At 40.5% G+C, this 108,749-nt stretch overlaps 2 protein-coding genes across 2 annotated transcripts; one reads left to right on the forward strand and one right to left on the reverse strand.

Annotated features, from left to right (window-relative positions):
* Nucleotides 1-790: 790 nt before the first annotated feature.
* Nucleotides 791-1,408, forward strand: LOC128709259 (uncharacterized). Its single transcript, XM_053804247.1, has 2 exons — nt 791-1,189; nt 1,262-1,408. Exons 1-2 carry the CDS (start codon nt 791-793, stop codon nt 1,406-1,408), a joined length of 546 nt encoding a protein of 181 aa, XP_053660222.1.
* A 291-nt stretch (nt 1,409-1,699) lies between these two features.
* On the reverse strand, nt 1,700-60,968 carry LOC128708921 (furin-like protease 1, isoforms 1/1-X/2). Its single transcript, XM_053803902.1, has 12 exons — nt 60,216-60,968; nt 19,924-20,145; nt 19,721-19,849; nt 18,069-18,550; nt 17,768-17,973; nt 17,419-17,605; nt 17,084-17,257; nt 16,806-16,924; nt 14,642-16,159; nt 11,733-11,908; nt 11,563-11,653; nt 1,700-2,538 (listed from the first exon to the last, which is right to left on the reverse strand). The coding sequence occupies exons 1-12, from the start codon at nt 60,966-60,968 to the stop codon at nt 1,700-1,702; spliced, it is 4,896 nt and encodes a 1,631-aa protein (XP_053659877.1).
* Nucleotides 60,969-108,749: the final 47,781 nt, after the last annotated feature.

Genomic DNA, 108,749 nt, shown 5'->3' on the forward strand with positions numbered 1-108,749 from the left:
TGGAGGGGAATGATTGATACCTCTTGATGTGGATGCGCTCCTGGTATCAGAAATCGGGAAACGGCTTGTTTGTATGGAAATTTCGCATTTGCCGACGGGGAGTTTGAGGGAGATGAAGGATACGTTCCATTTCATCTATCTCACTTGCACTAGCGATCGTTCTCACGAGAGTTTGATATTACGCGATCCTGGTAACATAATTACGGAAACGGGTTTACAGCAAACATTCCTAAAGTTGTCAGCCATACCCTGTATGCAATGGTTCCCTGATGCGGTTTGATTTAAACGAGGTTACGCTGCATACGATCGCAATAAAAGTGAGGTTATGCAGCATAGATCCGGTGCCTTTTCGCGGCAATATTCTCACAGGCCTGGCATAAGTTAAATGCAGCCATGCAATCTCCCATGATGACATCCTGGGGCTGCTAGATGGACTATAACGAAGCGCAACTGATCGTGCAAATGGAACACTGTGAACGATCGTTTCAAATCGACAAGAGTATTGTGGAAAGGGATAATTGCAAAATGTTATGTTTGTTATAAACGAGCTGTAATAATAACGTTATCAGGACTCGTGTTATCATTTCAATCATGCGTATTGGCTGTCGGAAGTCGAATAAATGAAGCGGCATGATTGGTGAACAAGCTAACCGCTCTCCGGAAGCCTTCGGCCCTGTAATCTTAGTGACAAATACCGATTGAGCGGTTGCTAACAATACGGAGATTAGCTTAATTTCATGCAACTAGTTACTCGTGGTACGCGACCCAATGCGGTACAGTGTTATAAAGCATGAGCTTTCACAGTCACGAAGATTCCAGCCGGTTGAACTGTACATCGTACAGTACTGGATCATCCGTTGGTACACTGCAGTCGCAACTAAGCTTGCGGACTAATTTTACCCTCGGATCGTATCATCCTTCGCACGTGGGCCCACAGCATGACAGTGGATGCATGCAAAGCGAGGGTTGGTCTGCTATGGATATCCAGCTGCTGAATGACGATCACGAGAAGGCGATACTGAGTGATCTGTGCAGAACTGCCGGCACGGAAAGTACTCCTTTGACCACATTCAGCTACATCAGTGAGTATATCTGCTCGAACAATATCGACATATGGCCGGGAGAGTTATCAAGTTCGTCAAACATTGATGCTAAACGGAGTTGTACGCAACGGAGCACTGGAGATATGGTAAGAAAAATGTGAGTAGTGCGAACCACAAGAACAAACCCATCTAAAAGGTGTACTGTTACTTACCATCAGCGGTTTTACAGCGCCAGCAACACGCATCGGCAGATTTATGACAAATGTAAACGTGTGCTAGAGTCAATAATTGCACGAAACGAGCAAATACTGCTAGTATTACGGCAAAACCAATGCACCAATAAAACATTAAAGCGTCTACATTGAATATTCTCGACTTAGAAGGATTTCTTTCTTTTTTTCTACTACTTCCATATAGTACTAGGTCACGTAAAAAAGAACGTTTGCCAATACCAAACATAAGAAATTGCAATATAATATACATGAGACTTGTGTTCACGGTTGGTTGAAGTTTATTGTTTAACTCAAGTACACATTAAAAACGGAAAACCGAGCTCTTATATTCCTGTGCTTCTTACTGTACATCACTGATCCGATTTAAGTTTTCCCTCTGTTCCCTTTAGTCTGGGTGCATTTTACTTGTACCTTTCGACGCGTTTACCGATCAAGTGAAGCAATGGTTTGTACGGCCGAAACGGACAGCAAATCTCCCTCATCGTCGCCACTGCTCCCACTGTCGTCATCGTCTTCGAACGGTTCGTCCTCTTCCTGTTGTTCGTTGGTGTGCACCCGATCGTACCGTATGCTGGCCAATCCAGAACCACCACCTCCACCATCCCCACTGTCACCGACCAGCGCTGCACCGGTGAGATCTCCGATACCGGGCGTACCCTGGAAGCAATGCAGCCAAAGCACGTATATGGCAGCGAATGCAACCCCAAGCACACCGCCAAGAAACAGCACGGACGGGAGGTAGTTGTGTTGGGCCGGATCCGAACCTGTTACGGTGGGTTGCGTTGGCGATGTACCGGCCTCGGAAGGTTTCGGTTGACCAGATGAACCATTACTCGAGGCACCCAACTGCTGGGCCCGCTTGTCGTTGATTGACACGCAAATGTGACTTTCGCCACCGGATGCAATCGGTTGGAAGCGGAAGGCGGCCTGACATTCGGTACAGTCGGTCGCCTTCGGACCGGTACATTTGAGGCAGGTCGTATGGCACTGGAGGCATTGGGGGAGGTTGGCGCTGGTGGCGTTCGGTCGATTGGACGTGTTAGGTGAAAGGCTATTCATCAACGCATCGACCACACGTTGCTCTCGGCGTCGGCGAAGAGATGACGGTGGCAGTGGTCGCTGACCGTTGGTTGCTATTTCATCGTTGTCAGCTTGACGGGACGCACCATTTACTTCCGAGGCAAGCGGTGCCGAGGGATACGTTCCCGGAGGACATTGAATATAGCAGTGGCCTTTATAATGGTACGCGGTTGCTTTGCATTCTGTTTGGGAAGAGAACGAACAAAGGTGTATTTAAAAAAAATGCGATCGTGACATTTAATAGAGGTGAGACGTGAATTTAATCCAGTTGAGTATTTGCAACCAACCTTGAGTGTGTTCATATAAACATGCCACCGGTGAAACTAAAACTATTGATAAGTACTTTAGAGATATGCTACGTTAAAGATGCATGCAAGTAATCTTAAGTAAGACTAAAGTTGAAAAACTCACACCTTTAGTTGGAAGTCGATGTAAATTAAAAGAAGGACTGAGCATTAGAAAGAAAAAAAATTAATTCATAGGTTAAAATAATAAATACGAAGCAAAATTCTGTGTTGCATTTGCCGTGCAGGAAGAGTGAGACACTTAAACTACCCAAGCTTAAAAATAAAGTATACTTAACCTAAACGTTGATTTAACTCAGAAGACAAGTAAGATTCAATCAAGACAAGTAAATAAGAAAAAAAAGAATGTAATATATAAAAAGAATCCAAATCAAATCAGTTCAAAACTTTACAAACAAAACAAAAGGAAATTACCAAACCAGACGGAAATAGCACGGGGTGGAGTGTCCTTATTTACTTTCCTCCAATGTCCAGTACTGTGTCGAGTGTGTACTTCGTGTGTTTGTGTTGTTGTTGTTTTAGTTGTTTTTCCTTGTTGCTTTGTGTTGCTTCTAGACATTCTCTTAAATTACTAGCTTATGTATCCTCCCTAGTTTAACGTGTTAAAGCTGTAACGCAGCTACATTCCGGTAATACATACACAAAGTAAGGTACAAACATACATGATACAATTGAATGAGTTTAAGGGTAAACAAACTATATCATAATAACAAAACAAGCTCTACTCCCATACATAGTAACATAAAGAGGTGTAAACGAAACGAATATATAACCTTGCAATAACGTTGGCGGTTGACGTCGAGCAGCGTTGTGTTTGATCCTTTCGTCGCGCGCAGCGTATGATTTTCGACACCTAGTTCCGTCAAACCTTAATGGATGTTCCTGTGAAAAATGGAAAACCAGACGAACGCCATTCTGTTTCGCTACACGAAGTGGCCCCATTCGGAATTACACCTCTCGTGTGCCGGGTTATGCTTTCTTCACTGAGCATTGATTCTTTGCCTTGTCTTTCATTTTTGATTTCTTTATTTTTTGCGATTTTTTTTTTGTTTCGCTATATTTTATGTTTTCTCTTAATAGTTTTATGTGTGCGTGAGTTTTTTGTTTGTTTGTTTTATTTTGTTGCTATCCATCGAACCATCTACACATGCTTGCATTCCGAACCTGCTTCAGTACCTCCTTTGGGAAGTAACGTTAATTCAATTTGCCACGTGCTTTCACGTGGTTTCCAGTGTTTCGGGGTGTAGGGTGGTCTGCATTCGGTCTCATTTGTTTCTATGCGTTACATTAGTTATTTTACAACACCTGTCCATTACCGTGGAGATCGATTGGCCGAAAAAAATGGCTGCTTTATGTGAAATTGACGACTCGGTCTTCGGTTTTACACACACTCGGACACGACCCAAATTGCATGTACCGCGCCGTTACAAAAGAGAAAACAAAACACTATCCTTGCTTCGACAATGCTCGAGAATTGGTGCAGGATCAAGTCTGAGAAGTAGAAATGTTTGTGCCATTCCACGTTAATGCTTCGCTTTTACACCTATCTAGATTGAATTTAGAGTTATGTTGAGTTATTTCAGCTCGCTTCTTTCGCTTGACACGTCCGCAGGGCAGAGGAGTTCTCGTTATGGTTTCGATTTTGTTCGCTTCATCTATCGCCAGCCGCTGTACGTATAACAGTGGCCCAGGAGTTCTGCTGCTACTTAAGTTTCGCCCTTTTTTGTTCTAATTTCGTTTTAAAAAGTTCACAATTTGTTAGTTTGTTCCTAGCTTTGTTTGGTTGGTTCCTAATTAATTTCTAAACCTTTTTCGCGGACATTTGTTTCGGCTGTTTTAGCATCAAAGTTTATCTGTACGAGTACTATTTTCAGTTATCTACTTCATTCTAATACACATAATGTCGGATTCGACGTTGTTTTGTGCAGACCTTGCACTTAGACGGTTAGTATTCTAATGGTTAGTTATCTCCATCCAACGCGGAAGATAAACATAAAAAGAACACGTATCATACCGATCACATGTGTGTGTGTGTGTGATGTATGTTGTGGGACGCTAGCTCGAACACGCTCAACACTTATCATTACATCTCGATGATACGAAAAGGTAATGCTGTGAATGTGATTTATATATACTGCATACCGTGTGGTGTTGCACATTCGCTGGCCTGACACCGTGTGTGAGGATTTTATTGTTAGTTATTCCTTTCCTTTGTTTGTTATTTCATGTGATTCAAACCTAACGTGTTTGTTTGATCGACTTATCCTTGTGTCCGCCCTTAACTCATTACTTTCATTACTAGTGAACATCTCTATTTGCTACACCGTTTGTTTCTGCTTCTCGACTTAAGAACTGTTTTCCTACTTCAACCATTTGGCTTTGACGCAGATGTTGAACAGCTTACAAATAGGCGAAATTTCGTGTAATCCATTATTTTGCTTACTATCGGTTTATTGCTGGCCGTAGATAGGTATGTACAGCATCAAGAGCTTTCAATTTCATTGAGCATTTTACTAATGACGAACTAAGTACGAGCCTGCAGTAAATAAAGCATTTTGCCACGGCTACATCAATAAAAATGAACACAATTTTGAAGCACGATATGTAAGTTTGCTTGCTTGAATATAACTACAACATGGTTGCTGCATTTGAAAAAAAAATAAAAGGATCAAGGGCAGTATGAAGGATCGTAAGATTTGCTAACACAAACACTAATTATCACTGATGTTATTGAAACGATGACCGATATGTATGTCAAACAAGGAGTTTTGATACAGGAATCTCTGTTTAACAGTACTCAAAAGCGATATGATAGTTGTACTCGTAAGAACTCTTCGTGAAGGTTGAATTTTAACGCGCCATTTGGACAATAAGTGACAAAAACAAAAGAAATGAATGATTCTCGGGTTTTCTTTCCAACAATGGTAAATGTAATTGAGTAAATGTGTCGAAAGTTGTTTTTCCAATTACAATGAGATATCCTATATACGGACCCGCCGTTACAAATCACGTGGTCACTCCGGAATTGCCTCCATAGTTATCTGAAATTAAATCCGAGTTCTAATTCGAAGCAAACCGGAGTCAACTCCGGAATCCTATCTGGAGTCGCTACCGGAGTAATCCAAAAACGACTATGAACCAATCCGGATTTTTTCGGGGTCGGGGACATTGCTTAATGAATCCATTCTGATATTCCCATCACTATTGTTAACAGTACACCTGCAGTACCAATATCCAGTCCTATCTGAACTATTCTCCCCCAGGTAGAACAAACAATTTTTGGCATGGGAAAAATAGAAACCAAGAAGAAATCAGAAATGGCAAATCGAGCTATAGCACCACAACAAATAAGAAATTATTTATTGGATCCAACTTCTTCTCTGGTTTCTTCTTCCGTTTCTACTCAGGTCGGGTTAGTGAAAAACGATGACGAATTATGAATACAAATTGTTTACTGTGGGTTACTATTGAATTTACAAAACTCGCTGTAAGTTCTGAACAATCGTCACATTAAAAGCGACTCGAAACGGAACGTCGTCGTCGGGCAATGACATCGAATTAAGTTTTTCGTTAGAAATAATCTTTAATTCAGATGGCCTTCTTGTTGAGTGCTTTTGATTGTGAGACTTCATGAGCTTCCACTTAATCTTCGCCATCCACCTCCTTTTCGCGCGCAATATTTGCTCATTGGCATTTGTTTTTCGCTGAGTTTTATCCAATGCCAAATGACTAGTAACGACTCGTCGCTGGTCAGAGCTTTGCCAGATGTAATGAAGTTGAAAAAAAAAAATGACCCGACAGCACACTCGTTTGACTCTCAGAGTTCGGAGACTTGAGGCAGCGTTTGACATTTGCATAATGGAGGAGAGCCTGATTGTTTGAGATTAAAAGCTTGAAACAGGAATAAATTTAGACTCCCTTTCAGGCGACGACTCGTGACCTAAAGGGTACACGGGTTTTTCATGGTAATGATGTGGATTTAATGGACAGTTCTTCCCTTTGGCGTTTGGGAAACATTGCTTCATTGCGCCTGAAAGCCTTAGTCCTTTTTCTGGTTCATCTTGTGCATTAGCTAGAGAGTGATAAAACGTATAGGTTTATATTGCTGAAGATAAGTCCCCAATCGAAGACAGTTGAAAGCCATTTTATTTTTATAAGCTATCGAAATTGCAATGTTTAATGTTTCCCATCGTTTGATTGTTTCTTCATAATGGTTCAAAGTGTGCTTAAGGTACAATTTTTTGGTTTTTAATTCCCATCTCCACGGGTTCCCGGTACTATGCATCTCTTCCACGTCGTCCCTGATCGATCTGCCTCGGATTATTTATGTAAATTCCTTCGTGAGGAGAATACATTTCCAAATCTGGCGACAAATGGCGACAAGATGAATCCATCGCCCAATAAATCGTAGGTCATTAATTTGTCAACGATGCTTCTGTGGGGATGGCGTGGAAGCTGAACTCTAGACAAACGACTCAGCGATGCATGCAAGTGTGTCAAACGTTTACAGCTTATTTGCTTTTCATGAACGTTGTATTGAAATTATGCGCTGTTAAGGTAAGCTCGGAAGAAAAATTATATTGCATAGTTATGAAGATTTAGATACTATAATAACAGCAATATATGAACAGAACAGAAGCGGGTTGCAAATGTCTATACATGAAAAATGGATACCAAATATGCCCTCCTGATGTCCAATTTAAAGGATGGACTTTTGCATTTGATTTTGAAAATATGATCTATTAAAAGAAATTCTGCCTTCCTCGTACCCTCGTCCAACGTTAGTGTATTGAAACCCCTTAATCTCTCCCGTGTCAATATCATCGTACCATAATAGGTTTTGGAAGAAGAGGCAAATGTCTCTGTAGGCAAATGTCGCTCATCCTATCAATTTCAAAAGGGTCCCACGGCACGTTTAATAACAAATTATGATGGACAATCCATTCCGGTGGGTATTTCATCATCCCGGGAAAATCAGTCGTGGCAATTTAGCACGCTCAACTGGCAAAAGTCAGAGGCGGAAGTAGTTAAAGCGCTGCTTCCGCTACACCCCGGCCTTGCTGCAGCGACAATGAGCGATGTCCTTCACGGTCGGTACTTAAACAGGATTCGCTACTGGGATGAGGCGGAAAAATCCTTGCGAATCGATAATGAGGCACGTTCGACAACAAGCGTGACCTTGCTCCAGATGATGGGATCGAATGTTTTGCCAGCTTTTGCATAATCAAATTGGCGCCCAAGAAAATGCGCGTGGTTTTGCGTAGACACTTTCAGTAAGCCATATCTGCTTCGTTTTCCAATCGAATCATGAGTACTGTTGTTTTTGATTATTTTGTATTCTCGTACCTGTGTAAAGCTTACAATGGGAAACGATGTAATTGGGGGAATACTGTGGAATGAAACATTATCTAATATTATTCGTTGTAAAAGATGGGCTTGTTTTTGATGGTTCGAGCAGCATCATCGTTGGAATTATTTTCACGATTGAAATGGAACTAAATAATGGGATACTCGCAAAAGCTGATTACTTTGCTAAATTCCAATCATTTTTTGAGTGCCACAGAATCCATAGACTCATTCCGCTTTTTATTAAAAGCTACCAATTGCAGGAATAAAAAAAAAACCGTTTGAATTCTCGTGTGAACAAACCTCCGATGTAGCAAAAGCAATAGTTTTAGCATAGCAATCTAACAAACACCATCAGCAGCGCTTTTACTTGTTTGTAATAGAACTATACGAGTTGAAATGAGAAAAAAAAACAATATCCGTACGGATCAACCGAAGCTAAACCTCCGGCGGATGGGATGCACAAAGAACTCCGATACTCTGTAGTAACATTCTGACAAAAATCAATTTTACATCCCACTCGTTTGAGCACCAGAGGATGGGAAACTTTTTGTGACAGTGGGAAAGAACAAGTCGATTCAACAGTAACGATTCATAGCGCCAAGCACTTTGCAATCGTCTGCGATCCGGATTGCTTTTTTCCTTCGTGCAGGCCCCCTTCACGGTTATCGACTGTGTCTATCTCTACGTTTGCGTGAATATCTGGTAGGGGATCAATTTACCAATGGTATGTGCGATACCAAGAAAGGATTTAGATACAACCATACGAGCAAATGCTCTACATCCAATCGATCGAAACGGCAAAAATCAGCCCCAAATGAGATCCTTATGGAGGAGCTTCAAATTTCGTTCGCTTTTCACAAGCAATATTCGCCATCAACAGATTCGAAAACGAAAAACAAAAGTAGCTAGCACGAAGTGAAGCATCACCATCAGCAGAGCCAATGTTGCTGAATTAATGATACAGTCCTCCATCGTTCGACTTGCGAATTCCACACCAATCGTAGTTAAAACAAAAATACCAGCGAAATAAGTCCAAACAAATGAGGCAAAACATGTTGGTGTGATTGCATTCTCCTATCTACGGATATAAAATATCTTTAAATAAGAATATCGGCTACACACAATTGGTTACGAATTGCTTATTTGTAAAATTGTGTATCTTGTTTGTTATGTGTTTTTATTATTTCAATGTTATTATTTTTTCAAAAATATCGTTCCCACAAGTACACGGCCCCCTTGTCTTTCATTTGAAAGCAATTTACTTTTATGCATCATCCGTCAAGTAAAGTGCTTTCATATCTCTCTATCGACCTATTCGATCTATCGAAAAAGGTATTTTCACTAGGAAACGCATCCCTGTTGGCACCGCTTTCTTCATAGGCCTTTCAAGTAATTCCACATTAAAACAGTCATTCCAAACGGTTAGCATCCAAAACTTTCCGCCATAAGCGAATCAATCAAACCGAGCGACTGTGGTACTATTGACTACGTTTTGATTTGGCACATTTCTTGTGGTACAGTTTATTAAAACAAAACCGGTTGTTATGGTTCATGCCATACCAACGCCTTGTGAATGCACTGGGTACATATCCGATCAAACGAGTTTCTATTGCAAAAGCCAACACTTAGAATATCGTGCTTTGTATCGCCATTTTTCCGATGCAGGAGAATCACAAATCCTAAAAGCATGCAAGAATTTGGTCGGGTAGAGAGAAAGCATACCCGAACCACAATTCTTTGAAGCAAGTGGAAGCAACATAAAAAAGAGCCCTGTATGAGATTCCGCACCAGCCGTATGAGGGTTCGACTAGAAGGAAGTATGCAAATTGAGTTCAGCAAACTGGATCAGTGCCGTGTTGCTAACCGAGCGTGGTGGCAAAAGCTTAGCTGAGTGCCACTCACGGAGTCTACGGCCGGGATCGTAGCTTGGTTGACCCTGTTTGCATATTGAGTAGGGTAAAGCATAATAATGCTGCCGTTCCGATGTGCCAATTTTGCATCCATCGTGCTGAAGGCGAAGACGATACTGCACCGCAAAACCCATCGGGGCTGTTTTGCAATTGGGCTTAAACGGAACAAGTAAGAACATGCTGCCGCTCGGATGGAAACGAATAGGTGTGCAGGAGAGATGATGCAAAACAGAGAAAGTGCGATGGAATTGAAATTAGGAAATGGAAGCTGTCGGAGTTTCACTCAACCGTTTACCAATAATGCTGTCTCCGGGTTTTGTCCCATTAATTTAGCAACTTTCATTCATGCTGAGACGGTTGCAAAAACGAAAATAGTATGATCCGCAGTGGGCGAATGCGGGGCAGCATCGATATTTTCACCATAGTAAACGTAGCCAGTGGAATGAATTGGCTTGATTATTTTGCACAAATTGAAACAGCTCCTATTCAATTTCTTTGCATCAGCGTTATACTGGCAATATGATATGAATCTCAAATAGTGTGATGAATTTTACTCCAACTATCACGTTTTAGATGATTCTTTAACAACAAGCGTGTATGTAATAATGAAGCTGGCAATGGAGGCGCACGGTAGTTTATGGATAGACGGGTGTAACACAGCATGAGATTATCTATTGCTTTTTTTAATTTCAAATATGTTATAAAAATAAGAACAAAAACACTATTTGGATATAGTAACGTTACAAATGAGGCATTAATTCAAACGATGTGATATGCAACAATTAAAGAAAAACTAGTTGTACACGAAGAATTTGATCGATGGCTCGACGAAAGCTGCGTACATATGAACGAATAAATCTGCTTAACGATTATTATCCCGCCCCAAGATGTAAAATATATCCGTTTGGAAAAAATGTTCTATGTAAAACTAAGATACAACTAATTACTATCTTGATATTGGAAGCTTCACTCGTTTGATTTTACCATTATTGTACAAATTACATATTCACTAACAATTGTTAAAGAGTATGGAAAGGATGCTTTTCTCGCAATGGGATAAAACAGGGAGAAAATGGTTTTTACGTAAAATTCAATATCTATACACCACACCTGAACTATAACTTAAGGATAAGCAACAAAGCAAAACTTTGGCTTTGATTAAACGGACCACTGACACGTGTCAGTGGCCTTCCATAACGGGTTCTGTTGCTTGACTTTTTTTTCTTACAGCAGTTCAGTATGTGACCGTGAAAACAAAATTAACGCACCTGTTTACTTGTGGGTTGAGCTCAAATGGATTGGCTAATTTCTACCCACTCGTTGCCAAATTGGTTAACCAGATGTGAATAATCGCACCATGGCTGACACGTCCCAACACATGCTTCGGCACAGTTTTGCTCTGCAATTAGATTTTCTTGTGCTCTTGTGTATCATCGCGATGTACTGGTTTGCTGGTTTTGTTGGATTACGGTTCGATTTTATCTATTTGGCGTTTTTTCTCCGCATCCTGGTGTTTATGCTCTATTTGCCGTTTGCCGTTGTGGTGGATGGCCGAACAACTTTAACGATTACCTAGTACCGATTGAGCTTACTTGTCTGTCGGAGTAAAACTGTGATATGAACATTGCAAGCAGTGACAAACCTATGCAGCTGGCGGCATCGAATCGTGCGCAGGATACCGCCGTCACGTCGTTGGATGAGGTCCGCTGTACCTCGCTGTGTCCCTCACCGATCTGGAAGATAAATCGAAACGCGTATAAATAATCGGAACATGTTTACAATAGTCTTTATAAATCTGGTGCGATCACTTACTTGCTGCATATCTCGCCATTGGTCGCTCGTAACGCCACTATCAAACTCGAGGGCGTTATGTTCCACTTCACCGCCGAAATTACTATCATAGCCAGGTTTACCGAATCGAACAGGATCATTCTGCTGGGCAGGCGTTTCCGTACCGTAGAATATAAGATCCCATTGCGTGATTTGAGCTGTATTGATTGAGGTAGAAAAAGACACCAACGATGATGGTGATGATTAGTGATGATGATTAATTGATTGATTGATGAAACTCGTGCCAAATGCATATAATTTTAAACAAGTGCAATACATTGTATATGCCATAATAAATAATAAAACAAAATTTGTAAAAATGAAAGTTTGCAAACATAAAAATATTACAGTAAACATAAAAATAACAAACTTCAATGATATTACTGACAAGTAGTATGCGTCATATTATATAGTATTTCTTAATCTCTACAATAATCACTACTACGTACTACAGCAATTATAAAAAAAACTACAAAACTCAGAAAATGCTGAATTATTGCTATCGTTAAACTATGAAACATTGTACAACTAATTGAAAATTTAAGCGAATGAATATAATCTAATGAACTCGACAATTTTCCACAACTTCGAAAGCACTGAGGAAGGAAATACCATAATATAATATAAAAAATATTATGGCGTTTGGTAATGTAAAAAAAAAAACCACAACATAAAACACCTGCGAGCTCAAAGACTTATTCGCATTTGTTCGGTAATCGTTTTTAATAGTAAACGAATTTAAAAAAATGTCCGTTTAAAAAAACTCGTTCAAACACACAAAATAGCATAGTGGTGGGAAAGTATCTGTTAAGCATACCATAATTAGTTAATTTAGTTAATGTCTTGTGAAAATATGCACAATCTTTGCCCTGGCAAGAAATCACACCAATGACAACGACTTATGTCGTTCGACTGGTACGGTACATGAAAGTACCGGCACCGGAACGTACCGTCGTAGGTGAAACCGGATTGCGTGCATAGTACACAAGATCTTTTCCCAGGGTGACAAACTCTGGCATGGGCTTATGGAAGTTTCTATACCGTGAGTGTGTGTGTGTATGTATGTGGGTATGTAAGAATGAGTTTGAGGGAAAACTTTATCGTACAGTTTTGGGCACAACGTGCAATGAAAGTGTCTCTGCTTGAGAGTGGTACGAGTTATCACTTCCTAGCACACGTGGCCCATGTATTCGTCTTTCAGTTGGGAATTTATTGAACAAGTGTTAGCTGCCCGTCTGGAACATTAACGATAACAGAGGTAGGTTGGGTAACGATTTGTATGCTATAGTATTTATAGATACAATGATGCCCGATTTATAAACATTGCAGATTCCTTCCTTCTAAAGGGTTTTGGTAGCAGCCCTGTCGTGTGAGAATTCGAAGCCGCTGCTACTAATGCACTACCGGACCCACCTTCTTCTTGAAGAATTCTTGAATATCGACCAGACCGTGTTGCGTGGCGTTACTGTTTGTGTTTTGTACTTTTTTCTAACAACCCGGAAGAAAAGTGTGACCATTTCCCTGTACTTCCGAGTGCAGTTTTGTGTTGCTGTGAGCAGCAACGGATGTTTAACTATGCTCGACGCGCTACCGTTTCAGTGTCAACTGTGAAGTTGCTTAAACACCAAGCGCCAGAAGGAAAAAAAACTTATCCTACAGCACGATGAGTTGTTTCGAGGTGACTGTTGTCTCGAAGCTCTTGTGAAAAGTTTCAGCTTGCAGCCAACCAACCATGTGCTTCATTTGTTAGGAATCCAGGAAAGAAAGTTTCTCACTTTATCCCACGAGATGTAGTCATCTTGCGCGCACACACAAACCCACACCCTGTGCACAGCAGTGGGTTAAACCAAAGTGGGAAGTATTGAAGGAAAAGAGATTCGTTCCAAAAAGTTAATCGGCATATTGTAACGGGAAATGAAGGATAAGCTATGCGAACCGTACGGAAGTATTGTACTATCCCGTGCGTTTCTCTTGCACCAAACAAAGGGCCGAATTTTGCCTGTGTAACGATCGTATTTACCTGTTGGTGGCACATGATACAACCCACGGAAGCTCAGAGACTAATAGCCAGCACGGATAATATTCTCAGCCGATAGCTCGATGACGTGCCTGAATAAATTTCCCTATGGTTTTAGAACAGTGGGATGAGATACCATCAAGAAGTTTATCGTTTCCCCTTGGGTGGCTTAATGTTATCACCAACGAGAGAGGACATTCATTTTCGTTGCGACGGCCCTGCGCTCATGGAGAACAATAACTGCTGAACCGGCTCTTATGTGTTTTTGTGTGAGTGTGGTTAGCAACAAATACCGCCTTTGATAAATCAATGCTGGCTATCAACAACATTTACTTGGTTGTAAATAAGTACACGGAGCAGATTCTGTGTCAGACAGGAGTTGTTATTCTTTGCACTTCATTGAGAAAGCTGTTACGAATTTGCATAAATACTCTTGACAGTTACGCAAATTGAAATTCATTATTTATCAGTCGGAAGGAAGGAATGGTATAATATAGACGACAAGGAATATTATCATAATTTTTTTTCTGTACATTACAGTCTGAACGGTAGCTGGTGCCAGATATGTTTCGTTATAAAGATCATTTTGAAGGTTTGAAAAGCATGTGAATGTCATGCATCAACCTATTCACTACGTATATGTGTACTGGAACGTTTATTGCCAAATTCACGTGTCTCATCATTGCAAATCATCAATAAAAATAAAACAGATAGAAACCAATAGCTTTGAACGTATGAGTACCGAAGCTAAAAAGGTATTAACAAAAAATCACACTCAATAAAATGAATGGTCAAACGAATAGAGGGATAATCAAAAGGCTATGCAAACACAAGGAAATCTAATTATGCGCAGTAGTTATCGGCAAATAAATACCCTTTCCATGCTTCTGGTCATTGGAAGACGAGATAAAGGAGCTCTGTGTGCGACTGTAGTACGGTGACGACACGTAAGAGGGTGGAATCGGCTGTAAACTGGACGAAATTTTGCGCGGTATCGCATCAATGATGTCGGAATCGGGGAAAAAGATCTTGGCACGTGACGGTTTGCCGAGGGAAGAAGCACTACCGGAGTGAAGCGAAGTACCGCTTGAACCGGGCGTATTCCCGGCTGGTGCCGATAATTTCGAACCGGAAATCATCGCTCCTTTGCCAGACGTTTGGAATTGGAAATTGTTGTTACTTGCGCTAGAGCTTGAACTTGTCGCGGAATTAAGCTTCACCACCGGCGGTGGAAGTGGTGGCATTTGTCCTGCTGATCCCTCGGACAGTGGTGGCACGTGCGAATCGTGTTCTTCCCGGATAGATGAATAGGGTTGCAGTTCGGGATAAAACTGCTGTATTTTGTCGTACTGCTGGAAGACCTCCGGTATTCGCGCATTGATGGAGGATGCGGCCGGATAGCGGTCATTGTATATTGGGCTTGCGGTTACGGTAGTACCACTGAACGAAACCGTTGATGCGCCTATGCTACCTGATGGTAGTACACTCCCCCCAACCATGGTGGCGCTTTGTTGTGCGATCGATGAAGACGATGACAGCGTTGTTGATGTGCCCCTGGCAGCGGCAGCCGTTGTTGCGGTGGTGGTTGTGGTCTTGCGTACCGACCCTGCTGAAGCAGAGGATTGGACGGAAGTGGGTAACTTTGAGGGGGATTGAAAGCCATTTTGTTTGACTTGTTTCGGAGCCTTGATAGCAATTTGCTTATCCTGTATATTCGAGGTCACCGCGTGGTATTTGTCCCCTTTGCCGTAATTAATAGTTTGCAATGGTGGCGGTGGCTTTTGTTTTGAGGAGGGGTTTTTTCGCCCACCAGTGTTCGTATTTCCGCCGCCGTAGTTGTTGAGGTACATGTTTACCGCGGTCTGTTGGTTAACTACCGCTAACGAAGGCCGTACGGTTGTGGTTTTCGAAGAGTTTTTATTTGACTTATTTTTGTTGTTTTTTCCTTTGTTGCCACGATTACTATTTCCATTGTTGCTGTTGTTGTTCATGTTGTTGCTACTACTGCTGGTGCCAGCGCCATTACTATAGGCAGCAGTTATTCCGTATTGCACAGATACCGATGAACCCGATTGATGATACTGAGTCTGATATTGAAGCTGTTGCTGTTTGCGGTTTGGTTTTAAAGCGACCGATGACGAGGACACGGCCGACATTCCTACTATTCCAGTCGATGATGCGGAGGAAGATGTGGACGACGATGATGCCGAAGAGTAGTAATTCTTTGATCCTCCACTAACCGTATAACCTTTGAAGCCAGCAGCGGGTAGAATCGGTGGCAGTGCGGGCGATGGTGTTGAATACGGTCTCGAGACATTCGATGGATCATTCGGATCCGGGGGAATGTTCGTACCGTAAAGCACCAACGACCAGCTTCGTATAACAGAGTATCCTAATTCGAAGTGTTCGCGAAACAACAAGCATCCGGATGAATGTAGCAGCGTGTGGAGAAATTAAATCAATATAGATAAAAGACAGAATGTCTGAAACGTCCCGTAAATGGCAGATATGTTATATGGGACATAAATCGACGTTACTTTTAATTAAAATCGACTCAACGTTCATTAACAACCTTCATCGTTGAAATAGTTCAAGTATTAGTCATTAAAATTAATTTGCTCTGCTTATTCAAAGTGCATTTGTAGCCATGTTAAAACCAACGTCAAGTGACGCACCCGCCTGTGGAAAATCAATTTACTAGGAATCGTTCATCTACGATCAACCGCTCATTGGGATCAACAAGCCTGCGGAAATTGCAATGATTTACCGGATATGTGCATGACACCTTTTATAGCTAAAATTTCGTTCGATTTAGAAAATACTTATACCAAGTCAAACTAACCTTAGTAAAATGTTATTTTACGTAATGCGAATGATTTAACAGCTTTTCCAATTTTAGTGAAAAATGAGTTTCTACTTAATATTAAATTTTCTGAATTTGTTTTTTTTTCTCTTAATTTACGGATTAATTCCAGGAACAAAATTAATAGTTAGTTTCTGAGTTCTGAAATCTAATTTCATTTCATCATTAAACTTACCTAACAAACGACCTTCGTTGTGGATCTCCAGCTGCCAAGTACCGTGGGGTGCTTCACCCCACGTATGCACCGACATGAACGGCCATTGATTAAACCCGGACCGCGACGAATCGTGGGATCTAACGATTCCAGTAGGCAGACAAGGGAACAGACATAATCCGGAGAATTAAAAAAAAAAAGAAAAGAATATTAAACAAATAGAACCGGGTGAAAGCGAATTCGCAGTACAGAGAAGATGCTTTTTGTTTTGCAGCTGTTTCAAAGGATTCTTTCTTTACCTTGGCGTTAGTAACGTGACCCGTGTTCCAGATGGCGAGGTCAGGAAAATTTTGATATCACCTCGACGTTGCGAAGTGAGGGTGATTTTTGCCTGTACGTGCTCCAGATAGTTCACGCCCATGCAGTGCTCCACGGTCAGCTGCATGTTTACTTTGGTTCGGGGAGGTATTTGTCTGCAAAAACATTGAATGAATATGTAAGCAAAAAACGTAGCACACGAAGCAAACGAATGTGCTTCAAAAGATTGCAGGACCAGCATATGACGTTGGGCTAGAATTATCAACGTCAACTAACGTAAAAAACCTGGCGATGTTACGCCATGCGAGAAACTTACTTGTCCAGATGTCGAGCGTTGATTTCGCAGACCTGCTGCTCCGGAACGGTTTTCCAGGTGCGTGCCAAACGGACCATGGCCGCTGCATCCATTAGGCCGTAACCGAATGAATGGGACACCCTTCGACCGACACCGTTCACTGACCAGTTCGGATCGATTAGGTTAGCTGGTTTTGCCGTTCGGACGACTATGAAAAGGACATTAGGAGCAAAAACGGGAATGTATGAACGAATGCTTTAGAATACGCTATGCGAACGAACCTGTTAGTGCTAAATTTCATTTCCAAAGGAATGCGCTCAGATATGCGACTATACCCCCATCTTAGCGATATGGTCATTGTTTGACTTACCGATATGCTGGAGGTCACGCCAGGTTAGATTACGGTTGGCTTCTAGAACTAGCGCCGCAATACCGGCTGCTAGAGGAGCCGATGCCGAAGTACCCGTGTGGGAAGAAGTGCAGGTATGATGAAGATCCGTTGTGATCACTTGCTTTTCATTAGAGTTCCCGCTACTGTACGTCGTCGCTAGCGTTGAGCTACACATTTCCGAGAACCTGCGGCGAGAATAATGTCACCATTACAAGAACGTAAAACACCTTCATTATTTAAACAACAAGATTTATGTGTTAACGATAGCGAGGTTACTTACCAAGGCACCTGACCCTCCTCTGAAGTGGATGATATCGAAAGCGTCCAGATGGAGTTGGTGTAGCCATCACAGTTACAATTGTCATGCTCGCGACCACCGTTGCCGGAGGCCCAGATAAATATTGAACCCTTGCCACCACGTCCATTACGAACACCCTCTATGAAGGCGCGCGTTGCCAACTCTCCCGGTCCGTCCACTGTTTTCCCGTCATCGTCCGGGCCCCAGGATGCGCTGTAGATGTCTATGTGTTGTGAGTTGTGACCCAGTGAGCGAGCCTCCACAATATCGGTTACGTCTCCGTCTAGCATTCGCACTCCACCGACCTTCGCCCCATATGCAATTCCAACCGCACACTTCGAATTGTTCGCCGTCGCCGCTACTTCACCAGCACACCGCGTTCCATGACGATTTGAGTCGGTTAGATCGTAGTGGGGCATCGGATCGTTGTCTGAACTATTTACATCGTACGAGGCGTATGGATCCTGAATGGGAAACGAGCATTAAAAGCGGAATTAAAGACCAATTGAAAGATAAAAGTAACTTTGGCACAATATTATTAAAATAATTATGACAAACCAGGAGTCATTTTGATTTGTTCAGCATTCTAAAACTTATATAACAAATTCGAACAGTGCTTATAGTTGACAGTTTTCAAAATCAAAATCAAAATCAAAAGGTGACGCTGTATATAGTCACCACATAGAATAATAAACTAATATAAAGTTATCGTAATTGAAATTCCGAATAAAAACCGATAATTTGGGCCAATAGTTCTTTAGCTTCAATGACGTATGGCTCAGTAAGAAAACAATAATTAACTGGGTGATAAAGAGGCCTTTTTAAAGTCAAGATCAGTATAAATATTCATGCGCACGGAAACGCACCAAGCACTGCATCGCCGGTATTGCACAAGGCGATCTACATCGAAATTCAGTGCAAACAGTTTCAAGCGTTTGCACTGAAAAAAGGCGTGAAAGCATACCTTTAACCAAGGGATGCTTGCTCCCAGCACCAGGGAATGGGTGAGTGCAATTAAAAATTCTGCTCACGACAGCTTACATCGTTTCGGCAACCAGTGCCGGCACCATCGAAAAGGTGGTGGATATTGTAGAACCATGCTTTTGACCCGCCAGAGCATGCATGTACAAGCAGGCCACCACGGACGGACGCCAGAGTGTACCAGTGTGTACGTGTGCATGGGAAGAATTTGTTTGCACTCCCTGGAGGTGAAAACGGAACAAGTGAAACACACGTGAGCATGAAAACTCATCACACCGATGGTAACTCAAAGGGAGTTCGAGAGTTTCAACAGAGCAGAAAAAAGAAAAATTCATAAGGGTAGTTGAAATTAACCCTGCAGTGCTGCTAGTCAAACTTTTTCAGCCGCCAGGTGACAGGTGGGAATTTTTACACCGTGTTTAATCTTTTTTGCGCCCGGTATAGGATTAGGGCTTCCTCGTATGGTACAATGGTTTTGCCGTCATTTGCAAGCTTTCCCAGCTGAAATCTGTTTTGGCACTTGATTCCGCATATTTGCTGAACATTTTTTTATGGTTTACTTTTCCCCATTGATAACAGAGCACTGATGAAAGTGATACGTCTACAGTATTGAACCAAAATGTAAATACTTATTGCATATTTAATGTGCTCACATAGTTATGCTCCAGATCAGGATGATCCGATTCCAGCCCATCGTCCAGAATCGTTACCACGACTCCTTTCCCCGTTACACCTTCCTTCCATGCAGGGATCACATTCATGTCTAGCCCATTGCCACGGTTCTGTAAGAAAGCAATAAAACCCATATATTATTGCATGCACGCATGAACATTAATGCAGCGGAGTAACTACTTACCAAATACCACATTTCGGGCCATTTCGGATCATTTAGTTGGATGGGCAGCTGGTACGATTTCGTCAACGGTCGGAAGTCGCGCTTCTGACGCGATTTCGCCCGCTGTTGTTTCGCCCAACGAACTCTTCGGTCCGATTCCAACCGCTGCTGGTGAGGTTTGGAGGGATTGAGCGAGCGTTTATGCAGTCGACTGTGCTCGAAGTGGTAGTGTTCGTGGAAAATCTGTTGAAGAAAAGATGCAGCAATTGAAAATATCAATAGTGTTCAATACATTCTGGTTGTACTAAATACGATAATTAATAAAGCATCCATTGCACATATATGTGCGAAAGCTAAGTGGGTTGGACAATCCTGGAAAGCTGCGAGAGTCCAGAAGATATGAAGATGGCAGTGTTGTGCAAGATACGGGTAAAACTTTTCATCATTAACCAACAATCTTAATTTCCTACTGTCTTTACCATTCGTTTTGATGAGATAGGTTTTAATGCGAAAATACCTCACCAGGCGTAAAGCAAAGTCAGCAACCCAAATTACGTAGAAGGGATCAACAGCTGTGTTAACTTTATTTTTCCTCATTTTGGTCCGCGTGTGGCTTCTAGGAATTATTCCTTTTTTATACTTTTTATTATATCATTATACTTTTTCCCCTCTCCAGTAGCATTTTGTTATGGTGCTACATTTTTTCACAAGTAAATCCATATTTTCCTTCTTCGGCATCTTAAAAATGGTTAGAATAGAAAAGGATAATTCCTTTCATTTCTTTGCAAAGGGGGAAGTTTTACAGGTAAAAAGCGACATGGAACTAAGCTTTTCAAACTCTTATTTTGCGGCTTATTCGTTGGTAGCTTGCTAGTGTTATTTCAGTTGCGCAAGAGTTTCAATTTAAATTTTATAATTGAAAATGTATGTATGACATTAGGCGACTGAATTAGCAATCCCAAACGAAGCCAAGATTACAGCTATGCATAAGAGACAACTTTAAAAAAATGTATATTTTTCTTTTGTATGTTAAATCATTTTAATTAGACAAAATACACCTGGCACGGACGTTTTGCATGACTCAAATTACATTTTGAACCACCATGAACTTTTTGAATGAACGAGGTTAAATCCAGAAAATAACACGTTTTTCAACGTGTGTTCTTTTGCTTTCGAAAGCTTCCTGTCTTTTTTCCGGCATGGTTGCTTCACTCGCCGCCCGCTGTTTTCTGGATCGTTCAAATAGTTCTTCACTCACAAAGGGGTGCTGGTTATGAATTTAATTTAAAAACAATGCATTGAGTTCTCACTAATACATGCTAGCCTGCCGAATACGAATTCCCACCCATTGTCTATTAGTACCACAAGTGTTGGAAGCTGTGAGAGCATGATTTGCCATATATATGAATCGATGTTTTGGACATTCAGGACAAGATGTGGCTAGCATACGATGTAAAGTCATGCTCCGTATATTTGTAATTTAAGGAATGATAAAAAAGTTGTAAAAATAAAGCTTACAGAGTTTCCATGATCCACTTCACAACAATTTCCACCCAATTGCAGGTACGAAATGGTATAAAAAGTATGTACATGATAGTACATGATTGCCAACAGGGATGAAGCTACTATTGATTTGTAGAATTTTATGTCATTTTATTTTTTGGTACAAAAATCCCAAATTCCATACAATGTTGCGACTTGAGTGAATGTATTCGACGGATATGACTTAAAAACTAAAAATGTACTAACGAGAGGGACAAATAATTACTAGGAGACACAGGCAATGCAGAATAATCATACAACTGACAAACTTTTGCTCCCCACACTGCCATCAATGCCTGCAATTACGATGACACCTAATGCCGACAATAGTTCGAGATGAGACATCAAATGACTTGTAGAGTACAGAAGCGCGCCAAGCAAGGAGCTTTCAAATGGCTATACACGTGTTCAAATCATCCGACACAATGGAGTTACAGAGCAGCTTTGGTTTTGTGGTCTCTCGTCAGCCATTTAGCAACATAGTATTCTCTACCCGTTTGTTCTCCGTTCACAAGTGGTGTCTTGCACACGTTAAGAGAACTCATTAGATAACATGCTAAATCTGAAGAGACTGCGTTGCTCCCTTTTGTTCCGGTTGAGAAGGAAATCTAAGGAAGTAATTAAACTTGCAGTTTCTGAGCAATGCAATTCTTGTAGCTAAAGGCAAACGCTCTAAAGCCACACCTAGTTCTCCAGGAAAGTGTACACGACACCGCGATGGTTGGAAAGTTAGCCCGTAAACTAAAAGACTTTACTCGGGAAAATTGGGTGCAAAGGTGGTGACACTTTTCGAAAATGTACTGACAGCACAACCGACGTGATGCAACAGAAGCCGACACAGCAACGAACAGCAACGGAATATCATGAAAGGCAAAGTGCAGAAAATTTAATGTAATACCTCAACATAAGTGCTCTAAGTCTGTGTTTAACCAGTAAACGATGATTGATGGTCTGTGTTTTACTTTTCTATAAGTACACAGCGTAGCTGAGTTGAATTTTGTAGCGATTATGCCCATTTTGAGAGGGATATTTTTTTTCATTTCAAAATGTTACTTATTTATCATTAAAACATTATTCCGTGTACTATCATGAGATGCGCATTAGCAAATAATTTGCACCCGCCAGCCCATATCATTCCATAAAATCATTCAAAAGTATAATAAAATCACAACTGACATCATGTGCCACTCCATAATTCTGCAGTTCTTTTTTACATCTTCCTTTTATGACACTGGTAAATGACTCTGTGGGACAAAACAGACGAAAAAAAAAATCCCATCCTAATCACTGTCAATCTTTTCAAAAAGGTCAAACTTTCCCAATTAATTAACCACTGTGGATTACCGAATAATATCAGTTCCCTTTTTTACACCATGGCATGGTCGAGCATTAAGATTTTTTGTGCCATACTAGCATGTTGCAGTTGACAGAGGGTTACTATAAATAAATCTAATCACATAAAAGTAAGAGACCCTTGAAATATCTTAAAAAATCCCTCCTAATTAATTCACATAAAAATCTTAATCCCGCCATGCTAACCACAATAGACACAAAGGAACACAGCTTGTTACAAAACTTTTATCCATATCTCTAAGTTTTCTTCACAGATCCTGTCCAGTAGTACATAAATTTAAGCAGTTGAATAGTAGGTATTTAAGATTTTATGATAAAGACCTTAAAATGGGGATTTTAGATGTGTTTTTAATGGTGAACTACCCATTTTTAGCACTGTTACCTGTTGGAAACGGAGTTGAAAATAACGAATTTCTCACAAAAAAGAGATTAATCTCAAAAGATCTATTTTAGTTAGTGACATATACGCGAAGAAAATGATCTTTTATTACGCGTCCGTTCATTCTGTCCGAGGATTACGCATTCGTCGATTCTGCGGAAAGAACCGAATTGCAGTTCGCTGACCGCTTGATCGGTTTGGATTTACCACAAAACGCCACACCACATACCCAAAACTATCTACTTCTTATGTCTTAGCTTATGAAAATGCCACAACAGAAGGCGCCTGTAAGAAGATGCACCATCAAAAAAAGGGGTTCATTTAAAAAAAAAATAATAACATGATAAGAAACATTGGCAAACAGCTACGATATAACTGACATCGCCAGCATGCGCCAGTATATGTATAAGCGAGACAAAGTCTTGGCAAAGTGTTTACAGGGTTTGCCGAATTTTTTTTTTCTTTTTTGTCTCGGCGATACCCGGAATCTTAGTTATGGCCTGAGTTTGCGTTTGCCAGCGTCCGTGGAAAATTCAGGTCAATATTCTGGAAACGCCTGGTAGAGAAATGCCAGCCGGAATATTGCACACTACATCATCTTGCATGATCGGTAAGGCGAGAAGCAAACAGTCTGTTGCAGGCAAATGCATGTTACGCTCGATTCATGCGCATTTTCTTTTCCTATTGTTTTTAATTCGCCGAAAGCGACGATAGCTGCAGTTTCGGTCAATGACTTCCTTTAGCCAAAGGAAGGGAAAGGACCCTAAAAACAGGGAAAAGGCGTACTGCATTTGCAACAGCAGACCGTTGTATGCTTACCACTCAACCATTTGTCTCGCCCAGCACATGAAAATGAAAGCGTTCTCGGCCGCCAACCACAGCGAAAAGACATTAAGGTTAAAACCCTATTCCCTGCAGAAAAAAGTCGTAAAACATCTCTCCGATACAATCGCTGCTTTTACCCCTCCTAGTTTTTTTTTCTGGCCCACGGGTGGGGTTTGGGGGAGCTTATCCGTTGCGGTGTGCAGTAGGGAAGAACATTTTGCAGTCAGGGCTTTTACTGCTTAACCTAGGCATCGAAAATGCACGAATCTCTTTATAGCGTTCTTTTCAAATTTTATGTCCAACGAAGTTTTCGTCCTCTCCGTCGCTGGCCGCCTGGAAATGAAAGCAATTGTATGCTTTAAGACGATTCGTCGCATCGGAAGTCCTGCCAACACGGGCCGACACACGCTAAGCGTAGAGGAAATCCGGGAGAAGTTAGCAGTATGGTGCGCACCAGGACCACTCCAGGGTTTCCAGAGGGGTTTTTTTTTTAAATCTCTGCTTCACATGCTCACCGGATACAAACATTGTTCAGTTCAACTGCAGTGATTCCGCAATAACTCACAGTTAGAGCGATAAAACTGTCCGTCTGGATGGCATGTTTGTTGGCGCAATTCAAATACAAGCACAGAGGCTAGCTACGGCAAAGAAATAAAAACAAAAAAAAAAGGATTCTAGCACTCTTACGACAATTAACATTGACATTCATTTGTACTGTTATAGAACCATCGGATTCATAATTTCTTGCTTGATGAGGGTATGAATTATTGCTCTTCTATGATTCATCACTTCATACATCGATGTGTTTGAGTGAAGCACCTGCACAGGCCAGGCGCCAGGCGGTGGTGGTTTAAACACCTTATCGATATATTCATCATGACAACCAATTTATTTGGGGTTTCATTGAGGGAAACTTAAACACGCGCATCATGTAAACCAAATTTCATAGGAAATTAACTATACCAAGAATTGTAATTTACGAAATTTTATTTCGTAGCCTATGTTCAATGGCTCCAACGCAGACAATACTGCGATAAAGCTAGCAGCTTACCGTAATAGCGTTAAATAATGTTTTAATTTAGCGCACGTTCGCCACAAGCACACATTGATGAAGATCAGATCAATAATCTTTTCCACGAAACCGGCAGCTTCCGGTCAGACCGTTCAGACCCGCTGTTTGCATTGAACGGAACACCGATTTCAATCGGATACACTAAACCTATTCCCATGAATAATTTATGTTCCTGTCTTTTGCCATCCGGTGCTGTTGGGGATGTATTGCTCATTTTTTACCATTTTTCATAATCCCGCCACACATAAATGGCACAAACTCGCTCAGCATCAGGCCTAAGCTGTAGCGGAACGGGTAGCAATGGTTCCGCCTTGGGGGATGATACATGTTGCGTCAACGTCAATTGAAATCCGATTGATCGGTATCAATCAACTGTCAACTGCAGAAGGCACCTTGGAGAGAATAAGAACCACAATATATCCACGTTTTATATCAATTATGGAATGCGGCGTACGCTTTGCAGCGTTTTTCAACTTGATGCCGAAAAGACACATTATGTTATGGTTGTGTAAAGATGGACAGAGTGCTTCGAAAGTTTAACGTCACCATTTTTATCCATTTTAAAGGTACATATTCAAACGGAACACACTTGGAAGGAATCTTAAAGCGGAACTAATCCCAAGTCATCGCAGGAATGCTAATGACAGGTGGGTACAATCAAGATACGAGCGTTTTGCCACTGAAAGCAGCACAGGCTTTATCAATTCTGGTTATCACAAGGCCATAAGCCGTTCGCTACCTCTGTGCGGTCCACTTCGAGTTTAGCTACTACCTTCATCTGAATGTGATGTGAGCAAGGAGTCTCATAATTCTATCGGGATTTCCAGATGAGCATCATCGATAACAGCTAACCGTACCCAGCAACTTTTCTGCCCTAGCTTCCGCTAGCAGATAAATAAGAAGTTGGGCAAAGTAAAGATAGAAAGCTAGTCTCACTGGGAACGGATTAGATGCCGGAAAAGTTTCAACTTTTCCCGTTACTAAATTCGGATTGATCACTATGCATTGGCCCTTGCTCAAGGGTTTTCTCTACCGGACATGGATGGATGAAAGCATTGTCTTGGAGTAGCTTTTGGAATAGTATAGCGGCTTCGCTTCGATTACTGCCGGATGTTAACCTGGCATAATGTTTAGAAAGAGTTGAGCCATTTAGCTAAGGTGTTGAGATGATTTAGTGATTTGGACCGATAGCAACACCATCCATGTTTGTCGACAAACTTCCACACTTCAAATATGATACGCTAGGAGGTATATAGACAATCTACTCGAGACATGGTGTTGGGAAGTGATAAACTTATTACGAACTCATATATTTCGCTTCACAAATTGAACAAATTGAAAAGGCACTATCACGTTTATCACGGTTTTAGAAAATAGTTGAATGAAAATTACATTTTCAACATTAGATGAACAAATGTACTCTTTCGGGCGGCGTGAAAGGTCATAAAACACTTTTAGATTAAATTCAGTTAACTCCTTTTGTTATGCACTTTATTTCTGATCTACTGTTTCACTTTCACAAACGCCTCGCAAATGTGTACATAAAAGTCTACAATGAAAATGCAGTGCTGTGTTGCATGGGTCTCGAATATAACCAATCTTGTTGGAATAATCGCAAAAAAAAAAAAAACAGAACCAAGGAAAAACATATTCAAATCCAGCTTCCCAAGCGTTTAGTGTGCGATTCATTTACGCTGCTTCCAGTTTTTTTTATCATGCACCCATCAAGCACTATGTAAGCCACAGTCAGGCCCAGCGCTCAAAAATACGGTGATGGTAAAAAAGCATCCTTTTTCAACCATGGATACATAACGACGAAGGCAGAATAGAGGAACGGGTGGGTTGGTCCCCAAAGCGCCAAATGCACGTTTGCACGTTTTTACCTTAATTTAATGCCCCTGGCAATCATGGATGGAAACGGGCATGAAAAAAGCTTCGACTAAATGCTATATACGATGCTCATCCCGCTGAAAATTAAACTCACGTTATTCACGTTTTTCATTACGGATACATCGCTAGAATACATCATCTGCGGCACAAAGGTTTACTACCAGAGATGCACTTGTCACTACATTGCAACCAGTGTTTTGGAAAAAAACAGTTTGTTAATCAAATTTTAAATTCAAAGCTTCCTGTTTTCTTTTTTTTACATATACATATAAATTTACCATTGAAAACTTAAAGGAAAATAATAACAAAAAATTCGCTCCAAATAGCACGTCGAAGACTTTTTCGAACATGCTATATTTTTTTTGTTTTTAGTTACAAATATCATTCATTAGTTGTTCGATTCAATTAACATAAAAGAGAGCAAAAAAAAATCCACCTGTATCACGCATTAAAGTTATGAACAAAGCGAATAAATTTTCGTTAGCTTGCAAGAGCATTTCACTGCAATGTGCTCCACATACAGAGCAAATCTCGCAAATGCACCCGTACAGAACAGAAGTATAGCGTTGCAAAAGCTTTTCCAACCAGGGGAGCCAAGCAATTTTTCCAGCCAGCAGCAACCCACCAATGCCTTTGCCCCACCGCTACCGTGCCGTCGCTGGATCAGGCCGCGTAAGGGTAGGAGAAATTTATGGTGGAAATATATTCTGCTGGTTGGCTATTTTTTATCCGATCCCATTCCCACCGCCGGCAGTGCAGGATGGGGCAGGCTTTTAACGGCGAAAAATGTGCCAAGAAGCAAATGATGCCATCATCCAGGACGACCGTACATAACACCGGCCGCTAGTAAGGTGGCCGTTGCGAAAGAAATGAGCGGCGCTGATTATGCTTCCACAGTGCTTGGAATTATGAGATGGATCCATCATTTATGATACCGGCAACGTGGCGTCCCGAAATGACATCGATGAGACGTGCCAGATTGGTGATGGTGGCCACGCATGAGCGATGAGGTGAAGCATAACGAAAAATTATTTCCTATAAATTGGGTCGTAATTCGACTTCGCCTTCGTTTGGCAGTCTCTCGCACGTTCCGGGGTTTGCCAAGGTATGTTGCAATCGTGTGCTATTTTGTTCGCTTACTATTTTTGCTATCAAATGCAATCCAATTCGTTACTGCAAGATATTTAATTTGAATATTTATGCTCTTTAACTTAAATAGATAAATAATGCTAGCGAATATGCTAACGCTTATCTTACGACGCATCGTAACTAATACAGTAATGAATATCAGGTTCCGTAAACAAATACTAATCGTAATCCGCACCGACATAATATAATAAATCAGATCAATAGGACGATTGGAAGCTAATGAAGAAAATCCAATCTATAGGATTTTCATGTCTTGACACTAGAGTAGTAAGACAGTGATTTTACGCTCGCCCTATCAATTTGCCGCCCAGAAACTGCAAGAGAAGGAATAGAAAATTGATTCATGTTGCTGACGAACGTGCCGCATGGTAGGGTTGCTACGCAAAGTTCAAAAGCATCAGGCGCCTCCATCGTAAGTGGAAAACCACCTTCGATGCTCACAGCGAAGATACTTGCACGCCTTCGCCTCGAGACATGGCACCGATAATGTCTTTCACTCTGCCCTGCCTGGAGAAACAGCCAGGACAGGACGGAACGGGGGTGGTGCACAAAACGGCACGGAGCAAGTAATGAAATTAACATTTAATCTGTTCCTGGCGGGAGATGAGAGCGACAGCAGATCGCTCGACACCATACGTTAGATAAGCAGCAGCTGCATATCAGTTCCTGACGATCCCTACACTTCGAAGCAATCGAAACGGTTCGGTACAAGCACAACAGAGAGTACAGATTTGCCAGACGATGCACTGTTGTGCATGTCGTCGCCTTGCGTGGGACTTTTCTTCGATTTACAGCAAAGGGAAAATGGGTACACTCGACTCGATACAGATCTATAAACATGCCGGTACATTGGCAAACGAACGGAAGCTTGAAACCGCAATCTCGGAAGCCGGTGAGTTTTCTTTGGCTAATGCAATGTGTCTAAGAACATATCTTCGTGCTGGTATGGATACGATACCGCCCATACGATGGAACGAATGCGTGGCCAACAACATTATCGCGTTGGAACCACTCGAGGTCGAGAAGGGTGGGTCACAGCTTGGAGGAACATAATTTCCTTCTGCCGGCTGCATGACCTAACCCCCCGGGATGTTAAGATTAGATTCAACTAAATTCGGATAATTTGTATAATGCAATTTCCAACAGTCAGGTTGCAACGTATCGTCCACGGTTATGGTAGCACGTATGTATAATAAAAAAGTTCTGATACTCTATTAACTTTGCTACGATCTACTTGGTCATGTCTGCTACGTTTAAAAGACTTATATTTACCACGCAGCTGGGCAGTCTTTGCAATGAGAGATCGGTCCAGATGGGATTCAGTACCGGTACTGTAGTGTAAAATAATTAAAGCTCAGTTCGCATTGTTAGCTTAACGAACAAGTGCTACTTTAAGAACAACGCTTAAATCCATTATGTATAACAATGATTGTTTAATTATTGTTATCAAGGTGTATTGTAGCTGTCACAAAGATTTAAACGCTGTCCCAAAAGCATGTTCATCTTAAAACATTTGATTTTCTTTCTACAACGTAACAGACTACGAACTTGTCTTCATTAACCCTCTCACCACGCATTCCAGACCCCATAATAAATGTTGGTCTTTAAAAATAATTGACATTTCCCAGACTTGTTCTTATACGCGGTTATGTCATTCTGATAAAAAGAAAACCAAAAAAAAAACCACAAAAAATCAGTGCACAACGATTTCACCAATTACCGAGACATGGAAGAAACGGAAATGACTTGCAAATTCCGAACATACTTCTCCATACTTTGTTTCTCTTCGGTGCGAACTTAATAAAAACAAAATACCGAGGCATGTATGGCAGTGTCTAGCACGGTTACGTTGCCATCATGTACCATGCTATGGACATAATGGACGGTAGTGTGGTTTAATGAAGTGGTAACACCATCCGCAACGATAAGGTGCTACATTGCAAATGGATGATAGATAGAAAAGAGTGCACTTCATTTTTCATTGCACCAGGATTGCTCCTGTTCATTGTTTCGAAGGACAGCAATAAATAAAAGTGCAAAACTTCAACGCTCTCAGAGTATTAAATGTCCTGTGTTTGATTAAAGGTTTTATCGAGCAAAATGCAAAAAGTAATCTCATCGCTCTAGTTCCGCTAGTTTATCAGAATGTATTCTGTGGTAGTTAACGATGTCCAGATAACCACAACTAACATTTCTTGGAGCAAATTGCATAAAATGGGCAAAAAGTTAACAAACGCATAATAAAATTCATCTAAATTAATGGAAACTTGCTGACTGATGACGATGATGGCAATGTCGTAATATCCTTCAAGAAAGCATAACCCAACTTAACGATACCAACCTTCGGCGGATGTACCGTAATTGAACGTGTAATTAATTTTCTAAACGCTATTTACTAATCCATCACGCCACGATGCACTAAGCCGCTGGTTAAATTGAACCAAACCATAACAAAACCAGACCAGAAGAAAGTGGTCTTATTTCGTTAAGTTAAGCAAGCAGCGAATACGCTGACTTTATTCCGCTATGATACAGTAACAGGGACCACCCAAGCACCAACTGGGTCAAAACAGTCAAGGAGAACAAATCTCACCGAACTGCCGGAGCCACAGGATGGAACAAGCTTTGCGCGAGTGAGGTAGAACTTAACGTGGTATTATACGTTGAAGGGATTTACATTAACGAAGCACTGTTCCATCACGGTACGCTGATCTCCGGGGCGCAGAAAGAATTAGGTAATCATCGGTTTTACTACAACACGCTCGGCATTTTCGTTGTGCGAATCAGGCGAAACTAATATTTCTTATAATGGAACGCACTTTGGGGCGGTTCGGTGGTATAGGCAGTAGCGGTGCAGGTCTTCCAGCCGACTAGACACAAACCAAATCGCAACCGGGCCGTTCCTCCAAAGCGTTATGTGGTAAAGTCTAGTAAGCCTGTTATGGTAAGTAAGCAAGGAACGGAACGCCCATGAACGGCAAATGCATTTAATAGAGCTTTTTGTTGTATGCACACGGTTTTATTATAGCTACCATCATTTACATTTTTGTCATGTACTGGGTTATTTGTCCCATAAATTTTTATTATGTACTTTCTTCAAAGAGCCTTTATTACTTGAAACTTACTTTACATATTACTTGTAGATTAACAAACAAAAGCCCAAACCATGGTAGGTTCGTTCGATAGTGTACAAGCACTCCTGGCCTAACATGTCTTCCTAACCTAACATGCAGTCATTTTTTCATTCATTACTTTCAACCTGTTTCAAGGCCTGTGTTGAGGTCACACTCCAAACGGAACGCAACAAGCGGAAGGAGCAAAAGTGTCCCGAGCTCCATTGACTTTACGTTTCATTTTAATCTTCCGAGTCAAGTGATTCCATTTTCAATTTTCAAGTGTTCTCCTGACTGTTTATGACATTCGTCTTCCATTCCTTCGGTGCTGGCGCACAGGAAATGTATGCATAACGCGTACTGTTTTCGGTAGAACCAACACGCAAGTAACAGACAGACCAAAGAAATGCCGCCGCACGAAACGAAAGGTTGGCAAAGTGAAGCATAAGTTAATTTTTTTCTCCACTGCCTGCGAATTTGCTCAAGCAATATGGGGAGCCAGGCATATGGCCTTATACTGCACGAGTGCTGGTTTATAATCTGACAGAATCTCCTCGACATTTACCGGTCGCTCTTAAGGCACGCCAGCGTCCAAAGGGAGGAGAAAGCATCCGTGTTTCTTTTTTTCTTTCGTTTACAGCCAACACACACCCTCCAATGTAGCTGTACAACACAACTTTACCACGATAACTTGAAAGCATATTCTCACATTTTCGACAATTTCACTCGACATACACACCACCACTCCATCGCACCTCCGCTTGTAATTGTTTGTTCATATAACTTTTTCCACATCTAATTTAAAGCGTGCGTATGTGCGCGCTTGGCGGAAAATAATTGCAGAATTTCAGCGAACAGCATTTTTGATGAGATTATTTAGCTTCGGTACAAAAGTTTTTGTTGCTGTGGAACTGAAGGAGGACTGGTGACGTTAAGACACAATTTTGAAACGGTGCTAACTTCAAGACATTTCAATTTCCGATTTCAGTTGATCAATGGTATTAAAACAAAAAAACCCACACGCCGGAAAAGATCGTTTTCGGTGAGCAAATGGGAAATCATTAAATTGATGATTCGTTGCATAAAATAAGCATAGACAAATACATCTTCGCAGCAGTGTGCGAAGAGTGCTAACTGTATTAACGAAAATAGTTCGATAATGTAAATCATTTAGCACATCAACCAACGCTTCCAGAATTGCAAGTCAACCGCCGAGAGATTTAAGAGGGAAAAGACAATTTGGTGCCCGCTAACCACAAATCCAAAGTTCTCGGGGCCCACTTTTCCGCAGCAATGCGACATACTTCCTGTCGTGAATCCCAAGTGATGCCATGAATCAATTTTAACGACATCCATTACGGAAAATTTATTGCCCAGCTTGATCTCGCTCCGATCGGCTGTGCCGTGTTTGTAGAGAAAATGGCACGATAGGACCACTGGGCCCGGGAAAAGCGGACTCCAATCGGCATCGAAAGCTTCCAATGTGAAGGAGCCGAAATGTAGCAGAGCGAGTTGTATGCGTGCGGGCATGTTGGCATGCCTGTGAGCTTTGTTTTCCGGTTCTTTATCACCTTTTGGCATCCGGTTGCCAATCGGAAATGGAAACACTCCCAGCGCGAGTGCACACACGGACGAAGTTTGGACATGTGTCCCACCACCTACCCTAGGAAGATGGTTTTGTTTCATGCACCATGTTGTGTACAATGTGTGAAAGCGTTAAGTTGGTACTGCGGTTACCGGCTGGCTGATGTGTTCATTTAATTTGTCTTCTCCTTGTACAGATTGTCATCCTCCCTTGATTGTAATATGGACTATGAACATAAGGTATTAACATAAACAAATTATAACAATTATTATATTTCCTTTTTTTTTGGAGTCTTCATACATAAATACATAAAATATCAGCCTTAATGATATTACTTTATTTCACATTAATTTGCTTATGGAGGCCCAAATGAGGTTCGGCATCGGTCCTGTTCGATATGGATATTTTATGAAAATTTTAAAACCAGAAATTTTGTTGCCCAAGTGTTCTGTATTCGGTCAACATCACATGCATACGCAATTAGTATCGATTAAGCCATGAATTATTATTTAATTCCAAAGTACTGATAATCACCACAACCCCCATCATTGCACAAAATACTTCCTAAGTAAAGGGTATTCGACCAAAATAAACGGATTTGAAAACGCATAACCGATTGCACCGGCGTACGATTGACACACATTTGATAAGCGAAAAGTGGCACGTGGTCGCTTCACGTGGCAATTTCCCCCGCGGCCGGTTAGTTTCACACCAAAGCGTATGCTAAGCCACCGCAAACACCGGTGAGCAACTGGGACCACCAATTCAACCCCTAATTTGTGATTTATATGTAAATGTGTTCCCGCAGATGATGCGTTCTCAAGTGTTTAAATCAATTGTCCAACCCTTCTCGGCTAGTTTTACCTTTGGCGGTGTTCTTCTTCACTACCAGGTCCCGGTGTGAGCCCAATCTAGCGACGGCGATCGGGTGTTTTATACGTGCTAAATGTGAGGGTGTTTTTGATAGCATATGCTTATGGGTAGAACCACAGCACGACATTCACCCGAACAACACCCTTCAACGCAGCATCATCGTATGCACTTATTGCAACCGTATTTCAGCATGCAACAGTCTCCTGCGATATGGAAGTTTAAATAAAAGGGGTATATAACAAAGTTGCTATCTCGTTCGACCGATAGTTCACCTTCCATAGCACTTGACCCAATGCCGATTGACACTTGTTGATTTATTGCTAAAGGAAATTGCAATATGTTAATTGAGCTGAGCGTAATCATAATAAATAAACATATGCGCAACAAAAGGATGCGAGGGAACAGCTCCATTAGTAACGATGGAGAGACCAGTTAGTCTTTGCTTGCCGCAGGACTAGTTTCCGTGCGCCATGTGACGGCCGATAGTAATGGTTGGTTTAAGATATTGGCGTGCAATTTGTGGACGGGTAGCACAGTAACGCCTCTGTTTGTTTATCGTTGACTAGAAAATAAGGGGATAAATAATTATTTTCAAACCAATTACCGTCGGACACGGTATGGTGTGCGTAATTTCGTTAAGCTAATTTTCATCCCATTTCCTTGCGAGAGCGTGCCGAAATGGGTGCTAACGCAAGTACTAGACAGGAATAAATTTCCACCCGAAACAGCGTCAGGTACAGATGGGACATGGACCATACCACTACCATATGGTGTGCGCGTGGTAGTGATGCGGTGAATCCCACGTTTACAATTCAATTAAAGCTTGAATGAGTCGAATATCCGCTGAAATGGACATAAACCTGCTGCATTTCATTTTTAGGTGGCTGACCCAATGTTGTGTTTGGGGGATGGTAATGCAATAAACTTCCAATTAAGTTAAATAACTAGCTGTAACGGATACATTTGACATACTTTACGTTACACTCCTGCTGGAGTGTGTAACACGATGAGAAGAGTAAGATGTATACCACATCCTCAAAACCCTCACAATGTTTTCTAACATTTTGCCTTCTTGTTTTACTCGTGCTGATATCGAGTTTGTTAATGTCACCTTTTATTTCATTCACAGTATTCCGTAGATGGGTCATCACACCGAATACTAGGAATTTAAATCATATTATTCGCTAGGTACATTAGAAGCGTCTAGCCGCAGCCATAAATATCGTATATTGTAACATGGAGCAGCAACATAAAGCTCGGTTTGAGAAAATCCACGCCGAAGCACCGAAGCAGCATGTGCAATCCGTTTCATTTGCCTCATCCCACAGCTGGGGAAGCGATGATACGTTATTAACGAACCGATAATGGATGTGATTTATCAAGTGAGATGATTCATTTTCGTTACTATCCGAGTTTGGATTTTGGCGCCAGTCGAATGAAAGCGTACTCGTCGTCTGGCACATGGTTCACAATTCCCATACCCTTTCTTCACTTTGTTCACTCCACCTCACCCTCCCCTGTAATGGATGCAGATAAAGTACTCGTTCGAAACCTTCTTCATGGCGAATAAATCGGCTCCATGTGTCGCCTGGTACAATATGAGTGCTTGTAGTGTTTATGTATTGCGCTACTCGTAGCGATCCTATTCACAAGTAATGGAACCACTGTTTGTACATCTCAGGGAACGGTCTGTACAATCGGTGGATTTCGACAAATTAGATTTTGAAATACGAGAACATCGGTAAACATATCAGCCCATCTTATGAACCAGACGCGCTATTGGTAACCATGGTGATATTTTTTCCCCTTTTTATTTCTTCCCCTGTCCACATAAAATTTCCGCTTTAAACTTTCGTCTCGTGTGATTGTGTAATGGATGTAAAGCGGAACATGGTAAATAATAACGAACAAAGCTGCTCCGTACGCCTGTTACAATTTAAATCCAAATGTACAAATATTTGCATTCACGGAGAGGTACGACATTGAAAAACATTAATAGTGGAAGCAAGTTATTAAGAGTTTCTGCAAACGAGTTTAACAGCTTTTTTCTTCTTTCTCTTATAGTAACGACCTACTGGATCGATTCACTGTTTATAAACTGGGCTATAAAACTTATGCGAAACAGAGCTGCCAGAGTACCACCGTACCACCCCTTATATGAGAAAACTGCTATAATTAATCAGTTTACAAGGTTGTCCGATGTAGACCGATCATCTATTACTGATGGTGCAGCTTTATTAAATGCTGTCATGATATGGATATATTTCCCATAGCAACTTAAATTATGCACTGAGAAATTTGATAGATAGTGTATTAATTGATATGTACTATTGGTTTGAGTAATATATTAAATCCAATTCGATTAGGATGCACGTATTGTGCAGGTATTCGCTAATTAGTAATGCGCACACAATAAGGTTGCGGTGTCGATTTAACATGTTATAGTAATGAAATACCTACACACATCGGTTGTGCACTTTCAAAATGCGAACAATTTGTTGAAAAACAAGCCACCAATATCGGTGGTTTGTACCTTTACATCCAGCAGTAATTTATATGCCGTGTTTCAGAAGTACAGGACCACGAACACGGGCAAACTGTTCTGTTTCATTTACAAAACTACCGAATCATAACAGGAAACAGAGCATCCCGTCGCGTAGTGACGGTCGCGAAATCTATTGCTCGTTATGCAAAGCACTGTATTGTTAGGCAAATGTGAAAACAGTTCTGAGTGCCACCAGTGTATTGCCACCGCAAACGCGGTGCACATATTTAATTGGGTAAGCTGGAACCAGTTTGAATTTCAATTGTTTACGGATTAAATGAGCAAACTGTATTATAGAGTGGTTTTACCAAAAAAAAAAAAAAACTTAAACAAACTTTTTGTGTGGAGTTTTTGTAGTAGTTTCGTTCATGGTAAACCTAATGCGTAAAATATTATTGGCCAACTCAAATTTATTATAAATAGTCATTGTATCTATTTACTGTTCTATGTTCGAATTACGGTATTGTTCCGTAAGTTCATTAATTGATTAATTAAAAAATGACATGGTTCGTGATACATAGTTGCAGCCATGAGTCTGCAGTGCTCAATTTAGATAAGCTTCTGAAAACTAATAGAATGTTACGACGCAAAATTGCAGAATTATATACCATAAATACATAATTAAGTTTCCGAACGTTGTGGTCGAAGCGGTAGCCTTCTACAATCGTATCAACGATAGAGAATCTCCGTCCAAACCACGGAACGATAAGCGAACTGAATAATACAATGGGTTCTTTGAAGGTTTCTAAATGTAGAATCTCTGTCTAATGCATTCAGCTTCTTTCGGGTTCCATTACTTCTCCTTGCCCGATCGGACGGCAACTATGTCCCACTGCTCTTTGTTAACCTCGTCTGATTTCGAAATCCAGCAAACAGACGCGATATGATGAATCATCGATTTATATCCTGAGTGCAGCTGCACAAACGTTTCGAAGCGCTCTTTTAGCCCTTGACACGAACACGCGCCAAAAGTCCAACGTTCTGGAATTGGTTTGAGGATTATTTTAATTCATCGCTAAAAGTAGTTCAATATCTGTAGACTTTAAGAACACTACAGTATCATCAATTGATTTTTGTGTGTCCTTGGTGAAGGGTTCTTTGTTGTACAAGCTAGTGAGCTACACAATCAAATATATCTTGATCGCAATAATGTAATGTAAGGGTCCTGTATACTTTACATCTATTTATTTTTGAACATCTGAATAGGAACACGTAGTACAAAAATATAATAATTTAGAATCACTGGTTTCTTAAGATTAAAATTCAGTAAAAATGTGATTTTTTTTTCATCATCCTGCAGAAAATAAATGGATCCCAAAGTGAACCTCCCAAAAAGATGGAGTGTCAAAAGATGGATGATGTACACTTGCTTTACCATCAAGAAGCATTACGTGGAGAGTTAATACCAACACATCAACGTCAAACCGTCGTGTGTCTTGTGGTCTGCTACAACCCCCATCCTCCCGGGGGAGAGGCAATGGTTGCCAGGCGGGGAAAGTTTCACTGCAAGACGGTTTGTTGTGGCCGTTCGCCAGTCTTCGCAGTCTCAATTTACTCCGTCCCAACTTTTCGATTCGGCCCAACACCCATCATCCTTGCGAGACAATTTTGGAAGAACATTCACCACACATCAAAATGCCAAGCCTTAACGCAGCACTCGTTCTTCCGTGTCCGTGTTCCGCCACTGACAGTCGAGCAGGAAAGAGATGAGTGTGCGTTAGTTTTGTGATGTGCGAACAAAGATCCTTCCGGCAGCGTCAGAAACGCCCTGCCGTGCATAGACTACGAAATCATGATAGAACATCAGAGAAGCGGAAGTGCACCACTCACCGCCAATCGTTTGCGGGATGTGGCTTTTCTTGTCCGCGAGCACATGTCTTCAGGTTGCCAGCTTTATTATTTTGTTTCGAATATGAGGTAAAGACGTCACTGCTACTTGAAGCTGCCTTTTGATGAGTGTCGCGTTTAGTAACACCACATATCGACCAAAACGCTGTGATTGGCTTAAGCATGAGCCTCGTGAAGTAGGGCAAATAACGAATGACAAACAAATAATGCCATAAAAGCACAATTATGCACGGCGCCCCGTTAGGAAGATGTTATGGAACAGCTTTTCCCCAATAACGAAAATATTCTTGCTATTCGTCGGGTATCGAAAAAAGCACGGGTCTTTCCTTACGGATTAAATAAAATGAAAAAAAAAGTTCGCCGCTGCTACTACATAAGATAATGACACAATAATAACGACATGAAAATATGCAGCTTATGATTTTCATGAAAAAAACCCTTGTATGGATTTATGGAAATATTGCTGCTACGAGATTATCTGCGCTTCTGACAATTTCATTGAGCATCGCTACATCATATTTCGTCACAGCAAATATTTGCCAACGAAAAACAACCATTATATGCTTGGCAGGAAATGTAATATGCAACAGATCAAAAGATTCACACGAAGAAAGGAAAAATAAAATTCCACACTACCTGTTTACATATTTGTCGAGAAGCATATTAAAATTATGAAACTTTTCCATTATGATTTTACTACTCTTGAATGGTCGGATTTGTCCCTTAGCTAATGTTATCTATAGAAATGTGTAATACCAGTGATGATTTATCATAGTAAAATTAAAACATCCATACAAATCATGCTTTTTGCTGCACGTACTACATATATATTACTGTACACGTTACATATTAAACACAATTTTTCAAAACTGTACTTTCATCGGGTTAACACAAAAACTTTTAAAATTGAAATTTCGATTTGTCGTACACTTCAAAAAAAAGTGGCAGCGAGAATACGATCTCACATTACGACGCAACAATTTTTTGCTCAATTGAACTCAATGTGCCAATAAACGTCCTAACCAGTTACCTATTTCATCGAATCGTGCTCATGCTGCATGGGAAAACAATCAGAAAAGCGAATACCGAATGTTCCTGGGTCCGTTTAGTTGTTGTTGTTCAGTTTTTTTTTTCATGAAATGCCTAGCAAAAAGAAACAATTTTCCCCCTAGTTTGTTTTTCCCTGTTTGTTACCCTTTCAGTAAGGGGGGTCTCAACACTTCCTATAGCTTCCGGTCGCCTTGAGTGGAGTTGGGCATGGAGTCACCTTCTTTGGACTTTCCATTAACTCTATTCAATTCGAATGGTTTTTTTTCCATTAATACGGGTGTCACTTGAAGGTAGCACAAAACTACGCCACAGTACCGTATGCGTAAGGGTCAAAACCACAACCGTCTCAAATCGATATTCAACTGGTGTTCACTGAACAACGGCTGCACCTTCTTGAGGAGTTGATTTTCTTGTCTTTTTGTTGTACATTAGGATGATTTTGAGTTGGAATTTGACATTATGTTTCTTTGACAAAAACCTTGCTCAATCTTGTTCAATCGGATTACAGATCCAAAAATAAACATGTTTTCAAGAAAAGTCACAAATTACCCACAGGAAACCAAGTGAAAGAACGTAAAACCAACAGTTAAGTTAGAAAAAATACCTTGAAGAAGAAACACATAAAAATAAAAAAGGAAAAATCCCAACTACAGTCACTTTGGTACATATGGAACCTTTTGCAACCCACACTTCCCACCCAAAAAACTCGAAGATCTGTTCAATTGATTTATGTCTGTAACGTAACGCATAGGCATCAAGGTATTAGTGTCCCCTATTACTTCTTCTGCATGCAGTTTACACCCCCGGACTAACTTTTCGCTTGCGTACCATCGGCTCTCGCAGAAGGGAACATAATTTCATTCCATTTCGAGCAGCAAAATAAACCACTTATAACCCCTACCTGAGCAGGAAAAGGTCCCGTACGAAGCAGGAAACGGCCGTTGACGACGGTGGTAATGATAATAATAAACAAAATGCGAAATGATTTCGGTGTTTCGTGTATGCCAACAATAATAAGAAATCTGCGAGCTCTAGTACAAGGGAGTTTGTTCTGTTCTGGAACCGTGTATAGGGTTTATGTGCCAATCGCCAGCTGTTGAACGCTGGGGGAAGGACAATGAAGAAAACGATCTTATTTCCTCCAGGGAAATATAAGCTAAACGACTGTCCACCCTCGTATTTTTATTCAAAAGTGAGACACAACCTTTAACCCCCCCTGGTTGCCATTGGCTTCCATAGGGAGTGTGATTCTTCAGGGCTAATATCGATCAAATCAAGTGAAACAGACAATACATCTTATGGAAGAGAGAGGAGATCAAAACGTTTGCGTATCAGCAAAAAGTAGCATTAAAATGTGCTAGGTAGGGTGGTAACACGATTTTATTGCATTTATCTAGAAAATATATATACGCAAAATGTAAAACAAAACTGAAGAGAATTTTTCCAAACGAAAGAAATTTCTTAGTATTGATGATTATTCTTTCGTAGGAAGGAAAATGACAATGAACGACCAATGGAACGTGTATTTTAAAAAGAAATTGATAATGTGATAGTCCTGATAGGCTGCAAACATAGAAACACAATCGTTGTCGATAGTGTTTAACCGTGAGCGAAAGAGCTACCTCAATCGCTCGACTCACCAAACTGAGCGAACTAAGATACGATATGCTTAGGGGAGTATCGCGTTCGTTACAGCTTTGAGCTATCTCGCCCTGACCGCTCAGTTCACTTAAAAGAGCCACATTAATTCTTTTGGACTAGCTTAATGACGATAGTCATTACAAGCAATATAGACTTGGACAAGCTTAGACAGTTTAGCCCTACTTATCACTTTCGTTAAAGAATTAAAATTAAGAAAACCTTTCCAGTAAACAATGTTTAGTGGCATACTTATCTCAGTAATATAATAATAATATTATTGAATGACGATTGTACCTTCTAGGCCGTTCTATGTTTTCGCTAAACGTATGTATTACTTACGTATACTATTAATATACCATTATCAAATTTAACTATATTCACAAAAATACAAAACTTACTTACTAAAAAGAGATATCGGTCGAGGCAAGGAATCATAGTTTTTTTTTGACAATTATGATAATAATATTTCCAACAATCTATAAGGAGAAGCATGATAAGCACGCAAAAGATGCATTAAGAATGGTCACAATCATTTGAAAGACTCTTGATGTTCCAACCAGATCCAGATGCCAAAGCACTGCCAAAGACTTATCTTCACGCCAAGAAGGCAAAGTGTACTCTCTAAAGTTCTTACCATGGTGTAAGAATGCCGAACGGGTGTAAGGTTTTCGTAACAATTTTATGCTTAACCGCTGGCAAACATTTTAGCTTCTGTAGGGTTCAGATGGTATACCATCTGACATCCAAAAGCGTGCTAAAGTGCATTGGTATGTAAATTTTGTAACCATCGTTTTGCTTCCGTGGATGGTTCACAACAGATACTGTCACGACGCCATCAAACGGCATTCGGTAGAATATTTTCAGCTTGGACTAGAAATGTCCACCCAACAGACTCTGGCAGAACGGCTCGAACGGCGTTCAAACTTACCACCACCTCTTTGCACTTTGCACAAGATAATTTTACTCTGATTACTGTGCGTCGAATATGCTCTGCTGCTATTCTGCTGTAGCGGTTGCGATGACCGTTTTTGCCTTCGGCAACGTGTTGTCCCTTTTTTGGGTGACCACTATCATTCGTATGTCTCCAGTTATGGTGGTGACGTGTTGTCGGTTGTTGTCGCCTTTGGCAACATCATATATTGCACATATTTGCGATTCATATTCGGATGTCTTTGGCCGGAATGAGAAGCAAAAGTTATCATTCGTGTTAAAAATTGTTCCAATCCAGTGAGACAGACCGTTCGTAGTAAGATGATTTTATGTATGTGAGGTTTGCATCCTAACTAAAGCCTTGAAATAGGTTAGATTTTATTTCCGGAGCTTGACCAGCAACCAGAATAGGACGGATGCACCATACAAACGGAACCATAAGCAAGTAAATGTGAAAAAAATTTAAATGAAACTGGTTCACGGGACTGAAATTTGAATGAACCGTGATTGTTGTACACATTGACTAGTTCGTTTAACTTTCTATATGGTAAAGGACACGTATGAAATAAAATCTACCGCATGGACTACTATAACAAACCGATTTATAACGTACAATAAAAGAACAAATAGAGTTAAAAAAAATTAACTATAATTTAGCGTCTAGGTAGGTTTATTACATCCTAAAATTTTTACATAAACACATGCAAATAAACCCATTAGCTACAACAATAAATTCATCACAAACTTTATAGTATATCGCAAAATGAGTGAGATACAATGGATCCGCATTCAGTGTTCCTGCGAGTTTTAGTCGCTTATGTTTTCTATCGTTTAATCCGCTGGACCTACTCGCACCCTACAGGAATCGTTTAATCCGCTGGACTTACTCGCACCTAAGGGCCAATTCGCACCCGTTGCACTCACCTGTCGGAATCGATTCGGATTGATTCGCACTCGACTCCGACTCGATGCTTGAAATGAACTATCGATGAACTAGGGATCCATCCCTAGAGCAAGGGAAGGATTCAAGAATATTATCTTGCTAAATCCCACGCGAAGCATATTATTCCTACCCCATCAAACAGACACGCCATGAGCAGCATCACAATTCACCCAATCTGCAGATTTTCTCGTTACGGCTCTACCGTTCAGACACACCCTAAAACAGCGCGTTAAGAGGGAGTACACTCTTTCCACAACGTCCCATTTCGATTTCCGATAGTAAGCTAAGGTAATGGTTTCGGTGGCCTAAGGAGGTTTTCGGATGAAAGGCACATTAATCCAAATGCGGATGAACCTAGTATCCATTTCCGATTGAAGAATGCCTGTCGAACAGCACCATCATACTCCAATATTGTAAGATTAGTAAGGGAGCATTTTTTCCAAAATAAATTACACCCTTAGGAGATAGAGCGAGTAAAATGCGAAGAATATTAACAAAAACAGTAAACATACTGCCTGGAAAGAGCCCCAGAGTTTCCCTATGCTGACTCACTTTGTTAGGTTGCAAATGTTTTTTTTTTTTTATGTAACATAAATACAATATACCAAACTTTTTGAAAGTAATGACGTGTTTGTAATGCTTGGAATGTGCGGAGAAGCACAATTACCAACGCCCATCTTTAAATCGCTCCATGCCATGAAAACTTCATCTACGAATTGCATTTATGGTACACTACATGTAGGACCATGTAGGAAAACTTAAGGTGAAGGTATTATTTTTTCATCTAACTCACCCTGCTTATGTTTTTACTATACATAATTGGCGAAACAGATATTAGCTAGACGTTTAATGCAGTTATCTGGTTCAAGACGCCAGATGGTATTTATTCGCTGTTACCAAAATTCGTACAAATACCCTGGTGTTTCTGTTTCATTTTCATTATTTTCCCCTGAACGACACACAACCACTAACGTACAATTAGTGCCAAAATAGAGGATAGAATGTCTACCTTGCGGAAACATCACTGGTTAGGTCAACACGCTACATAGAACCCCGCATCTAGCCGGTGGGCACAGCATCTATGGCAATATAAGTCTAGTTTCCTTGACTGCTGAAGTAAGGTGTATTGTCCATGGGATAGAAAATTGATCATAGGAATGGTAAGATTTGGCAAACACACACGCATTAGGGGATGAACGTGCCGCTGATCAAAACCAAGGAATAAGGGATCCACCCTAGCTCGTTCGTCCTGTTCATTTTTTTGCTTCACGCATTTTCATAACACACGCAATAATAAAATAAGGTAAAAGTAAACATTGCTGTCTCATAAACATCTCCGATCTCTGCCCATTTCGACCGTGCCCGAGGCTTGAAAAATTGAACAGATGCTGATTGAACACCATTTAGAAGAAGCGAGAACGGTACACATGCACCATGTATCGAACTTGTCGAAGCAACAGAAATTATCGGGCAAAAAGTGAAAAATATCCTTCACGACGGTGTTTCTACCCCGAACGGTTGTTACAATATTCTGAACACATTGGGAAATAATTTATCACAGACCGAGCGACAAGACTTCTATTCCCCCTTTTATGGTGTAGCCAGCTTTAGCTGCATGAGACCAAACACATCGTTATTGTGTAAGCAATTTCTACGTTCGTTCATATTTGCTACCACAGCGGTGGTGTTGGAGCGGTACTGTAATCCCGAAATATATGTTTCCGGCCAGTACGGTAGGCATACGGAGTGCGTTTTTTTTTGGACGATAGAGCTAAAGGAGAAAGAAAGATTGAAATGCAACACGACAGCCGTGTTTCGCAGCGGTATCCCAATCTTTCCTTTAAGAAAATATGAACACCCACTCACATCGCAGATAGACAAAACATACATGCATGGTTAGCAAAATGTGCTTCGTACATAAGCATAGTTGTACAAATTGTGCGAATTTATCATGAACGATTCTCCAAAAATTTACGAATCTGCTGAAGCTTTTGCGAAATTGGTAGAATTGGATAGTATAATTTCTTTACAACGGTTCACACACATTATTACAAAAGCTTTGTACCTTGCAGCTAAGTTACAATTACGCTCAATTTATCTTTTTGCGAAATTTGATATATTTAACAAAAATAAAAATACTGTATTTTAATACATTTAATTTAATTTAATTAATTTCAAAATAGCTTTTAATTAATTTTTTCACCGTATAGTGCGATAATACTACTGCCACGTTGCGCTCGAGCACTTACGAAACGGAAAACTACTGAAATCGAATCACATTGATTTAATTAATTAACGCTTCGTTGTGGAACGAATAAAATTGCCAGACCAATAAAAAATGCTACGCAACGAATGTTAAACGAGGGAAGCAATATCAAATGAAAATATGCATTGCCCAATTGCATATCGTAAATGACCGGTAGCTTTTCTGGTTAGCTTTCCACGTTTGCAGTAGGTAGAATTGCACTTGTACGAATTCATAGCACAGATTCAGGCGATAGAGAACAGGTATTGTATCGATTACGTTTACTACAAATCTATAAAATCATATCAATAACATTACATTTCGCCTCGTTTCGGTGGAATAACCGAGCTACAGCTGTACTTAAAACTCAAACTAGTGATGCATACGTTTGACTAAATATAATTATTATCCTGAAATCGTTATGAAACTTATGCGAAATGCCTAACCAGTGAAGTGTATTTCAAGGAACATCATCAAACATAGATGATACATCATTAGTAGACACTAGTCATTAAACGGTAGAAAAGAAGCATAGCTTTAGAAACAATTACAGTACAATGACGAAATGATGAATACGACGCAGTGGTGCAATCCGACTACAATTCATTTGTAAAGGAGCCAGACGTCATTGCTAGCTTGCAACTTCTAACGCATCTAGTTACAAGCAATGTCCATCCACACACACACAAGTACAGTAAATGCGTCAAAAGCATAGATCGACAGCATGTTCTCTAGAAACTTAGCAACAGCCCTGACGTCTGACTCGACACACTCCGCAGCAAACAATCGGACCCAGCTCTAGTTTCAAAATCCAACAAAGTTCACCAAAGCATCCACACCAATGCGTGCAAGAAAATGGCAGGATAAAAATCACAGACATGGACAGCTAACTCGTTACTAACTAACCGATGCTAAGAACCCTATTCCCAGTCCTGATAACTTCGGAGAACAAAAAAAACACTCAAAGACAATTCTTATGCCATCAGCTCTAACTAGACGTTCTCTAACTAACTGGTTTGTCTTTATTCCACTGCGAGGGCTAAATGAGGTTTAAAGAAAAGGGAGCATTATACTAACGCAGCGCTACTGGGAAAAGTTGTTGAGCTCAGATTTACCGCTCGATTACTGTGTTTTCTCTTATCTCTACCATTGCTTGTGTTTACTTGCTTTGCTCTCTGACTCTGCGCCTGCCCCAAGAGTCCAAGAATAAGAAATCTACCGAAATTAAGGGTCTTTCGTTGATAACACACCCATCTCCTCTGTGGAAAGGGTTAAAAACCGTAATTACAGAAGCTATTGTTTCGTTCCACTTCATTCTTGTTGTGGTCCAGCAATAGTAGCGATACTCTTAACGCTACAGCACAAGGTTATACGAAAGGACAAAAAACCTACTATGCTTTTGCCAACCATTGCAGTTTACCGAACACTCCCTGCCAGCATGTAACGAATAAACAGTGTGATCAAAAACAATTCTTCAATAAATCTTTTATTAACGGATGGTTATTCTCTTATACCAATTGGTGAAGTTCATTTATCTTTCTTTACCGACACAACAGCCTCCAGACGACTGGTGCCTTCCTGCAAGTCAAGTCCTGTGTGCTTGGTCCGGATTGAATTTTGGACCGGTCCTGCGTGTGAAGAAGTTTTTAAAGAATTCAGCAACTATTATCCGTCCACGATTTAATAAGCAAGCTTATATTTTAAGACGGTATCTTTCAAATAATCGAGTGAATAACGAGCGAATTATTAAAACCAGGTTGTAGTGGAAGCTTTTGATGAGCTATTTTGGTAAACGATTTCACTTAACTCAGCTTACCAGTTTGTATCATGAACTAACATCCTCCAAACGTCAATTGCTTACAACAAAACAATAGTTGTGGTTGTATCATAGGTCGCATTATTGGAAAAAAACGTTCATCATTAGCAGAGCATATCTCAAACGTTGCTGTGCCAGCTACGTGTGGAAACCAAATTAAATTGACTGATCTGCAGTGTAAGCGTTCAACTGTTGCATGATTAAAATGTTCACAGGCAAAAGCATTGCATCAGTGCATCCTTAAACTCACACGATGTTAACGTCAAAAGCTTTAGAGTACCCGCGTTCCATCATTCTGCATGAGGAACACATTTCATCTACATTGATCCTGCTTGTACGGCCGTCCGAAACTAAGAGAAAAGGATGAATGTTGATCCAACGGTAGTAGGCTATCGTGCGCTGCCGTGGAGTACGTCATACATCACAAACACATTCCGGTGGACAGCCCTGGCATTCATTGCACTACTTTCTACTAGATGCGCTCCGTTCATGCTGTTTGCAGCACGATGCACGCATGCAAGTGGTTCTACGCGTTGTCGACACTTCACCGGTTTTGATCACAAACAAGGCTACTCGTGTGTATGTGTGGGTTGTACAACCAAACATTGGAACGCTTTCGACAGTTTCATTACCCTTCAGTTACAGATAGCGTCCGAAATGACGCCATCAGCGCCAGCAGCAATATCAAATCGTTGTCGCTAAGGGTTATTCATGGGCGCATACGCGACAGCATAACAAAAGGGCACCGTTTACCAAATGCGTCATATTCGTATGTTTAAACATTTGCTTTTTGTACTCTGTACAATGTTGAACGGAAGGTATGTAAAACTATATGTTTGGGCCTTCTCGAAAGCCATGTTGGCAGCAGTGAAATCCAATAAAATTTCTCCAACAAAAAAAAACTTTCGGCGGCCATGTTGGATCTCCTTTTGGCAGTGAAACAAACAGTGTCAAATTGTACAATAAAACATGTTCATAATGATTGTCACACACTGTTCAAATTGCGTATAATTTACCGCTGCGGAGATAGAAAAAATCGTCCCACTGCACGGCAGATTGTGATTGTGATTGTACAAACATAATTATGCGAAAAACAATTTCAGCATGAAATCACATTAATAACAGCACACAAAATGAGTAATTACATAAGAAAACAAAATAATGCCAATGTTCGTTGCTCATACCAACGGCAGACAATAAAAAAAGTTTTGTTTAAAACAGCTATAACATGGCATGGCATTTATATATGTTTTGTTTATAAAGTGGTCGGAACAGTCAAGAAAAGTTTCAACAAATTTGAGACGTCTGTAGATGAGTCAGGTTTACCAGAAGCTATGAGAAGATTTTAAGTGTTAAGAAAATCCTCAACGCCCGTGGCCCTGCGGTCTAAAATTTTTAAACATTCCTAAATGGATCACAGCACGCTCGGCCGCTCTTTAAACGATATTTTTTAATTACATCATTTTTTTTCTTAAATAAACAACCACAATTTACGCATCGGACACCATCCATACGGATATCATAAATCGACAGAAACATTTAAACTTCCCGCTCTGTGCAAACTGTTCTTCGGTATTGTAAAATTCATTGGTTGCTCATTATGAGTTTCTTCCTTACATTACGCAAGCAACAAAATATTGTAGTGGAAGCAACGTATAAACGTAAAATGGTGAAAAATTCTGCTTCAAGCGATATTAGTATTAGATTAGACATTGGCATTAAAACAAATTGCTTGATGAAACTGTCGATGAATATCAATTTTCCTTCATGTTACAATGATGTTGCTCTGATAGACCAATTTTGATGACAACACGGTTCCTTCCATCGATGCCTAATCGATGAGTCTATAAAAAGGGTTCCTTATTTGTTCATACTCTCGGTATAGTAAAGTGTTAGTCGCTCATCGGTTCCGTTCGATCTGATGACAAGCATTAATTTGCTCATACATTTATCACTTTCTTCCTCTCTCTCTTTGCCTCTGTCTGGCTCTTCCTCTCTGTCCTTTTTTCTATCTCTATCTATCTCTCAAAGTTTCGTTTCATCCTTTAGCACATGGAAAGCTCATTAGCCTCCGATAATGAGTCTCTAATTGGAACTCCACCCTATGCCAATACCACAACCAACTGGGCTGTAATGCGAAATAAAGTGGCTTCATCCACGGGGAAGTGTTATGCGTCCATGCAAACATCGACCATCTGTTTTGATGAAAATGCGACCGGCAAGAATGTATATGGCAGCTCGAAAATATTTTATTATTTTCGATTTCATCCCCCAACACACACTCGCCCGACGACCAACCAAAAATCTAACCATCGGCTCTCGATCATTTTCAACCCGCAACGCAGAACGCAACCTGTAAAACATATCATTGTAGAATGGGCTGTCAGACACAATCCGCTCTCGTCAGCTGAGCACAGCTTCTGGTAACCCAGATATTTCATTATTAATTGTTTCCAGTTGATTTTACATTCACACAACATCATAAGGAAACTTTGATTGGTTTTGAACCACACGAAATAGTGGACTCCGTAATTCTCGTCCAGAAACGGCAACAAATAACTTACACATCAAAGTTGATCAAACGGTGCACAGATTGATGTTGGTGTGCAGATTGTTTTAGCAATTGTATTAGCCAATACTAGCATGATTAAGAAATAATTTTGAGAAAATTCTTCAATAAAATACTGTAGTACGGTATATTGACAAAACTGCCGGTTATAAGATTTGAGCAGAACCAAACAAATTCAGCAGGATACACCAATTTGCTCGAAGGATTGATATATAATGTTTTAAGCTTTTAAGCTCAAATCATCCAAGACAAAGACAGAAAGTGATATGTGAAAAAAATCGAATGCATTGCATGGCATTTGGCACATGACACCAGGCGTCTCCATCTTATAGTAAGAATTAGATTCTCCAGATCCACATTAGCTATTTTATAATTAAAAATTTGAAGTAATGATTGAAAAATATTTCACCAAAAAAACGTTAAAAATGATACTGCAAATGTACAGCGAAAAACATAACCGCATACACATGATAACAACTAGAAATATTCGCTCTTCACCTCTCTCTCGGCAGGATGTGTGAAAAACTTCGGCAATAACTATGTCCTTTATTTGAGGAATTGGAAAAACGGCTAAGCCGTCCGAACTGCATAACTTTTTGCTTATTAGTACTTGATACGGTCAGCCTGAATTGCTACACAAACCAATGTTAAGGCACACCAAATTCTCAATTGAAACCAGAGTCTGGTTTGTTTGAAAAATTTGCGTAACATCCACCTTTTTAGGCCATTCTCACATTACACACTATACACTAACTCGACAGACAAGTTCTAGGGAAGAACAGTTAGCGCAAAACCTTCACCGGGGCTAACGGAATTACGTAGCCTTTTGTCACTTGGCACCACTTAGACAGACTGTACTAATTGACTGGTTTCGCTTTGTTCCGTTTGCTCTACTTCCAGGTGCGACCCATCAGAACGCATTCAAATCACCCATCTCCACTATTGCTGTGAGTCGGGCAGATACACCCAAACGGTAACAAAAGTCAGCACCAGAGAGAAGTTAATACAGAGGAAACCGGTTGTGGCCAAAAGCCTACATGGCGTGTAGTGCGAGCGTGAACTGCTGGTTAGAATACTGGTAACCGGCTGCTGCTGGGTTTTATCGGAGAGTGAGAAACTCTGCAAATATGGTTCTGTTCGGCGTTCTTCTTGGCCTGTCGGTGCGATGTAGCCTTCCTGCGAAATACGTTCTGTATGTCTTCAAACGACGGTGCTAATTAGATTGTTTACTAGCCAACCGCTTCAGGGCTTGCGTAGGAAAGTTTTACGTATTGCTGCCAAACTGAGTTTCTTTCTTTTCGAACGAAGGAAGTAGTCTTTCCACATTCCGTTCCGTAGCCTACTTATGCTCTGATCAAAGAGAAGAGTGTCTGTTATTTAATTGCAGCAATTGGTGTAAATCAATAAAATTGTTGACATGAGTGTAAAGAGAAAACTAACAACACGTTTGACGTACAATTTAGAACTTTCTCCATAGTGATTGAACATGGCTTGAAATCATGGCGTTATAGACCGGTAAAGACGATTCATTCATTTGTCAATTGGTAGGCTTGAATAGCACCTGTCTGTTGGACATTCAAATACAAATATTGATATAAATTGCTCTTCGCAACTCATATTGCAGAGTATTGCAAAATTATGTATGACGTACTTGTAATTTAAAATTTTTGTTATGTAGTTACGATAGTTGAATAGCTACATAAATAAATGTTAATACTAATACAAAATGATAATCGCTTACATCCTCTTTTTCTTTAGTTGATTATCGATTATTATCTGAAAAAAAAATCTGTTAAGTAAAACGCTTCCATTCACAAGGATAATTATGCTCCAGCGGTTCAACATGCTGTTGATTTATGAGTATTGAATATGTAACATGAGAAACCTTCACCCCCACGCTTAACCTGCGCACCCAATTCAGTCAAGTTTACTGGCTGCCCCGGGAACAAACCCAACCAACCTGAACAGCGGGCTGCTAAAAAGGTCGTACCGCATTGCCAACATCCCCACCCTTTCCACAATGCCCCTTTCTTCGCACGTGGTACATCGTATTATGACCTCGATGCTGACCCTTAAACGATGTCAGGAGAGCGTTGGAAACATTTCAGGCATGCGAATGCGTAAAATAGGATCCGGACGAATTTTGTTCCACGGCAAACGTCCATCAAACGAGAATTGAGGACGCCACGGGACGGGTTACCAATGAATATTTATTCGTGTGGTCCATTCGATTGCTGGCACGTTTTCGAACACCTTTTTGGATGACGGTTGCTTCCGAAACGTATCGTAGCTTTTTCGCCTATACACGCAATTGAAACGCATGCCAAACAAATGACTGCTATTGTCCTTACTTCTGTTTAACGATAGTCGCCTTAAGTCGCCATGTTTCGTGAAACCTTTAAACAAGGATTGATTGACATGACATTTTTTTAACGGCAAGTTAACGACCGCAGACAAACAGATGGCATCGAAGATGAATGAGATCGGAGCAAAATCGAAGCAACGGCGCAGTATTTTGCACATGTGTCGTTTAAATGGCAGTTTGATGCTCACTTTGTTGTGGTAGTAGTAATAGAACGTGTTGATAATACGTGTGGAGGTAGCGAGTGCAGGGTCATTTATTTCAATTCCACTTAATTGACAGTCACTTCACACCTAAAGCAAGGTTGTAAGAGAATGTTCCTCTGATATAATCAATTGATTCCATTCAAACATATCGATAGCATCGTGGAAGCTGGTATTTTTGGGAATGAACTTAATCGCGAAGCTAGATCGACAATTTGTTATAAACTTGAGGCGAACATAAATGAACAAGAACATAATTCCTACCACTGTTAAATTTTACAAACCAATATTTGTAACACAGTCACTGCATATTTACTAGAATGGATAAATAATTCTACACATTAACACAGGGTTAGCAGAATTAGCAATAATTTAAAAAAATGCGCAAACACAGAACTGCAAACGATTTCAATACTTGCCACACCACACGCAAACATTCCTTCGGTTGAGCGCAAAGGGTTCGCCAATTTTCTGCGCAAAAGGTAGACCGTGCAGATGATAGAAACTTGTGTTGTACTTCTTTCGCTTTGTTCTTGCAAGACAAGCAAAGCACACGCCTTATCGCTTGAGGGCAATTCGATTTGGTTCATTAGTAACGCAGAGAGATTTGAAAGCAACCGTCGGGTTATGCCTTCACACGCACGCAACACAGAGAGACTGGGAAAGGGTGGCCATGGGTTGTGCGGGTGTTTGTAAGTTTTCCCTTCAAAAGGCATCGTTCAACGAAGTTTGCTTCCGTCGGGAAACCTTGCTTCCGCTGTTGAGTGCCAGCTGTTTTTTTTTGCTGTTTACTAAAATGTTATATTTACCAATCCCAACCAGCCATCCATGGTCAGTTTGTGCTGCTGTGAGCTGTGGAAATCGAATACTAAATATAGCGTTACAAATCTCATTAACACTTTCGATCGGCGATCGGAGGGATTTGGTAATCGCAATTAATACTGTAAAAATTACGTTACTTTAACGTTTCGACACGACACGTACACGTTGGCCCGAGGTGGCATAATGGTAGCAGACTGAGGTATATAAGTCTAATAAGTGTCCTGAGGTAAGTAAGGCCAATAGATACGTAAGTCAAAATGAGAGAAAGATGAACAGAAGGAGCTAGCAACAGTAAGACAGGTATTTTGCGCTGTGTTGTGTTTTGATATGAATTTTCTTGATGACGTTTACGATCAAGGTTCGCCCACGCGCACTCCAGCAGTTCGTAACGTAAACTCCTTTTGCATGGAAACAATCATTGCTATAAAGAAATCGATAGAGGATTTTTTTTGTCACTTATGAACATTTATAGCATTAAATGGTTAAGGCCGTTCGAGTAAAGCGTCTCTGCTTGGACTAACCAACACTAACCCATTACACCCCAAACAATTAATTACGGTAATTAATTAATAATTACACCTATTCACAATGGCCTGATCTGGTCGACTACAGATTTATTACCGTTCTCCGCATAACTTCAGGAAAACCTTCACATTGGCATACTGGATTCATGGTAAACACGGGAAAGCATTGGCCTTCATTGGCTAAGTCGATATGCACCCGTCACGTAACATGATGCACATACACAGACAGACATTGGTATCAACCCGGGGAGTGCTTAGATTCAGACCATGACCTTCGTAAGTGGCTTTACTATTTGATGTTAAGGTTGGTCTGATTGAAACAAACAATTTTCGAACAAAATTCGAAGCAACGAACAACATGTTGCATGTTGAAATGGCCAATACGCGATACGTAAGAGGTCTGAGCAGGTGATTGTAGGGTTGAAGGAAAGCATAACAGCATTAAAAAAACCCTGATGCCGCCGTCAACGAGCATACAGTGCACAGCGCTAATACGACAGTGGCATGTTTGAAAGGATACATTTTTCAGCATGATAAATTACCACCGGGCATGAAATAGTTTGCCCAACTGACAGGCCACCCCCCGCACAAATCCACATTCCGGCGGGTTGAAAGTTGGGAAGCAGTTTGGTTCGACGGATTTCCGACACTCCAAATGAAAATGCTACAACAGGTAGCACCGTCCCAGCAGGGCGGTCCATCATTTGTTTATTCGTGCTCACCTTTTTGCAGCTACATTTCGCAATCAGGTCTAATGGTTAGATAATTAGAATTGATTGGCCTGGAATAAGGGAAGTCTCAGTCATTCTAAACTGATCCGACTGATGGCGCAATTAGAGTGTAAAGAATTGATTGTAACCGACTGAGGCATGATTAAATAATACGACCTGTTGAATATAGCATTTGCTTGTGCTTGATTGAGTATTTAGAAATCAGGAAAAACACCAACTCACAATGGCGAACGGCAATTTTTACATGCTATTTTTATGAATGGCAAGGATAACGCGCCAAAACGAATGCGAACAATTATGCAGTATTTAATTATTATACTACTGTGCCGTTTCATTTCACTTAAAAAAAATGCACTTTATGGAGGAACGAGGGAAAATTCATAAGCCTGCAAAGATAAATCAATACAGAAAAAGAGAAAAGACTAATGAAGAAAGAATTAATTTTTCATGTTTCATCCCAATTCAAAGTCCTGAAACATCCTGAAACACAATGTGCGGTGTTCTGATTTCTATATAAACAGCAGAGTGCATTTATGTTTTTGAAGTTAATAATTCCAAAGGGTTAAATATTACTTATTTGGTTTATAAAACCAGTGCCAAATTGATAATGAGAGGTATTATTTCTTGCGTTATATAATCCATATTATTCTATCTCAACGTTAGTTAAATCATCATGATAAATAATAATATTGCTTGCCAATTATCAGTGATGTTTATTTCAATTCCGATCGTTCTCATGAGAAAAGGCTCCGTATTGCTATTCGTACTGCCGATCGATTGATTATTCCGTTTAATTTACTTCTCATTCCGTTTTCTTGACTTTTCATAACATTTGTCTAAAAATGGATCGATAGAAAGAAAAACGCAATCTTTCGTAGTGACTGCAACAGCATAACGGAAGAACCCGTAAGCGCATTATAGCCGAGCAGCTGGTGTTTCTGCAGGGAAAGTTTTAACTTAAGCTCTTATATTGCAACCAAATCATCCACCACACAAAACTGTCTAACCTTTAATATTTAAAGCATAAACGGGCCTTTTGGGGGAAAACGAACTCGCAAGTCGTTTTAGCCAAAACTTTCTAAAAACACTCGACCGAAATTTGACTTTTTCGACATTTTGAGGTGTTTTTCTGGGTCGCTTTTTTTCCTTCAACAATATTGTGCAGAAACTTTTAATACTTGAACGGCGACCGCCTTGCGGGAAAAAAAAAGATTAACAGCAGTTGATCCATAGCGCGTGTGGTACCTTTTGGGTATTGCGAGCGAGAACACCGGTAGAGTAGCACTAATTAGCAATGGTACACACAATTTTTAAACGCTTTTTGACTACACCAAAAACATATTTTACTACTTTTTGATGGTGACCCGCCTTAACCTTTGTCTTTTCACGACGGGCTGGTCATGATGCAAAATTTTCTGGTATAGTACAGATAAGAAAACAATCGGATCTAACTTCCCAATCGCTCACTTTACACAATCAGGGAAAAGCCGCATATTATATCTAATATGTACCTAGTACTGCATTTTATTTCGAACTGATACGTTATATACTTACATGACTTTTGTTTGGTTATCAATATTTTTTTGATTTAATTGGTTTATTAGGCACTATCAAACAGTACAACCAGTCCATCTCGAACCCTTTCAAGATTCGGAGAAGCAAATGTTACCCAACTATTGTGAATTTTATCTTAGATTGAGTTATCAATTTCATTAAATCTTTCAATGTAATATTCCTAGTAACTAACAGTAAAAACCTCAACCATAACGAACTATAAGATGTTGAAATAAAACTATACCTCAATTTATTCACCATTTCCAAGATTTCATCTGTTTGTAGAAACATTTTAAGAGTACTTTTAGGGGCAGCATTCGGTTTCAAAACTCATAACATACAACTCCAGAACAAACGAACCGAAGAATGTTTGTGAAACCTATTGAAGATTTGAAATAGGCAATTTTAAACTGATCTTCTGAGTACGAATAGCGTTTCTAAAATTTTGCAACCGATGACGATTGCAAATTATGTTTCCAGTTTATAGCTCTTGTCAAACACTTGTCACAAGCAGCCATATGCCATTCGTTCTATTCGAAGTAGAATACGGGTACGCGCTGCGATGAATGCAATTATGAATACTGCAGCTGTACTGTTTTTGTGTTGTTTGTTAGTCATATGAAGGAACAAGAGTGTCCGTTCGATTTTTTCCAATGTGTACGGGGATGTACGTTGAGTTCAGGAACGGATGAAAGAATCATTCGCACACGTTCGCAGGAAAAAAAACATGCCCTATGGTTCAATTGGACCACCGCAATGATTCCGCGGCACAATACAGATATACCCTCAGTGCTACGGACGAACAGAAACGCACCATAAATGAACCAAATTTCCAATCAAGTTTTTATATTTGCAACGTTGTACGCGAATAAAGCTTTAAACTGTCTAATCTGAAGGCATCCACTGTGCCTAACCGCAAATTCATGCAACACATGCTCAACAAACAAGATGAGTATGAATACAATTTAATGAACAATCAACTTTAAGCATAAAATTATTGTAACGTGAGTTTTTATGTTTCAGTTTCGCACATATTTTAGTTATGATAAATTTAAACTTAAACAATAAATCAAAAAAAGTAAATAAATCATGAAAGAAATGGTAGTCAAGTAACGAAATATCCTTTTCGTAAAAAAAAAAAAAATTCACATTTAAGTTCTTCTATCCATAAAGTGGTTCATATTAATAGAAATTTTGTATTTGCATTTGCAATCATACATTTCATTGACATTTGCAAATATAATAACCCATTGTAAACAAACTTATACTTTGCAGAATACAATTATTCTTAATATAATTTTTTTTCTTAATATAAACAATTCTTAAATCGCAGTTAGGTATACAAAATTCCTAGAATCGAAGAGATAGTGTACATAGAACTAATTATTAGATTTTAGAACTAATATTTTCCTAACAAATTGTTTGGCTCGTTTATCAGAGTTTAATTAGAAACCACATCATTAGCAAACATGATCTGCTCTGGTATGCAATAAAACGTTGGCTTTTATTTGCAATAAAATTAAGCACGTTTGCGGTCCCGCAGATTTTTGCCACATCAAAAAAGAAGAAAGATACGCAAAATTGCTCTTTTTAATGCTTTTTCTTTTACGCCTTTTGTTTCTTTAAGCTTTTAATCTGCTGACTAACCAACGTAAAACAAGTAAAAGCAATGACTACTGAGGAAGGCAAATGTTGCCGACCGTACTTTTTACGTCAAGCAACGTAACTAAATTTGTACCCCTCGCATTGTCAAGAAACTTTTCTCCCTTTGCTGTCATGTCCGGAATGGAGAAGTTTTGACCGACGTAGGCAAAGCACACTCAGATAACGACTGACACAACCCATGGAGGGATGAATCTAGCCTAGAAGAAAAGCTTATGCGATAGATCGAAAGCAAAAGCGAAAGGCCTAAACGTGCATTTTTCTTACAGCATTTACTTACTATACTTTACCATTATTATGACACGGAAAGGCGAATGTCAACCAATAGGCAGAAAGCTTCTGTTAAATGATTTTAAAAATATCACGCACAGAACTGTAACTTTCTTTTTTGGCATGCGAAATGGCAGAATTATACTGTCCATTAAAGTGGCAAAAGATCTAGCCGTCTCTTGAAAACCAAGACACCAAAGCTAGCCCGATGCGAAATAAACGGAACGGGACACCATTTTGCATCATCGACATGATCGTCATTATCATTTGCTAGCATAAACGCTCCGCCTAATGAACTGTATACCGGAGGATAAATGAAGATTTACAGTCTCGATAGCAAATGAAGCATAAAGCCATACTTTACACATTCTGCCCAGAGCCTTTGAAAGGCAGCCGGGTTGAGTTGTGCTGATTATCGAAATCAGTTTATGCTATGCTCGTCGTTCCATCAAATCGCGTCGGTTTATTCGTTCTATATAGGGCTCTTATTTAGAGAGGTAGCAGAATCTGAAATTCGCGTATTCAACCATAGTTACTACCTCGTTAGATAAACTTCGGTCTATTCTGATGGAAATTATTCCTCTACTCTTGATTACTGTTGGGTAGCTAAATGATGTCGTACTTATGATATGGAGTTTGAAGTGTGCAAGCAAAGGATATCCAGGACGATTAGTTTCCTTTGTATGTTCAAACTTTCTAATGTAAAACATTATAATGAAAAACAAGACGCGGAAAAAACAATGAATTCGCATAACGCTTATTACCTAACAAATTCTGCACTCCGGAACACAAATATCGTAACAGATATTCAATTGAAGCTTTCATTGTGCTGCAAACACCTGCCAGAACCGGTTGATAATCCCGTACCCCAGTTAGCCGTTCAACACACGCATTGTTGTTCATGATTATCACTATCACTACACCACGCCTAGCCGCGATGCAGCTCAAACGGATTGGCGCAGTCTAGCGCGAGTTCCTCCATTTGCCCATGACTGCTAATTACTATTATTATCAAATTACATCGCATTAAATGCATCGCGCGCAGATGCCAATGATTTCGCATTACGCGACAATTTAGATTCGTTCCACGCAAACTTCATACCTAACAAATATGAACCTCTTTTTCCACCTTGCCATCCGCATCAACCGCTCTGCTCGTCCGAAATGGGTAGACACACGGGTGTGTAGCGCTTGAGCAGAAGAACAAAACACTCTGCCATCGGTACCACAATCGGTGCCGAGGTTGGTTTATCATCATATGCAAAGCAATTAGCTTAATGGGCAATGGAACGCCTATTTATAGCAACATACACAAACGGGTGGCTAAAGCTAAATGGTTGGTCCTAAATGAACGACAAAAGATGCATGTGACGATAGATAACACAACGTCTCCTATAGCATCGGAAAAGGCAATCTAGTCTTTGACCCACGGCATGTTGAATAAATTTTTACCAGTTCTATTTGTATTGCCAGTTACTAACTACTGCAACCTTTCAATGGAACGGGGCCTACTCCAATTATTGTGTAGCAGAGGTCGTTTAGTTGACAAGTTTTGACGAACACATGACGTATGCTTGGTAACAATATTTTGGCCGTTACTGGTGAAGTAAAAAAAAAGAGAACTCTTAGGGGGTTAAAGCAAATGCATCCCCCAGAACTCACCGTAATTACCGTTCTAATATTTTTTGTCTGGTTTTAGCAGTAATCGCTTCATCACACTCCCAGACAGGGAGCACTTTAAAGCTCTCTACATAAAACTAGCTGCGTCGGAGCAAGTACACGTCTTTCCACCGTTCTCTTATTCAACACACACAATACAGACATCACCAGTGTGTTACGACTCGGCAAAGTTTCTAGTTGAACCGACCTCGTCCGCTAAAATTCTGGCCTGGCTCACTAATAGTTCCTGTAGTATCCCGTCCATTTGTTCATTTGTGTAAGGTTATTACAATCATCGCAATAAACTCCGAATAGTGTCGAACGGTCGATTAAATGGTACACACATCAACTGTACACCAGAAGCGGATGCTATTTTGTGTCCGTGCACACAAACACCTTTTCTGTTCCACCCACCACACTGACCAAACAAAACAGGCAGACCGGAAACAGGGAATTCACGGTGGATCCTACCCTAACATCTTACCAGCAGCTACATTATTCGGAGTAAAATTGTTGTATGCTTTAGAACTGCACACTTTATCGCATTAATTCCATCGGCAGAGTCGCGTTTACTGGTGCTAGGTTTCGATAATCTAACACAAGGGAGGTGGATGAGAGTATAATTTCCGCGCTGGATGGTCGTTAGCGATTAAATTTGTGGTGATAGGAAGTTCTGAAGGTCTGGTTAGCTGATTCTGACTTAGTACCTCAAATCCTCAGGGAGTAATAAAAGTGGTGCTTTAACCAAAAGGGTACGCATGCATATGGTCGGCAACGAATTTTATTTTATCGTACCGAAATACCCTCGCAAAACATTTCAGAATAGAGTGGACGTAGATACACTTCTCTTGTTGATTTATTGGAGGTTTTCAGGGGTTTCAGATATATTTTTTGCATTCAACGGAACAATCCGGCCAATATATTGATAATTCTAATTTAACCCTTCGTCCGTTCGTAATCCAATTAAAATCTAATGATAAAAAAAACAATATAAGGAGCCAATTGAGTGCATATACTTTTGTACAACCTGTAATTAATTCTGGATATATAAACTGTATACGATTACAATAATTTGTTTCCAAATCCTTTAAGTAACTTGTGCACAAATATCCATTATACATAAGGATTTCATTTGAAAAATTCATGTAAAATACCTACCTTGCCACGATTGGTGAAACCGTGCTCGGCCGCGACTCGGTCAGCTAGGCCTTGTTGATCTCCTTCCGGTATATGCACAGCCCAGTGATGTGTGAAGTGAAGAACTCCGTCTAGAATTTCTTCGATTTCATTCAAATCCAACATGCTCGCTTTATCACCGCTGCTGCTGCTGACGTTTGCCAAAATGCCTGATAGTAACCCAACGTTCACTTTCCCACCACTTACACTGATCGTTACATTTTCATCACAGTTAACCGCGGAATTGATACCGCTTAATACTAAAACTACCGATAACATTAGCCCTAATTGAAACTGGATGATGCGACTCCACTGAGAGGCTCGGGGACAAAGGTGCTGCTGCTGGTATAGTGCATGCCATCGCGGCCGCCGTGAAAGTAAATCGACGTTGGAACAACTACTCCTGCCGCCGCTACCAGTGCTGCAGTCGGAAGCGATGCCCACTGTATCGTCTCGGTCGAGTTCTGTCGGCAGCCATTGGTGTTCGTGGCCGTGTGCACTTTCACTTTTGGAAGCTGATGCTACACTAATGCGATCCTCCGAAAGTTGATATATCGATCGATATCCTGTGTAGCTACTATCCGGTTCGTAGCTGCACACAGATATACGTTCTCGCATTTGTAACTCGGATGTAACGGGTCGACATTGCCAAAGTACATTGTGCTGGCCAGTTCCGCTTTCGTTGCTTTTGCTTAATGATTTACGCTCGCTTTGCGGCGCAGTCTCTATAGTCATTTTGAAGCAAAAATCTCCGTCCGTCTAGGATGATCTATCGCAGCAAAATAATGTCCAAAAAGCCGCAACTAGCCTGCGTTACAAGTTACGGCATGAAGACTCGACGGTGAATTATTTAGATCCGACCAGAGTAATCGTTCGATGATAGCAGCAAGTACAGCTTTTTCACACCACACAGTGTCATGGAACCGATGCTACCAGACCGATACCTCCCACTGACTTAACTCATAGTGCCCCAAAATGCTCGAACGCTTGTCGTCCTGCCGGTGATCGAGTGAAGATTCCTGGAACCAGGATAACTAGTCTTGCAATAAGGCTACACGGACGAGGGAATGTGGTCGAAGGCCTTGAGTGTTCAACGATGTCGGGTGCTTTCCGTTCCCAGAAATCTCTAGCAAATAGCCTTACGCCAGTCTTGGCCGTTCTACCTCTAGTGGTACGGATAATCAAGATGATTTAATTAAAACATAATTATTATTAATTTCATCCCACCAAGGTCCGGCTCGATGACCTTCTACCTGGCCGTAGACGTCTCTGAAGAGTACCTGCTTTGGGTTGATTTATCGTGTCGATCTGCTTCTTAAAACTCCAACGGAGGGTTTGGTAAAAAAGCATACAAAATTGAGGACTACTGCCGGGTGTTTCCAACAAGGACGTCCGCTCATAGCCACTTTTAATATTACTCCACCAAGCCGGTGGACACAGCGAACATTATACGTCGGTCCTCTGTTCTCGTCTTTCCCCGCTCGTTTCATACGATCGAATCAGCAACACCCACACGCCGGCGATACCGTTGACTGGCGATTTCCTTATTTTCCGCCCGATCCTTATCCGTTTTTAATCAATCAATTAAACGTTCTTGGCAGCCTTGTCCAGATTGTTTGCGGACCAATGGATTCATCGTGCTGAAGTAAACAGTTCGGTTTCTCCTTTTGATACACGTCGACAGGGGCTTCGTGTGTTATTAAGGACGGTTTTCCGGATATCTGCGATGGCGGCTGTAGTTAACTAGAGCAGCATTTTTTTTACGTCTTTTCCTTTATGTACTCCTTTACATCAGCAACACTGCGAGGAGAAACTTAATACCGGACTGGGGAACACACACACGTACATACACACTTTGCGTTTGCTTCTAATTTGATTCACGAAAGTTCTTCGACGCTAATGAAAAAAGGTGGAAACAAATTAATGGACATTACATAACAATCACACCACACATGAATAAACTTTTGATTTCAAGACATCCGCGCTGTATCGAGTTTATCTGTTCCGTACTTCTTCTGATACTAATCACTGACACTGATTGCTGTTTCGTTAGTTAATCTAGTTACTACGCAGTTCACTATATTGCATGGGTAGGTGTGATGAATGCCTCCAATTACGTCGCTCAAGCTTTTTAATCGAGCTGCTCCAGGTTGTGAATAGGTTTCCCATCTGAAAAGAAAATCAAAGAAAGAAAATGGATTTAAATAACAAAACATCATAGCATATCTTCCAAAATAACATAAAAAAGTTGGTGTAAATTTTGACCCACCATTTACAATAAGTATTGGGAAATTCGCAATGTCGGTGTGGTAAGTGTCTTGAAATGAATAACAATAAACAATTATTTTAATATCTCTCGAGTATTCGTACTCCAATACAAGGTCGCTTCGTTGAACAGCTCCTAGCCACGTTAGAGACGCAAATGAAGGTACAACTTTTATTCGAACAGCCATATTAGCCATACATCATATTAGGTCGCAAGTGCTATCGCTTGGAATTTCGTACCCTATGAATAGCGTTAGAAGCGCCGTTGATACCGCTTGTATCTACTATGACTCACTGTTAAGATCCACATTAAGCGCCACACAACATCAAAAACCCACAAACGCATAGATGAAGTTTATTAATGAATATTGGAAAAGTTGAACCAGAATCGGGCTGGAGCCCGATTATTATTTATGACATCTCAGAAACGGGAATCCTCAGGAACGGGAATTTTCAGGAAATGGGAATCGTCTTTCAACGGTTGATGATGAAATGATATGTTACCTTTTTCGTCTGATAAGAAAATTAATTATCTAACATTGGATTTGACCTGCTGGATTTGGCTGTGAACAATGCGTTCTACGCCCGCAATGAACTACTGTTCATGTGAGTTGTTACTGTTCATGGCAGTGCCAGTGACGCATTTCATATAGAAGTTTTACGTCACGACGGTCAACATTTGTTCAAGCGTCGACGGAGTAAAAGGTTTGTTGGGTGTGACTTAGATAGGCTTTCTGGATAGGGCGTTGAGTTGACGTTACTGATAACGGTCTTTCCTTTGATCGGGGTTTACAAACCGATCAAATATACTGCCTTCATACTTTCCTATTGTAATTAGGACCGTCAACGTCAATTCTTGGTTGTCCCGATGTAAGTTGGTTGGTTTCCCTGAGCTAAATTTGATATCAAATTGTCGGCACACGTGCTGATTTTCACAAGGTAAAACAAATCACTTGTCATTAACGATTGCGGAAAGCTATCACCTCGATGATGCTACACAACAACAAAGAGCGAAGGCAAATTTCGACCTGTACGCTTTGAAAGAGATGGTTGTTCCGTTATACTGACAATTTCGAACGCGATAATCTATTTGACCTTAATTCCCGCGTCAGATGCATCGCCGTGAATGCAATTGAACGAAAGAGGTCGGTGCAGTTGACGATATGGGTAGGATAGAGTAGAAAATATTAAATTGATTTCACAGTCAGCAATGGTTAACAAACTAGTGATACCGTGGTGTAGCACACCCCATTTACGGTAAATACATTATTCACGGGTGCATTCCGCCAGCGGATTGAGTGCACTTGGCGGCAGGCGATCACAGAATTAATATGTTTTCGAAAAGTTAAATGTTTTCATAACAAACGCATATACATAGTGACACGCAGATAATCAACGTGGCGAAACGTACTATTTTGTTTTTGCTGTAAAAAATTAGTCTGACGAATATGAAGTCATTATAGAAGGTCTGAATTTAATTTTTATTGGAGGTTTTAACAAAAGCTGTTTAGCAATTCCTTTTTCCGACTATTACGAATAACATTTATAAGCTTATAGTTTCCAGTTCCTAGAAGTTGCTCAAAATCTCATGAACGAATATTAATTAAGTTTTCATCATTTCTAGCCAAAGACACCCAAAACAACCCGTCCAGTTTAATGTAACAATATAACACAAAAGTCCAAGTCTAGGGTGGCCCAGTAGGGTAGTTGGCAGCAGCGCCGAAACCACACGACAAGATCGAGATAGGGCCGTTCCTACGCAGCAAGGACCAACTGTCCGGCTACTTGGTAATATTAAAACTAACAAGAAATGGCAGACATAACTTAGCAAGGACGTTTCGCCTGAAGAAGGAAAAGAAACCGTTTCCAACACGCTTCGTATTTACTGTTAGTGGTATCGAATTTCTGTTTCTGTTAGCTTGAATTTCCATACAGAATGATTGTTTGTCTTCATTTACCACCACGAATGCTTCTGTCTTTTGCTTAGGCCTACAAACAGCATTCATATTTTACATCGACACGTGGCATTTTCCCAGGAGAAGCCGACCGAACCAGACACTCGCAGCACATTGGCAGAGCTGTTACGTGTGTGCATAAAATCTTCCCTGCGCTTTAGATGAAGTGGAAGAGTGCATCGAAAAGTAATACTATGACCACTACAATCACAACACAATATTAGATCGCATTCGTCTATTTAGGTGATGCCCACTTGGTTGTTGTTGAAATCTATGTTCAGTATTACTTATACTTCAGCAATTCTGTACGAAACAATTGTTTTCAGAATCAAAAAGATTGTGTAATTGTTGTATAATACATCGAATTCATTTAGACATTCACTACTTACTCTTTTTTTAAGCTAGTTCCTTTAGAACCTTAGCTTAGCGAAACGATGAAATTGTTTCAATTTCGATCGCTTGCGATGCAAATATCGCGCACGATTGCTTCATCAAATGTTGCTTCTTACGCGTAAAAAAGCATCCACTCCCAAATTCTACGGTGCGAAAGCATTCGCCATGCCGATAAAAAGGAACAAAACCATCCTTTTTTTCCATCATCAACTCCACACCTGGGCATTCGGGATCGCAGCTGAACTCACCATTTGCCCGCATCAATATGCAAACGAACGCTGCGGAAAGCTGTTGGGCAAAGGTGATGGTGGATTTTGCGTCGTCGTCACTACACCCTCTCGCAAAGGCTCATCTGGTGAATTGAGTTTGCAAATGCCGCTTTCTTTCACCGCCGAAAAAACACTACCCTTTCCATCCATCGCTTGGGACCGTTTTTGGCATCCTTTTGCTGCGAATAAAGATGCGCACTCGCATCTTACGTAGCGGAGCTGTTGTGTGTAACATTATAAAATTCATGAAATTCATCCCCGTGCGGTCGCTTCATCATCGTTACAGCTCGTTCATAATGCACGCGTCAAGGATTGGGTGTGTGTGTGTGTGTTATGCGCTAGCATTATCGTACAGCCGTTTACGCAGCAATTGCTCCCAAAATACATCCACACACCTGATCGCAAATTCAATCGTATCGGTATGTGAAAAAACGAGCGCATCTTCACGGAGTTTTTTTTACTCATGATCTAGTAATATCAAGCGTATAAAAAATATGGAAAATTATAGCCTTTTCATCATATGTATAGCTTATATAGTAAGCTATAAATTGTTACAAAAGTGTAAGACAAATGTATAAAACTGTTACAATTTTGTAAATGTAGGTATATTAGATTGTTCTACGCATGCAGCAGAATAAAAAATATAAATGATGTACCAACACACACGAACATCTTTGCTCTACAGAATTAATCGTGACATTTTCCAACGCGTCTCGTTGCAATGCCGAACACGTGGAAAATTAATGATTAAGAAAAACTATATTCCAATCATGCTTCCCAGCGCTGTACCCTGTTATGCCGGACGTTGTCACCGTTTGTCGCCAACCAACGGGTTTACAAAATAAAGCTGAAATTTTCGCACTTCCCATTCGAACCCAACACCGTTCCAGGACAGTTGCAGCCAAAGGGTAACGCCACACACATCGTTTAAATAACTAAACGTAGATAGGGCATGCCAGGGTACACAAATAATCTTACACGTTCCTGTCTGATGAGTTGACATAGCGGACGTGCTTTGCGACTCACAACTTCCACATTGTGTTCTTTTGGGGGCCCAGATCTCGATATGTCTTTAGCTGATGGGGTTTTCCGTCTGGAGAGCAAACACAAATCTGCGAAAGGTCGAAAGTGGTGTCCATGTGCTGACAACCAACACAAATACACTTACTCACGACTAGCGTTGTAGAACTACCGACTGTACGCTCGGAAGGACACTGAGCGATTGCAAAAAATCATTTCCGATATGGACCTGACATTAGTTCTGCTAAACCCTGACAAGACCTCCGGCAGCTACAGATCACTGTCGCATACAATAGTGCATAATGATGTCTTGCCCCAATTCTTTCATGCTATTCTATCCATCATCCATCTTCGCAACATCACCAAACTGTGTGACACACTGTTTAGTATGCTAGGGCTGTGCTTCCCAGAACTTGCAAATCCGGATGTTTTCTTTTGCAAAATCCTTGCACTACGAAAAACTGGTAACCGTTTCCCTTTCCAGTGTCCTTGTTGATACTTCTGAAAAGCGTCCCAAGCAATGCTTGTGTGCTTTATGAACACATTGCGTACATACAAATATAGAAATAGAAAAATAGTGTAGTAACCCTTACGAGTAACTTTACCTGATTAATGACCGTTGCTTGAAAAGTCATTTAAATTATCAATTTTATCAAAGGCATATCCAGCTGCCCTCGAGGATAGAGAAATATATTTACTGAAAGCTGTGTGCAGCTTACATGGTAAGTAGTTTTCGATACAAAAAAATAGAACACAGAAGATAACAAAATCCTGAAATGCTTTCATCTTTTTTACATGTTTACAGTACGCGAAGCAAAACAAAAATGGTCATCAACATGTTTTAACTGTGAAATGTTTTTTTTTTTTTTTAACGAAGCAAAGCAACAACGGGAAAACCTCTACGATTAAAATATTTCCCGGTCACACCACTGCCCAACTCGAACGCAACGTTCCATGCCATAATTTTCATAACCCTCGCAGTAAACATAACGGGTGCGTGAAATCACGACACCCGAAAATGGTTATACCGGGGGGGCTAGTAGTTGGGAACGCTGGTACAGCCGGGTGCGGTGCGAAAGTGACACGCAACATTTGACGTCGTATCGCTTCTCGTCTTGTTCTCGTTTCGGCTGCATTTTACACAAGCGGAACGCGCGTGGCCGTAATACGAACGGTACAGTTTGCTACCCAGCCACGTCAAGTCACGCGATTAATGTAAATTTACATAACCCCCTTTAAAACATAAGCTTGTTGAACAACAGACCGCGAGGTTGTAGTTTTTGTTTCAGATTTCTTCGTTCCGTTCGAAAATTTATTAACTCCCAGGTAGATAACGCGCCCAAATATTAATTTGCATCATGAGTCCACCGTAAACAACCACATTAGCACATATTCTTCAGATCTTATTTTGTAAAACATCATGCCATTACCGATCATCAAAAACTAATACAAAATGTTCAATTTTAATTAAAATGAAATGTGTTACAGGTGCATATTTTATCCATAACCATCAATCATGCTGAATACTTTTCAAACTGAGCCTTCGCTAATTGGTACCGAAATTGTAATTCAATACTCAAATGTATTTTACACACCGCTACAGATTACATTGTTTGGATTAACGGGTAGGTTTGTAGGATACCACAAATGATATTTTCTCCGAAAACAGCATCCGGCACATTCCGACACAGTTTGGATTAGCGAAGGCAGCAACATCGCTCCTTTAAAGCAAATATGTGATGGTGTATCTCGCTGCTCTGCGCTGACGATTGAACAAGAACCAACGCCGTATTTTAGATAACCGGAATCTGCGCATTCTGAAATCACATGCTCTTCCGAGCGGAAATCTATTCAACGCGAAGCTAACATTATTTTGATCTCGAAGCATGCAATATATTTGGCTCTGTTGATATGCCTGGCTACCTGCCCTGAGCTATATTACTGAGAAGGACCGAAGATACCAGCTGATAGTTCCATCTTTTACAACTGATGTGCGCAGGGGGCCATGGTAGTCTTCTCTGTAGCGTTCCAGTTTTAGTATACGTCCAGTCGAAGTTAGGACATCGGTTAGAACTGTTAGCAAAACTAATTAAATCAATTTCAAATCGATGGTATGCCATATCGCAGTAGTCACTTTTAACCGTTCCAACCGTTGTTGGTCCTATTTAAATCCTAAGCTACAGCAACTCAATGACTTACGTAAGAGGTTGTTTTGTAAATGTATAATTTCTGTCTCACTTTAAATGTGCTTAACAATTTTGCAATGTCCGCTGTTGGTTTTATCATTAATTAGCAAATCTATTGCAATTATGATGACAGATTGGCTTTTTTGCACCGGTTAGCCATTAAACGAGCAATAAAGCAGATACCTGGGTAAAGCTTAGACCTCTTGGGAGCTTCACGTATCACTAGCATACATCTTTACATCCCCAGTACGCACACACGAAATGACCTTCCAGCATCGTAATCACCATTCAAATAAAGCTCCTGTAAGCTCCCAAACGAGCAATGAAGGACTCATCTGAACGTCGTTTCAGACGCTACATCCTCCAGAGGGTTTGGTAATAGCGAAAGCTTCTCTTAAGCAGGTCACCAGTGCATAGGAAGCAGCAAATCCCATTGACAGCACAACCCGCGATGCTGATGACAACAACAGTGATCCTCCGTCGCTGTTCTCTATTCGAGCGGCGGGTGTGGTGAAAGTGAAAACCGGACACAAATGGTGCCGAAAAAATTCGTGACGGGCCATAAAATTTCATTGCTCCAATCGTGCTTCACACTGTACCAAAGCCCTCTGTGGAGCAAGGACCCGGATAGAACGTTCTTGATACACGCGGGGGGTTGGAGTCGAAACACTTTCTTTCCCTCGTCGTTCGTGTTTGCTTTCTCGTTTCTTTAGCCCACCAGCTGTTTTCCACCCGGTGCCCCACGCAGAATGCTTCCAATTTTTGTACCATTCCGAAATCGATTCGAGTCCACTAGCCCAACGGAAAAAGAAAATGAAGCAGGAAAGCGACAATTTAATCTCCCGTAAGTCCCCTTAAATGGCTGCAAATGGAAATCGATATTTTCTTAACCAATTGATTGAGAACAAGAAGAGCGTGGGTGGGACAGGGGTCTGGGCCTCGCGTCGTTCAGCATCAACCACCGAAACAGGATCGTTTGTTGAAGTGTTATTTTCCATTTTTCCTTTGGTTCGTTAATCCGGTAACGGAAATCAGTTGCCAACCCTCGCACCCTTCCGCTTCGGCAAGTCCATTGAAGGGGATGGGAAGAGGGAGGGAGAGAGCGGTTTGCGGAAAATTGGAGAAGCAATTAAAAATTAATTTTAGATTACTTATTCATTCTACCGGCGACGATCTGATGCCCCATGTTGATGATGATGCACCCTCTGGGGAGGGGGGAGGGGTGGGGGATTTGTTGATGCAAAAAAGATAATGTTTTACCATTCACAGTATCTACCGCGCTGTGAGATTATTTATCAAATTGTAGGGCACGAAACAGGATTTTTTTTTGGTTATATTTATCCGTATCCCCAGATTGAGCATCTGTTATTTTGGCAGGAATATTACCTCTCTGTTCCTGGTCAACATCGGTTAATTATTTAAAAACATACGGCAAATTTCATGCGGCGAGTGACAGACAAAATCTTTCAGCAACTGCCAAATCCAAACCTTCCAAAACCAAATCAGTGCGAACGTTTGATCTCGTAGCGATTTACCGCCTCCTTACATTGCTTTATAAGTGGATCGCTGTGGTAATCTCCGACAGTCAATTTAAATTAATCGAAAACTCTCTTCTAGACATTGGAGTGAGCAAATTAATTGCCAAATCAATCCACAGTACACAGTACTACGAAATATATCGTTTTCTTATCAACCCGTTTCCCTGGAACCAACTAAAATCGCCAGAAAACAGAAAAATAATAATTAATGCTGCCTCGTGCGTTCTAATGAACCCCGAGCAATGCTGCATAGAAACATCTCGTGCCGATTGAACCATACCCAACACATCCATTTATCAGTCTAAACAACGTTCGGTAAATGTAGTGCTTTACCTCAACTCCGAGGTATTTTTTTTTTTTTGGTTTGCTGTCCAGCATAGGCTAGCCACCCAGCTCTCTATTTTCTCACCAGTATGCACATGGGCTCGGAAAAACTGGTGAGAAAGTAAAATTAATGAAGCTTACACTGAAACGATGGCTTTACCTTCGCACTTTCGTGATTAATCATAGTCAGACGAATAGACGAATAGCGTGAGATGGGGTTAGAGTTTTTTGTTCCCTGTAAGTTTCCTGTAAGTAGCTGATACTCCTTCGTCCGGCAGTGTTCGTTTAACTGCGTACACTAATCCCCAACAGCTGACTACGATGGGTCGAGAAGTTAACCGTGATCGATGCTCTTGGTACTGAAGAAAAATTGAAGTTTGTTTGTATACTTTTCCATTTCCCTCCACAGCGGCTACAGTACGTGAGCTACAGCTTTGATCCGGCTGCGGTGGCTTGAATTCTACGAAACTGCACCCGTACAACGGGCGCAAAGTAAGGCAATATTTGTCATACCGCGGTTTACCACAAACACACTCACCGGAAGGAATGAACCTCAACGAGTACACAGATAAACTTTCTTCGCCGCAGCGCAGTAATTAATGGAAATAATCAATAATACCGCGGTTGTCTATCCCCGGTGATAAGCACCATGAGAAAACTACAAACATTGTTCCTTACTCAAGTGTGTTGATGCATTTATTTGGTTGATTTACGATGATGGTTGTGTATTAATGATAACAACACATGCAAGAGAAGTAAACATCAATACATAAATCGACGTTCATCTTCCAAAGCATGACGTAACAGTAGTTCTACGATCTAATAAAAATGGAATTAGTAAGCATCTGTCGCGATAAACACATTAAAACTTTCCTGTACATCCACATTCAATAGCTAACAAATTTACATTTCATACATAGTTATTTTGTACTTGGATTTCATATATCGTTGATGTAGCGTTGTTATAACATCTTGAAGGATTAAAAATGACACGAAATTCCGGAAAAAAAACCAAACACAAAAATGAAAATGTAACTTCGTGATGTGCAGCTTTTGGGGAGACCACGGTCACAGCAGATATGAACATGACATAAAGTTGGCCTGAGTTTCATAAAAAAAAACTTAAACCTATATCCATTGCCAGGACGGATGGTAACGTCAATCTGTTCATCGAATTTTAACACTTCTCTACTAGGGGTGGCCCGGTAGCATGATGGTAATGGCGCCGGTCTTCACACGAACGGCACGGACCAAAATCCCATCCGGACCAAATACCCTGTACGCAGGACTGACTATCCGGCAACGTGGTAAAAATAAGTCGATACGGGGTCAGGCTGTTCTGACGAAAACAAAAAAATACTTCTCTACTGAGAAACCAATTGACAAAATAGGACACGATAAAATTCAATCATTACCAACAAAATGAAGCAAAAAGTCAAAACATCATAACTTAAAGACGCGGGGTGCATGGATACGATGCAGGAGTATGGTTGTTGATCTTGGAAATACACAGATCACAGTTTCCAGTAAAAAAATGAATCGCAAACGTTATGTTATGTATTGCACAAAAGCGTCAAGTTCGTAGAATCCTCAGGTAGACTGCATAGGAGCCAAAGCAGACAATAATATCGAGCGAAAGCTACCGTGTACAGTATAACCGGTCATCAATTACGCGCTTAATTTCCTTCTCCTCGCAAGGACGAATATCCTTTATCTAGTCCGACGAACATTTCTAAGCTTTTGCTGATCCTCTATATGACCGAATTTGGCACGTTGATGACCTTCGCATCGTACCTGAAGCATTATTCAGCAGGTACGACCCACTGCCCAGAAGCTCTTTAACGTTTGGTTTGGTTGGTTGTTTGCCGCACGGTCCTAGACGGTCTTAGACCACACTATCGAACGTGTTAACGCGCTCGACGTAGTTTCAGTACTTGAACCCGTACTTAAACACACCCACGATAACCGTAAACATTGCCCTTCGTCCATTGAGGACGTGGCGGATTAAGTCGCAACTCGCTACACTCGATAGTGGCTACTTCCAAGATCCCAGGTCCCAGGCAACCGAATAGCACACAACTCGAAACTTAAGAACAAAAACATCACACAGCCACATGTTCAGTGGCCTACGACACAGCACTACACTTAGTGTACACGATTCGTTCAAACCAAAAACCCACAGTTTTCACACTTACCCGGGTGAAGAAAAAAAATCCACTTCAATCTAGAAAACCTTTACCGTCCGGCGTTCGACGGCGTTCAACACCGAATACGGGCGGAGGAGGTCGAGAACGCTCAGTACCAGTGCGTTTTTTTATTATTATTTCTCCCTTGCTGCCCGAAGAAATCGGTGTAAAGTGTGATAATCGTAAAAACGTTTGATAGAAACCAACACTGACCTCAGCAATCTTGCATCTTGAAGCTCTTAAAATATTGCTTAAGCAACTGATTTGTGCAAATCTTGTACGAAAGCTCGTACTGCAGGGGCTTCCGATTTGTTTCATGTTTTATGTTCATAAAATCGCAAGATAGCTCTAGTCAGTTTTATCACTTTAGTGAGTTAGAGCTGTCTGTTGTATAGTTAAAAGTTAAACAACTAGATACCTTCCAATAAATGTGATCAGAATGGGGAAGAAATCAACGAACACAATCAAATCAAAATGTTTGTTCACCTGCTCTCGTACCATTCTAGTTTTCGCTGCCTCTGTATAAGATATTGCTGTTCCGATCGTGCTGCGGCATCCATCCTTCCGATAACATCCCCGGAAGCATGTTTTCATGTCACTTAACAGCAGCAACTTTAAACTAACATAACCCTGCTGTTTTGTTTAGTTTAGCTTCGTTGCTTACACGACGCTTTCTAGAGTTTCGCTGCACTGCAACACATCGTCAACCGAACGATACGACCAATATCCAAAAAGGCCAACCGTCGATTGTGTCTCGTGTGCCAAGGAGAACGTGGCTGGAGACATCTGGGAAAGGGTAGGCCACGTACGGCAAAGGTGCCCAACGCTACTGTGGTGATTCCGGATACTGGCAATCGATGACTCCGGAATGGCCATTTAAGAAATTGCTTGTTGACCACAGTCAACTTGGTGTTACTTCCTGCTTGTAGGGCTAAATAACACAAACACTTGCCTATGATGCGGAAAAGGAATCTAGGAAACGGTATTGCACAAAACCAACAGTACCTTTTGGCTTTACAGGGGTTTCGAGTTCAACTGTGAATGTTGGAACCGTTTCTAGGTCCTGTTCTTGTACTAATAAACATTTACATGTGGAATCTTTGCTACTTTCTCGTACTTTTACCACTATTGCTATACTAAATTCTGGTACAATAATAAAATTGAACATACTATGATGAACAATAATTTGAACAGTGATGTTAAAAAATCCAATCGGTACGTAGAATCACTCAACCAACGCAAATGACGAATATGTTTTGACAAACTTCAAAATTACATGACGTTGTTTATCCTGCTGAGCAACCCTTGTGCCTTTACAATGTGAATCACCACGCCTGAACTAAAGTTGTGTATTCAGAGGAATACAAAAGTGTTATGATTACCAAGTGAATCAGAGCGGAGAAAAAACTAACCTAGCGACATAAAACAACAATCCTTTGAACAGCACGGCCAATAAACTTGTGCAAAACATAACTTCCCACCCTGTAACCGGTACTGTTGCCTGGAACCTCAGTAATTTTCTTCTCTGCATTCAGCAAGGTTCCTTTTGTCTAGATACTTCTCTATTTACAAAAAGAAGATATATTTATTAAAGACTTGTTGAATGTTTAGACAACTATGTGCTTTAAGTTTTGCTAGCACTTCCCACGTTTGCTGAACGTGACAAGGTAGTTAGAGAGCAAATTTCGCTTCGTTTAATCTGATAAACTTGGTGTAAAATGTGTACTTTTGCCTAACTTTTATGCATGGTTTGGATTCGTTTATGTCCTGTCAACATCGTTCGCACATTCCACAACATTGATCATATTACGATAAGCCCAGCCAGGCCTAGGGCTCTACATTGTTTAATATCACCGAAATCAAATGCACCAATTTAAGATACCGGATGGTTTATGATACATGAATACTGTCTACCGTCTACACAAAATCACATCAAATCTAATAAATGTTCGTGCACCATACTAAACCGACTGTGTATGAATGACTGATGTTGCTAGCAAAACGCTGCATGCAAATTGATGATAAAACGATAAAATTTTACATGCACCGTTTAGGCAAGCCGGTGATGATGCTTTAATTTTGCCCATGATGCACGGCACATGGTGAGAGAAGGGAAATTTAACACATCGCTTCAGGTCGATCAAACTGGATTAAACCAAACGTGCACCGGTTTCCATTAAACACGAAGCACAGGCGGAATGAATATAAAAGTACTTAGAACCAGAATTCTTTCACAGTCAACAGTCGAAGACGCAATAAAACCGACCCAAAAAAATGGGTCTAATTTCAATTTCGAAACCGTCTCTTAAAGGATACGTTATAGTTAATGCGACTGTATATCAAAGATACTTCATTATTCTAGCATTAAAAAATCTTTGTTTGTATTTCAGTTTATTGTCTGCTCGGTGCTACACAATATACCTTAACCTGATTTCGTTGCTTACAGGGTTTTACACTTTAGTTTTGACTGGCAGCACTCAGGGATGGATTTGGGCATAATACTTCAAATAAGTAACCCAATACATGTTTTATAAATCTTCTCATAATTTACACTACTACACTACACTGCTACTACTTGCATACACTACTTACTACTTACGCAACTTACTTATTACTAAAAACAAATAAAGAAAATAATAGAAGTTATTCATAGTAAAAGCAATTAGATAGTTGGTACTTCAACTATCTTTGTCAAAGATTGGTTTGAGTTTCACTTGTTGCACTTGTTTTTATGCAATATTGTTTGTTTTTTTAGCTACTTGATATTTTTTGTGTAAAATACAGTTTATAAATTATGAGAAAATTTTTAAAACATGTATTGGGTTACGTATTTGAAGTATTATGCCCAAATCCGTCCCTGCATATAAACAAGTGCTTCAAACTCAAACCATTCTTTCACATGGGGGGTTATAAACATGCGGCCGAAAAGCTGTCAAAAATCGAGCTGATGAAATTAAATGCTCCCGTTCTAAAAATCCGGTGCTTGCAACCAAAAATGTGCGCCGGCGACAAGAAATCGAGTGCGGCGCGTCAAAAACTGTGTGCTGCCAGTCAAAACTAAAGTGTAAACCCCTGTAACTGAAAAGATTGAGGGGATGGATAAGGATCGAAGATAATTCTGGAAAGAATCTAAGAACATACGAGACAAATTAAAAGATTTTTTTAAGTCAATATAAAACAAAACCACCACTTCATGATCGAGAAAATGTTAGTAAAACTAACATTACATGCTTATTTCACAAAAATGTTTAAATGAAACAGCTAAGAAACGAGCCCTGCTACCGATAGAGGCAAATACTTTTGCCTACATCGAAAAAAACTCCGACAGATTTCGAAGCATGTGCGCAAACACTGTGGCAGGAAACCAGCAAACTCCAGACCGCTCGGGAGCGGTACGCACGTAGCATTACAACCAGCAGAGCACAATGACGAATGGTCATTAAACCTTCTGTTTTGCTATGATAGGGTTGAGGAAAAATGTAAACACGATCTGTACGCGCAATTCCATCCGCACATCCACCACCCGGCCGCACTCACAACGGGCATAACATAAATTATTTTTTCAACCCGTACTAATGCAAAGCGCCTTGTGAGATAAAAGGCTGTCCAACCATGAGCATGAGCACACTTACAAAAAGGCCAACACTTCCTTCCTGCGCGGTCGCATCCCCCACCCATCAGCAATCCGCTTCCGTTGGCGTGAGCGATACTAAACACATAGAGCGTTGCGAACACTCGGCATCGCTGCCGAAGAGGAATTCTATTGCCATTTGTATGCTTTCCACCGGTTGGTAAATGTTTGTCCGACCGGACGATTCCTCCCTTCTGCGATCGCATAAATACCTCACGTAATAATTCAATTACTGTTCCGTCCAACCGGGTGGCTTGTACGCGAAAGATGAAGTAAACAGTAACCCAAACCCGCATGCATACGGTTGTCTACCAATTGGTCCCATCTCTCGCAAACGCTTTGTGGTAACGCAATTCCGCACAATGAACATCTAGCGAAGGGATAGAAAAAAGGGGCTAATTCGCATTTCAGACCGTAATACAAATGATCCAACCAACATCGTATCAAGTCAATGTGTAACAACAGCAAAAACATGCAAATCAACAAAACGGTATATCCACCGTTTTATTTTGTTTTCCTTTACGCTCCATGCAATTTTCTCGCATCAAATTAATCGCACCACTTCTATGGGAGTGTCACTTTTCTTCGATCTGTCTGGGTCTTAACAGGTGCGAAAGGAAAACTGAAATAAGACAAATAAAGCAATTCATTAATATTAATTTTGCAACTTATGATGGGCGCAATGACAAACGTGATGGTGCGACACTCAGACGCAAGGCAACGCATCTCACAGAAAGCAAAAAAATCTTTCGTTCGTTTTGCGGCAGTTGGTTCCGCTCGGCGGGACTTTTTCATTGAAATGAAAATACATTATAGCGGGTGCTTACCGTTGCTGGCTATACAAAGGCCGGCCCAAGCAACGCCAAGAAACGGAAACTGAAAACAACACCCCCCAGCAACGTCCACGTTAGAGGAGTAAATATTAAATGCGAGAAAATTCGGCCCAACACAAACCGTACGCATCCACGCTCCGAGCTCCCGGGCGGGGTATGATGCTGTACCCCTCGAACAATGGAGGTAAAAGCGATCCGGAAACGGAAACGGATGCCATGAAATGCAAAGTAAGAGCAGGAAAACATATTTTCCAAGCGAACGTTTCCTTTTCGTTCTGACCGATCGGTAGCACCAGCGCGCGTGCAGTTCCGAATTAGCATAGATATGAAAAAACTCCATGAACTTTCGCACTCTTTTCGCTCGGCAGCAATGATGGTGTTTTAACTGTAACTGACTTTTGACAGGATATTATGAATACCGCCCAGGACGGGTTTCTTCCCGTGTTACTGCTAGATCTGCGCAGCTTCTTCTAAGCCAAGCTTGTGCCCAGGTGGGAAAGCTTGCGAAATTCGTCATTTGCATCCGTTTTATGCGTAGCAGGAGGAAAGGGCTACGAGCAAATGACAGGGACAAGGTGTTAAACTCCTTTAAATTTGCAATTCCAATCATCTGTTTCTACTGTCACATAGTCATTCGTTTCTACTTAGTACAAAATAAGCACGACACAACGAAAAAGCTTATTTCTTCGTTGAACATTCATAATTAACGAAGGCTGGTCTGCACACAAAAGCTTCACGCTGATCACGATTAAAGTAGATACGAAAGCAATATAAAAATGAGTGTAAAGTCATTTTTATACAATCTAAATAGAACTGGCGGCATTGCGATTAAAATTACACAATATCTCCGAGGGTTTACCGGAAATCTAGAACAAAACATAACTATATCAAGAGTCAAACTAAACGAACAAAAGTATTGAAAGAAACTTTGTAAGGATAGATAAATTATTCTTTCATTTGATTAACTTCTCTCAAAGTGACCCGGATAAAAAATGTTTTGAAAAAGTGTAAACAAGCATGTGATCTCAATATATTTATTTGTATATTCGTTAATTTATCGAATATACATAAGCCTTTCTTTTATTATGATACTACAGTTTCATTCAGTTTACAAATGTGTTATATACGTTGTAAAATATATTGAGTAACTTTATACTAAACTGACATCAACTGGTTAAATCATTAACTCCTTAACAAAAAAAAAATCGACTACAACTGAAATTATTATAAAAAAAAAAACTTTTAGCAAAGCTTTAAAAACATCAGAGCATTCCATTCACATATCCTTTTTAAAAGCGATTACTTGGAAGCTTTTTTGAAATAAAAAGTTGGAAAGTACGCAACATGCTGCAACGCAGCTCGACAGACACTCCAACGTACGAATGAAACACCAAGAGCTAACTTTCCTCTTCCAACTTCTACATCTCACCCAACACTAGTACTGATAATGAACGTTCCGAGACACAAACTTAACTCAGTGCATCAACATATTTGCGTTATTTGCATAGAAACACCATCAGACAAGGTTCGTCTACTTAGAGCAATTTAAGAGCTGGTCACATCTGCTGTGGCAACTGTTACGGTACCGCTACCAAAGCATTGAAGCGTTCTACAAATTCAAAACCGTAACAGACCTGAGCAATGACCGACAGAGGAAAGCCTCGACAGTTTCGTCGACATCCTGCTGCTATTCCCTTTTTCCCATGCCCAACCTCATCAAATTGGTTGTTGTACATCATAGAAGGAAAAACTATAACACTGAATGGAAAACTCATTTCCTGGTAAAAAAAAAACTCTGCGAACGTTTTTTCAATGATATGATGATGGGTTTACGGTTTGGCGGTTCACCCTGCAAACACATCAGCGAAGTGCCACAGTATAACCGACCACCCACCTCATCCACATTCGCAAACACCAAGATGCAAACACTCGCGTGCTTCACAGCGACCAACTACGAGGAATTATTATAAAGTTGAACTCATTTCTGAGCACTCTCCAACGTAACGCGATAGGCTAATCAGCGACGAAGAACTCGTCTCAGACATAGGCATTGATGCCGTCCCTAGAGTGGATGGTAATGGGTTTAAGTAATACAGCCACCAAATATCAATATTAGACAGGCTGGGTAACCTTCAACTAACGAGGAATATCCACCGCCAATGTGGATGAGCCGCACCGCCACTTTACCTAAAGAACATCTCAGATACATAGAGATGCTTGTTTAATAAACTGAATTAATATTTTGGCCTTTAGTGTTAAACCTTGTGAAACAGTAGTGAAAAAGGCCCAGTTGATGATGAAGCAGCTGCAAGAGAAGCTTTAGTTAACGCACATTCAGCTTAGGGAACGATAGTATTCACGCGAATCGTGCGGTGTCGAGCGGTTGGTTGAATAATTAAGAAGCCACCCGTACGGCCAGTAGTGGTTTTTACCTAGCCGCCCATCAGCAGAGTGACGGTTAGTCGAAAAACCAATGCCATTTTCTCAACCGCTGTGGTTATCACCTCGACGGCTTTCGACGAAGTGTGGTTCTGACTTATGATTGGCAATATTTTTAACCAAAACCAAATTTCTGACCATGATGCGACTGTCTTGGTATATCACGAGGATTGTGTACATCATACAAGCATAATTGACTTTGCATCAGACTTTTAACTACTTAAAGATATCTGTTGGAAATGGAACGTATTGACCCATGTCTGGTACACTACCAATAATGCATTATCGATTGTAACAGCACTATTATTAATAAACAAAAATATATAGCCAAATGCCTGCGCTACATCACAACCACTCGTTAACGGAATTGCTACGAGCGAGAGGAAAACACAATGAAACAATAAACAATTGCTCATGCTCTATTTATTTTCCTATCGTTTTCACTTTTGTTCTGCTGAGCCACACCATAATTACATAACTCATGTAAGCACATGAAAGTGAAATCGAACATGAGTACCTGGTCGTTAACACTCATTTGCAAAACGTTTTCTGGTATCGTATTGATAGTTAATCACTCCCCGGACGAGATACCTAACATCAACCACCGTGAATCAATAGCGATCCGATCTACGACAGAAGAAAACTGAAACCACTAAAAATGGATTACCCAATTGTTACAATACAATGGCGGCACCTCTTTACAGCTTTCTCTCCTTTGCATACATCTTTGTTAGGCGACCGAAGGCTGGATTGATGCAAAGGGGTGAAGTAACGGACGATTTATTGTGACAATAAACAAATCATTGTAGAAAGCTGTGTAGTGATAATTTTTATATGAAAGGTATAATAAACAATGTTAAATGAGCTTTATATAGTAGAATGCGCATCGGATGTAATACGCAATATTATTTAATTTTCAATGCGTAGGAAAAGTTAATTTAAAACTGTAGTACATTGTAAGGAGCCATTCACAGTTTTATTTGATTTTCCCCTTAATTGGATGGTAAGTTCTGCGTCATGCGTCTACTGTCGGAATTAATTTGGAACCATTCACAAATTACTTATTCACTTAACAATGAAATCCCGAATACCAAACCACCCAAACTTCTGTAATCAACTTCACTCCGCGTTAAAAGTTTTGCCTATAGTTTAAATCAATATCCAACTAAAGCTTATTGGCCGCAATGTTTCCGGTAAAAACTCGACATCGTCACCATTACCTTGCATAGCACTGCTTTAGGGTTGACAAAGCCGAAAATAAAGAAATCTGATAAAGAATAAGTTCAAATTCCTGCACGCAATTTTATGCGTTCCCACTCACCATCCTCTTGCTGTTTCCTTTCCTACGTTGCTATACAAAGTAAGGAAGCAGCTCTTTCCATGTTCGCTATTGCCATTGAGCATTTCGCCATTGTGAAACGTCCTTCGAACTATTTGAAAACTCAATTAAAATAACCCTTCCTGGGTGGGAAAACCACAGAACCAACAAAGCGTCCTTTTCTCTGCGAATGGCTATATGCTCCTTCGGAGTCTGGTGCTGGGGTTTGCCGATAGAGCACGAGGTTCGCATATTCGCAAGGCTTTCGCTCAACATTTTGCTCCTGATAGCAAACAATCGTTTTTTTTTTTTGCCTATTTCTCTCATAGTGAATGGTTTTCTTTTACGTATTATGGCACTGGTTTCTAGCAACCGCCTTTAACCATCGACCTTCATTTAGCCTTGATAGAATAGAAGAATTTCCATTGCAATTGTGGTAATTTTGTTTTTTTTCCTTTTGTCGTTCCTCTGTCTTGCGATTATTTGTTCCCTCCACGCGGATCAAAACTGCTATACACAAACTTCTGACAAGCTGTCACTAAAACCCTTCATCCGTTAATGAGAAATTAAAAGCCCACGCCAAATCGGCAGGAATGCTCGGCTGGGAAGCAACATTGTGAATGACATGAAAGACTTCCGCAGCGGAAAATCCATTTCCGCAGCCATTTGTGTGGGAATGCGAAATAACGTCCAAAAACTAGTGCAACTTCTCTCCGCGGCGGTCGTATGCTTTGTGCAGACAAATCGCGCGTAACGCTGCTCCATGCTCGAGTAGTTCCAGTTTCAATTTCCGCACGAAATGTTTGGCGATATTTTCCGTTTTTTTTTCTGTGAAGTAAAATTCAATTTTTCAATGTATGTTATTGCGCCGAACATGCAAACGCTTTTAGTGGAGCTCCGTCACCGCACGCGGAAGTAAACCGCTGAGCTGACAAAAGTTTCAACATTAATCGACGATCTAACGGCTTACAGCATTTTTAACCATCGGTACATTAAACATAAGCCATGCCTTGCAGAAAGTTGAATTCAACTCTAAGCTTAATTAGAAAAGCTCAGATATTAAATTGGCTACCGCAAACATGTGTGCAATGTTAGACGATGCCGTGTTGTTAACAGTCATCTGGGATAATAAAGTCTTATAAAATAGACCACATGACCCTGTTAGCAAAACGAATGGAACGTGATGAATTCTAATACCTCATCGTTAAATCTTCTAATAGCGATAAATCGCACAACGTACGAGCTACCAACACTAACCACGATTACCACCATAAATTCTTGTATCGGGCACTGTTATGGTTGGACAATATCTCCAACATTATACACGTTTGAAATTCATTCTTGTACAAAATTGGTAGACTATATGCATACGGTTACAACAAACATTTCCATTTAAACAACTCATATCTGTTCAACGAAAATTGATCGTACACAAATGTGGTTGCGCACGAGCTACTTTCCACCTGAGGTCCTATCAATTCAATTATATGACTCCTTCAACGGCTTCCCATGCATGACACCAACGCTCTCGACAACGAAGCGAGAAATGTCAAACTAAGGGAAAACTGAGAACATGGCCACATTTGACGCAACTTGGTTTCGATGAGAAATTACAAACCCTTGCCGTGTTCTTGCGAGCTGCGGGTGGCAAGTCCTGTTCAGTTTCACTTCTACAACGACGACCATTTGGAACTACACGCACACACACACATACAGTAAGATGAACAGAAATGTGCAATACGAATTTTTGCTACCACCAAACTGTTACACGATCCAATCAGCCAACCGTCGTATTGCATTCCGGTATATAAATTACCAGATTTCTAAAACTACACATGGTTCAGTATGAACATGTTCGCTTCACTATGTTTTCTCCACTTTCGAAGCACCTGCGGCTGAGAAAAACCATACACTAACGCAAATTAGTCACAGTTAGCAACCATAACGAGGCAGCATACATTCATCAGCACTCTCCATTCATCATAAAGAACCCACTTGCCCTTTGAACCAGCATCCAGCCCCATCTGGACGCTTTCCCAAGACGATAAACAAAGCTTAAAATATGGATTTATATCAGGAGGATTTTCACCGACGCGTGGTACCCTAGAGAGCACAGGCGCATCATGAAGTAAACTCGGCCAGAGGACTTTTCTACACCAGCATTAACCCGACACTCGGTACGACATCGTACAACGCCACATTACGGAGAAACGGCCAGGATGCCGGCTCCATCGGTTCCAAAGTTTTCAGCGTTAATCATTATCACAATGGCCTATTATAAACATTACTCACCGACGTTATCTGCATCGAGAGAAGGCTATTACGGTTCAGCATCGTACGCGAGACATCATGCAGCAGTTATAGCAGGCGGCTGCGCTTAGATGACGACACCATACATTTTAGTCCACCTTACCTAAGACCCCCGGTGCAAACGAGATGGCTGGAAAGCGATGATAGATTTTGCACCATTTCCGCAAAACCTATACGCGGCGGGGCTTGCTGAGCTCTACGCATTAACCGCCAGATTTGGATTGCTGCTCGAGAATCGTAACTCTTCGCTAAACTGATGAATAATCACGTTTTAGCCCCACCAACGGTAGCTTTTATGAGATTCATTTTGCACTGATAAAAACATTCTGCCAGGAGTCTGACGTGTTACTATCGTTCGCTTTCAATCACGGAATTTCAGATGATCTTTTCCATTCAGTAGCTCATTAATAAACATAACCTAGATTGAGTTCGCGCCAAAGCTGGCCACCGCACGCATCCATTGAAAGGCAGAATCCCTTCCTTCAAGTTGCGGCGTATTCAAGAACTGTCGATTATTCAGCAGAATTATAATTCATTGACTTGCACATCGGTAACTAATCAGAACAGTCGCTACCACCGTGCTGTGTGTGTGTGTTGATAGGTTGATTGAAATAGAAGATATTGACGTTGAATTTATTAATGCTTTATGTTATATTCTGGTCTGCAATTAATTTACTTATTTTAATAGACGCTTCTCCAATTTAACGATTGTTCTTCTCTGCCCAAAATCACATGTGAAATCAATACGGATGCATTTCCAATTAGTCCGGTTCTCATTTCATTGGTTCATTATCAACCAGGAACGAAGGGTGTGGAAAGGCGTGATGTCGTCACCGGTGGTAAATAGCTGTGGAACATTCCTGGCAATCTCTTCAGCGCAACTTCACCGTAAACTGGGGCATTCCACTGCAAATTCAACGCCTTTGACAGATATTCGGAGCATTTGTGCAGTTAAAGAGAGGAAGTTTGCTGACGGGTGTGCTGAAGTGCAGCGAGAAAGAGTGACCATAAACGGTTTATATGCTAATCCGATAGCGACCGAGAGCCTAGCTTCCACTTAACTGGATCATATCCAACTTTGCACTAATGGAAAAACTTTGCAGATTTCCAATTATGATCTTAATAGCCTTTAAACGCAAGTGGCACAATTATTATATCTAATTTCTACATTTTCTTTGGAAATGTTTCTGTCACTTCCAGTTTCTTATGGAGCTTGCCACAAGCTCCCTCAAATAGTCATTAACTTGGTTTAGAAGAAAAGCAAGCTGAAATGACTAACGATAAAATTAATAATAAAAGCTCCAATCTGACAATAGTCCGAATAAAATCAACAGTATACAACTACAAGTTTTAGCGAAAAGAAAAGAAAAAAAAGGAAATAGAAGACAAAGCAAAACAAACAAATAAAAACGACTTAAAAGCATCAATGAAGTAAGCAAAACCGCTATCAGCGAACATGAAGGAAAAGTTAACGTTTGGTTGGTTGAAAATTGTTTTTTTTCCTAGAGAAGCACAAAAAAGTGTTCTACTTTGTTTGCTTTTCGCGGTTTCACAGCATCGTTTGTTCCATGATTATGCTGCTGTACGCTAACGTCTTGCCTGCGAATAATGCTCCGTTCCGCAAACCGGCACACAGATGACGTTACATTTCTAATGAAGCTGCCGAGTGAGTCACCTGCATATCCGACAGATTGCGCAAAGCGCAGAAGATGTACGCGTTCCGACAAGCCGAAAAACAACAATGGCAACTTTTATTTCCGGGTAGCGTGTTGTATCGTTGTAGCGAGCTTCCATCGCATCGCCCTTGCGGTAAATATTAGCGATACATAGAGCCGTCAAAAATGGATGCACGTATGTCATCGTAAATGCATGCGGACAAAATTTATGCTGCAACGGATGGGGGGTGCCGACGTGTAGGGCCGCATGCCGAAATGCATGTTGGCAACAGGAAGCTTGGACATGCAAACAATGTGGGGAAGCTGCAACAACAAACAACAACTAAACACAACCTCCCATTCACAATCACACGCATAACGAAGAAAGCAGATGACGATTCGAAAAAAAAGGATAACTCTCGCTTTGCATCATCATGTCGTCCGGGAGGGAGGTTTTTTTTCTCGTTAACATTGTTTCGACTGTTTTAAAAGCTCCTGAATGGCGCGACAATGCTCGAACGACGGCGACGATAAGCGTCAACACACACGTGCTGCTGCTGCTGCTGCTGATGATGATGTGGAATTCCCGCGGTATTCGGTACGGGGGCAGTGTACGGGGTTTATTTACGATTGTGCATTGTTGTTCTGCTGGTAGGTGGTTAAGCAGGTTTAGTACACGAGTGTTGCCGGTGTGTCGACTACTTGTCGAGTGCAACATAACTTTTGCATTTCTGGCCGAAAAGCAACAATGCACTCCCGAAATGCAGCACTTCTCGCAACACTGGCTTTCGACTTCGAGGCTATACGATCGGCCATCAAAAGGGAGACGTTCGTCGGCAGAGGAATGACAGTACCGCAAGACGATCGGGAAGAAGGTCGGCATACGGGACACCACAATCACTTTTCCTGATATCGCGCATTTCTACACATCCAACCCCCTTCCCTAAAGGGAACAATGGGATTTTTTTTTTGCTAGTGCACGGCCGACGAACGGGTGGAAAAGGTCGAAAGTTAACCACGCGCCGTGGAAGTTGTATCACACTCAACAATTGCGTCACTCAAGCTCCCGGACGGTACCGAAAAACCAACGGAATGCTTCTCGGTTGGCTGAATGGGCGAATGTTTGTGTGTTGCATTGGGCAAACATTTCTTTTCTTTTTTCTTTGATGCCACCACTAAAAAGGTCCCCTCAATTATGCCCCTTGCCATCCCCTACCCGTCCTTACGTGCTTTTCGTCGACCCGGAAGAATGTTCCGCATGTTTCTTTTGACATTCACAATGCCAAATGTCATTCCGCGCTATGTGTGTTTGGATTCTGTAGCTTTTCACCATCGGGGGTGGTGGGCCCTGGTTGGTTGAACGATAAGCTCGCGAACAATTTCCAAAAATGTGGCGAAAAACACCCCAACCAGTGCTAGTCTGGCTGAACCAAACGCGGAGTGACATGGAATAAGTGTAACATCAACTCCTATTTTCAACTCGTTGTGTCCTTGAAGCGTACCGAGCGGCATAGAACATGAGCGAAAGAATAAGATTTTAAATTATACAAACAATTGCATGAACCGAAACGAACTCAGAGCTTTAGCATCTGTCATCAACGTACATTTTAATGGACTTTTCCGAGCACATTTTGTGATATTCTGCTCCGTCGCGATAGAGAAATGGTGGAATGGAGGAATCTCAACGGAACGATGTTCTTTGTACCGGTGTTCATTATGATAAATTATCTTTACACCCGTCGAGTGAAGTAGAAAGAAATCAACGCTTCATCACATCCGCAAACCGCTACCGTGCACAAAAGAAAGCTTTAAAGAAATGAAAACTCTACCGGGTGTGTAAGGGTATGTGTTCACCGTTGCCGGTTCTTGTACACTTTTGCTTCAAGAAATTCTTTTTTTTAAACACACCTTTCTCGTATGCTTTGGGGTTTGGCATAGTTGTAAATACCTTTATATATGTATAAGCCGTGCCTTTTACTCTTTTCATATTAGATATGGAACATCGCTAAGGAATTCGCGTAACACTCTACGCTTTAATGATCTCTAGCATAAGCACATCCATAAAACATGGGCAAATATCTGCCTGTGGTTATGTTACCAATCGCCTTGACAGTGCAGTCCGGTGCTAACACCATGTAACATACGCCTGAACGAAGAAAAACGAGCATTTATAATGAAATTGTATTCTTTTTTTATTTTCGGCGCAAAAAATAAATAGCATTTACTGGGAGTACAAAAGATACAAATATAAGAACAAAAAAAAGGAAAAATTCCAGAATTACCTACTACTTTCCATACGCAAATAAGATATCATATCCACGAACGTTCCGGTATAAATCCATTCCACGAACTGGAGAGAATTGAATTTTGCTTTTTTGTTACCAACCGCCCCATTTAATGCTTTTTTATGTTATGGAAACATTCGTAGGAAAGATGTTGTTCAAAAACAGACGACCAATGCCATGACGAACCGATGACGAACAGTCACCCACGTCGAAACACTCATCGAATTACAGTACAGATCGGTTTCCTTCGTTCAGCATTACAGTGAATGAGGATTTAACGTCATAGATGCTTTAAGAATTGTTTTTCCACATACATTAATGCTTCGTTCCAGGAACTCTAGGAATGTTGTTGATTGCTTTTAGCAGATTTTGTAAACATACGGTTGTCTAAAATTTTAATTAAAATGTATTATTTTATGTTATGTAAATAAATTCGTCGAAAAGTAAATTCAAAACACGAAAAGCTTCAAGATATTTAAAAAAATCTAATTGTTTAATCAAAGTTAACGGTCTGTTCCTAGGGGATGTTTGAGGTGTGCGAAAGGCACATTATCTTGAACCCCAAAACCATCGAATTTATCATAGGCATCTCGAAGAGGGAAAGCCAGATACCAGCACTGTAGGCCGTGTACGCGTAGAGAACATTGGACCATCAGCAGTGTATGCGGTAGCCGGAAGCGAAGCAGCAAACATACTTAGCCACTGAAGCAACCGGTGCAACGGCTGCAACTGGAGCAGCAGAAGCAGCGACATACTTGGTCACAACAACCGGAACAGAAACGGGCGTGGCGGCCGTATACGGTGCAGCAATGTTGTGGTTTACGGTGTGCGCATTGTGGGATGTAGCGTACGGTGCAATTATACCAGCCGCTGCCAAACAATCCGCTACCGGAACTACTCCGGTCAAAACGGTGCTTAACACACAGAGAGCAAGGAGGTTACTAACCATTGCCTTGGAGAACCTTTTAGATACTACCGATGAGTTGTATTGTTTATAGCTTATTTAAGTTTAATTAAATTGTTTATTTATGTTTTAAGCTGAAATGTGATATCTACAGTGAAGATTGAAGACTGATGTCTTTTGAAATCTGGCAATTTTAATCAAATATTAGTTACATTCCCACTGATCATATAGACTGTTGATGTGCACAATGATTCAAAATGAATGAATGATTTAAATCTGTATAGGGAGTGAGTTAAACTCCAAAACTCCAAGAAGAGTATTTATAACTCGTTGCGATTTAAATCAATCACAAAGAATTAAAACATTCAAAATAATTAGGAGTTAACTCTTCACGACGATCTTTAACTCACGGTTTAAATCACGAGTTAACTTCGATAAGAGTTAACTCATTTAAACTGTGAGTTAAAGGTCGCCGTATCGCCAATCGTGGGTTCCATAGGAGTTTACTCACGATCGTGAGTTAAAGGTCACCGTATAGAAGTAAATCGCTCGCGATATCCACCCCTCACCTCGTCGCTTATTTGAAATTATTGAAATCTTGAAGAGTGAGTTTAAAAGTTGAATCTTCAGTCTTACTGGTTTACTCGGATTAAGATCCTTGAAAAGAATTAAATTTCCCATCTCTATTATAAACTACTTTTTAGCACAAACCATCCACTGCGAACAGTCACTGTACATTGTTCCATGGTTTGGCGATTTCTTCGTGGTCAGCATGACTGAATTTCGAATTCTAAATTCCAAGTGGGAACCAAATCACTGTCAAACCCATCCTACCAAACAAACTACGAATACGTTGCCGGAATTTAAATTGATTGCTTCAGTGAGCTCATGGTTAAATTGTGAAATAAGTGTAAAGAACCAAATGCATTGTGTATATACAGTTCACACACGCTTTGCCACCAAGAATTTTATGTATGCAAATTTCGAATAACTATTTTTTTTTGTACAAATCGTGCAAAATTGTACATGTCCCATGTATGGAAAAATATTCAATTCCATCAAAATTATCACAAAGGCCGAGATTCCAAGCGCGAATAGCAGCGATTGAGTAGTCAGCATGATTGTAGCGTAGCTATTGTTAATGACAGTATCAAAGGGACGCATCTGTTGGTTCAATAGGGAGCCATAAAATATCCTATACAACCATCATTCAAGGTCAATGGGGATAGATGGGGATTTAAAAATACGGAGCTATCACTCAGTAGACATCAACCAGGAGAACAACCAATACATCCAACGCGTTTATCAGAGTGGTAGCGTAACCGAATGCGTTTCGCTGTACAGAGTTAAAAGGGAACTGAGGAAAACCGGAGTGGGTTTTAATCTTTCATTATGTTTTATTGCTTCATATCTGCGTCGCTTTGTCGCCACTTGTCGCTATACCCTTGGTGACGCTGACATACACGGCTGCATCTGCTCCTGCTCTAGTTGCCACAATAGTCTCAATTCATCGGTTGCATTGAATTCCCTAGCTGCTTATACTACTTCCTATGCAACTGCATACACTGCCAGGCAGATTCCCGCACGCGGAAATTTTGTGAAAATGCATCCAACAGTTGATCCAGTCAGTACATAACAGAATAAAACATGAATTATATGGAACTATAATATAGAATATCGGAATGATTTCTGTATCATATATCATTTTGTATTCTACATAAACAAGGAGTATAGCATAACCGATTGCTTTTGTTTTCCATTTGCCAAATTTTAGTTCCATCGTTAAAGCCACACTTAAGCGTTAGCCACCCTCCTAGTAACATTCTACCATTCTTACCTCAAATGAAATTAAATAGGACAAGGATATTATTAAATGCAAGCTACAAAAATAAAATAAAGCTCCCATTTCTATCCGCGCGATGGTCGTCAAAAACCCTCGGGAAAAAGTTAATTGCGTTCTCTTCATTCTCTGACCCTCCGCTGTCGCAACTTAGCAATGAAATATTCGCTGACCTGGAAACAATTTCTAATTCTGTGTTGTTGGGGTAACTGACGGATGAGCGGTGTGCGTAGAACATGTAAGGAATTTTGAAAATATAACCAGCATTAAGTGTGCGTTATTTACTTCTTTGCGCTATTGTAGGTTTTATGGTGCAATTAAAAAAAAACACTATCTTAACTTTTTGTTCCATCGGACCTGCTGCAAGATTCCAATTAATGGTTTCTAATTTAATATAAAACATGAATAACAGCATTTCCTATGTCAAGCATTTCCTATGTAACAAATTTGATCTCGATACCTTACAAACTCTTACATTTTATTTCGTTTTCTATTCGTTCCTTACGATCGCATGAACTACCTACATGCTTTAGATCACTGTCGGAAAAGTAATTTTCTCTCAAATAACAAATTTTAACACAACTATGGAGAAACGGAAAAGGTAGAATTTGCGGCATTGGTATGGTGAAAATTCATCGAAAAAAGCGACCATTACCATCGTATTAATTTATTTTCCAGTTTCGCTTCACTCTCTTGGCGTAGCAAAACTTGTTTTCCAACTTCCTTGATGCCGGTAGTTACAAATTCCGATCCGTTAACGTACTGTGAACCCTGTAGTTTTTGTTTTACGGAAAAGAATTAAATTACGACGCTTATACTTGAACGAATTGTTTTCAAGCAAAAGTTTGACAACTAGACAACAACAGGATCATATGGCAAACTGCCCGAATCACAGCTCAGGTCTCGTTTTGTTCGCCTTGAACAAATACAGAGTGGCACCGAAGTTGTATGATACAACTTAACATATTTAAATTATTTTTTAATCAATTAGTTAATTCAAGTTTCAATGGAACAATTCAATATTATTATTATTCATTTGAACAATTGAGTAAAATTAAATATTAGTCACATTTAAGATATTCCTATGTCATAAAATATGTTCATTTCAATACAACATTGAACACCAGGCAATATGTGGAATAGAAAAAGAGAATTAAGATACAGTTAATGATCTCCAATGAGCCATTTTCAACCAACGAATCAGCCTACCCTACCATTAAAACAGACCGTTTTACTAACCACTTTCCAGTAAATTATACGCCAAAAACAAATGCCAGGAAATATTTCACGATGCTCTGCCGTAATTATGAAAGCTTCTTCTTCTCATTGTAAGATTCCAACGTCTGTGTTAAGGGTAAAAGATCGTCACGATTTCTTAATCATGATGCTACCCTCATGCGCTCTCCTGGAGCGAATGAACAACGGTCAAGCTGGCTGACTCATCATCGGCGTAATGATTAAGCGCTTGTGGCTTGGTATGCTTGGCACGGACTCAAAGTATAACGCTAACAGGAAAGGGAACGATAACGACCTCGTTGTTCACACGGCACGACAAACCAATATAGGTTAGAATATTTTAAAAATTCTAAAGAGTACCAGATGCTGCACATTGCAAAACGTCTGCTCAATCGTTTCTAAGCGCAGTGAGTAAGTTGTACCCAAATTGCAATATAATTAGGACATTCGAAATACGTATATATGCCATAAAGTTATCTTGGTAAATTAGTCTGTGGACAACCAGAAAGGCTGTTTCCGTAATGTTAGGAAACAGTTTTACGATCCCCACATTAAAGAATGCTAAGAAGTTCCCCTAATCACGGCCTGATCGGACGCTAAGCGAAACACACTCATGACGAACCCTTTAGTAACGGACAAAACCTCTTCAACAGTCCAATTCGATCAAGTGTGGTTGAGAAGAGATGAGCCGAACGAACTCAAATAAGAAAACATACACCGAAAGCCCTTAAAGTCGCACTCATTGCAGCCACACGGCGTGTGTGTGTGTGTATGTGAAACCAAATTATGGTTTGGAGGCACAAAACACCCACTCAATCTAAGAGAAATCTGGCTCAAAATCTAACCCGCTATTTGGAGAAACTCCAACAGATTCCAATCTCATTTGGACCTCCTTCTTCGTATTTGCTCCTTGCAGACATTAGAACATTTTGCTTGTAGTACTCTTTCGACGTCTTCAAAATCTGTTCTGTTACCGCAATCAACCTTTGGCTGTCGTTCATTCACATTCCGGAAAGTCCCTCAAGAATCGTTACCCGCAGCAAAATTATATTCCAATGAGATTCTTTCGTACCAGCACGATTGTTTTGCGACCTAACCACAAAACTCATCACACACTCCTTCAAAACAGGCTAAAAGTGTGTGAGCAGCGTTATTTGTTTTAAACCGCAATGCCGTACGTAAAGCCTCATGCAACCAAACTTCAAACATCTTTCCAAAAGACGAAATTGCACACGATAAAACGATGTTTATCTTACGAATGTAAGATTATTGGAATGTTTTAGACTGTTTGAAATAAAAACAATATACTAATTCAACACTAATAATATGGTTAACACGGCCCTGGAAACATAAGGTAGAAATTATACAATTAAGGTAAATAGTGGCGTTCTGTTGAAATTAAATCATCGCATTTTGATAGTGTGATATATGTTAAAATATATATTTTTTACATGACACGCTAAAGCGTTTATCTTGTTCAGTTTTTAATCTTTTCTTTTCAAAATTCTACACAACTCTGACGTTCTCGTAGTCGTAGATCGGTGGACGTATCCCTCAATTCTTCAATCCTCCATCAAATGCAATACCAACGACATAACGTTTGTTTCAGTCTGTCATGTCTTCCGTCTGCCGGGTTTCCACAGCCCAGCGTCTTAGCCGAACCGCTTTTTGCGCCCCGCTGGATGGAGAGACCGGCTCTACTTTTTGCCACAACCTCTCATAATCCTGATTTCAATCAATAAATAATAATCCTATTTTCATAAACATTCACATTTTACGACCCAGGTTCTGTCTTTATTGTTTCATATATTATGCGCTTTTTTATCGCAGCTATTATTTTCGGTTTTATTATTTGTTTATGGGCATATTTTCCTTTTGGCCTGCTTTCCGAGAAATTCTTGTGCGACCACGGGCAAATGCACAGGGAGGGATAGGTCACACTCGAAGTGCTGTAGTCCCATACCCTTAGCGGCCGACGGACATCGCCGGGCGGCTGCCGGTGTGGAAGGCATAGATTATGGTTGTTTGTTTTGGATGCACGTTTGTTGGACTGTCACCACGACAAGAAGGGCGGTTCCGGTACATTCTAGATTCATTCGGTACATACAGCATGTGATGCGTTTAAAAACTTCCATTTTCGAGCGCACGGAAAGGGAAAAGATATATTTAATACGTTGAAACATCTTCTTATGCTGAATTTAACCTTATTTAGTCAATGATTTTGTGAATCTTTTCAGCATATCATTGTATTAAAACTTTTAATAAGTAACAACAGACGTAAAAAATACCATTCAATGACCATCGTACCGTCGTATAAAATCTACTTCCTTTATCACTTGCCACGTCCCTTTATCAGTTTACTAACAACAGTTTAGATTAAATCGCGAGAGTGTTTGTGTTTTCCTCATGATATGGGTATTAAGTATACGCAACATCTTCAACGAAACCCTACACGTTAAATGTAAGATATTGTCGTTGCGATATCATAACCAAATGTAACGTAGAAAAATACACTGTGACCAACAACAATGTAACGCTTATTTTGCACCAGAAAACTTTTACTTGCGTTTCGAGCAATCCTTGCACTGGGTTTCTATCCGTAATGCAACGTAGTGCACAAATAATGCATTTCTTTTGCGTTGCTTCCTTCCTTCCTGTTAGTTGCACAAGGCTTCGCTTCGGAAAAACGAATAAGCAAGCACAGAAGTCACATCTAGGCCAATGGCAAGCAAATCACTACTTAACTGCCTTTGCGCTTTACGCGATTCCTGCCCTGCACAACCATTCGTCGCACAAGTCAGCCTGGGAAGAAATGCCGAAAAAAGGCATACAATTCAAAAGCCCTACATAAGCTTGCATTCGCATCAGGATACGGATTCACTTTTCAGCGATGCTCTTGAAGAGATACGCGGTTCCACCGACTAAGTAGAACACTCATTAACTAAACTTTCCATCCAGCTCTACGCTTAAGCTGTACTGCAGGGGCTGGGTCGACATACCCGTTTGTCCGCACTCGTCTCGTTGGGTTGCTTCAAATGATCGTCACACACAGGACGACCGCTATCTTTTGCCAGCACCAAAATGAGAATCACTTGCAGATGAAGTTTGTTCCTGGCTCAACTTTCATCGTTTTTGGAGCGCGTCAACTTGCTTAACGAAATGATAGTCGTAACGCTTTCTCTTTTTTATGCTAGTGGCAAAGTAAAGCTAAGCGTACAATAATTACGTCTCACACTAAGCAAATAAGACACAGCACCAGTAAGCGAGAGACTTTACGCCGACTAAGTGAATAAGCACCCCTTCTTAATGCCACAGCAAAATGAATATAATTATCTTATAAATGCTTGTGACCATCATTCTATGTTCGCTACATGATTGAACGACAATAAAAAAATGTATGTCACGCATCTTCCTATTCAACACCGTCATCCGCAAGAAAGTGGTAGCAAAAGCGTTTAATACAAAACGACATGATTAAGGAATTAAATCAATTTACTTTAAACAAACAATCAACTTGTAAGAAGTGTTTGCCCTTTTTATCAGTATTGTATAAAAATAACATAAATAACATTGTAATTTAAACTGTAAAACAAAGCTGTATTGTAGAACATAGCTGCACACTATGTATTAACCTCTTATTTTTAAAAATACAGTTCAGAATACTGATATTCGTGGAAAACTCTTTCTTCATTTGCCCGTCCCCCCCAGAGAAGGATTGAATGTGCAATTCCATTCCGATTCCTTAGAGAGCATTTCATGGTTCCATGGAGGTTTTAATCCAACTAAGTTGAACGTGCAAACATGGAATGCAAACAATTGTAAGGTAGCGCCAAGGGTAAACACACTACCACATATACTCTACTTCTAAATAGAAGTAGGACTTTGACGAAAGCAAGCACACAGTTGCACTGACCTTCAGCATAGAGGACATGAAAAAAATAATATGCTTATTTTATGCTCTCCTTTTTTAATAAGAAGCATGATAAAAGGACGCCTGCACTGTAAACTTAATCGTATCTTTAGTCTGCTTCTGATTGTTATTAAAAAAATACCTACATGCTATCATATTCTCTTTGTGATAAAAGCAGATAAATTGGCCTTTAGCAGCAGACCCCCGGGATAATATTTCCGTAAAATGTGTCCAAACTAATGGGGGAATTGTACTACGGATTCCAATAGATTTAAACAACACGGTCTAGCCGTTTATCAGCAATTAAAAAAGTAGATATATCTTTCTCAAAACTTGAAATGTTTGAAAATTACGTTAACAATTGAAAGTTTCTACCTAAACGCACTGGTAAAAAAACTCATTTATAATAGCTTTACTTTTCGTCGAATAAAATAAACGATGGAGTAACCGGAAAACAGCGGGCTACAATAATGCCTCGCCCAAACAACGCCCGCTGTCACATTGCTTTGCCATGCCTTCCGATAAGAAACTGACAGGACTTCGCAGCTAGGCAGCAGCGATTGATTTACTGCCAATTCCAGACCACTTTACCGTGTTCTGCGTACCAAGCGAACTACGCAACAAGAAACGGCAGATTGAAGATTACCTTTCCACGCATTTCAAGGACTGTGTGTTTGTCTTGTCTACTTTCAGTGTATTTCAACTCTTACTGCCCTTCGCCTTCGCAGCGTGCAACGCATTAATAGACTCACCGGCAGAGCCAGGTAAAACGATGGCTAAGTATGAATAACCACGTCAATCTAGGCAAGTCGCACCGGCCTCAGTGGAGATGTCAGAAGAGACGCGAAAAGCAAACACGAAAATGACAATAGTAGCAACAGACAAGCAAAAACAGTTCAAGCAAACAACGCCAAGAGATTCAACATGGGGAGTGATGTGCCAAACGTACGAAAAAAAACACACACACACACGCCTGTTCCGTGCCATGTTCATAGCGGCAAAAGCATCCCCCAAAGCAACAGCAAATGCCTGGTATAACTTCAAAAGTCCCCTCCACCGTCTTTGCTTCGTGTTAGAAATAATAATGAAACAAACTCGTCAGTCACAACAACATGAAAACAATAACAATCACACATTTCTCTCTTCTCGCTGGCAGTTCAAATCCCTCGAAGGCTATATTTTCACACTCCCTAATCCCTGAAGGTATTGTGTATCATTTTTTTTTTTTGCTTAGAGTTCTCTCTTTCCCCACTTTCTATGGATGAACAGGATGGTGCAAGCCAATCTATAGACAAAAAACATACGACTGTGCTCCCGGAAGCAGAAACAACAGCCAGAACTCAATATCCACTTCATCTCTACGACCGAGGGGTTGTGATTTGTGACAGGCATAAACGACTATGGCAACAATGAAATGTATGTTCTAAAATTCGTTAACAAAGAAAAGCCAAGCCAAAGGGAACAATGTTCATCCCAACGTTTCATCCCGTGTACACCGGATTTGTGGTGAGTGAATCACTTTCGATCGTTCATTGTGAGGCAATTGTATGAGATCACTATACGCGATATCTTTATGGACTTTACGATACTTTATGGCAAAAAAAAAAGTTGTTCTTCGTTATAACACAATCGTGAATACATAGATAACGCCTCAGCATTCGTATTACCTTACATTTGATTTCAGCAGTCAACATTGATGATTTGTTTCCATACTGACCTGGAAATATAAAAAGTGAAAAGTTTCAGTGAATGTGCTATATAATCAAAAATTTTAATTGAAAAGATTTATCTACATAATAAAATACAAACAAAGACACTAAGCATTCAAAACAACAAATCGCCTGTCGAAACTCGTTCAGGTTTCCTAGACGACAGATTCCCCGTTGAAGCTCTAATTCCTTGAAAAGGGAACATAATTATTTGTGAAGAATTTGGTTTCATTTGACGATCGTATAACAAGTGAACCTTTACGGAAAATGCGGAAAATAATGCTTTCGTTTGAAATAGAATTACTATCACATTTTCCTTCAGGTGTGTCGAAAAAAAAATGCAATGTAGCATCTAGCGACAGTAGTAATGTGAAATCCCGATTAAAAACTAGTTTTTCCACATTGAATGAGTCTCTTACATACTTTGCAAAACAACAAACAAGAAATGTAAAATATAACTTGTTACAATGAAAAATGACTTTCCTGTTAGTGAAAAGTTCATACAATCATAACCACTCCCATCGCCACCACCCAAGTTGTTCACTGCTGAGCACTGAACAATGAAGCGAACAAGAAATATATTTGCAGTCACATGGTTAACCAACGAGGTAAACATCAGTTGTATGTTGTACTACCTGTCGCTGCAGAACTGTAATTGTTTATCATGATGCCTGCAAAAGCCCGAACCGAGAGAAATAAACAAGGTACAGAAAGGGCTACGCCGCTCCATATTAAAGACCACGCGCCCCCATCAAGATATCGGGCGTCTCCATCATAACTATCACCACGTGTCCACGTGCCTTTCTGCTCTTGTTTCATTACCATAACTATCACTTGAAACTTTTTATATTACACATACACACAAACAGTTTTCCTTTAACTGAGAACGCATTATGAGCGTGGAATGTCATAATAAATATTTTTTTTATTCGACACTTACACATAATAGTGTGTCGTTAGGTGTATAACTGACGTTAGCAAACAAGATTTTCTTTTTCGTGATGCTCGACAGTGAGCTTCAAAAAACTCACGAAGCGAAAAGGACATTTTCATCAAAATGTGCGTAAGATAAGATGACTGATATGAAGGATAAAATGGTTTTATGAAGTTATCCTACTCCCACATTGGGAAGCACGATTCAACGGTTTACCTACTCTTTCTGGTAACCTCTGGAAAAAAACGTACGTAGCTTTATTGAATGGCTTGCAGATGCTTTCTTTCCTAACACGAGGATCCTTATTTTCTTCTCCAACACAACGCACACCGCGCGCTCACCATTCGTTGCCCAAATAATTTAATCGAATTTAATCCACTCCGAACCCGTGTCATGCCGTGGTAGATATTAGGGTTTCCGTCCAAACCAGGTCCGAATAATCAGACCCATAAGTCAATTGGCAAGACTAAATTAAGATTCTCTTCATAATACGAATGTCGTTCCGTCCCCACCGAAACAGAACGCTTGTGCGAAAAGAAGAAGTAAAGAAATGGTTGCTCACAACAATCGATTGATTATGTTCTATTGTGGCTCAGTCTAGCGATCCCGAAAATTTACCCAATTTTGTCCATGCTGGCCAATTCATGGTCAACGTTCGGAAATCCTATCAGATCGCATTAGTGCAGATAGGACACGCAACCCATAAAAAGAGCTGTGGGTTAGATGCCTTCTTTTTTCTGCAGATACTCTTTGTTTCTTTAAGCCTTAGTTTGAAGATTGCTCAAAGAACGAAAATTTTGTTTTATGTTTTGCCCAACTGCATATAGAGTTCGACAAATCCATTCGTGGGATTGCCAATATGTTATTTTGAGTTCATGTTACATTTACAGACAAACTTTAAACTGTGAGTTATGTCGTATGAAAATGAATAAAACCGAATGAAATAAGGCATTCAATTGATAATTGACTTTTTACTGAAAATATGACTCCATAAGATCTCCAGAGAATGTAGTACAAAAAAAAAAAAGAAGAGTCATCAGAAAACCAATTTATTTGAAAAATTAATATCTTTTAAACATTATCCCATGACGTTGGTCAAGGACGAGGATTACAATAAAAAAAAAACAAATGATAACATCAAAGACAATTGAATCGACATCAGTTGCCTCTGGTAGTATTGCTCGGAAACCCCCTCAAAAAAACACTTCTACGAATGCCGTCCATCGGAGCCAGCAATGTTCAAAACGGAAAATCCCATCGAACCACCGTTGGCACTGTGCATCTTTTTCTCCCTCAGCTGGAAAAGCTTTATGCAATCGCTGGATGAAAAAGGCTCGCCAATCGAACAGCAAAGTGGCAGCAAAACACGACGCCTGATAGTGACGGTATCAAAGCGATCGCATAATTTATCTTTTAACAAGCATAAGACCAAACAGGCAAACGGGCAACATCACTACATAAACGGAAGCCTTGTGCCTTTGCTTTACAACCTACGTATCACCGCCGTTCAACGGTGGTTTCCCACTCGGCTAAGATACGAGCACAAGAAAAAAAACGACGAACTTTATCGGAAAAGCTGCGGTGTGCGAATCGATCTCAGTCCAGCAAAATCATAAACATACGACGAAAATCAAACGCACAAGCAAGGCAGAACCCGGTTCGCCTTTTCTTGCGCTCGGTTCCACGATAAAAATCTGATTGAACATCATTATAGCGTGCCGTTTTCACTCAGAAATGATAGATAATAAGATAGGAAAGAAACGCAACGGAAGAACCCGAGTCAGAAAGAAAGACAGAACAGAAAATTCCCGGAATGCTATGAGACATCGAAAAAGTTGCTCGACTGTATCGTCAGCATCCCTTGATTGCTTGGAAACGATGGAAAAGCGACAAAAGATGAGACAAGTGACCACTTTTGGATATTAGAAAAAGGTCACACTGCTGCAAACCCCTTTGGTGGTAGCAGATACTTGCCAACTCCGCCAATCGATGGCGAACCAGGCGTCGAATTTTTAAAAAGGAAGCGCCGCAAAACACTAGCTACAAACGACTTTCGAGATCGAGTTCATGGAAAAAAATGGGCAGCGTTTTTGTCATTTGCATCATTGATTTTTTTCGCCATTTTGCTGGCGCCAAGAAGGATAAAATCGGCAATGTATTGTTGTGATGAGGGTTACAGCGACATAAAAGGCTTTTGCCCTTCCCCGTTGGCTGCCACTAATTTAACCAACAGCAAAAAAAAATACATACCGTTTTCATACCATATTCGCAAATTAGCTAATCAGTAACTTCCAATTGAAAGCATAAGTAATTTTTTTTATGTATCATATATTGGGCTAGTGTAAAAAGTACATCCAAACCGTTAAAGAAAGCTTAATTATTTGGAACAACCGTTCGGTCTAATGGCGGTTCGGTAGTCTATTTGATAGCGGCGCCGATTTCACATGACAGGACCGGCACAAAATCCTTTCCGGACTTCATAGCAAGGACCGACTTTCGGATTATTCGGCTACAAAAAAGTCAGACTAGTCAGATATTGCAGACATTACGCAATAGATTATTACACCCAGAAGAAGACCTTACTGACTCCACTTAATACGCCAATAAAAACATACTACCCTATTAATCCGAAACCGTAAGAGTAACGCCAACTTTTGCATAACTTTTGTGCCTTCCGGAACCAGCTAGGTTCTATTGCAATTCGTCACACCAAACCACCAGCCATTGAAGATCCCACTGCACGGCAGATCAATGTGGCTAAGAGACAGAACTGCACAGAAAAGAAACATTGAAAAATATTGAATTTTATTCAATCAAATTATTCAATATCTCACAACTAGCCAGATGCCACGATGCAACGACTACGGAAGGAAAGCAATTTCGTAAAAGGCGAAAGCTTGCGCCGGGCTCAAGATGCATCATCAAACCACCTATTTCGTTTCCTTTCAAAAGCGCACAGTGATGAATAGTGGAGAATGTACAAGAGAATTTTATTTAAAGACTTAAAGACTTTAAAGATTTAAAGTTAAATGTTAATCCGTTTTCATATGCGAAAGTTTATTTACTTATACTATAATCTCTTCAACCGTTATTAAATTCTACCACAAATTCATTTTATTTCTCGCTCTATATTTTTCCAAACAAAAACACTTAGGACAACGATTTCGCTCGTCTCTCCCAATGTGACAACGAAACCGCGATTCGAGTGTGCACCTTTCCGTGGGATGCCAATACACATATATTTTATGCACACAGTATAAGCCCCAGGGTAAGGAATTTACTGCAACTTAACCCTGTCCATACTCCCGGCAGCTCTCCTACACCTCAAGCGTGTGCTTTATCAACCCCTCAAAAGGGACAGTCAAATAGCGAGCAGCATAAGAAAATTAAATCATCTTCTGAGTATGACACACAGTCGGAAGGAAGAATGAAAAAAAACGTCGTAATATATCGATTGCAGCACATAAGAAATTTTTCACTGGAAACCGACCGAAGCTACTTTGCCGGGTACAGCCACAGCACGAGCAATCCGGTGGACGCACTTGCTGCTGCACGTGCATGTCGTTTGCATGCATTCAAAATGTATGTTCGTCGCAAAAGCGTGAGGTCAAAGGAAAGCAGTAACACATCTTCACCGAGAATTAAGGAAAATATATAGAGGATTTTATATTTGAGGAATTCATACAGCTCCATTTGTGTATTAACATTCAGTATTCATAGAATTTCTCAAAAATACTGTAGAACACACTCTAGAACACGGCGCATTAGAATAGCGTGTGTGCAGGTGATGCAATGCAAAACATCAGCCAACAGAACTGGAAAACTTGCTCAAACAAAAACATAAAATTTCACAATAAGCTACGATCCATACTACCAGTGATACTCCAGGTTCAGCACAGCCTTGAACTAAAACGGCTTAGTTGGGACCAGGGCCAAACGCATTGAAACACCGTCACCGCTGTCGATGTGGTTTTCTGTACAGAGACGGGGTCGTGCCATTTTGACAAACGAGAATTCAGGCTAATGTGATTTTCATATCTACCATCCTGTGGTACACTGTTCCGGTTAGCCCCATGGCACGATTCAATCGCTCCACAAAAAAAAACCCGCAAATTTCGAACTTTTCATAAATCTTTCCGGAGAATCTTCGATGGAAAAAAACGACATGCCAAAGAATAGATAAAACACGCTTTTGTACTCACTTTCCTTCGGTGAGAGTAAAATTCGTTTCTTGTGCGATATGAAACCCCCAACGAAGCAGTTGGAACTTATCTTTTGCAATTTCTCTGGTTTGAGACTAGTTTGAGAACAAAGTTGAATCGTCGTGACGGGACCATTTCCAACCCCGAAAAATTGCATGCACCAAATGGATTTAAACGTTCACCGACCAACAGCATGGGACACCGGACCCGGAAAGCTAAGCCACGCTGGCGTATAAATTGATATCGATATTTATGTGATGCTATAACTTTGATTTGATTTTCGTTGGCCGCCTACCCGGGTACACTTTCCCACAATGCAGGGTTTTCCGACTATTTTGTTTTTAAACAATTCGCAGTAGAAACGAGAGCGCCAAAAAATGACGAAGCTGTCACGATCAAGGATTTTGGAGTTTATTTCGCCCAGGGACCGGTGCACAGTCGCGAACGTTGGTAATCAATTTTTAACAATCTGCTCGCATGATATACGTTCGCATATTTGTAGCTCTGAGTTTTGTGATGCATCAATCCGAATGAAAGCAGGAAGAAAAATATTGCAACGTCCATTTCATCCCCAGCGACTAAACGCACACACACAAACATCAGTCAATCGGAAGCAGCGAAATCAAACTGCACAGTCTGGTTCATTCATTAAAAAAAATAGAGCAACGTGTCTTTGATAGCATGGAAATGATAAAAATGCCTCTCCGTTCAACCGAATGCATCACAAAATCCTTTTTTTTTTTGCATTTGCGTTTAAGAATATCAAATAAAGAAATAAACAAAAGGATTTTGTTTTATGATCGAAAGAGATTTTGAGGCAAAAAATAGCTTCAAAATTTATCACCCTTTGTAGTCTAATATGTGCTGCACTGCTATGGACATTGATGGATATATATCAGGAATTTCCAAAAGTTCCAACGTTCTTCACCATCCCAACAATAAATCCATTGTAGTAATGCTACAAGCATTTAAGTTTAAAAAATTTATTTCCAAGCCATTGTGCAAAGAAAACAAGGGATTCGTTTTAATTAATTTATGTTTTTTTTAAACACGAATTCTTTTTCTTCAACTACATAACGCAGAGAATAAAAACTGCAAACCAACAAATTATTGCGCACGACTTCAGTACGAAAGCTTCATTACAACGCATTACCAACTCGCTCGGCCGGAAATAATACGTATATTTTCAAAAGCGATCCGATAGGAAGACGCTTGTGCTTTACACGTATCGTTGTTCCACCTCCGGGGCAAAACCGTGCGACGATTTAATAAAGTTAAATGAAAATGTTTTCCAATTAATTATCCTCTTCCTACCGGCGACCCTGTGAGTGTCTGTTTGTGTGTGTGCGCATAAAGGTATTCGTGGTTCGTATACCACACGCCACGGTTTGCAATATGTCGGGGCCGACATCCCCATAGTAACGTGGTATCCCTTTTGCGCTGATGCACTCGCTTATTAATTTACTGACCTGTGCGACCGACCACTTCGTCGATTTCAACACAATGCGCACGGGATGGGACGATGATGATACTGGTGATGATGGTTGGCACCACACCACACACCCCCGGAGACTCTGTGCAGTTGCGCTGATACATATGAAAAAGGATACTTCACTCCACCGGGTCTCGCCCTCTCTTGCAACTGGTGTTTGTTTTTCCTCCTTCAGTCGCACAGTACAGGAATTCGTTAGTATCGCACAATAGGGCAACTGTGTCCGCAACGCAACCATCAAACAGTATCTCATGCTCTTGTCGGTCGATAAGTCTGGGTTGCAATTATACGCACAATATTGCATGAACCATCGATATTTACTGTTTCATCAACCGCTGGAGGGAAGAAAATTGCAATGACATAAATCATTCCTTTTCCACACAACTTCAACTCGCGTAATCCGGTTTCCGCGCTACCTTTATTGCTGTCAATAATGCGACCATCGATGGCTCGCATTCAATTCAGCGCACAACCGTACATCTGCAATTATTAATGCCGCCAATTTGGAGCGCAATTTGCACCGAAACCGAAAAACCACGCGAAACAACGACAAATAATGTTTGCGTGTACACAATTTAATGCTTTCACTCAGACCACGCTATCAAAACATATGCACAGAGCTTAATCGCACAACATCGTGTTGTCATCATCATTATGGTTGTAAAAGAAACAAAAAAAAACAATATGTTACGCTTCCTTCAGCCACAGGACAACGAGTTCGTTTGCTGGTTTGCTTAACCATTCCGCATTAATGTTTCCTTTCGTTGCAACAGGTGTGGTTATTCCCTACAGGAAATAAAGCATCTTCAATTGCTGGAGGTGTTTCGGTACCCAGAGCACAACACATTTATTGCATATTTATGCATTTTAACTACAAGCAATGCGAAGGCTATGTTCGGGGGGAGTGTGGTAAGTTCACAGAATCAGAGCTAGCCTTGAATATCAATCAGTCAGAACAAACGAGAGATGGAGTTTTCCGGTCGTTATAAACACACTTGCGAGGTGATTTCTTATCAGACTCATCATTTTGTATCTAACGTGTGTAAAGAAAATCATCACTTCAACAGTTCAGTAATCACTAGAAGCGATGAAGAAAAACTTTGTATTATTATTTGTACCAAAACAGTAGAGAATAGTGAGGTGAGTGCAATCAAATAATGAATAGATTACAGTGAACTGAAATTGGAATTCATTCACACAGATTTCTTCCGAGTCAAAATCAATTATCCCTATCAAATCAGTTTATAATCAGTGCATCGGGGAAGAACGTGGCTTCTTCGAACTGGAACACTAATCCGGAAGTTATGGATACAGGGTAAAATTCCCAAAACGTCCAACATTTGGAGTGTGCGTGCGTGCGGTATAACCATGCACACTTCCTTCCTTGCAACGGAATTCTTTCCATGTGAAGTTCTATTTTGAAAAATCAATCAACAACTCTTTCCTCTGCGGTGGATACTGTGCGACAAGTCGGCAAAGGAGAAAAAGGTTCATTTTTCCGAGATCCGAAACCCTAAATAAATGAACCGTAACATATTTCTTAGATCACTAACTTTTGGGGACCTTGGGGCCGCTCCTTTCGTCCTTTTTTTTATCAATTTTAGACTTGCATAACAACCAACTCGCATGTCAACACACGAGACGGTAAATGTTTTCAACCGCTGCGTGCGAATATTGTGGGTCGCGTTCGGGACTTGGTGGCGTGCCTAGCAACGATACCCCACGGGGTTTAAGACTTATAAGACATGTACTCCTTCAATAAGACACAATAGCTGACACGATATGCTCACGCGATTATTGCCTGTAACTATTATTATCTTTAAAAAAAACTACATAGTTTTTTTTGTCTAGAAATAGGACCGATAACCATTTCTAACCATTCTAACCATAAGTTAGAAAGCTTAAGCTTTCAGTCTGTATCTGTCAAATAATCCAGCTTCCGGGCGTAAGGACATCGTGGTATTACATAGATAAAACAATTTTACATAATCATTCATATAAACCTTATATACGGGATAATTTCACAGTGCCACCCAATAATGTTTTGGGAAGAAAACAGTTTGAATACAATTTTATTAGACAACAGCCTACATTTCCAATATGGCTGAAATCATTGTATAGATATACGGCTTGGCCGTTTTTCCGTGAATAAAAGAAAAAAATACGACATTAAATCCCTATTAGGTTATTACGCACTTTAAAACTTCTTCTAAACCAAAGTTCTTTTCATACAGCTTCCCATCTCTCCTCGGACAAGTTTAAGAGCACAATATCAACAAGCAAAAGGGAAATAACTGCTCACACAACACCCCGACATCCATTGCACCTAGACACCAGATAACGTAACGAATAATATGAATGGATGTTTCAATGTTTTCATTCCATCAAGGCAAATGAGGATAGGTCCTTTTTTTTTCTTGTGGGGCGCTATCGGAAAAGCAATCACCGAAGCGGTTTCACCGGTACCGGGAAACAGGAAAACATTTACCATTGATATTCGACAACGGCGCTCAGCTCATTCTTCGGTTTCAAATATCGTTCGTGTTTCATCAATTTTGCAGTTGCGAGCAAAAAAGAAAAACAACGCTGCTCGCCAAGTTCTAAAGACTGAACTTCAGACTATAGAGCTTGAGAGTTCTCGCACGACACACAGGCTTGGGCATGCGTCTCGTATGGTATATTATTCTATCACTTCAAAAGCATCGTGAGTGTGGCATCCCAGGATCAACGCACCCAGGATTATATCCGGAGGGTCCCCAAAAGTAGCCCTGATTGATTTCCAAAGCTCGCACACAGCGGGCACACAATTTCCGGCTTTACCGAACCAAAGCTCTGATACCGGAGGAAAAAGGATTTGTATGCAATAACTCGTGGATAGCAGCCAGAACGAAGTTAAATGCGTTACCAACAACAAGTGCGTAGTGCAGAATGGCAGAATCAAACCCGAAATAAAAACAAACCATAGTAAAAGAAAAAAAACGAGACAGACGAGAAAGCATTCCGTGATATACGTTCGAGCACATACATGTATTTAACGCTAGTGCCCCATACATCCAATGTGCCTAAATCCTCCAAAATAGTGTACGAGATGAGATTTACCACCCGTTTGCATCACAACAATCGAAACACAAAGCTGGAAACCAATCCACTTTGAGTGCGCAACGCGTTCACCTTCCGTTTACCGTATGCGAATGGGGATATGACCAAAAAAAAAGGGCTTCGCAAAAACGGGACGAGCGTTTCGCTTCGATGTAGATGCGACACACATGCGACATTCGGACGGACGTTATGTCCCACCAACAACCGTAACACTCGCAAAACAGATAACCAGACACCGTTCCGATCCAAAATATCGAAATCTGCAGCAGCGAGTCTAAATAATGGTGCCGCCGGAATGGCACTGTTGTAGCTATAAAGTCCACCACCACCATATTTCGAGGCCGAAAAACGACAACTGATTCCACCGCATCCTCTTCGGTGGTGCGTAAGCTGTATCACGGTCAGCACTAAGGGATTGTTTACGGTGATTCCATTCTAATCATGGTGTTCAATGGTCGCTACGCACTATAAGGTATCTCTTGATCGTTGTTTTTGTACCGGCGTGCAAGAGGCTGTAGCAACTGAACTATTATTCGAACTTACTACTAATAGTGCAAAGAATTTTTTCTCTAAGCTACAAGTCGAATTATTCATCAAATTGCATTCAATTAACACACGCAGTTCATTGAAACTAACAATCGAATAGATACTTTTTAAATGAAAATCTAAGGAATGTTAAGGTTGTGAAATATTCTTTCAGAGTTTTATTTTAATTAAAATTAAATTCACAAGAACAAAAGTCAACTAGTGTCTTTTTTGGTACCTACTACCTACTTTATTCAATATGATAAATAAACTGCAAAGTACATTAGTAATTATTAACCTTCCATTCGGCTTCCATTTAGAAAATGGCTAATTTCTATAGTTTTGTGCTACTATCCGTCGTTCAGCATTGTACTTTTGACTAACATTCCAAAACGATTATTGGTCAAGCGATGCAAGAAACCCATCGAAAAGTTCCTCTCTTGAAACGAAACCTAATGAATCGCCTAACTTGCCGAAGTAGAAGTGTCAAGAGCAGTAAGGCCATCATCCCGGTCATTCGCTTGGCGATGACTGCCACTAATAAAAGGTAAAATTTAAAATAAAACCCACCCTTCACCACCACCATCTCGCTGTGCTGTGTTTCCCGCCAGGTGGCCAGGCCTGACGTATTTCAAGAAGAACGGGAAAAACTCTCGCGATAAGCGCAAACTTTCCCGCTTCCTGCGCACACAACTTGAACACAAAAAAAAAACTACAGCAACTTAAATCCGTCCGTTGTGCGAGAGGAAATAAGTGATTTCGGCACGACATGCTACATTCGGTGGAATGGTGCTTTTTCGTCTTTTGCCATGACACCGATCGGCTGCGACGAACAATCCTGAACTGTTCGCGCGCATTCTTTACTTTTATCTTCAGCGCACAACTTTAAACTTCGAAATGACTTTAGATGCACTGAAAGACCATATAGCACCACGTTAGCGGGTAACAGCACCCGGCATTACTTTCGTAATGCTTTTCAACCCGTTCCGGATTGTTATCCCTTTTTATCACCGTCTTCTGTGTGTAGCGCCCTGTGCTATCCATTGAAGTACACTGTGTTCCGTTCCGCGACCCGTTTCCTTTGGTCTGATTCCCGTGCACTTGGTCCCGTGTGGAAGGCTGTGGCAAGAACGCACTCGCACAAAATCAGAGCACTACACTCGAGTTGGTTTTATTCGATTCTAAAACTCGATGCATCGGAATGATTCACTCATGTGGAAAAGATTCGTTCTTCCTTTGTTAATTGGTAAACCACAAAAGCGTTGCAAGGTTGTTAGACAAGTTGCCCCATATTTTACAGCTTATCATACAGCCTACACTAAGCGTTTCTCAGAATTTTAGCAATAAAACGTCGAAAACAAATCACAATTGCAATAAATGTAATGCTTTGTTTTTGCTATGTAACGATGGCCCGGAAGGAAAAGAAATCGGCCATTTTCTGCACTCTCCACACTAGAAAATCATTTCAACACCCGAACTTTTCATCAAACTTTGCCTTGTTCGGTTGGCTTTCTATTTTATGATTTTCAATAGAAATTGTTCCGCCCATACGTTTGCGGCGCAGTCTCGTTCTGTTTCATTCTGCACAACGGTTGCGTTCGCTTTTCATCTTTAGATTTACTCAACCTACTTCAATCCGGCAAGGATTGCACAGCAGGAAAGCACCATCTTCCATCTTTTCCCCCGCGAGCGCGATAACAAACCAGACGGAGAAGAAATCCGGTGGAGAACGGAAATCGTGAACGGGGCATCAACTTATTCTTCCCGCACTAGAGTAACCACTCGTGCAGTAAGTAACCTCCAGTGCACAGCGGCAAGCTCCGTACCGCGGAGTGAAGGTACATATTTATGCCCGTTTTTCCGGTGCTAGACTCCACCGGCCGAACGATCCTGCCGAGCATGAAACCCATAAATTTCAAATTTACCGAACGAGAGCAAATGCATTCGAGTTTCACGTCCGTCCTTGCCCGGTGATAATATTGGGGATGGCAAGACGCAGGCACACCGTGACCGCCGAGCGTGCGTTCTATTGTGTGCGCCATACCGCACCCGAAAATG

The sequence above is a fragment of the Anopheles marshallii genome, chromosome 2 (assembly GCF_943734725.1).
Source record: "Anopheles marshallii chromosome 2, idAnoMarsDA_429_01, whole genome shotgun sequence".
NCBI classification, from domain to species: Eukaryota; Metazoa; Arthropoda; class Insecta; order Diptera; family Culicidae; genus Anopheles; species Anopheles marshallii.

Bases quoted from the DNA above. Each gene is read 5' to 3' on its own strand.
- LOC128709259 (XM_053804247.1), top strand. From the start codon at position 791: ATGAGCTTTCACAGTCACGAAGATTCCAGCCGGTTGAACTGTACATCG. The intron at 1,190-1,261 runs GTAAGAAAAATG...ACTTACCATCAG, and splicing joins AACGGAGCACTGGAGATATG to CGGTTTTACAGCGCCAGCAA.
- LOC128708921 (XM_053803902.1), bottom strand. From the start codon at position 60,968: ATGACTATAGAGACTGCGCCGCAAAGCGAGCGTAAATCATTAAGCAAA. The intron at 11,654-11,732 runs GTAAGTGATCGC...TTTATCTTCCAG, and splicing joins AATGGCGAGATATGCAGCAA to ATCGGTGAGGGACACAGCGA. The intron at 2,539-11,562 runs GTTTGTCACTGC...CTTCCCAAACAG, and splicing joins CGATGCCGCCAGCTGCATAG to AATGCAAAGCAACCGCGTAC.